The sequence below is a fragment of the Amblyomma americanum genome, chromosome 4 (assembly GCF_052857255.1).
Source record: "Amblyomma americanum isolate KBUSLIRL-KWMA chromosome 4, ASM5285725v1, whole genome shotgun sequence".
NCBI classification, from domain to species: Eukaryota; Metazoa; Arthropoda; class Arachnida; order Ixodida; family Ixodidae; genus Amblyomma; species Amblyomma americanum.
Window position 1 is genome coordinate 122,859,865 of NC_135500.1, and position 144,179 is coordinate 123,004,043.

General features: G+C 48.4%; 1 protein-coding gene and 1 long non-coding RNA gene across 3 annotated transcripts; one reads left to right on the forward strand and one right to left on the reverse strand.

Moving 5' to 3' along the window:
* Positions 1 to 28,085: 28,085 nt before the first annotated feature.
* On the reverse strand, positions 28,086 to 104,254 carry LOC144130344 (uncharacterized). The gene is made up of 8 exons (XM_077664276.1): positions 104,117 to 104,254; positions 91,626 to 91,779; positions 68,004 to 68,119; positions 62,865 to 62,974; positions 53,747 to 53,887; positions 50,768 to 50,841; positions 31,283 to 31,481; positions 28,086 to 28,563 (listed from the first exon to the last, which is right to left on the reverse strand). The coding sequence occupies exons 1-8, from the start codon at positions 104,121 to 104,123 to the stop codon at positions 28,354 to 28,356; spliced, it is 1,011 nt and encodes a 336-aa protein (XP_077520402.1). The 5' UTR covers positions 104,124 to 104,254; the 3' UTR covers positions 28,086 to 28,353.
* Positions 104,255 to 105,927: 1,673 nt separating this feature from the next.
* On the forward strand, positions 105,928 to 112,579 carry LOC144130345 (uncharacterized). 2 transcript variants are annotated; one of them, XR_013314075.1, is made up of 6 exons: positions 105,928 to 106,178; positions 107,371 to 107,464; positions 107,999 to 108,074; positions 110,433 to 110,817; positions 111,638 to 111,790; positions 112,178 to 112,579. It is a non-coding gene; the product is annotated as an uncharacterized LOC144130345 (long non-coding RNA). The 2 variants fall into 2 exon arrangements; XR_013314074.1 differs by lacking the exon at positions 107,371 to 107,464.
* The last annotated feature ends 31,600 nt before the right edge of the window (positions 112,580 to 144,179 follow it).

The following is a 144,179-nucleotide window of genomic DNA, read 5'->3' on the forward strand; positions in this document are numbered from 1 at the left end:
TGTGGCATATTCCAGGTAATATTGAATCCTATTGTTGATTAGTCGCTCAATAAATTTGCAGACGATGGATGTGAGAGCAATTAATCTGAGGTTGAAAATGATAAAAGGATCGTTTCCAGGCTTTCGTATGGAGTTAGCCAGTGTTAGCTTGAGCTGCTCTGGCACATCCCCTGTCTCCCATGAGCTATTTACTGTTTCTAGGAGCGGAGCTTTGGCGGCATAACTAAGCTTTTTAAGCATATGCCAGGTGACGTCGTGCCCTGGGACCGATTGGCTCTTTCCTTGAGCGAGCGCCGCTGAAAGTTCCCCTATTGTGAACTGCTTGTCAAGTTCAGGATCTAGCGTAGACACAGCAATGGGAAGGAGGTTATCAGGAACTTGGTCTGCAGCGTGCGGAAAGAAGGTTTGGATGAGTTGCTCCTCTGCCGGGGACATCGGTTGTTGTAAGGAGAGCTCTGCGAAAGTGGAAGTCCACATTTTGCCGTTTCCAGCCATGCTTCTTGAAAGAGCCCATAATTTACGGCGACTTTTTCTTGCCCCATATCAGCGCAGACGTGGTGCCAGTTTTCTCCGTCTAGGCGAAGTGTGTATTCGCGTATGATATTGAAGTGGCTGCGAAGTTTCAGAAGATCTTTGTGGCGCTTGCCCCGTGTACGTTAGCGGTTCGTGAGGACAGATGCACGTTTCCACAGGTTGACTAAGTGGTTGTCGAGATGAGTCGTTGGGTCTCTACATTCTATTTCTCCTGTCGCCATCGCTTTGGTTGTGGGAACCGTATGTACGAGTTGTTGGAAGCTATGGCATTTAAAGTTATGCGACAATTCACTAAAGCGCTGCCAGTCAAGTGAGGGTAACGTCTTCTTGGCTCGAAGCCGTTTGTTGTTTGCACAGATGGCAATGGGGAAGTGATCACTGTTCTATGTAGTATCTAAAACTTCCCTGTGTTTTACCGCGCCAGGGGTTGCAAGAGTGAGGTCCGGTGTAGTGTCGGTTTGTCTTGCGTGGAGGCCGTCACGCGTCGGCCCCCGCTGGATACAAGTAATGCTACATTTTTTCATCAAGTAGTGGAGCGCCTCGCGACCTTGGAGGCAAGCCGTTCTCTAATACCACCAGTCCCGACCTTGCACGCAATCATCCCTCCCATACCCCGCCACGGCCCTCGCCAACAAATTGAGGTATGTCAATGGAAACGGAGGCACCTGCAGTTTCACATCCAAAATCTAGGTAGACAACCGCACGTGATAGCACTTCAAGAAGCTAGCGGCCAGACGAAATTACTAGGCTATCAAGCATTAATTCCCCCTTCGAACGAAGTGGCGGCGGCGACGACCTCGTTCACGGCTACCTTTGTGCAACGCAACATTTCGGCGATACAACACACTATAGACAGTTCTAACGAACAATACAAATTGCTAGAATTTTTGCCGAGGAAAAAGGGAGGCGCAAATCTTTTTTATTCCGAACTTAGACAGTTCCCAAAAGATAGAGGGTCAGGAATTCCCGACCTACTGCTCAAAGCCACGCGCCTGGCCGCCAGGACTCAACTCCTGGTTCTAGGCGACTTTAACGCCAAACATTCAACCCCAAGGGCGCCAAGCTGTGGCAAACGATCCAAAACCTGGGCCTCACGATTCTTAATGATCCACAAGAAAACACGCGGGTAGGTAATAGTGTTAGCATAGATTCCTCACCGGATCTCGCACTCTCCAAAAAATGGCAGTGGCTTAGCACGGCTATGCCAGGATATACGTTGCGAAAGCGAAGGCATAGCTTGGTTAACTTTGGTTAATCTTGATTGCAAGTCCACGTTAGTCTGCTTGTCTGGCTAGTTGTCACGTGGTTCGTCACGCGGTTGTTCACGTGACCAGTCACGTGGTTGCTCACATGGTGCGCTGCGAGGACGGCGAAACTGCGAGTTCCTGGCCAATGTAGCTTTCGCTACCAAATGGCAGTGGCTTAGCTCGGCTATGCCCATATGTACGCAGCGAAAGCTAAGGCATAGCTTAGTTATCCTTGGTTAATTTTGTTGCAAGTCCACGTTACTCTGCTTGTCTGGCTAGTTGTCACATGGTTGGTCACGTGGTGCGGTGCGAGCATGGTGGGATTACGAGCACGGCAAAACTGCGAGTTCGTGGCCAATGTAGCTTTTGCTACAAAACATTCATAATGCCCGCTGCTTCAGCACGAAACACGCTGGAAAGCGACTATTACATACTAGCCACGACATCTGACAAGAAATTTTACAAACTGGGCCCCATGCGCAACCGCATTACCGACTTGGATAGGTTCAGACGCTTACGAGAGCGGACTGCCCCCCTGTCAGATCAAGAACCTTAAGGAGTGGATCGCTGCACTCAAAGACGAGATCAAGACCACCACGGTCGAGACGCCTACTGAGGAGCCGTATCAAACAAGAGACTCTAATCTCCTCCACATCTGGGAAGCGCACGCCAGCCTGCTGAATCGCTGGAAGAAACAGACACATAGCAGAAACTTACGCAGGCGTATGGCGCAATTCGAGCGCCAAATCGAAACATACACACTAAAACTGCATGAAAAACAATAGGGTCAAATTTTTGATAATATCAATGGGAAAATGGGATGCCAGAAGATATGGCTCTTGCTCCGACACCTGCTCGACCCAACACACACAAAATACAAACAACGCGACCAACTCACGAGACGCTACCGGAACATGTCGCATATAGACCCACTATCCGCATGCGAGGGTCTCCCCAAAGAAACCCTGGACGCAGACATAGCAGATGCCAGGGTCTGGTTTTCTCTGGGTCAGCTCCGTACCACCTCCGCGGCGGGACCGGACGGAGTGTCGTACAAGACGCTCAGAAACCAATACTCCAAGTCTGTCGCGTTTCTGACAGACCTAATGTACACCTACTGGAGGGAAGGCGAGATCCCCCAGGAATAGAGGCATACGCGGGTGACCTTCATGCCCAAACCAGGAAAGAAATTCTCGACCGAGAATCTGCCGTCCATCTTCCTCACGTGTTGCATCGGAAAACTCATGATGCGTGTCATCCTTAACCGATTGAAAAATTACGCAGAAAACCGAGACCTGCTTGCTCCCACAATGACTGGCTTCAGGGCTAGCTTGTCCACGCACGGCGTGATACTCCAGGTTAAGAAGAACGTGCTGAACCCTCCACGGGGAACCGGGACGAAGGCAGTGCTCGCGCTAGAGCTGAACAAGGCCTTCGACAACGTCTCGCATGAGGCCATCCTCACGAACCTCTCTCTAATATATCCGCGAGAACGGAGATGCGATTACGTCCGATAATTGCTATCCGAACGAACCACAGAGCTTGCATTAGGTGGCCTCAAATCGGAGCCCATTCTGCTGGAAAGCCGAGGCACGCAACAAGGCTCGGTGCTCTCGCCTTTCCTCTTTAACCTTGCAATCTTTACACTACCCCCAACTCACCGCCTTGCCGGGGCTGCAGCCTGCCTTATACGCGGACAACCTCACCCTGTGGGTAACCACTGGGAATGACGCCCAAATAGAGTATACCCTGCAGCAGGTTGTTGACTTAATTGAAACTTACGCGTCGAGAGCGGGTCTTGAATGCTCGCACTCGAAATCGGAACTGCAGGTTCTAAGGGCCAAGCCACGCGGCAGCAACGCAAACCTGACCCCGCCGACCCCTCTGAATGTATATATGCAAAGACTTCCGGTCAAGGAGGTACAAACCATACGCGTAGTGGGCATTTACATACAGAACAATCGCAAATACACCGAAGCAATCAACAGACTAACTGCCACGGTCAATCAGACTGTGCGGCTAATCAGACGGTTCTCCAGCAAAAGACGTGGAATGAAGAGAACAATCAATGTCGACTTGTGCAGGCTTTCGTGCTGAGCAGGATCGTCTAATCCCTGCCTTACCTGGAACTGCAGCTCGCGGAAAGGAACAAAGTCGAAGCTACAATCCGGCAGGCTTACAAGGTGGCCGTTGGGCTCCCGCACTGTACGTCCATGGAAAAGTAGCTGGCCCTTCGGTGCACAACACACTCTCAGAGGTGTGCGAGGCGCACCTCGTTTCCCAGCTCGGACGACTCAACATTACGAGCGCGGGAAAGCCATCCTATACAAACTAAAGATGTGCGAACAGCTTCCAGAGAGGGACGCGAAAATGCAGTTACCAATGCACATCAGGAAAGCTGTTTTTATTAAACCCCTTCCCAAGAACACGCAACCCGTGCACCACGAAGGCCGACGCACAGCGACGGCCCGTACCCGACGCATCAAATATGGCCGACACGACAATGTGCCGAATGGGGACACAGGGAAATACCGACAAACCCCGAGAAAAATGTTTACACTGGTCGCTGTGAATGGGAACGGCGCCCTGTTGACGGCCGCGTCCGTAGAAACCACCCCCTCCGAAACGGCGTAGGAAGCGGCAATAGCCGTAGCTATAGTGAACACGCGTGCTGATATTATATTCAGCAACTCCAAAACACCCATTCGCAATTTTGCTCGGGGCCGTATTACATCTACCTCACTCAGCATCCTTCAAAAACATCACCTATTCCGATTAGAGAAGTTTGTGACATTCCTTGTGTGCTACGAGGTACATTCCCTGTGTGTGCATCGAGTTGGGGCTTAAGGCCGCCCCTCTTTTCCCAGAACGAAGGGACCCGCCGCCGTGACAGCGGCATCATCAATTACCCAGCCATGCTCTTTGAGTGACGACCAGAACAACCGGACCCGCCGCCGCCGCCGCGGGGAAACAGGCTTTATCCTCCCCAATTTCCGGGCACATTCCAGGACAAGGGAGCTGTCAGCGGGCCAGAGCGCGCCGTACCACAGCCGACGCTATGCGCTACCGCGAAGACAACATTCTTTCCCTCCTTCCCCTTTCGACGTGGGCTATCGCCGGGAAGGCACCCACAGCTTCCCGCCGTGCCTCGTGAACAAAAGCGCATTCCCAGAAGGGCCGTGACGGACACCTGTCATGGCGGACAGGCAGTACTCGCCAAGAATGTGGAAAGACAGGCGCTAGTGAATTAGCTCCGAAGAGAGAGCCTGTGTATACTCTCACTTGAGAGAGAGTGGTGGCGTTTTTGTTGTTTATTTAGTTTGTATTGTTAACAGACTCTGGGTTCGAGGCTAAGCCCAACCCAAGAGGGTTGTCCCCATCTCGCATGTTATTTTGGATTGGAGAATTGATGCTTTGGGCGGGCCACTGGAAATGACCGCCCTTAGTCCTTTGTTAATCAAGTGCTTAAAAGCACATGTAAACGGATGCAGCCCAGTCTGAGCTGGGGCTCCATGCTTAGCATGTAATGTGATGCTACTTAGGCACTAACCTGCCCGGTCGATGAGTAAAGTAGTGCAAAGTTTGTTCTTTTGTAAATTCAGTTCTGCTTTTTCCAGTTTAACTCTCTGTATATGTATGTTGTAAAATTATGCTCTGCTGTCATCATCTACAAGCTCGCCTCCTGTTCATCTTCCAAGCCGAACGACACTAGAGGAAGGGTTTGTGAACCATCCTCGAAGAAACGGACGACTATTGAAATTCTACTGCATACACGCTCAGGACGACATCGTTCGCCAAGAGGGCCTTCAGCGCCGAAGCCCGTCGGCGTGCAGCTTCTGCCAGCAACCGCTCGAGCCCAACTCCGGAGCCACTCCATCGCCCCCATGAAGTCGTCGGCACGTAAGCTCGGACGCCCCAGCCTCTGATGTATAATCTTAATCATGTGTAATTATTGAATATACCTGTTTGTTTAAACTGAGCCATACGGTGTCTCTTTGCCTCTCCGTCCCGTGTGGACCTGCGCATTATGGGGGTCATCACAAGTTGAACTGATCTGGTTCCTGGCCCACTCGTCTAATCCCGGGAACAGGGCGGCTCACGCGCAAGCCCGAAGTTTCGTCGACTACGTAATGAGAGCGCCCTCCGACCTGAATTCCACGAGGGACGGGTTGATCTCATTTCATGACACTACCCATTACTTTAGGCTGGAGAGGCGCGCATATCCCCCTCCCCACAAATCGTTAACCAAAGCGCAAGAAGTTACTTGGCACCGACGGTAAACACGCTCCCTTCTGAATGCGGCAGTGCTTGCCCTCATGTCCCCTGCCCAGTGTGACCCAAACTGCCATAAACGTGGTGAAAGGGCCACATACGACCACATTCTGGGGAACTGCGCAAAGAATTTGCCTCCGGCGGAGTTGATACAGCCGCCTTCTCCAGAGCGGTGGGAGGCCGTGCTGGTCAGCACGCACCCAAAGCACGGAAATTCCAAAAGCTAGTGAAAAATGTGTATCTGGGCACGCCACAGGTGTTACATTGAGGAGGGAAGCTGGGGTGAAAGCATGAGAGACGATAATGTGAAATAAAACAGCCGGTCTGTAATTGTCGCCATGAGGCGCTGGATAAGAGTGACAAGGTACGGTAAGGTGGTGGCAATGTCATGCGGTTGAGATTGTAGAATGTGGTGATTTGATTATGTGTAGAAAGGATCGATGGGGCCTCTTTCGCAGGGTTGGGCGCCTGGTCGTCCGGGGTCAGGGAGGAGAGTTATCGGATGGATGAATGGATGGAAGGTAGGAGCGTCCCCTTTGAAACGGGGCAGTGGCAGTTGCCACCATGCTCAGTTTTTTCTCCTTTATTTTTGATTAACTTTGATGTAAGCTGCTTTTAAACTTCGCCATTTTCTTTAATATACGTCTTCCTACGCAATAAAACTTGTCACCTCTCTGCTTTTGTGCCACCAATCCTTCAATCGCTTTTTGCTAATTTCCACCGCAGATATATTTACATGAGTATTGTTATCTTTAAACCCTAAGGCCTCTAGAAAAGTGACTCTGCCGGTATCGACATCGCGATGGATACCAACAACATTTAGAATGAGGTGTTCTATTGTTTCTACAGATTTACCGCACACAGTACATGCGTCATCTTCTTCGTTAAATTTCTTTTTGTAGCTGTGCGCTCTAAGGCACCTTGACCTAGCTTCAAAGAGTAGGGCACTGCCTCTTGAGTTATCACAGAACAGTTCCTTCCTGATCAGCCTTTTTCCAGTATCGATATAGGTGTGCACTATAAATAAGGTAACACTGCAGTGCTGTTTTGCGCCGACCGTGGCCCTGGTCGGAAGGACGAAATTATCATAAAACGTTTCCTTCCTGATCTGCCTTTTCAAGCATCGATATAGTTCTACACTATGCTTCTTTTCCATTGAATCTATCCAATTTTTACATTCGAGGTTCTTAACCTGTCGTTTAATGCTCTTTGTTTCTCCTTCCTCGTCTCTGGCAAACTTACTGGCCAGTTTCTAGTTCGTTTCCGCCACTGTGTGTCAGCGCTCTTTCTGTACAGGTATTTAAATACCTTAGCTGCCCACCTGTTATCGTCCAATTTCCTCAGGCGTTCTTCGTATAGTACTTTACTCTGAGCTTCCCGTGCTTCGAACCTTGCCCAGCCCATATCTCCCTGTACTGCCTCGTTTGTGGTTTTCCCGTGGGCACCTAGTGCTAATCTGCCAACAGTTCTCTGATTTACTTCTAATCGCGACTGAACTTCAGCCCTTAAGCATAGAACCGCATTCCCGAAAGTAAGACCCGGCACCATTATTTCTTTCCAAATACCTCTGAGGACTTCATACCTGTTGTACCCCCCAATGCCCCATGAATCACTATCCCGGCATCTCATCGCCATTTTGCTAAGAGACACTGTTCGTGCTTTTCCGTGTACATATGCCCTTTGTTTACCCATACCCCGAGATACTTGTATTCGGCCACTCAGGGTATTTCATGGCCTTGTATTGTAAGCTCTTTATCAGTTCTACCGTTGAAAACTATCCCACCTGACTTAGTTGCGCTAAAACTAAAATCTAGACTGCTTCGTCTCTACAACAATTCACCAACGTTTGCATGTCTTCCTGGCTATCTGCTAACAGTACAATATCGTCCGCAGACATTAAACCCGGTAGTATTTGCTCAACAACCTTTCCGCCTAATGTGTACGACATATCATAACCTAGATTGCTTCCTTGTAGCCTTCTTTCCATATTTATCATATAAAGCATGAACAGCAGCGGGGATAGAGGACAACCTTGCCTTAATTCTTTGTGTACCTGGACAGTTCTTGTACTCTTATTTCCTTCCCATGTTAGCTAAACTTCATTTTCTCGATATATTTCCTGAAGAAAATAATTACCTCATGACCGACCCCTTCTCATTTTAATCTGTTCCACAGCAGTTCCCTGTTCACGTTCTCGTATGCACCGCTTATGTCCAGGAAGGCTAAATACAGAGGTCTGTTTTCTCGGGCCAGCACATGAACGCTCTCACTACCGGGGGTCGAGGCATGCCTAGGGATCCACTCACGGTGGGCTACACGCCGCTAAATAATTAAAGAACCTAACAGCAGTAGATAAAAACTTACTATTCAACATTATATAGCCGGTCTGCTAATTAGCACATCTTAGCTGTATTCTGATGTACTTCATCGCTGACAATGCTCTGCCGAATCAACGTTCTTCTAACTCAAAATGCGTAGTTCTAAATATTGTGCAAAGTCTTACGTAAAACATCCTGTATATACTGGCCACTTGGCAACCTCGATGCGCCTCCAGTTGTTCCTACAACATTCGTACCAAAACTGTGACGCAACCGGTTGTCATACAGCGTTCCGGGTGGTGTAATACGGCTTCTCGTTGCACACAGCATACAACTGCTAGTGAAATTGAAACCTAGCTCACGACAAGGATTCCAACGGACGACGTATTAACTCGCACATGAGAAGGTCATGCTTTCGCGTTCAGAGCGCGTAGTATGAAGTGCCCACCGTATTTTTCTATGTTCTTTGCCCATTACCCACCGCACGTGGCCCCATTACTTAGTTTGCTACGCGACCCGAAACGGTCATGTTTCTCAGGAGCTCCTGGTAACAGTTTGTGTTTTAGGCGCTGTATCTGCAAATTCCGCTATCACCTTTAGATAACAGCGCTGCCGAGAGCAATGGGCGTACGATAAACAGTCATCGAGCTGATTTGCTGCGCTCGCCGCAGCAGAGTCGTTTCCAGTGTTCGAGCACAATGGTCCGAATAAACAGTTTTGCTAGAGAGCATTCCATTCTCTTCGTGCCGGCCCGGCTGTCACCACCACGCGTGGAATCACTGTGGCGATTATTTTCCTTAGGCACGAAATGACGTAGAGTGTACAACGACTTCCTGTTTAGGCGTGTGTAGTATACTAGATATTCCGGACCGCTGTCGCTACAGTCTCGCTGCCCGTGGAGGCCCATTCGTTTTACGCCACATCCCGACAATCGATGACAGCTGCTTCCTGCAAACCATGATACGAAAAATTTGTTAATATCTTCGGCACTATACTTGCGTCTACGGTTACCTCGACGCGTTGGTGCGTACTCAGTATAAAATACTTAGCGGCCAAGCACAACAATACGCGCGCACAAACACACACACGCACGCACGCACAGTGCCATTATATGAGCCTTTATCATTAGTCCCACAATAACATGCAACATGACACAGATGGGTTGATTTCTCGGATAGCAGGGACACAGAGGGGCAGATAGAATCATCGTTGAAAAACTTTGGAGGACACTTAAGCTTCGTCTTTACGAGCCGTGTGCGACAGCGTGTTGCAGCATTGCGGAGGAATCCACGGAACGTCATCGTCCTTCGGTGAGACACCTGGCGCGAACAATTTAAGGAAAGGAAACATATCTTGGTGGACACCTGAACCGCGCCGGAAGGCAAAGAAAATGAAAATAAATTTTTTTAACGAAAGGAAAGGACTCCTGTCTCACCTAACTCGGTGGACACCCGAACCGGGCAGTAAGGGAAGGAAATTGAAATGAAAATTGCTTTTAAGGAAAGGAAATGACGCCTGTCACAATTTTTCGCTGGACACCCGTACTGCGCCGTAAGGGGGGAAAAATCTCTTCCCTCAAGGTGCTGTTTAGGTGACCACCGAGATGCTCATGGCCAAAGACGCCGACGACACCGGCTTTTCTGCGACACGAGCTCCTTAACGCTATCGCGTTAAATTGCAATTCATTCCGTTTGAATGAGCTAACGTGTAATGTTCGCGCCGTTTAAAACGACTATCAAAGTATATCTCACTGCCATAAAGCTACATTAGTGCTATTAGCACCAAGCGAAACCCTCAGAGGTTTCAAACGTCAAAGGAAAAAAAGAAACGGGAATATATTTGCCGAAGGAAGGTGCAGATACTAGCGAAGTTTTTTTTTCCAATGCGCTAAGGCACCTTTTTGAAAGCGCTATTCATCCACGTCTATAAATTCTCTCTATCAGCTCATGTTTTGTGCTTCATTATGCGTTTCATTCGACGCTGCGGATTTGATCGCGCCCAATACACGAGGCGCACAGCATATACCGTATTGTGCATCTTTATTGTGAAGAAAAATCGGTTTTTGGGAAAAGCAAAAATGGCTCAAGTTCTAACATATCGGCGGACACCTGAACCGCGCCTTAAGGAAAGGAATAAAGGAGGGACTGAGAGAAGGAAGGAAGAGGTGGCGTAGTGGAGGACTCCGGGATAATTTCGACCACCTGGGGATCTTTAACATGCACTGACATCGCACAGTACACGGGCACCTTTGCATCTCGTCTCCATCGAAACGCTGCCGCCGCGATCGGGATCGAACCCGGGAACGCCTGATCAATGGCCGAGCGCCCTAACCGCTGAGCCAGCGCAGCAAGACAAAAATTTTCTCGCCTCAACCGCTGCCTCGTTTACGCTGAAACTGCACTCACAACTTAGATATTGCTGTAACATTTGTCTCGTAATAAGTTTGTCAACGGTACTTACCTCGTTCAGCCGCGCATGATGCAAGCCCTTAATCGTCTGCCTTGAAATCGACGAACGAAAAGCCGCCGACTCTAGCTTTTCGCCAAAATGTGTTTGTATAGGAAAGCGCCATGATGCGAAGAGCGCGGAGGTCACCATGACATGTTGCGCAGGTCCTTTGATGGCGCCACTTGCGCCCTTCGCAACAATCCGGCACTGGCGGCTTTCAGTTCGTAGATCTCGAAGGAGACTTTTCAGACTTGCATCATTCGCGGCTAAATCAAGTAAGTATTGTTGTAAAGCTTGTTGCGAGACAAAAGTTACCACAATACGCAAGCTCTATGCTCAGTGTTCTCGCAAACGAGCGAGCGGTTGAGGCCAGAAATTTTTTTGAAATTTCACGATAAAGATGCACAATACTGTATGGTGTCAAGCAATTTCAGTACGGAATGCGGGCGCGGAAGTGCAAAAGAATTGTGCATTTATTTGTAATCGAAAGGGCGGGAAATAGTGCAGTGCTCCCACATATTTTTTGTGTGTGCGCGTGTGCGCGTGCCACGGCTGATTTAAAATTCTTCAAACAAACGAAAGCACTACCAACGCTTCTGTCCTGCCGGTCCCGTTGGACATGACTGTAGGTCACGTCACTGCAGAAACAAGAGACTATGCGCCGTAAGGGCATCGAGACAGTGTAAAAAAATAGCAGTGGCTTAACTTGGATAACCCAGGAAATCAGCGAAGATCAAGCTCGCTTGCTAAGCGTCTGAGGCTCGTCCATGGCAGCTCCGCTACACGCTATTGTTGTTGCGGCTGCGGGAAGGCTGGAAACGAAGTGCACAGGCTTGCCCACTGGCTCAAGCTGAGTCACAATCACTGTCTCGTGCAGACAGTAGGAGATTTGAAAGATAGCAGAGGAAAGATTGAAACAAAGGACGCGCGGTCGGAACAACCCCGTCATCAGAAGCGAAGACGACGGCTCAGCAACGGATACCCCCGGCAGCAAGGAGCCCTTGCCACATGTGCGACAGCCCCTAGATCCCCGCCCCACGAGGCCAAGAAACCCCCACCGCTCCCCCCGCTACACTCTCACTGGAGTACCACATCACAGCCACGTGGTCGTGTGGGTATAGATAAAATGGCCGCTACACGCTCGCGACTGCCGTTCTATATATACCCACACGAGCACTTGGCTAGGGCCTGGTATCACAGGGTCGTTCGACACCCCAATCGAATGTCATCACCTCGCATCACATTACTCCATCGGTTGTTCTTAAGATCAAAGTTCAATCCAAAGGTCGCATAGTGTCAAATATCAAAGGTCAGAGGCCAACTAAAGGCAATGATTCAAGATCAGGGGTCAAGGGTTCACACCGTAGCTGTACCACATATGGTTATGCATGGCTATCCTGGTTGGGCTGAAGGTCGTTCAAGGTAGCTGTGCTGCCTACCCGAAGACTGCTTTACCTAGTGCAGTGAAGCTTTTCGCTTCAATAAGATGTCAAGCAAACCAGATAAGCATCGGAAAAGCCTAGTGAGTGAGACATGGCTCCTGCACATAAGACAGTGCTCGAATCCCGGCGTCAGGAAGGTTGTGTGCACAACGTTTAGTGTCCATCATTTTGCACGTAAAAGCCCACGTGCACGCCTCTACGCACCCTTTATTTCCATTCGAATTAACCGAAGTAAATTACTCTTTTTTCGTTCGTTGCCAACCAAACTGCACTGCATACTTCGCTTCTTTAAATTACTGACCTTCCACGTTCTTATCACAAGTTGAATCAAATTTTCACAAGTTTGCAAGAAGAATAAATTGCAAGCAGGACTGCCTCACCTGCCCCCGCTGATTAACATCACGCCGGTCAAGTCGTCGGTCCGGGTGTGTCGGACACTGAATCCGGGGCCATCCCCACACAAGCAGCTGCCTGGTGTCTTGCGACGACCAGCCGCTGCTCCAGTGACCTCCGACTCGCCCTCCGTCACACCACCTACATCGTCGTCACTGCTGATCACAGGCATGCTGCTATTAGGAACGCGTTCGCGTTGATTTAGATCGCCACCGTCATGCATAACCACCACCACCATCACCATGATAACGCTCCCTAGTACGCGCTCAGCGTGAGGTCTGGCCTCTTGATGTCTCCAACGCCAGGGCCCTGCATAAAGCACTGCTGCATTCTGTGGCACGTGAAAAGGACATAGCAGTATCGCGTGGACAGCGCAGCGCGGGACGGAGTGCTGAGAGTCGCTTGTGTAGCTGGAATCGATAGAGACAATCTTGGCCCCTAACGATGACAAGGAGGACGCCGCTTCAAATGGTTCTTCCGGACGCCACTAGATCGGCGCGCATTACAACCAGCGCAGGGAACGGAACCTGTGCTTCGTTACGCGTCGCGTCGACAGTATCGATTGCAAAGGGTAGGCTCGTCTGCAAAAGTCCTACTTCAGAAAGAATTTTCTAGGACGATGTATTGGCACGAAAAGCATACTAACATACGATGTACGAAAATATACTAGCGACGATTGGGCTTATGTGTATGGACATTGTGTCGCATTTATTCTGCCAAGGTGACTAAGAAAATACTAAGGACGCCTCCTGCATCAATACTAGATGTTTATTTAGCTGATATTTGAGCCTTATCCGGCACATGTTGTGGTGGTAGTGGTACTGGTGAAAACTACTTATTCAGTGAAGAGAGTTTAAAGGCCGAAAATGGCCCTTTACATAGTTGGAGTCCTTAGTCCGGGACACCGCTGGACGAGGCCGCTACTCGTGCCCGTTGGGCTAGAGCCCTTTGAGACTTCAGCCCCGAGCAGTTGAGCAGAGCTGCCTCTCATGCCTCTCGGCAAGGGGAGGGGCTTGGAGGAAGAGAAGGACTCTTCTGAAAAGCTAAACCATCTGAAAGTTATCGGACGCTTAACCACAGTAAAGGTGGGCCTATCACGGACGCCGTAGCAGAGTTCTGTGAAATAATTTCGAACATCTAGGATTCGAGCACCTATTAGCACTCACTCCCCGGGTTTCAACGTGTGCGTCTATATAAAGCCTCTGAGTAGCAAGTGCAACTGGGTCACTGGGTCACTGAGTAAGTGGACACGTCAGTTGCGCTATCAGTAGGTTGAAAAAAAAATAGAAAATTGCTTTTTGGGGAAAGGTGATTGCGCACTATCTCTCTAACGTATCAGCAGACGCCTGAAGGGCAGAGATAAAGGAGGGAATGATCAGAAGAAAGGAAGACAGAGGTGCCGTAGAGGAGGGCGCCGGAATAATTTCGACCACCTGGGGTTCTTTAACGTGCACCGACATCGCACAGCACACGGACGCCTTAGTATTTTGCCTCCATAAAAACGCAATCGCCGCGCTCGGGTTCGAATCCGGGAACTCCGGATCAGTAGCCGAGCGCCGTAACCACTGAGACATCGCGGCTGGGAGCTACCAGGAGTTAAACCTGGTTGAAAGCGAGCAGCTGCATTTCTCTGGCTGCGTTTGAAGTCGAGCGAATGGCGGTTTCCGTAGACGCGGTTCCGGTGTACACCGAGATATTTGAGACAGGCGTTTTTTTGCTTTCTTAAAACCGACTTTATTTCATTTTTCTTTCGGCGCGGTTCGGGTGTCCACCGAGATATGTGAGACAGGCGTAATTTCTTATCGTGGAAACCAATTTTCAATTCATTTTCTACCGCGACGGCTGCGTTTTTATGGAGGAAAAACGGTAAGGCGCCCGTGTGCTGTGCGATGTCAGTGCACGTTAAAGATCCCCTGGTGGTCGAACTTATTCTGGAGCCCTCCACTACGGCACCTCTTTCTTCCGTTTTTTTTCACTCCCTCCTCTATCCTTTCCCTTAGGCCCCGTTCAGGTGTCCGCCGATATATGAGACAGATACTGCGCCATTTCCTCTCCCCAAAGACCAATTATTATTTTTATTATTCATTTTCGTTCCCTTACGAGCACGGTTCGGGTGTTGTTCTCCGCGTCAAGCGTCGCATCGATCACACCTAGCGTTCCATTGCGCTGGACGCATTAAAGTGCACCGTCGTTTTATGCAGAACCCACTTTCTTGACCTGCGCATGCGATGCCGGCAGATGCTTTCCCGCTTGACCCGATGTCAATCTTGACGCTGGCCAGAGGCATATTAGCGCGCGCCATATATTTCTATCTTTGCTCTGCGATCCTTACACTCCCCTACTTTGCACACGCGGCAGCGAGCGTGGCTCGGCTTGAGCAAGTAGGCAAGCTCGTGCACTTTCCTTTTCATTCTTCCTGTTGGCAACAGCAGCAGCCGATGACAAGGTCAAAGTTGAGATAGATGTAACAGCCGCTGGTGTCGCTGCTGTAGTTGACGTCATGTGTCGACCCTGACTACCACCAGTTATGCTCATTGTTTGACCTCCACCTACATTCAAGGCGAAACTGGCGACCACCGTGACCTCTAGCTACATTCAAGGTCAAACTTGCGCCCCGCTGACGGCTCGAAAAGCTGACGTAGTGAAGCTTTTGGCTTCAAAATTAGCTGCGGTTCAACTACTGCTGACTGGTTAGAGAGCGAAACTGTGATGTATCGGGCAAGTAGACGCGGCTTGGCGTCTGTAACGTTGAATGCGTTCAGCAAACTCGATAGGCAGCGCGTCTGCACAAGCACAGGGCAGTTATTGGTTATTACGAGAGGTTGGTCACGCAGGGAACGCTGCGCTCTATTGCTGCAGTGCTGTGTGTCTGCGGCAAAGTTGTCAGCGCCAGTGCATGTAGTCCACATCTCTCACAAGGAAATGGCGCAGTATGTCTCATATATCGTTGGACACCTGAACCGCGCCGTAAGGGAAGGGATAAGGGAGGGAGTGAAAGAAGAAAGGAAGAAGAGGTGCCGTAGTGGAGGGCTCCGGAATAATTTCGACCATCTGGGGATCTTTAACGTGCACTGATATCGCACAGCACACGGGCGCCTTAGCGTTTTTCCTCCATAAGAACGCAGCCGCCACGGTCGGGTTCGAACCCGGGAACTCCAAAGCGCGATTCAGGCTGCGGCTGACCCAGGCAGCCAGTTATGCGTCCTTCCTTTCCTCAAAATCATCGGAGACTAGAACGTCGTAAACGCAAACCCCAATGAACACAATGAACGCCGACGGCCTATATAAACCGGCGAGCGCTCGGGTTTGGCGGCGGCGGCTGAGTGACGTCACAGCTGTCATGTGCTTACTACGTGGTTCAAGGTCAAACTCGCGCACACGGCGCAAACTGCGAGGAAACTACGGAGTACAGTAATAAAGCTTTCGCGTTAAAAAATTCTGCAGGCGCGTGAACAGTAAGTCTGTTAACATGCAGGAAATGGAAAGCGTGGAACTTTCCAGAACGCGGGTTTTTTCCACAAGCTGTGGTCCTCCACTGCAGCACCACTTTCTTCCTTTCTTCTTTCACTAATTCGCTTATCCCTTCCCATACGGTGCGGATCTGGTGTCCCCCGATATGGCCTCTCATGTCTCTCCAGTTATGCCTGTCATTTACCAGATGCGCGCACCCTAAGCCTGCAAACTTCACAAACTCATCCGCACACCTAACCTTCTGCTGCCCCCTGCTACGCTTGCCTTCTCTAGGAATCAACTCCGTCAACCTTAAGGACCAGCGGTTATCTTGCCTTCGCACAACATGCACTGCCCAAGCCCATTTCTTCCTCTTGATTTCGACTAGGTTGTCATTAACCCGGAGTTTGTTACCTCACCCATTCTTCCCGCTTCGTACCTCTTAAAGTTACACTATCATTTTTCTTTTGATGGCTCGCAGAGTACTCGTGGCCTCAGTATGCAATTTTTCTGCTTATATTTCATTTTTAATTTTCATTCATTTTTATTTTATTTTTGTTTTGCTTTATAATTGTTTTCTTTTATTCGTTTTTATTTATTACCTTTTTATTTTTGCATTTCTTTTTAATATTTTATTTCATGCCGATTAATCTTTTGTGTTTTTATTCTGCATTGTTTATATTTTATTCCTTTTAGTTTTCTGACGTCATTTGATTGACAGCTGAGACGGACACATCCTGTAGACATTCCTGATGCATGTAAGGCTTTCGCCTTAAAACCGAACGCTGATCTACGCCGCGCAACATGCCCTACACCATTGACACGAACTGTCCGGCAAGACAGAAGAATTACACCAAAATAGGGGCAAAACTAACGTAGCCGCATTCCGACGCCATATTTGTGGAGATTGCTGCACAGAACAGTGTTCTTGATGTGCAGGAGAAGACAGACTGAGCAGAAGCAGAATTCTGCGCAGAAGCACAAGGCTGAGAATTGACCCAAGAATAAGCATCGGCCCCGTTTGAATCAAACGAAACTCAACCGGCCGGGAGAACCGCAAAGATATAGCAACAGCACAACACTTCCCACGAAAATGAATCAGACCAACGGTCCAAGCAAGGCACTCACCGTCCATCCTGAGAAACCTTGGAACCGAAGCGCTGAAGAATGGCCACCCCTCCCACCGCTCAGGAAGGAGAACACAGAGGTCACTACGGCCGCCCAGAGAACCCGGAACCGTCGCACAACCAAGACAACAAAAAGCACACAGAAAAGTACAGTGTGGACACCGTGAACGCTGGACATGAAACTTTGGTGCGTAGTGGTACCAAGACGGACGCCACCGCGCCACGGGCCTCTAACCTCGAAAGCTGGCGAATCCACAGGACACCCAGGAGACGCACTCGCTGCGGAACGCTACACCCGAGAAAGGAGCCGGCCCTGCTAAAAATGATTTGTCTGTCTAAGCAGCCTCCACTAGGGCCATTTTCTATACCTACACTAGCTACACTAGTGTAGCCAGTGTAGAATCGGTTCATTTTTTTTACCAGTGTAGAAAAAGCGTAGCTCCGCACACCACCTAAACGAACGTATTTCTTTTACACGTAGTGTAGGAGGGCAAGTACACTTTCTACACCGATTTCTTTGGAGGGGTAGGCTAGCAGACGAAAAAAGAAGGCACGCGTTTCAAACGCACAGCGCCATTTTGTGACTGTAAATGTCGCGAGCGGTTGGAGCGCAGCCTCGCAAGTCTGTGAAGTTCGTCCGCCTGGACAATGGCAGCGTTTTGGCCTTGCACCTACGAGGCAGACAGTGGCAACCTTACCTTCTACGAAGATAAAAACGGCTTACACGTCTGAACGTGCGTATTTTAGTCTGCCGAACGCTACTTCGCGTTTAGGTAAGCCGCGTTCGTTCCGTTGGTATTGGCGCTGAGCGATCCACGCGAAAAAATTAACGTGGAATAGCTGAGCTAATCCAGGATATACAAAGCGAATGATGTCGGCGTTCACTGTGTTCATTGGCACTGGCGTTGACGATATTCTAGACAGCGATGGCTTTGAGGAAAGGAAGAGCGCATAGCTGGCTCTCTGGATATGCGGACGACTTCTTTGTGCTTTGATACATGTGGCGGGGGTGAGAGAGAGATGTGGCCTGAATGCATTAGCGCTGACAGCGTTGTGGCTGACATGCGGCACTGCAGAGTTCATTTGGCGATCAATCTCTCGCGATGAACCATTAACTGCATGCCACCTCCTAGGGTGTCAGGGATGGCGCGCTGCCTATCCATCGTGCTGAACGCAATCAAAGCAGGCTTTTGCAGTTGGACGCCAACACCACTTACATGAGAGCGAGACTGAGGTTTCCACTGACCCACGGAGCCGGTTGTGCGTCTTTCTTTTCGTGAAAATTAACGGCCTTTGCAAAGTTGTCGACGATTAACTCTATGAACGCCGTTGTCTCAATTGTTTTGTTTGGTTATTGAGGAAAGTGAATGGCACAGTAACCATCTCACATATCTCGATGGACACCACGGAGCGAGAGAGAGAGAGAGAAACACGCCGTTTATCGAGACGTGCATGTCGTACTTCTGACGTTTCAGACTCAAAAAAAAAAAGCTGCCGTAGTGGAGGGCTCCGGAATAATTTCTACCACCTGAGGATCCTTAACGTGCACATCGTAGAGCACACGGGCGCCTCAGCATTTTGCCTCCATAAAGATCCGCTCAGCGTTACAGACCCAAAGCCGCGTCTAGTTGCCCGACACACCACAGACTCTAACCATGTTTAACAGTAGATAAACCGCAGCTATATATTACGCCTCACTGGTGTTAAGGGCTTTTTTGAAGCGAAAAGCTTTTACTACGCTGGTACACACCGCGCTTCGCGCGAGCCGCCGTATGTCGGAGCACGAGTGACGTCACGCACGGCACAGTTTCTTTCTCTCGCTCCCTAGTCACTAGTGCGCATGCGCCAGTAGGAGCACCGAGCCACAGGTGTTTCGCTGCTGCGCAGCGCCGCACCTTTCCTCAAAATCCAACTTTCGATTTTAAGTTTTCTCTTTCCTCTTTCTCTCCCTTCTTTATCCCTTCCTTTACGGCGTGGTTCGGGTGTCCACCGAGATATGTGAGACGGTTACTGTGCCATTTCCTTTCCTCAAAAGCGAAACAAAACAAGTGAGCCAACGGCTTTCATAGAGTTCATTGGCGTTGACAACTTTGCAAAGACCGTTCATTTTCAGGGTAGGAAAGGCGCACAACCGGCTCCGTGGGCCACTGGAGACCTCAATCTCGCTTTCGCTTGGCATATCCTGGATTAGCTGGGCTAATCCACATTATTTTTTTCTGCGTCAGATTTTTGCTGGTTGACTTGTTTTAATAGCAATAATAATAAAAATATTAATAATAATAGTAATAATTTTGGGGGGGAAAGGAAATGGCGCAGTATCTGTCTCATACATAGTTGGAAGCCTGAACCGCGCCGTAAGGGAAGGGATAAAGGAGGGAGTGAAAGAGCAAATGAAGAAAGAGGTGCCCGAAGTTTAGGGCTCCGGAATAATTTTCAACGTCTGGGGATCTTTAACGTGCACTGACATCGCACAGCACACGGGCGCCTTAGCGGTTTGCGTCCATAAAATCGCAGCGGCCGCGGCCGGATTCGAACCCCAGGTTTGGCCTGGAGAAACGGGGAAGTGTAGTGGCGGCGCGCAGACTGATAGCGACACACGCGCTACTGGGATATGCCCCTTTGATAAGGGTTTATACATCGCGGCGCCAAGCGCCGTCGTAGAATGTTGCTCTATAATTTCCTTTCGGCCGTCACTTCAATAAAACTTTTTCACCACCACCGTCGGAGCACTTCGTCCTAGCTTGTCACTGACGGAGGCTCAGCTCTGCTGGCGCTCGTCAGTAACTTTGTTAGACAAAATAAAGAACCCGCGGTCGGGTTCAATAGGTATGTTATCCTGTTTTGCATCCCCCACGATTAATTCCTTTTAGTTACTCAAATTTACTGATGGCACCTCTTTAAATGGCTCGCCTTACATGCTTAGCGTCTTGTCTACTTCTGAATGTCAATGTATCCGGTAACCTTGGAATGTGTACATATGTAAATAATTTTTTCGTAGCGGGAGCTACACTAGGCTACAAGTCGAGCATTTCGCGGTACATGGGAAAAGCCAGTTGTGCGCATGCGCCGTTACCATGGCAACCGGAGTGGAGCAGTGGGTGCGCCGCGCGCTTCGTCGCCGCCATCACCGCGGCCGCGCGCCCGCTCTACCATCGAAAGTGAATGTGACGTCACGCGGATGAGCAGTTGTGCGCATGCGCCAATACTATCGTAACCAGAGAATCCCATCTGCGCCACGTTCGTCACCAGCGCCTCGCCACACGCCGCTCTATCACCCGAACCGCGCGTCGTCGCATGCGCACCATTGCGTATAAAATGCGGAGATATAATCAGCGGCTCCATCGCAACGCTTGATAAGGATGCATAGGAGAGTCCAGCCGCGTCTAAACGGCGCTATGGGCCAGAGAACAATAACTCTTCCGATCCTTAAGTTGTCGCATGGCGGTTGGCTACTCAACAAACAGAGAATGAGCGCCGCGAAGACAGTAGCGGAGACGCCCGAACAGAGAGAGGAACGTCTTGTCAAACGGAGACGTCAGACTGCCGAGCGTAATAGACATCGCATAGCCGCCGAGATTGAGCCCATGGGAGGCGTCAGTCAACGGTAACCAAAGGAAGAGGATGTGAAGGCCCGTCGTGTGACTAATTACACCATTCGAGTTTCCGAAAGCGCATCTGCGACCCGGACATTTGAAGCAGCCTTTGTGAACAATTCGTTTGGACACATTTGTACTGTGTGCAACAGACTGCGGCACCAAAAATACTTGACACCAATGGGTAATCCAATGTATGACACTTTGCGTTTGGCATTACCAGAACAACAAGCTCAGCCGGGGAAACGTACCTCCCGCTACGTATATCCTGGCATAGCGGAGCTAAGCCACTGCCACTGCCAATACTACTTTACGTCTTTTCAGGAGGACACAGGGGCGCAACAAAAACACACGGACATAGAAGTAGACAGGGACGAGCGCTTGTTGCGCCCCTGTGTCCTCCTGAAAAGATATGAACCAACACGCCCAAATACAAGTACTACTACTTTAGGTCGCACTTCAGCCCGTTCCGTGGCGAGGCGGTGGTAGGCACCATTGACATTTAGCGTGACGTCACACCACGTGACCTAGAGTGACGTCACACCAGCTGTGTAAAAACGGGGCCCCATCTCACGCCGTCGCGAGGCGAGGCGGTAGCCACCAACGGCGGCCTAACTCCCGCTCCTCTCACCAGGGGCGCTAGGGTCAGAGTGACGTCACACCAGCTGTATAAAACAGCTCCGCTCCTCTCGCCAAGGCAGTCATACAGGCAGATGTTACGATGGTGCCTACGAACAAGGCAGCTCGGCAGAATGCAAAGAGGAAGCATCAGCGAGCTACGGAGACGGAAGAAGAACGAGAAGCTTCGCAATCACCAGGCTTAACCAAGCTAAGCCACGGCCGTTTTTTCTAACCGTGTAGTGGTGCTGTTCTTCCGTTCAAGCAAGAAGCACGAAGTTGCGGCGAAGTGTGCTGACGGAATTTCTTTATCCCGTCTAACAAGGTTACTGGCGAGTGCGAGGAGAGCTGGAATGCTGTCAGTGACAGCCTAGGACGAAGTGCTTTGGTGGTGATGGTGGTGGTGAAAACCTTTTATAGTACGGAGCAGCAGTCTCCGACGGCACTCGGCGCCGCGATGTACAAGCCCTTATAAAACGGGCATATCCCAGTAGCGCGTGTCTCGCTATCAGTCTGCGCGCCGCCGCTACACTTCCTCGTTCTTATCTTGATTCGGGTGCAGGCAAATGAAACATAAACATCGTTGTTCGTGGCACATAGGTGCCCGGAGGGCGCCAGTGCCTTTCAGCGGCGCTCTGTCGTGGCTCGCAGAACGGGTGAATCTTGCTGCACCGCCGTCGCACGCTGAGTGCGGCTGCTCGGAATCATGCTGTTCAGGCATAGAACCCGATGCCATGCTCTTAGCCTGAATCATGTGGTTCTGACGACGTTCCAAACAAACAAAGCTTGAGCGGTTTCCACTCTCAGTCTGTACGAAACGGTCCAGTTGGCGCTATCACGACAGCAAGCAACCACTTTTCACCGCGTCTGAAGTTTCGCACCAGAACACTATTACCAACAGCAAATGTGCGCTGCTTGCGACGCACTGTCTGGACGAACTGCCTTGTCGAAACATTCCGCTGCAGCTACGGCTTGACTGCGTCCAGTCTGGAGCGCAGCCGCCTCTGTAGCAGAAGATTGGCCGGCTCCTCGCCTGTGGTCGTGTGTGGAGCGTTCCTCTAAGTCAACAAAATTTCCCTTCAACGTATACTTCTTAAGTTTGCGGCGGTGCTTTTATGTACTGCAGCTTTCAGGTTTGGACCAAACGTTCAGCTTATCCATTACTGCCGGGATGGTAGGCTGATGTCCGTACTTGCCGCGTGCCATTGCTTTAGAAATAGTTTGAAAAAACAGCCGAAATGAATTGCGGCCCATTGTCAGACAGCACCTCTTCAGTGTAACCAGACATGCAGAAGATTTTGTGAAGACGGTTTATTGTGCTTTCTGCGGACGTGTCACGCATCTGGCACACCTCAGGTCACTTGAAGTGAGCGTCGATCAACATCAAGGACATGGCACCCTTGAAAGGTCCCTCGAAATTGATGTGCAGAGGAGTGGGGCAAGGCATTCTGCGTTGAGTTAAACGGGGTTTCACGAACACACGTAGGTTGCGATGTGGCAATCGATTCCTGGCTACCACACGTAGCTGCGTGCTAGTTCGTTCATTGTAACAATGCTAGGATGCCCCTGGTGCAATTCACCGAGCATTTGAGGTTATTATTTTTGAGGAATAGCAACACGCGTTCCTAGATTGAGGCATCCTAGTTGTGCAGAAAGCTCACAGCGTCTGTGGAAGAATGGCTTCATTTCTGCACTGGCGACGTGCTCAGGCCAACCGTTCATTACGTGTTGCATGAGTTGCGTTAAAAGCGGATTTCGACAAGCTTCCGTGCCGCCTAACTATAGACAATGGGCAGGGACTGCATGCGTAGGAGATCAAATTGCTTATCCGAGCATTCTTCACTTTCGCTCGGCAAAGGCAATCGAGATAAGTAACCTGCGTCAGCGTTTTGAGACGGCAGTTTATACTTCAAGGTAAAATTTCAAGCTGACAGAAATACAGCCCAGTCTTGAGTGTCGCTGCAGCAATGGCTGGGATTGCCGTCTTGGGACCGAAAATTGTCTGCAAGTGTTTGCGGTCCGTAACAGGAAAAAACGCACGTCCAAAAAGGTAGTGGTGGAAGCGTTTGACGCCGACAGTTAGAGCTAGTGCCTCTTTTTCTAACTGACTATAATTGACATGTACTGATAATGTGCGGGATGGGCACGCCACCGGATGGCATTCACCGTTCGCCAGCACATGAGAGATGACAGCTCCTATACCGTATACCGATTCGTCACACAACAATACAGTGGTGTACCAGGGTCGTAGTGCGTAAGAACCGGTTTCTGTGACAGCAGCTTCTTGATGTCCGAGAGACCTGCTTCGCACTCCTCATTCTAGGCCCAGGGGGCATCGAGCCGTAGCATTCTGTTGAGAGAAAAAACGACTTTGATAGCTTGGGAACAAACTTGCTGTACTAGTTTATCAAGACAAGCACTGGACGCAACTGCTGCTTATCCGTAGGACGCGGAGCCTTTGCAATAGCTTATAGCTTGTCCAGCCGGTTCAACTCCGTGCCTGGTAATGACATGCCCCAAATATTGCAGCTTATGTTTGAAAAATTCGCACTTATCCATCTTTATTCTGATGCCTATCTGACAATCGTTACAGTACCGCCTCCAAATTTCCCAGATGCTCCTCTTCCGTCCTACCGGTGACCAGTATGTCATCGATGCAGCAAGTAACTCCGTCAAGAACCTTCAGGACATTGCCCATGGTCTTCTGAGGCTATGGCGAAAGGCAAACGGTTAAGCCCATACATGCCTTTGTGCGTGTTCAAAGTCAGATAGGCTTTTGGTTCCTCGTCGATCACGACTTGATGATAGGCCCTATTCAGATCAATTTTCGAGAACTGTTGACATCCTGCAAACGCTGTCAAAAGCTCTTCCAATTTCGGAAGCGGGTGCGTCTCCAAATCAATGATTGGCTTCAGCATGAGTTTGTACTCGCCACAAATTCTAATTGACCCATCGCGCTTTACTAAGGACAAGAATTAACGCAGCGTACTTTCTACTGGCGACGCGAGAAACGATTCTCAACTTCTCGAGCTTTTGTAGTTCAGCCTCTACCCCGTCCACAAGAGCGAAAGGTACAGCCCGTGTTTCAAGAAAACGGGGCATTTGGCCATCCTTAAAACGGAGGCTTGCCTGCTCTCGCTGTGTATTTCCTAGCTTATCCTTGAACAGGTCTTCGTTTTTTCGCAGCAGTGTTTCTAATGCTGCCGGCGGAATGCCTGACATAGTGGCTACCTTGCAAAGCCCTTGAATGTCTGTCCAATGGAGCCCGATGTGCTGTAGCCAATTGCGGCCTAGAAGCGATGTCCCGCTTTGCGGTAGAATGTCGAGCGGCAGTAGCGCCTCTTGGTTGTTGCGGCAGACCAGCACATCTATTACGCCAAAAGGTCAAGTAGCCGAGCTCCACGTATACTGGGCCACTTTCCCCCGTGTACGTCCTCAGTTGTATCTCTTTTCGCTGCAAACGGATACCGGGAAAGTAGACTTTGGTCTGATGATGCGACATGACCGATACAACTGCTTCAGTGTCAAGCTCCATTTGTAGTAGTTGCTTCCACATTAAAGTCTACCATTATGGGCGATAATCGAGACATGCTGACACTGTTCAGCGCCGTTAGGTCGGGTTGGCCTTGCACTCAAGAGGGCGCATACGCTGCTTCCGTCTATTCGATTCTGTTCTTCCTTTGCACATCTTGAGCATGTGCTTTTGGCCTGTGCATTCGATGCAAGTAGCCCTACGTGCGGACATGCGTGTGCGTTAGGCTTGACAGAACAACATCGATAGCATGAATGGGGCTTCCACCGTCTAATAGCGTAATTCTTTTCCTTTCAACCATATATTCGGCGAACTTGGTTACCGCTGTCTAATAAGCCATGAGCTGCCGGTGCATTGTTCATGGTGGCTTCCGAGGCCAAAGCACAGTCAACTACCTTCTCAAATGTTAAGTACTTGTCTTCTACGAAAAGCTGTCTCCGATTGTCAATTCCCCGCATGCCACAGACAAACTTCCCGCGAAGCGCATCGTCGAGAAAAGAACCGAAATCACAGGTCTGAGCCAGTCTGCGTATCTCTTTCACAAATTGGGATTTCGTCTGCGTTTTGTGCTGCACTGCTTGGCAGAACTTGCTCTCTCGGCAATTACGGATGGCTTCGGTGACAGATGTTTGCTCAAAACTGCCAACAGAGAAAACCACAGCTACCATCTTTTTTGGCGTATTGCAAATTGAATGTTGGTTTTTGAGGGAAGGAAATGGCGCAGGAATTGTTTCACATCTTGGTGGCCACGCGAACCACGCCGTAAGGGAAATTACGAATCTGGGAGTGAAAGAAGAAAGAGAGACAGAGGTGCTGTAGTGGAGGGTTCCGGAATAATTTTGCCATCCTTGAGATCTTTAACGTCCATTGATGTCGCACAGCGCAGGGGTGGCTTTGCGTTTCGCCTCCATCTAAACGCGATCGCCACGGCCAGGTTCGCACCCTGGAACTTCGGCCAAGTAGCCGAGCTCCACAAATACTGGGCAACTTCCACGCTTTGAGAAAAAAGAGAAAGAGCGCCCGAATGATCTAATTTATTGATTTGACTCCATAGTGTAGTGATGTCCGAGAGGTAGCCGGGTCGGCCAGCTGCAGATCTGGTTTTTGGACACAGAGAGCCAGAAATACTATTTAAAGTAAGGGTGTTTCGGCCACACATCTCCAGGGTTCCAACATGACAGACTCCATTCAAGTGTTTATGTCTCGTACGTGATAGCATCGGGACCCCGCTGGGGTGCGTTGCCAGCTCCTCGGAGCGGAGAAGGGTCTCCCAGTCCTCCCAAGTTGTCTGGTGCTCCAGGCCCCGACGGGGGAGGGTGCGCCTGGCAAATGGAGAGGATATAGATTCTGGATGTGAATGGTTCGAGAATAGGTGTGCAGGTGGGGTGGGGAAAAAGGGATGGTAATGGTATATGGTGATAGGGGAAGGCAGTGCGTGTGTCTGGAGTTTCTGCAAATGTTGCATGTCTCCTGTCTACGGAGGGATGAGATGGGGGAGTACAGCTGACGCGCGGCTCTGTAGGCTCTCCTCAGCTTGCTGAAAGAGTGCATACGCTCCTTCGGGAATCTATGATCAGAGGGTATTTCAGCTCGGTTCATAAAACCTCAAGATAAAGAATTGCAGCCTTGTTTTCGGCATTCCTCGAGTGTGCAAGCACCATATTAGCTCCACATGGCGAGGCCTGAATGCAACGGCACCGCTCAGATGCAACAGGCAGTGACATTGACTTGGCTTCGTGCAAAATTAAGTGTCGCTTTTTTATTCTTATTATGCACCTGGCTTCCGCACGGGCGATGGCAATGGCAATCGCAGACTACCCTGCAACTTCTGGGGGGGTGTCTGGAGGAAGGAGTAGTGTGACGGGTGGTGAGAAAGAGAGGTAAACCATGGCGTCGACCGCTTCCTCTCTCGCAATTCTGAACCGTAATAGCGCTGGAGCGCCATATCTTCAGCTCGGTGATGTGGATGCATGTTCCTCAGAAGTGGCTTAATAAGCAGCTTCCAGTGAATGGAGCGTGGGACGAAGAGGAGTGTTGGGTCATTGGCCGGTATGCGACGTTCCAAGGAGTCCAGGATACACCAGCCAGCAGATGTCTGTGTGAGGCGAATGTATTGGGCTTGTCACACGGCCTTCAACGAGTTCACCGTTAGTGCTGTGGAGGGCCATGCCGAGTTGTCTGTTGTGGGTGCATTAAGTTGCTACTTTGCACGCCTTCCGTATTAAGGCCGCCACGACATTAGTATCGTGTATGGATAGGTGTTGACCTGAACATGGCTCTCTTTATTCTGAGGAGGAAACGCGATTAATGAATATCCCATTAGCTACTTCACTGACATCAGGGACGCTTTATTCGTATTTCTTAGTTTTATTTTTCTCAAATTCATGTCATTTTTCGCGACCGCTGCCATCCTCAAGCTCTAGAAACGTTGGATGTGGCATGTACCTTTCATACTGGAGCCAGCTGGAGAGAGAGAGGGGGGGGGGGTCTTTTTACAAGGCAAGACATAGAGACCGCCCTCCCTTTATATCGTACATTTCAGGACGCTCGGCAAAAGCCCCCATGACATGCCCAAATGGTAGTAGGCCTCCGAGACTTGGTCTGGAGGCCAACTGCCATTTGGGCATTCTCAAGAACGTAGTCGAGAATGCAGAAATATAAGCTTGGATTGGGCCCAACTAAACTGTTACACATGCTGTCCTGGGGTGCTGTTCTTTTTGCGTATATACTTGCTTTCCAAGGTTCCAGACAGCTAGAGAAAGCCATTACGACAAACAGGTGAAGCTCGGCGTTAGCCGCAGCTGACACAATACAATCCACAATGTCGTAACTGGAGCCCTCGTGCGAGTCATTTTTTTAACATCACACTGCGACAGCTGCACAAGAAATACTTTCCGCAGTTGACGGCTTCGTTTTCGTAGCATTTGTCTATCATAGGAAAAAATCAGTGACGTCAGCTTTTCAATAGGACGTGTTACCTTCTGACCAACGAGAAAGACATTGTGTTGTTGACTGTCGATTATGCTGGTTTGACACGAGCTAATCTGTCGTGTCCGCTAGACGCTGCAGCTATCACTGGCTTTTCTCCTCATGAAAGACAGAAAGGGTATCCGGAGTTTATTTCTCACTTTCTTCAACATAAGTCTGCGTCACACATTTAAGCAGAGTTCAAGAAGCCAGCGCCTTGCTAGCTCTCAATAAAAAAAAACACAACGTCCTCTGATGTCCTCGGATGCATCCTAATCCGTCGACGCACCACGCGCACCAGGGACGACGTCCTGCTCCGTTACTTCCGGGCTGGGCCTGCCGACGGCCACCTGGTCTAGGCGATCAGGTGGCATGAAGCAGCCGCAGCTGAAGCGCATCATAGGAGGTGCTCCTAAATGGGCGGCGTCGTACTGCGATGCCACCAGTCATGGGCCGCGTTCGCGTGCTGCGGGCAGAACCGTGGAGCCGGGGGACTGAGGTAAGCCGCGGGAGACTGGCGTCCGTTCCGATCTTCACTGTGAAAGTCGGACAGCACGATCCTCGACTGCTGCTGGAAAACCCCGCGCTGCTGCACCAGCAGTGAGCACTCCTGGGTGGTATCCTGCTTGAGAAGGAACATATAAGAGTATGTGTAATGGGTGTACATGCGTACGAGAATATATCTACAATCTGGAGGCTTCCTATATATAGTCCAACCGCACAGGCGCATGCTAAAGAACTACATCTATTTCTGTTCGGCATCCAACTTCAACCTGCGCCATCGCATTCCAAAAAGATTTCAAGCCGATGAGAAATTTATAATGTTGTGTTGCCAAAAACACGAGGGACCCCGGGCAGGAGTATCATGGGATCACGTGGCCATTGATCCATTCGCTATAGACGTGGTGCATAATTCAACAAGTGGGACGTACCCTGGCAAGGCGACACACTGACGGAACGAATCTACGAAGCTAACCTCACGCCTTTTTAAAGCAGACCACTCACTGTGACTCTATTTTCTCTTTTTTGCAGGGTGACGCAGATCTCCCCTGCGGGTGCTATGACAGCTGGTATCTACGATGCGATAAAGCTGCTCGCTGTTTGTAATAAATTAAATAAAATGCCGCGGATCGACATTTACGGATACTCAGCATTAAGGTCATTTTTCCTCTGTGCAGTGCTTTCAATCAAAACGTAGGAAAAAAACCTCAATGCAGGCGCTATGCCAAATTACTAATGGCCACTGCCAAAAACAGTATGCTCGCCCATCAAGAAAGACAGCTCCTGCCGAACAAGCGGTCCTGACTGAACGTTCAGAAGTTGCCTCCTTTCTTGTCTCAACGATCCTGTACAAGACCATCGAGCGCTTAACTTACCTGTAAAGCATATTCTGCTTAATAAAAGGACTTGCGTTGCGTTTTGTAACATTAAATAAATCTAGACTCCAGGAGTGACAAGGCTTCACGAAGGAGAACCTAGTAAAACTTCTAACAACTCCGAGGCGGGTAGTTCTGCGCAGATGTGCTGCCATTGCTGTCATGAGTCTCTGATTTACAGTAAAGAAGCCACTTTTTTATGTAAAAGTTGTTTTGGCAAATCATCCTGCACCTTTCAAGGATGCCGCTCTTTGTTTCACCGGCATGCGAATCAATGTCACTTAAACATCGACAGTCTGTACGGAGGGTTCTTCAAAGTTGAGACTGTATAACCGCAGCAAGAATGCAATGATATAGCTAAGAAACGAACAAAGTCCTGCGATGTTGCGCTTGCGTACTTATAGGATCTGCGGAATTCTGCAACGAGCAATGCCTATACAACATTATCTGTGCAAAGGTCGAAACGGGAGCTCTCGACAGCTCTTAACTAAATCATCTTAACACAAAACCATGCAGGAAAGAAAGGTTAATATTCCGAGCAGTGCGCTGCACTCCGCTTTCTCTTCGGAGCCTTGTCCGTAAAAGGCACTCAGCACAAAGTCAAGTTGGCGCAGTCCATGTGATTAGTGTGTTACGATTGCAAAGATGGCAGTTTCACAAAAAACGGCCTTCCTAAGCTAAAAAAAAGGTTTAAAATGCGATATTCCACCCGTAGCTCTTTTCACAAGCTAAATGCGACAATGCTATAGTCGCAAGTCCCTCACGGTAGCGCCAATACCAAGGAACATGGACCTCAACATCCAGGAGGGAGAAGAAAAGCGAGGGCGAATTGATCCACACAATATACGCTCCTAACGATTCAACTGTGTGTGCAACGTGTCCTCGAGAAGAGGAGACACCAAATTGCAGTGGCCACGGTGGTCGATTCGTCATTGCGCCAAATAACCAGCGCGTCTATGCGAGATTGAACGGTAGCAGAGGCCGAGGAAGTAGTCGTTGATCTAGCGGTGGCAGCGGGCTGTAGACACGGGCGGTCGCTAGCAATACTTCCGGACTCTCAAGTAGCCTGCCGGAATTAGGTTAATGGTTGGATGGGTCGTCACGCGTTCCTTACACCCCTGGTAGCGAGCGACAGAATTGAAAACTACGAAGAAGAAACCGCTAAGACCATACACAAAATTGCGTGGGTACAGCGACACACGGGGCTGGCAGGGAACAAAGAGGTTGACGCGATAGCTCGAGGATACAATACTTTCCGAGAATCCCACGAGACTGCGGAACTCGTGCAAACACCCAAGGAATACTCGGCCATACTACAAAACTACAGAGGCAGAAGAAACCGATATCTCCAGGCGCACAAATCTGTCAGCAGAGAGGAAGCTGTCACATGGAGACAAATATAGACAGATTCTTACCCAAACCTACGCATACTAAACAAAATGCAGCCTACTATGATAAACGCGGACAAATGTCCCTGCTGCGCCGAAAAACACACACTATAGGGCATCGCATGGGCCTGTAAAAACATTGACGTTGTTCCCAAAATACAAAACCCGTATGCTCAGCAGTGGGAGACACTGCTGTTCAGCGACCGCTGTGAAGTTCAGCAAGGTCTGGTACAGCGAGCTCAGTGGGCGGCAGTGGCGAGCGGGGCCCTGGACTGAGGGCAACCAACCATTGACTAAAATTCTTGAGGTCGAGAGAGAAGATTCATCGGGATATAACCAAGGAGAAAACATCTGAAGGTGCCCCAAAACCGCAGCATAGAACAAAGTTTTCTCCTCCTCCTCAGTGACAGATTTTCTTGGCAAATAAGGAAAGGCTGCGGGAACGTAGCATTCCTAACTCGGTCATGCCGCCAAATAGTTGGTGACTGGACAAGGCGTACACCCTTTCCTTCAGCCTTTCTCCGTGGTAGCACTCAGCTGGTGGCTGTAATGCGCGAGTCTATGACAGTTCACCCACCACGCGCTGCTCCAGTAGCCGCCGTCGGTCTGACTGCAGCGTGGCCGACATGGCCTCGGCGGAGCTGCTGCTGTATTCGGCACTGCTGTCGGTGAAGCACCTCTGCTGCGGGCAACTCTGCTGTTCCGCGTGCGGCTCCTGCGGCGCCTGTTGCGAACTGCAGCGGATCTCGGTGGCAGACGTCCCGTCGAAGCGGCCCCTAGAGACAGCAAAAATAATAGCGCACTGAGTCTTTCTACAATCAAGCAGCACAGAGGGCCTGGAAATTTAGGCACTAAAAAACATCAACATTGGCTGGAAATTAGGCTCTAAATATACTAAACTAGGCGCTATAAACAAAAAATAGGCATTTTTATTAGAACTCGCCTTTATTACCAACGCATATGGATTTATAGATACTTTCTGTCCAATAACTGAAGTTGGATTTTTATTTTTAAAAAGCGATGAGTTCAACCTGTTCAGGCAGTTAGCGCAAAAGAACAGCACACAATTGGTCAATCAAGCACGGAGCTACGCAGTCCTTGAAGCGCAAACAATAAAGCACATTCTCAAGTTGTCAAACTTGAGCCTTCTGTCTTCACTAAGTATAACTTTGTATTTTGAAAAGCTTCATTCGACATCCCATGATGTTAGCTGCGCGAATATAAAACACGAGAGTTCATAGGGGCTCGGGCTTTCAGGTGATGTGGCCGTATCGCCTCCACATAGATCTCTGATTTGGGATATAGCTTCAAGGACTCTATTTTTTTCTACCGGTTGTTCTGTCTTAGTAGAAGCAGTAGCGCCCTTTCTTTCCAGTCTCCGAAGTGCTGCTTGTACCTCTTTGACTGCCTCCAATGATTTATCTGTTGAGATTCCAGCCTTTTCCGGTTTTGTCCTCCTTTCCGTCAATGTTGAGGTATTTGCATTGATGCATGCCAGCTCTCTTTCCATGCTCGCCTCCTTGAAAATTGCTTTTCCTTTGATCACACATACAGCGTCATCATTAATTTCCTCAAAGACAGATTTGACCCCTTCAGAGTTCCGTGCATACTATCTTGCTGCGTTTATTCATGTCCCCCATTAAGTCAAAACAGGCTTTGGCAGCAGAGAAATGTCAGATACTGTGGCACAGATGGCAGCAATTGTTTACGGCCATGTAAGAAACACCTGTTTTGTGCTGGACACTGACGCATCCACTTGGTGAAAAGAGGGTCGGACACATTCGGCCACACGATGCATTGCACGAACAATGCCGGTTGTCTGAACTATATAAGCGCTGGTCCCTTTCATCCCTTGGAAATGATTGATGCTCCATCCGAGACAGACAAAAGTACCTTCTCATATTGAATAGTTTCTGGCCATCGAAGCTCTAGAGATGAAGTAAAAAAAACGCGGTGTTGTCGAATGGCTCACCCTTTCAAGAACATCTGCACTGAGCATTGATTCCTCGTCCGGCTTTCACTGCGCTCATTGTTCCGACGATGAAGTTGGCCATATGCAGTCCGCTAGCGTCTGTGGTTTCGTCGACTGACACCCAAATGTAGTGGTCCCCAATTTCGTCTCTGATCTTGGTGAGAGTATCCTCTTAAGGTACATGGTGCCCCGTTGTACGGTGCCGGTTCGGGTAGCGGCAACACTTGAGAAAAACGCTTGGCGAGACCCGCGCCTTTTGTGCGTGCATCAGCGCGCGCCTTTCACCGTACCTAGACAGACGTCACACAACATAAAAACTGCACCGAAGACCTAAATTCCGGATTTAGGTGTTCATATGCAAAGAGTTTGCTCAAATAGGAAAAGCAAAATGGCAAAAAGGCAGACACGCGCAAAAATCCTGTTTAAATCATTTATAGGCATTTTAGGTACCTCTACATAAAAAAAAATTAGACACTTTATAGACTGTTCATCGATTTCCCTCCAGAAAGTCTATAGACTTCCTATAAACAAGTCTTAATGAATAGTCTATAGTGAATACAAATCCTATGAACAGTCTATAGACATATATAGATTTATGGGCGTACACTTTTAGTAGACTTTGTCTATAGATACATCTTTAAGCAGCGCGAAACACAGGACGTAGAGGAAGAAACACGAGACGACGCATGGCGCTCGTGTCATCTCGTGTTTCTTCCTCTACGTCCTGTGTTTCGCGCTGCTTAAAGATTAATCCATTCCAACTCGCCCAGTTTTCTGTTCTCGTCTATAGATAGTCTATACACCATGAATAGAGAAAAGAAATATCTATAGAAAGGCAATAGAGTCTACAAAAGTCTATAGACTATTTTTATAAGGGTGAATGCATTAAGTTCCCGGCCCTAGTTTTCTGTGACCAACGGAACAAAAACGAGCTTGTATATGTAAGGCACTTAGCATGGTACGGCAGGCCATGGGCCGAATAGCTCCACTCTGGTTTCACAGGTAATGTTCAGTATTTTTGCGCCAACGCCAATCATCATCTTCAAGGTGTGCAACAAGTGCAGAACACAGAAATTACTGCTACCACTTGATGTTTAACGTACACTCATAACATAATGCTCCCCCTAGCAGGATCGTCTTTGTGAGCTCTTGCCCAGCAGCAGAACACCAAAATGCACAAAGCCGTAGGTCCCACTCTACAAAGATGTCGGCCTTCGACTATCAGAGGCAGTACTGTTTTCGGTCTGCATCGCTTGCAAAGTGAAGGCCCTAAACTCACGGCTGCCATCTCCTGATGGTACACGGCTCACATCACCTTTCGGTGTAAGCTGAGATACTGGAAAAGCGAGAAATCCAAAAGGCAAAAAAATGATTCCTGATAATTATTTTCGAGGCATTATATTATATATGCAAAGACATACAGTGTGCAGGTGTTCTACCTAGGACTTTACACAATTTTTTAAAATAGCCTTTTTGATTTAGAAGGGCGCTGTCTCCAGTGTTATAGTGTCCACACTGTACTGCATTAGAATACAGGCGAGGCGTGTTACTAGCCGGCTGGTTAACTAACATTGAATAGTTAAATTTTTAACGCGGTCACCCTCGGCATAGTGGCCCAACAAATTCTGTACATCGACGTGTTACTTCGGTTGCTTTGCCTGCAATCTTCTCGAACCCTCATGCCTTCTGGCATCATGCGGCCAAAATTTTCCACAAGACACATTTTGGATTAAGCTCACTGGATAACAAAACTCACTCGGACGATATTAGCACTGGCGAACGGGCGAACACAGAACTTCGCGTTTCCCAGAGTTTCTTTTTCGTGCCAGTGCTGACAGCGCCGGTTCTATTGTCTTCTTTCTTTGTCCCTCGTCTCAGCGCTGTTCTTCCCAGCAGACAAGACCCTGTGGTTAAGAGATTGTCATGCCCCTGCGGCATTCAGCGGAACAGCTCATCACGAACCAAAAACCAGAATTTAGTGGAAGAACGCGGGTATCAGGCCAGTAGCCTAGAGTGCAGCTCAAATCCGGCATCACAATGTGATGACCTGTAAAAACTACCCATTTACTCGAATATTGGTCGCTAAGTCGGGTAAGTGGACGTGCCAACTTCAGGAGCTGGAAAAAAAGAACGAAGAGGTTGAATGTTTAAACGTCGACAAACGAAATCTCTGAATTGCCGAACTCAAATTAAGGCGATCTGCACAGCGCATTCCTTATCAGAGCTGCGGCGCCGCCGATAGAAACTCGCCGCCCAAGACGGCCCACCTGAGTGCCGATCTCATATTCGATTATTCGTCCCGATGAATCCTCGACAGAACAGGAGAGACGTCACCGCCTTCATTTCCTTATTCAAAGTTCTGCCTGCGCCCATAACGTCCGCAGCGGCACAGATGTTAATAATTCACGTGTGCAAGGAAGGCTAGGGTTGTTATCGCACGTGATGAGGCGTTCTGCCTGCTTTCCCCAGCATCTGGCGTAATTTCTGGTGACATCACACTCACGTGCTGCTGCGTGACGTCATGTCGTTTCTACGTCAAAGACGACGGCTCGTTTAAATGCTGCCCAGAACTAAGGCTCAGACATGTAAAACATGACTCGCCACGCAGCTCAGCGTAAGGGGGGCGTTATTATCGAGAGAAGCTTTGTTCTTCCGACCAGGGCCACGGTCGGCGCGAAACAGCACTGCAGTGTTATCTTATAGCTAGTGTAGACCTATATCGATACCGGAAAAGATAGATCAAGAAGGAAGCGTTTTATGATTACTCAAGAGCCAGGGCCCTACTCTTTGAAAGCTAGGTCAGGGTGCATTAGAAAGCGCAGCTGCAAAAATAAATTTGACGAAGAAGATAGCGCATGTGCTGTGTGGTAAATCTGTACACAATTGAACACATTGAACACCTCATGCTGAAATGGGATGGTATCTTACCAGATGTCGATGCAGGCATCGTCACTCTTCTGAGGCCTTGGGGTTTAGATATAACATTGGTCATGAAAATAATTCTGCGGTGGAATTGAGCAAAAATCAATCGTAAGATTGGTGGCTCGAAATCTGAGAGGTTAAAGTAATCAGTGTAGAAAAACGTATTTAAAGAAAATGGAGAATTTAAATAGCTATTTACAACGCAGATAAACAAAAATAAGGGAAAACAAGCCGAGCATGGTGGCAATTTCCACCACCCTGCTGCAAAGGGGACGTTCCTGCCTTCCATCCATTCATCTATCGATTCCGAAATTCCAATCGGAATTAAAGAGAATTGTAAACGAAAGGGAGGAGCTTGCACCAGAATGATAACACTCCCGGGAACCTCACTCATTGTTCGACACACACGTCGGTGTGCACCTATACCTCAATCCAAAAGCAAATCGACAAGCTCAAGGTGCTATACAATCAGCTACTCTGAGCCGTCACGGGACTACCCAGACATTCCAGGCTGGAGGACTTGAAGACTTCAACGCTGGCGACTAGAACCTACACTCTAAGCAGGAATACGCCTATATGGGAGTTCAAAGGGAGTAAGCTGTATTCTAGCGCACTCCCTTTTATAAATGGGAGTGCGCTAGAATACAGCTAACTCCCTTTTTGCTACTCTTTGCTTAGAGTGTACCACAGCGTTCGTGAGAAAAGGTGACACCTGCGCAATGAAAAGAAGCCACTAAAAATGCTGCAATGCTAAGAAGAGACGCAGATCCCCGGAGAAGCAGAAGTCAGAGAACATCGCTACTGAAACCGCCGCTGGGTTTCCAAACACCTTCATCTTAAAGACGCCTCCCAAGAAAAGTAGCCAAGAAATTCGCGCAAGCAAAGGATATGGTCGCAAGAGATATACAGCACAAACAAGCAGAAGAATATAAGTCTGCCCGGACTGTAAGAAGCTGTAGCTATGAATACAATTCGCAGATCGCAATAGTTCGCGAAATCTTCAATTCCTTCTTCTGCAAATGGGAGAGATCGAAGTGAACATAGGAAAGCTCGAATGGCGAAACTAAAAATGAAACCGACTTCTTATTGTGCGCATATCCAGGCATCATTCAGGATGTGAAGGTGCAAGGAAAGAGGAGATGCAATGACCACAGGAAGTAGAAGTCTAAAATTAGCTTACGTTTCAAAATAGAATAGTGAAATGTGTTGTAAAAGGAGCATATAAATGAGTTAGCCGTAACGGATATAGTAGATGAGTTCAGGAGATCTCTCAAAAACAGACATACCGCTTTACTCACCGACGACGACCTCCGTGTTCGAGCAACGAATTGTAATTTTAGAACTATAATTACAGAGTATGCAATATAAGTGGGCGGTAAGGTAACTAGACAGGATACGTGCAAGATCTCTCAGAAGAGGAAAAATCTGATTAAGAAGCGCCAAAGCATAAAAGACTCTAACCTTATAGATAGAATCGTACTAGCAGATCTCTCAAACCTAATTATCAGCGCACGACAAACGTCATAAGGATACTTTGACGAGGATTGAGCATGGTCCAAAGAACGGAGTTAGCCTAAATGCGGTCAAGAGAAAGCTATGCATGAGGGAAATCAGATGTACGCCCTTAGAGGTAGCAAGGGCAATGTGCTTCCGAATATCGATAAGAACATTTAAGTGCCGAGGAATAGTAAACATATCTGTAGAGTAAACAAAACACTATTGATTCCAGTTCCGGGGACAGTGGTGGAAAGGAATTGGTCATCCTCCCCATAGGGAAGCAGAAGGTAAAGAAGGCCTTACACGCGATGCGCAAGAGAAAAGCCGCTGATAAGAATCAGGTAACTACGCATTTTTTGAAGGCGGTGGAGGCAATGCGCTATAAAACCTTTTCACCCCATAATCCCAATGCCTCGCGCACCGGAATCTTGGAATGATGCAAATATTGTCCAATCCATACGGAAGGGAACGTCAACGAATTTCTCAATGTTAGAGACCGATCAGCTTACTGCTCGTTGCTTATAACATAGTTACTAAGGCCAACGTTATAATTAAGTCCTTAAAACCGGGCTGGCATTCGGAAAGGGTTTCTCAAGTATACACCATTTTCACACCAACAATAAGGGGGTAAAGAAACGCCTAGTATTCAGTAATAGTAGCAGTGGTAAAACACGGTAAATCGAAACCAAAATAAAGCGCTTAAAGTGCGCTTCACCCGCGATGTGAGGCCGAGCTGTTCCGCTTTACGAGGAGCCGACCACCCAAGCCATCTGAGGACTGGGGGTAAGTGAGGAGGTAGAAAGCGGCCTAAAGAGTGGCAGGACAGTAGGATTAAGGGACATGAGCAAGATCGGCCTTGAGTTCACGGCGCATGCGCAGGTGAGGTCAGAGCGGCAGCCGTATAAACAAACTGTTGCCTGTGTGATAAGCAGTGTGTTTGTCTCGATTTTACGAATGGTATGGTCCCGGGAAATAGAGAGATGGTGTGCGCGGCGGAAGAGCGACGACATTCTGCTGCCTGCCTGAATTAGAGGTAGAACAGGTCGATGGACTTCTTGATCAGAAGGCACTCGTCAAATAATAATTTGCTGGACCATTGCAACGCTGAAACATGATTATTATTCTCGCGGAGAGCTAGTATACTACAAAGATCATTTACAGCAATGCCTAGATATAACCAACCACTACGCATAGCCTTCATAGGTCCCGTCAAAGCATTTCACTCAGTCCAAACCTCAACAGTCATGCAGGCATTTTGTAAGGAACGTGGAGAAGAACCTTGGTAAAGGTGGTATTAGGTATCCATAACAGCTGCAAAGCGAGCATAGCTTCCATAGACGAAGTGGTAAAATCCCAACCAGAAATGATGTCAGACAGAAGGACATTATCTCCCCAAAACCAATAATCACGTGTTTACAGGTCAGAATATAAAGCGGAGGGAAGGGAATAAGCGCTTACGACAATGTCTTAGTAATGTTTTTTTGTCATGAGCCCTCATGTATTTCTGTAATTTGAACCATCTTGCTTGTACGCTTTGCATTTTTCCACCATTCTTATGTGTATTATTTTGGCATGCAGTAGAAATCATTTGTCCTCACTAATCTCTTTGCTTTTATTGCATGGATCCATAACTAGCCTTTGGCTAAGGATCCAGACAGTGATGTTATGTACTGTACTGAAGAAATGATAATACAAAGAATTGAATTGAATTGAATTGAATCTTCGAACTGCTGATGACATTGCGTTGCTAAGTAATCCAGGGGCTAATTTGAGGGCATAATTGAGTTCCTAGACACGCAAGGGAGAAAGGTAGGTTTGAGAACTAATACGTAGAAATGTCGCGTAATGTTTCAGAAGGAAACACTGTCTCATAAGGAAACTGATACGCAGAGAATGACTCGAAATGATAGCCATGTACATCTACTTATGGCAGGTAGCGACCGCAGATCATAGCCCGAAAATTAAAGTAATGGAGAATAAAAAATTCATAGTGACACTTAGTTCCATCCCGTGTGGGGAATGCACAAGCATTATCAATGCCTTTACTGGGAGTGACGTGACTTCCGACATGGTGGTGTCACTTCTCCAGCCAATGGAAATGCTTCAGTCTGGTAACACCACTTGCATCCAGCCAGCCACCGAATATTGTTTCCGACGACACATTGTATTCCCCATTCAAACTGGGTGACGCGCGTTTGGCAGGTCATGAGTAGTAGCTTACCAGTTTCCCCCCAGAGGCAAGTATAAGAGTTGTACTTTGCAACTACTTATTATCGGGCAGAAACGTAGAGGACAACGAAAAGGATTGAACATAAATTCAGGAGAGCACAGCGAGCTATGGTATTAAGGATAGTTGCCGGGCCAGCTGGTACAAGATCTCACCGAAAAACTGCGCGCTTACGCGAGACAAAGAAAGATGAGACGCTCTGTGTCTGTGCTGTGTTTTAGAGGTGTGTTTGTGTGTGTCTAAGCTTTCTTTGTACCGTGTAAGCGCGCTGTTTTTCGGTGACAGCTATGGTAAGGAAAATGTTAAGGGTCACGTTCAGAGCGAGGAAGAGAGAGAGTGTATCTGGGAGAAAACGTAAAGGAATGATATCCTCGTTGAAATCCGGACGGAATGGTTCTACGCTGGTCATTTTAATGTCAGGGCAAGGTAACCGATGGTCCTTCACGGTAATATAGCGAATCTCAAGAGTAAGCAAGCGCCGCAAGGGGCAGCTGATAGCCGGTAGGCTGATGACATTATAGTCTGCGGGAATAAGGCAGCCACAGAAGGGGATAAAGTGGAGTGATATGGGAGGGACTTTTGTCTTGCAATGACCGTTAACAAAGCAGATGATGATCTGACCCCAACCGTGCCATAAGGAAAGGGATAAAAGAGGGAGTGAAAAAAAATTAAAGAAATAGGTGCCATAGTAGATGCCTCCGGAATAATTTCGACCACCTGGGGAACTTTAACATGCGCTGACATCGCACAGCACACGGGTTTTTTTGCGTTTCGCCTCCATCGAAACGCAACCGCCGCGGCAAGGTTCAAAGCCGGGATCTCCGCCTGAGTAGACGAGCGCCCTAAACATTGAGCCACCGCGGCGGGTAGCGCAAAGCAGCAAAGATCTTTTTTCACAGTCCTGAACCCCTTCCTGTCTTAAGCAGGACTCTGCATCTCCTTCTGAAACCAATTAGTTTATTTATTCGATTTAATGCCTCAGAAGTGCTCTGCTGAGTGTGGTGACGGTCTCCAAAAAGCAAATGCTGAGAAGAGAAATGTTGTGGTGTCTTCGGCGGACGGCACTCGTGGAGTTTTGCACGCACTCGTGCGGTGCCAGACGTTCGGCTGGATGCCACTGGTGTAGTGCCGTACGTTCGGCTGGGACGAGCACGACTCGAGTGCGCGCCACCGCGCCACCGTGGAGACCGACGGTGGAGCCGGTGGGGCGCGGTGCAATCCCGTCGTACAGCGCGCGCTGACCGGACGTCGTGGGCAGACGACGCGATAGGAAGCATCGACCAAGAGCAAAAAAAAAATCTAAGCATTAAATGTGGGCATAATTTAAAGACATGCCCAGCTTTCAGGGGGACATCTACTACTTACGCCATCTGCCGGCAATGGCGGCGGCGGCGGAGCGCGTAGTTGAATGGGAATGGGTACAAAAAAGATAATAAAACCACCTGAACAAAAGCACCTACAAAAAATGCTTAAGGATTTGTATAATGAACACTTAGCTGAGAAATGTGCCCAGGTTTCAATTCTGTGCTGTTAGTGCACGAGCTTCCCAGTGCATTTGAATATTATACGATGCCGCCTACTGAAGGGGGCAAAATTTTGCTCATTTTTTCAGACATTGGAGCTATATAGCGACCTTAACACGGACAGGTATCGAAAATGCTTCCTGGTTTTATGTACCCTGACATATGGTGCTTAAAATGGTGTGTGACGATTAGGCATAGCTTTGATCAAGAAGCTTCCTGGGGCCTTTTAATCTGAAACCTGATATTGCCTAAAATATGAAAGATGTCGCCCGGTAGCGAGCTACGCTGCAGGAATGGTTCGGACTGGTGACTTTGCGTCCATTTTGATACCTTTTTATCGAGTGACTTAAGCCTTGTAGAGAAGAACACATGTCAGAGCTCGAACCCAGTGTCTCTACCGGAGTTCTAAATAAAGAAGGTTATTACGATGAACATTAAAGCAGCTACCTAAAGTACTCGCGGGTGTTCATATACGCTCGTCGTGGAGCGACTTTGCAAATTGTCAGCCCTGCGATATTATTAAAAAAGTTTACTTGCGCATGTGATCACGATCACGACTGGCAGCAGTGACTGCGCTGATCGCAGAAGCTAACTTCAAATCTACACCCTGCAGGAAAGCCGCGGGAGTTTTTCACTCGACAGGAAAGCATTGCTATCAAGCACGGGAATCATCATCGTGTCATCAGCTAGCCATTCCTGCATACTTGTTTTGATCATCGTGTCAAGCGCTCTTAGCCGGGCCACGTGACAATCTGGACCCCGAGACACCCGACCGACATCTATAAAGCTCGGACATCGACAGCCATCTGCTCACTGGCAGCAGTGGCAGCGCCACATGCAGAAGAACTTCAAATCTACACCCTGCAGGTTAGTGCGCTGATCAGTTTTGGGAATCTGGTTTTATTTCTCTCGCTTTCACTGCTGCCTTGAGTGTATTGAGTGTTCTCTAGCCTGCTGTTATTGCTTTATTTTTTTTACATGGCTAAAGAAGTTGCCAAGTTATTTCTGGATTTTAGATAGGAAGTGAAGCCAGAATTGAAAAACTTGAAGGAAGCACTTGAACGTAGTTTGAGATCCGAAATGAGAAATGTGAAAACTTCTGTTGACGAAATTAAAAAAAGCATGGACTTCATGAGCAAGTCCCTTGATGGGACAAACCAGTGGCTTAAAGTAAGCTTGAGCGAAAACAAAAAAGCTAAAAAAGGAGAACCAAATGCTTCAGCAAAACCTCTTCAAGGCCGAGAAGGACCTGGCGGAAACTCAAGCAGCACTCCTTAGGTCTGAACAGTATTCGTGAAACAGAAGCATAGAAATAAAATAAATTATGGAGGAGCCAAATGAAAATCTTCAGCAGATGCTTGGGAAAATTGGTGAAGTAATTGGCAAACCCATCACGTGGAATGACATTGATGTGTGTCACAGGGTGCCGACCAACGATGCAAACAGGAAAAACATTATCGTTCAATTTCAACGCCGTGAAAAACGTGACGAAGTTCTTCAGCTCGCTAAAAAAAACTACTAACAAATACTACCCTAGACCCCACTTCACATGAGCCCATTTTCATAAACGAACACCTATTCCCAGCTGCGAAAAAACTGTTTGGCATGGCCCGCAAGTACGAGCACGGCTGGAAGTTCGTACGGAAACGACACGGCTCCATCTTTGCGCGGCGCATTGCGTTATCCCCAGTCATTCCGATTACTCGAGAAACTGATCTAGACAAGATCAGCAGCGACGCGCGGGACACCGTGTCACCAGCAGTCGTCCCGAACGGCGATGCTTCTGCGTAGGAAGGTCTTCTGATACTTATCAATGTTCATAACAGAAATGCCCAGTGCTTTCACTTCTCACGAAGACATCGCCAAACTTATCAAACAAAACAACACAACCAAGTGTCTTAAACACCTGCATTCGATTGCGAGATCATTCGAGTCAAAAAAGGAGGACATATCTTCATTGCTTAAATCTTGCCATTGCAACTTTGATGTCCGTTTTTTTTACGAAGACGTGGTACAACCAAAAATCTGACTATTTTGTGCCACCCGAATATCATCACTTCTGTTTAAATCGCATAGACAGGAGAGGAGGCGGCGTGTCAATAATAACGTTGTTATCGCACTGTGAAATTTTAAATGAATATAGCCTTATCACAGATGAATACGAAATACTTAGCGTGAAAAAGGATAAAATTTGTTTGCAGTGGCGTACCGCCCTCCCGCCGGTAATGTTAGCTAATTCTTCGAGTTCTTTGAACGCTTCCTTTCTTACATAAATTACTCGGCCTATAAATTAACAATTGGAGGGGATTTTAATGTAGATCTATCTAAAACGTCTACCCAAGGCATAGAATTTCAATCACTACTCGAGTACAATGGTTTTTATAATGTCATTTCAGTACCAGCACGATTCACTTCATTATCGTCATCATTTCTGGACTAAATCATTACAAACTCAACTGATAACATAGTAAAGTCAGGAGCTCTAACCTGCGACATTAGCGACCACCTCCCCATATTTTTATTCTTACGATGCAAAGAGCGCACGTGTAAACAGACACAGCTGAGAATGCATCGTTCCATATCACCTGAAGCATTAGCACATTTCAAGGAAATGATCAGACAGACTGACTGGAGAGATATTTTTGACATTTTAGATACGAACACAGCATATGAAACATTTTTAGCCAGATTCGAAGCAATACATGCTGATTGTTTCCCTCTTAAACCTTATTGTCAGCCTAGAAAGGCTCGGAACCCATGGATTACACGGGAGTTGATGAGGGATGAGGAAAGTAAACCAGAAGAACAATCTCTATCAGCGTTTCATAGAGACACGCGATTCAGTAAAGTGGCACGAATACAAAGCATCTCGTAATAAACTGAACAGCGAAAAAGAGAAATTAAAAAAGGACTACTACCGCCGTATTTTTGACATAGACTGTCTACGGAAGAGCGAAAAAGTATGGAAGAAATTAAACAACTTATTAAACCCAACGAGCACCCCGTGCATTGAAAGCCTTATCATAAATGACGAAGTGACACATGGAACAGAACTTTCCGACTGTTAAAACAATTTTTTTAACAAAATAGGCGGCAACAGCGGGCGTAGCAGATCAACCACTCAAATACCAATAAATCTTAAACGCATACTCCTTCAGCCAACCTGTGCAAGCGAAGTCAGTAGTGTATTCCAAAGCATTAACAACACTCGTAGCACAGACGCAGATGGTTTAGAGATAAGGCCTATTAAATATGTAATTGATCATATTGCAACTTTGCTAGCACATATATTTAATTCAGCACTCTCAGAAGGTGTGTTTCCAAAGAACAGGCAATTAGCGCGTGTTATCGTAATTCTTAAGGGAGGTGACTGAAACAGTATAAATAACTACCGTTTGATTTCCATTTTAACAATATTTTCTAAAGGGCTAGAAAAAACAATTAACAATTGCATGAATAGTTTTTCTAAAAAAAGTCTGTTAACTGAATGTCAGTTTGGATTACAGGCCCAGGACTACAGACCCTTGTCAGGTGTTTGCAACACCTTTCGCCTGTATGTCCTCGGTTTTTATATTTCATGAACCGAAATAAACAAGTTAAGGTTATAGGATTCAGGAAAGGGCGTTCCACAGACAGTGCTTTGCTGAATCAAAAAGACATTATCTTAGAAAGTATAAAAAATAAACTAATGACTTTGGGGATTTATATAGATTTCAGCAAACCCTTTGATCGTGTTAACTGCAATCTATTAATAGACAAGCTAGAAAAGTGTGGTTTCCGTGGTACCTCCACTCGACTAATCCGTTCATACTTATCCTCACGCTCATAGTTCGTGGAAATCAATGACCATAAGTCACAAATTCGATCTATACAAAGTGGTGTACCACAAGGCAGCATCCTTGGTCCCTTCCATTTTCTATTTTATATAAATGATCTAGTGCTAATTGATAATTTGTCCGAATTTGTAATCTACGCTAATAATTGTAACATATTTTTTTTAGTGGAAAACATATAACCGATATTCTACCATTCGCAAGTTTAGTTTGTCTTCGGTTTCAGGAGTGGTCTGAGAATAGCACCCTCTTATTAAATGAATCAAAAACAAAATGTGTTTTGTTCCGTGCACCCGGTAAATGTGTGGAAATGCTTGAAAGCATTATCATTAGTCCATACAAAATTAATAGAGAGACATTATGAAAACACTTGGAGTTGTTTTCTCTGAACACATGCTTTGGAACGACCATGTCAATAATCTTTGCTCAAAAGCGCAAAAGTAAGTTGGCATTCTCAGCAGAAATCGCCATTTACTTCCTGTCAAAATTAAGCAGCTTTTATATAATTCCTTGCTCCATTCCGTGCTCAGCTACTGCACACTGGTGTGGGGAAACACCAGTGCACAAAATTTAAACAAGCTAACCTTAATACAAAAAAAAAGCTGTAAGGGCAATATAAAATGTTCCATTCAACGCGCATACTAAACCTCCGTTCTACAAATACAAAATAATTAAAGCCGATAACATATACAAGTACAAACTAATAAAAAGTTACTCTAGAGCGATACAGGGCAAGTTAGATACGTTTCTCTCACCCGCTAATCTCCGCAAACAAGAATACGTATACCCTCACCGCCATAAACTGCCCTGGAAAGTTCATGTCACGCGCACAGGTTATGGCCACCAACGCATTGGATACACACTCCCCCACCCACTCAATGACTTCGCGAAGCAGGATATAGACGTTACGGCACTTAACAAAGCTGACGCAATGCAGTTGTTTGTTAACGACCATTAGTGTAACTCGAGACTACTCTTTTATACTTTCTTTTTCACTGTGATATTTTTTCCTTGTAAAATGAACAAAATATTGAACTGTTACAGTGCTGTCATTGTTGCCAGGGTGGTTGGAGCTTTGTCAAGCTGCTATTGTGCAGCTTTTTCTCCTACCCCCTTTTTCGCCTTGTGTACTTTATTTTGGTGAAAATAAAATTGAATTGAATTGAATGTAATATGTCTTAGTTGAAAGCTACCTCTTCTGAATTTTAGCGATTCTTGTTAGTTTGAAAGAGCGGAGCGGCCTTCAAACAGCCGGCATCAAAAAGTATTCGCGGATATAAGTGTCTGACTGGAGTTTGCAGATAGTGTTCAAACCTGGTTTCAGAACATTTTATTTTTATGTACTGATTTTAATAAATGTGCTCGTTTCAATACCTACAAAATATATTAGTATGAATGAACAATTTCACTCATGATCACAATTCGTACTTTTATTACAACAGCTATTGCCGACTTCTTTTCGGTGTTGTTTCATTAAGACTTCTGTAATATGCGTGCATGATGTATTGCCAGGATCTTATCTGTGGGATACAACTGCAGAAATTAGGCTTCCCTTTTGAGGTGCGAAACTTCCCTTTTAGATATACAACAAGCTACCAACTTTTTTTCGTTTTTGGGAATGAATTGTTGACTTTAATGTTTTCAGATTCTGTCCTACGAAAAAGCGCTTTTATGTGGGACCTCATCAAAGACGCAGCTCACCATGTTAGATATATAAGGCAAATATGGTGGCTGTAGCATTTTACAACACTGTCCGTCGCTACACTGCTGCGTCAGCCGATTGTCATGATATCGCAGTTAATTGGCCCGCACCTCTCAGAGTGACGTCGCAGGGGGCCGCCAGGTTCAAGAGGATTAACCACGGATTAACAGGATTAGCCGTGATGTGATATCGGCTGACGCCCCTGGCTTGAGAGCCTCCTTTGAGGAGCGTTTGTATATGTCCGGTGAGGCTGTGCTGTATTAACTTAAATATTTCTATTTTACCACTATAAGAGATGATTTGCGTTACCTCAAGTAGCTTGCTTTTACGATTCATCTTCATCCTCAAATTACCATGAAAACGTGTAAAAAATTGTTCGCCATAAGCAAGGTCAAACGATGTTAAGGGGCATAAGTTAAAGGGCGAAGTAAAATGAAGATAAACTAAGTGCCCTGCCGACGCCAATACAAATACTACATTGTTAAAGTTAAGATTATGAAAACTAGAAGTGCCCCCAGCAATGCATTCGTTACGACGGGCCATAAAAATCAAAAGGAAACTGTCCCACAAATACACTCAAAGAGAGAGAGAGAGATAGGGGGGCGGCAAAGTCTTGGACATGGCGCCGAGCGATGTAATTCTGGCTCAGAACCCAGCCGCTATGCCCACATTTCAGCGGACGCTAAATGCAACAACGCCCGTGCTATTTACTCCAGGGGGTCGAACTAGTTCCAAGAGGCTTCAGTGCGCTGTCCCTCACAGCCCGTACTCGAATGAATTTGTATTATTTGATTGTAGCTTTTTCCAGTTCGCAGGTTACTCTGCCTGTCACAGCGTTTATTCCGGTGGTCGCGTAAAAATCTAAGTATACTTCACTGAACAATACTATCGCATGCTTTGGTAAATCAAGCAACGACAAGGAAAGAAAACAAAAGCTGTAGTTGCAGAGTATGGACGAATGTGGTTCAGCATCCCGATAGTATCGTACTTATAGCATGCCAGCCAGATAGCACGCCATCGAACAAGCCGGCATGAAGACAGCGTCAAGGATCCGTGACCAAGTGGCACGCTCAAGCTCTTTCCCTTTTGTCACAAGACGCCTGTCGGAAACTAAACTTCGCCACAGAATTGTATTTCTGGAATTGTGCTTTAACTTATGACGATATAGATTGATTTGTAAACCAAAGCTTTCCTCACTTTTCTTACACCAGTGTTAGACAGGGTCAAGGATCCGTGATCACGTGCAACGCTCACGTCTTTGTCCCCTGTTGTCAGAAGAGGCGTGTCGGAAACTAAAGGTCATGACAGAATTGCATTTCTGGAATTGTGCTTTACCTTATGCCAAAACAGGTTATTGTGTAAACCAAAGCTTTCGTCATTTTCTTAGCAGCAGGGAGAGACCTACCCCTGGTTATAGTGCCTAGAATATACTTGCTAGTGTGCGGAGGGCACACGCTCGCGTGGCCGCTGCGGTGATGCCTTCCTGCGGCCACCGCGTGTTGGCGCTGCCAGTCGCTAAGGTGCCACCACGCCGCGTTCGCTGCCGAGGCAGCGTAGGTGCGGCAAGGCTGGCTTTGGTGCGCTGCGCTTTTCACTACGAAAGTCTGTCTCTGAACGCTCTGAGAGAACTTTTTACATAATAACACTACTGGCTGCAGACAATCTTACCGGCCTGGCATTACCAGGATAAAATCCTGGACTGAAACAGCGCTTGCCGAAGCATTTGACACGTACCACCAGGTCCAGTTTGCTAAATTTTTATTCGTTTATTCTTTGTGGTGAACCGCAGAAGGACTGAAGCAGAAGTCATATTGACTGCCTAATATTCAGCGAGGTACCCAACTTGATATAAGCAACGAAAGTTGATGCGTTGGCTGCATTACGTGGTTGTGATTGAACAATCGAGTATGGTACGGACTCATTGTTGCTACAAGGAAACTTCCGATCGAGATTTTATTCGACTAGGGGCCATTCGATTGCGATCTACGCGTTGCGATCGCGGGTGAAGGATATCGTATACACCTTCATGCTGAGTGAGCGCTCGGCTAGCTCTGTCCAGGTGGAAAGACCCAGTCGTGGCCCCCATTCTCAATGGCGAGCAGAACATCTAGCCCGGAATGGCGTCGCATATAGGTAAAAGAAAAGCAGGGCACTCTCGCTCTTTCCCACCACGGGTTCCGTCTTCAAATATCGCATGCGACGATCAACACAAGCAGTTGGAATAGGTCTCACTATTCATCGGTTTTATTTTCAAATCACAGCTTGCTTCACACAACTTATGCAGGTGTGTATGAGCTTGTGCTTCCCTTTGTAACAGAACAAAAGAAAATGGTGATTGTACCATTGATTCTTATTTGCAAATCTGGAATACAGTAAAAACCGATCGAAAATAGAGCTTGTTGTAAGCACGTGCTTGCTTTTTCTTTTCCGAGAAAATACACTGTAGCGACTACAAGCTTAAGGCTGCGTTCTGTCATCAAGCTTCCAAATGTTACCATTCTTTCTATATACAAAGTGGCAAAGTTGTTTTTCTCCGCTCCATAACGTGCGTAGGCTACAGAGCCGGCAGGTGCTTCAGATATTTTGGTCTCTGCAGAGATACAAACTGAGTCGAACGGATGCTGATCTTCAATAGCAATACAACCCATCTGCTGCTGCGGCCATCAGTTCTCACTCGGCTGCTCTGTTGCTGCCGGCTCGTCGGAAACTTCGTCGAGCGTGCTTGACGGTCCATGGCTGACGCCTGCACCGGCACTGCGCGTTTGCCCTATAGCGGCAGGTTGGTCACACAGGTTCCTCCCTTTTCTTATCGATGTCTTCTTAGGCTGAAGGCTTTTCGGATAGTTGTCGAATACTGCTGGCATGACATCGGGCATGAGACGTGGTCTATCTCTGGCGAGCTCGTTGCCTACACCGTTCACCGTCTCTCGATGTGGCAGTCTTTAAAATGTTTCTCGCAGACAACACACGCTGGAGTCAACTTGCGGTCCTGTCTTTTGATCAGCCGCTCCCACTCCGCAAGACGTGTTGGGTCCGAGGACACACGGAACTTGGAAGCCTTTCCCGGATTCGACCGGTAGCCACTCCGACAGAGCGGCACGAAACATGTTTTTTCCCGGCATTGATGCTTCGACTTTAGCATCATTAGTCGCTGTGGTTTTCCCGCACATGTAACAGCACGGACAAAACAACAGAAAACAGCGTAGATGCGACCAAAATTCTGTAATCCACACCGCGCACGACCAATGCAACTGCAGCGACTGCGGCATGTCCGGCAGCGACGGCACCTTTACGACGAGCAGCGCCCCTCGCGGACAAAGTTGGAAGGCATAGCGCGCGCTGCCACACTTTTCCATTGAGAGAGCGCTCCGCTCGACACACTAGTAGGATATTCTAGACACTATAGTAGGTCTTTGCGAGACAGGAAAGGGAAAAAAAGGAAGGAGGTGTTCAGGGTCATGCGGCCCGTGGTGGCTGTTTTCCGAACTAAACGGCCATGTCCCGGAAAGCTGGGCTTGACAGTAGAATATTGTAGCGGCTTAAATGCATTTCTTCGCGCTGTAATCACGCAGGAACCAGCCGGCGAGCCATGTGGCTTGTCTTTATGAAAAAATTAAAGGTTTGTCAATATTTTTAGTGCTGCGAACGGCAGATGCGGATCTTCAGGCATGCCTGCACTTTATGATATCGTATTTTTTGTAAGCGCGAGCAAAGGTTAAAAGATATATATCAATAAAGCGACCATCTGGGAAGCTGAGATTGGATTGAGAATCGTCGGAGGATATTTCCGGAAGTTACTCCAGCTGCTCAAAAGCGTATGAATCGAAGCCGGCAAGCATAACGCCATGGTGTTGCGTCTTGCAAACCTGCACAAGTACAATCGCAGTATATCATTGGCATGTTCGCGGTTCCCGCATTTCCCACCGTTTCTATGAACGCCGGTCCTGCGGGCTGTTAGTGAAGAGGTTGTTGCTAACTGTACAAATTGTTTACTGCAGTCGATGGCGTCGGGCGCTCGTAATAGCCTATGAGGTAAGCGAGGGTCTCGGAAGCCACGATGAAAAGAGGGCAGAAAAAGCAACGGCGCACTGCGAATGTTTTCGCCCGTTCGGCTGATGTGCAAGTGGACATGCCTCTCGTGTAGTATTTGACGTCACTTCCTAAGCACCTGCACGGAGGCAGTGCGGCTCAGCCAAAGACAGCGTTAGACATGTGCGGACAGAGTCGCAGTTCAATTTATTGGGAAATAAAATGTGCGCACTCAGGCAGAATAAGTGGCTCCATCTACCAGGCAGGTGCTGTAATAAATCTACTAGCGCCATGTACATCGCTATTTTGTAGAGTGATTGGCACTTGCGTGCCGCAAAATCGGGCACGGGGGCTCACCTTTCGGATCTGGACATTTCAGATGTGCGGACGAGCAATATCTCGCTGGCGAGTGCGGTTCTGTTCGTTCGGACCTGCGGACAGTTACGAAGAGAGAGGAGTTTGAGGCTGCTGGTGGCCGCAGGCGGGTCAGTATCCTTGCGAGAAGGTACAGTTGCAGTGCGACGTTGTGTTAAAAAAATATATTTGCAGTCATCGTGAAGCAACGGATTCGGTGCACATTGGGCGCGCTGTGCAAAAATCACATTACTCCGCGCGCAAATATATACGCAAAGCAATACAACTAATGTCTTGCAAATATTGTCTATGCAAATGGCTACCAGACTTAAGATACGTCTCGAAAATCTTTCGTAAATGATCAGGTAGCGATAGAATGTAACCGGATGGGCACGACAAGCTCACAACGAGAGTGCCGCGCCGCCATGTTTTGTCACGTTCTCTTTGCGATGATGGTTTAATATTTAACGCTCCAATAGTAGCTCAAGCAAATAGAGCCATGGATAATAATAATAATAATTGGTTTTTGAGGAAAGGAAATGGCGCAGTATCTGTCTCATATATCTTTGGACACCTGAACCGTGCCGTAAGGGAAGGGATAAAGAAGGGAGTGAAAGAAGATAGGAACGAATAGGTCCGTAGTGGAGGGCTCCGGAATAATTTCGACCACCTGGGGATTTTTAACGTGCACTGACATCGCACAGCACACGGGCGCCTTAGCGTTTTTCCTCCATAAAAACGCAGCCGCCGCGGTCGGGTTCGAACCCGGGAACTCCGGATCAGTAGTCGAGCGCCCTAACCACTGAGCCACCGCGGCGGGGCTAGAGCCATGGATCGTGTTTGATCTGTGCAAGGTAGGGTCACGGTATTTTTTTCAAGCAGTTCCGCTCACGCAACCCCGAGAACGATAGCCACGGGAAACTTTTTGCAAGCCCGAGAAGGAGTAAGTGCTGACAAAGCCGCCCAGTCAAAGAAAAGAGTTACAATTGTCCGGTGACCGGCTTATGCGATTTCACATTGCTACAGTTAGACACACACAGCACTGCGCTCAATTCGTGCTTTCCCCACAACTGCTCACTTTTGCCGCATATTAGCTTCAGATGTGACATTAGGCATATCTCACACAAGTTCGACTGTTAGCAACCATGAAAATGCCGATGGTTGCGCGGAACTGCTACACTGCTGGTGCGCCTTGTTTCCTTCGGCCTTAATTTTGTGTTCATCACTCCTCTACACAGGGTGTTTCACCTAAGGATTTACACAATTTTTTTTAAATAGGCATTTTGAAATTTAGAATTACAAGAAAGCTGTTTAGGAAGGAGCATTGCCAGCGGTATAATATATCAAAATGCAGTTAAGACGTGCTAAGTAGCAGGCTGGATAACTAATAGTGAATAGCTAACTTAACCTTTATTGTTACGCTCCTTAATTACTCAAAGGCGTGTAGCCCCCTGCAATTAATATCTATATCAGTTTTAGAATTTCTAAAGCACGGTTAGCCTCGGCACTGGGGCCCAACAAATCTTGGCTATTTTGACGAGTTAGGTGGGCTGGCGAGGTTGCTTTTCTTGCAATCTTGCACGCTAACAGTAATAGATAAAAAGTTAACTATTCAATGTTAGTTAACCATTATGCTAGTTAGCACATCTTAACTGTTTTCTGGTGTACTATAGCACTGACAAGATTATGCCGAAAAAAACGTTCTAACTCAAAAAACCTGCTTTTAAAAATTGTGCAAAATGTTCGTTTGGTTTACCGTCCCAAAGTGACTCAGGCTATGAGCGACGCCGTAATGAAGAGTTCCGAAAATTTCGAACAACTGGGGTTCTTTAAAGTGCCCTGACATCGCCACTATGCGGGCGTCTAGAATTTCGCCTCGATCGAAATTCGACCGCCTGCCGGGATCGAACCCGAGCCTTGCGGGTCAGCAGCCGAGCGCCACAACCACCGAGCCACCGCGGGAGCGACAAAATCTCAGGTGAAACACTTTGTGTCATGTGCCCTTATGGAGGCACGGGGGCGGCATGGACGATAAATCAAACGGCTTCTTAACAAAGCGATATAACGACTGACGTTAGCTGAGTAACTTTACCACCTGGGAGCTTTACTCACCTTAGTTTTCATGCTACCCTAGTTTTCAGCAAACTAAAGCATCAGAGCAAAATCCTACCATAACCTCAGGCGAGCTGGTGATGCGGGTCAAGTCAGCAACAAGAGACCTTTAAATTCCCACACATTCACTACTCCCGTGCGGACAAGGGACACTCACGCAACATCGAGCCTATCTGCAGAACGTGGTTTCAAATCATGTTCCCTAATGGCTGAAGTCCCTCTGCTCCACCCTATCTTCTAAGAAGCGCCGAAACGTCAAGATTTAATTAATGTAGGAAACCATGTACGCTAGGCAATGGCTGAAGTTAGTCATCGCTCTAAAAATTATATTGCAGCCCATGAACAGGTGTCCGCAGGGCAATAGCATGGCTCGGAACGTTCTGTCACCGCAGTCTTGCACACCGTCGCTGCCAAGCCAGCGCAGCCCTGTAACCGAACTGCACTCCTCAATAACAAACATTGCCCAACCCGACAGCCAAGACTGCGCCGGCCAGTAATTATCCTAGCTAATTGTAGTGACATGCTTTACATCCCCCATGATTCATCTCTCGCCACTCAGCGTGGACCTTACAGCGCCCAGTAATTAACTCTGCGGCACTTAATAACCACCCTTGTTCAACTCACTCACTAGTACCCTGCAACTAACAATCCGCCTGCCAGAATCCAGTGCAGTGAACTGCACCTTCACTGTGCTCGTAGTGTGTTCGTATATTTTGGTCCTCGTATTTCTCAGGCTGTTTTTTGTAACGAACTGAGTGACCTGTACCAAGCAGCGACCATTTGTCCACTTCAGCATTTAAAAAGAGGAACGTCTCTAGTACAAGGCAATTGCAGACAAAAAGGTACCAAAGGTGTCCATCACTCAAGTACCTCGCTGTCCAGTGAGACGACGAGGAAAGCGGTGCCCTGCAGCGGGAAGCGCAAGGCCGGGCCGCCTGAGGGCTTCTGGTCGTCACGCAGCTCCAGCAGACGCAGCGTGGGCTCGTACTCGCTGCCAACCTTCAGCGCGGCCTGTCGGAATGAAAAAGCGGAGGAAGATTTCTTTAAAGTGAAAAGCTTCGTTGTGCTAGGTAAAGCAGTCGTCGCGTAGACCGAAGAATGACCTTGAACGACCTTCAGCCCAACCACGTTATCCGTGTGTGACCATGTGTGGTACAGTCATGGTGTCGACCCCTTGATCCCCTCCCTTGACCCATGACCTTCAGTTGACTTTTGACCTCTCACTTCTGACGACTGAAATTGGGTGACATTCACATTAACCTCTGACAGTAAGAACACCCGACGTCATGTGATGCCACGTGATGACATCCGACCGGCGTGTCGTAAGATCATACGATACCACGTTAAATAGCCACGTGGCCTTGTGGGTATAAGTAGAACGGCTGTCGCGAGCGTGTAGTGGAGCTAACCTGGAGGAGCCTCAGACGCTTAGCAAGCGTACTTGCTTTTCGCTGAATTCCAGGGTTAGCCAAGTTAAGCCACTGCCATTTTTTTTAAAGTAAGAGTTTAGTTACGATTCCCTGGCTTGCTACTCTGCACTGAGAAACATAACAGGTATGGTGAGTGACGATGGGAACAATAGAGAGATGTCAATATGTACTATAGTTGCCAAAAGTAACATAGCAACTGTGGTTTGTTTCTTAGCCTCATAGCGAAGCATTTATGACAGCCCGCAAGCCCTGAATCTATGTAAAATATGGTGAACCCTTGTCCTCATGTTCTGGCACCATTCAGTATTTAGGGGTGCCGTAAAGGCGCCCCTATGCGGTTGAGAAGCAAAAACCAACAGCTCGGTTACTTTTGGCAAAAAGGGTACAAGCCTGTCACCATTGCAGCAGATCAGAGCCCAGAGTGCAGATGCCCGCAAATTAAAATGCGGACTCTTGAAGTGCGTGGAGCGATATTTCTACCTTTGTCCGTAAAGTTTCGAGACGGATTTATTTTTTTCTCTAGAAATGATTCCACAAAACAAATATTGGTGCGTGTGTGTACCGCCATCTTTTCGGGCTAACCTGAGCTCTTTATATCATATGCTGTGGCAGCCGTTAGATGGCACTACATGTAAAAAAATACGTTGACACTAGTCGTCTGCGCATTCTACTGTGAGTGAATGTGGAGAGATGGACGTCTACCTCGAACAGCGTGTAAACATAAAATTCTGTGTGAAGCTTGGCAAGACAGCCACACAGACGTATGAGCTCCTTCGTGACGCTTACGGCGACACATTATAGCAGGCGCGAGTTTCCCAGTGGCACAAAAGGTTCGTGTCGGGGAGAATATCGGTGGAAGACTACACAATACAGAGGGACCCTTTAACCTCACGGAAGGAAAACAACGTGCCTCGGATCAGGGAAATCGTACAGCAAGACCGCACCATTACAGTCCGCATGATATCAGATTCTCCCGACGTTAGTAAGACAGCATGCCACGAACTTTTGCGTGCGAACTTGGGGAAACGTAAGCTGAATGCCAGACTTATGCCGCACTCACTCACACAAGACCAGAAGCACACATGGGCATCAGTGAGCGCTCATTTGCTCTCCTAGGCAGAGAAAGATGCTGCATTCGTCGACAGCATCATTGCTGAAGACGAAACATGGCGTTTTCAATACGATCCTCAAACAAAGAGGCGGAGCACCCAATGGCGGTCAACAGCTCTCCAGCGTCCAGAAATGGTGCGGCGACAGAAGACCAAAATGAAGACGATGCTGATAGTCTTTTTTCGATGCCAGACGTGTCATATACCACGAGTTTGTCCCACAAGGGCAGACGGTGAATCAGGAGTTTTATACCTGAGTGTAAAACCGCAAGAAACAAGGACGTAGAATAAGACGGACAACACGAGCGCTCACTTCCAACTGATCTTTATTACATGCAAGAAACAAAATTCTATACTCTCGATAATGCCTGCAAGGCATTACCACAGAGTGGTGAAAGATAGATGACAGTCATCGAAAGTCACGCTTGAACGATAAAAGATAGGACATCTCTTTTTGGGAGATCAGAATTGACGGAGCACTTACGCAGTCATCCCCAGCTCGCGCTATCTCCAACGCCTCAACGATTTCGCGCGTAATTTGACATTTGTTCCCGTAAAAAACTTTAATTGCACTTGTGAAAAAGAGGAAGACAACCCTCTTTTCCTTCTTTTTCTTTGCTTTTGCATTTTATACAATGAATGCTCATGTGCTCCCCTTTTTATTGATCCCAACATAGTCATGCTCACCCAATCGCTCATTTAGGCATCTTCCCGTTTGGCCTAAATAAAATTTACCACAGGATAACGGCACTTTGTAAACAACACCTTTCGTTCATATCGCGAACGGCTTTTGATGCCTGATCGTGCAACCAGTTTTTCCTAGGCTTTCTGAAGTGCTAAGCTTACATAGTGAACTCAGTTTATTTTGTGGCAGAGAACAACACGTCATCGTTTACCCTGATGCCAATTTTTGTGCGAAAGCTTATGTTTAAAAGAATGACTGCAAACTTCTTATCGACTTTTGTCTTTTCCGACTCTTCCTGAGACTTGGCTTCCCATTTTTTTCTTTTTGATAAGTCCTTCCGCCACAGAAACCAGCACGTGCAACGGATAACCCACTTCTTGCAACTTGTTGGACTGCAGGAAAAGGCTTCCTTCAATTCCCTGTTCGCATGACTTTTTTATGCAGTTGACGAACCCTAAACGAGCGATGTTTCTTTTTATGAGCTTTGAATGCGCGGAACTGAAGGGTAAGGGCGTTTTTCCATCCCAGGGATGATAAATCCAGCAAGTGTGGTCTTATAAAAAAGTTCACTTGATATTGAGAAAGCGTATGCTGACGACAAGTGGAAATAAGCTATGCTTAAAATGATCTAAAACGCTTCCTACCGCTTCATCGAGGGAGATTTCAGTGGTGTCTAAAAAGATTAAAAAATCACCCACAAAACGAAAAACTTTTAACACCCCTACGTCTTCAAGGCAGGCAAAAAGCCTTCTGTCACGTTCAGCTAAATATAGGTCACTTAACAAAGGAGAAACGCTGGACCCTATACATATTCCTTGTTTCTGCAAAAACAGGTCATCGCCGCACATTACAAAAGTTTGGTTTGGTTTAGGGGGGTTTAACGTCCCAGAGCGACTCAGGCTATGAGAGACACCATTGCAAAAGTGGAATTAAGATAAGTACTTCAGAGCTTTAAATATCCCCCAACACTCACTGAATTCTGGAAAGCAATAGGGCCAGCGTTCTCAATTTATCTTTCAACGCACTGCAACAATCCGTTTTGCGGAAACCAGTAGCGAAGGCCTTTTACATCGATTGAGAAGGCAACCATGTTCTTTCCTTCACTTTGCTTTAGAAAATGAATTAGACTTCCGGAATTTTTTATCATGAAAGGATTATCAACAACTAGCTGTTTTAGACTTTTCTGTAGGAAGTCAGAGACTAATATTTGGCAAGTGCGCGACTCCGAAACGATAATTCTTAAAGGACATTCCATTTTGCGCGTTTTAGCGGAAAAGAACATGTTAAGACTTAGATCACTGGTCTTTTCTACAGACGGAGCTAAGCGGGTGAGATTCAAGGAGGTAGACAACTTTTTTGCTTTCAATCTTACTTTTGACAGATTTACACCTTGTTGCCAAACAAACACTTTCTCGACAGCATGACGGATATTTCATGAAAGAGGATCTTAGGCACCACGGCAGAACTACCGTCCTTATCACAAGGAAAAAGACATAAATCGTCTTGCTTCAGGGCTCTCAAAACACTTAAAGGGAAAACTTGAGGCTTTGTCATCGAGCGGTTCTTTAAAACGTCGATGCCCGGCAACACGCAGCTCCTTTGATCACTCGTAGGTGCAAGTTTCGAGACTGTTCGGACCATGGCCAAGAGTTCCGGTTTTGACTTCTTTTGTTCCACAGCGAACCTGGGCCCCAGCTGAAGTGTACGGCGCACCTCTTCAGGAAGTGTTACCTCCCCACACGTTCGGACGTAGTTGTGCGGACGTAATTGAGAACGGGAAACTCCTCCCACCAGCAGCGACCGCCATATTGAATGCTATCGTGACGTCACCAGCGTATACACGGAGCAACGTCGTCTGCTCTCGTTGCTGCAATGTGCGCAGCGAGGTCTCTTGTCCCCTGTACTTCCGCGGGCGATCGAAGTAGCAGTGGTCCCCCATATATGAGTGACTGGTACCGCAAAAGCGTTAATAATAGTAACGCCGTTATTCTTCGATATAGGTATAGCGTCCGGTTACACTAGGCCTATGGGACGGCGATCGGCGGCCGCTTTGCAGGTCGGCATGCAAATGCCATCGCTGACGCACCGGTCTGTCAAGCTAGACCGACGAAGACGCCAGCACGACCAACCACCCCGTATCGCTGTAGTGTAGAGAGTGAACTTAGTGGGAACTGGCAGAGTGTGGTGGGAGCAAGTTGGTATGAAATTCTATAAACTTAAGACACTTAAAGCTTATTGGCCCTGATCATGCTAACCACGGCGACATACGCGATGTGCATGCACCAGCGAAGATGTGCTTACATTCGGTGTCTGCGCATAGAACCTATCGGCGAGGCAATTGAGCGACACGGGCAGACAACGCCGCACGACGGTGCCGCCCGTACAGCCGCCGCGGTGGCTGATAGGTTATGGCGCTCGGCTGCTGGCCCGAAAGACGCGGGTTCGATCCCGGCCGCGGCGGTCGAATTTCGATGGAGGCGGAATTCTAGAGGTCCGTGTACTGTGCGATGTCAGTGCACGTTACAGAACCCCAGGTGGTCAGAACCCCAGGTGGTCGAAATTTCCGGAGCCCTTCACTACGGCGTCCCTCATAGCCTGAGTCGCTTTGGGACGTTAAACCCCTATAAACCAAACCAAACCGGTGCCGCTCGGCGCTCGCCGCCGTCCCCTGGGCTTGTGCGGCCGAGCGAAAGCTTCACGCCCGGTGAATAGACGGGCCGAAAAACTGCGCTCGCGCACCTTATCCTTATCAAAAAATGCGAAACGAGCGGCTGCATTTCATATCTTCTAATTGTCTTACTAATCAGCGGGGAACTCTTGCCAGATGCTTGAATTTCGGCCGACGGTGGACCGCCGGCCCCATTCGTGACGAGGCCTAGCGAGTACACAGGATTCGTGTGTGCGATTTCGGCGATTGCGGAGAGGGAATTCGCAAGTTTTAGTGTTTGAAAATAACTGCAGAGCGTAGTTTTGGCTACAGCGCCCTCAAAGCGACGACTGCATACATCGCAGGGCGCGAGTACAATAAGGGGGAAGTGCCGGTATGTGACCCGGTCTGCACAGCATGTGCTGAAGGCAGCCGGCAGCAGCCGTCGGCGTCGACCATGTGGACAACAAATCTGGTTGTTTTCATTAATTCAAGTAATGTGCGAACGTATTTTTAGCTATCGAGCGCTCTAAACTCCAATACTGATGACATAAAAGGGCGCAGATACAATTAGCGGTACGCGAAGCGTTTTCCAAGCAGGAGATATAGCATAAGCGGCGCTTATTGCAGTGTTATCATTGTGTGTAAATGAGTAAAACTACAATTTGTGAGGAATACTTTGTAATATCTAAGATAAGGAGAGCCCACCTTGCGTTTTATGCCAAGCAAACGAGCAGTACTGTTTGCGCACAGCTATGTAAACAACCTCATATAGGGGGCTTCAGTTGTCGTGATCGTCTCATTCCAATTGGCCTCAATACGCACGCACAGTTAACGCTAAATGATGTACTATTATTTTCAAGCACTCGTTTAGACGGCGGCGACTATTCATCGGTGCAATAATAATAATTGGTTTTTTGGGGGAAAGGAAATGGCGCAATATCTGTCCCATATATCGTTGGACACCTGAACCGCGCCGTAAGGGAAGGGATAAAGGAGGGAGTGAAAGAAGAAAGGAAGAAGAGGTGCCGTAGTGGAGGGCTCCGGAATAATTTCGACCACCTGGGGATCTTTAAAGTACACTGACATCGCAGAGCACACGGGCGCCTTAGCCTTTTTCCTCCATAAAAACGCAGCCGCCGCGGCCGGATTCGAACCCGGGAACTCCGGATCATTTACCCGCCGCGGTGGCTCAGTGGTTAGGGCGCTCGACTACTGATCCGGTGTTCCCGGGTTCGAACCCGACCGCGGCGGCTGCGTTTTTATGGAGGAAAAACGCTATGGCGCCCGTGTGCTGTGCGATGTCAGTGCACGTTAAAGATCCCCAGGTGGTCGAAATTATTCCGGAGCCCTCCACTACGGAACCTCTTCTTCCTTTCTTCTTTCATTCCCTCCTTTATCCCATCCCTTACGGCGCGGTTCAGGTGTCCAACGATATATGAGACAGACACTGCGCCATTTCCTTTCCCCAAAAACCAATTATTATTATTACTCCGGATCAGTAGTCGAGCGCCCTAACCACTGAGCCACCGCGGCGGGGCAATCAGTGAAAGCATTCGAGACGCATAGGGTTTTGCAAGCGGCTTAATTGGTTCCTGCAAATGGGTTCTACGAGCCGACGGGAATATATGTTCGACTTACAAATGCATACATGCAGTGGGGAAGTCGTCTCATTCGGCATTTTTTTCCGCTTCTTTTGTGCCTCAAGGTTACTCCAGTGCCACCTTGTGATAATTTCAGTTCAATTATCTAGCCGATTAATAGCGGACAATAAATTTTTAGCCAGCGCTACAAAACGCCGCGGCTTTCACGGCGCACATCGGCGACGGCATGCACGGCACGTCCCGCTTTTCACAAACGGGAGCAGTTGACTGCTCGAAAGAAACCACTCTCACCACTTAAAAATAACACGTTTATGAGCGTAAATAACAAAGCAGGAGTCCATCGATTTCTCTTTCCTCAACAATCAGAAAAGGGGTACCACGAGTAAGACCGCTTTTTTAAGGATCACTGAGGTCGCGTACTAGGCTGACGGCTTCCGAAAAGAAAACACTGAAAAAGCATATTATTTCGATAAGCTAAAAGCAAGAAATCTTTTCGAGCGACCGCCGTCTACGGTGTGCATGCAAGCACCTCAACAGCGCGCAGCAGACGACGCAAGGCGGATGTGCTCCTCTGACGTCAGCGATCGGAGGTTGCCAGAGCAGCAAGCAGTTCGCAGAAGAAACGGAAAAAGTTTCGTTTTAAAAATATTTACCTCAAGGAATCAACTGAAACTTGAGGGAATTTTAATTTACCAAGTTGAGAATTAAATGCGATAAGCAGGGTATGCGTGAAAATAGGCTGTCATGGCCCCTTTAACGCAGCGTGCCCGGGCTGCGGCAACCGCCAATGGGGTGCCTGACTAGGCATCCCATCTAGTGGTTGTAAGGGTGTGGCCCTTCAGGTCACGACCCCTAACATCCCTCTCTATGATTAATAAATGTTTTCGCCACCACCACCACATTGGGAGGTGGCATGCAGTTAATGGCTGATCGCGAGAGATTGATCACCAAATGAAAGCTGCGGCCTAGGTATTGCTGCAGTGCCGCATGTCAGCCACAACGCTGTCAGCGCTAATACATTCAGGCCCCATCTCTCTCACACCACCGCCACATGTATCAAAGCACGAATGAGGCGTCCGCATATCCAGGGAGCCAGTTATGCACCCTTCTTTCCCTCAGAGCCATCACCATCCAGAACATGGTCAACGCCAACGTCAATGAACACAGTGAACGCCGACATTTTCGCTTTGTATATCCTGGATCAGCTGAGCTAATCCACATTATTTTTTCTTCCCTTACGGGGCGGTCCGGGGTGTCCACCGAGATATGTGAGGCAGGCGTCAATTCCTTTCCTGAAAACCAATTTTTATTTCATTTTCTTTCCCTAACAGCCCACTTTGGGTGTCCACCGAGATCTGTAAGACAGGTGTCCTTTCCTTAAGTTGTCCAACGGCCAACGCGTCGCGCCGAACGGCGATGGCGTTCCATGGACCCCTTGACAACGCTGCAACACACTGTCGCGTCCCACTCTTAAGACTAAGCTTAAGCGTCCTCCATTTTTGTTTTGTTTTTACTTCTTTGGCTATTTCTAGTATTATCAATTTTTACTTTCTGATTTTATTTCTTTATTTCAGGTTTATTTCATTACACACACGTTGCTAAAGAATTGTTGCTAAATCAACTTTTACATTTCTGTGTTATTTACCACAACTTATGACTGACAGTTCGTGCGGATAACTTCCGTCTACAGCTTCCATCTACAACATCCGTCCACGCCACTCATGAGCCAAGAAAGGCTTTCGCTTTAATGTAGTGCGGTCTGGCGGCATCTGTAGACAAACTGCTAAATCTCACCTCAGCTTCTTCATGGCTGCAACCCTACCCTGACCCTCCCACTCTGCTCTACATGTGGGGCGGTGAAGGCCACCCTCATGCAATGCCAGTGAAAATGCTACCAAATCATGGCAGTTCCCCCAATACCCAACCCATACCACTCCTCATGGGAGGCCATTCTGCGAGCTGCTCAACCAACTGGCCAACATGGCTACTGGACAGAGCTCTCGGTAAAGCCCAAGCCCGTGGACTCTTGAACAAGTAGGAGCCCACCCTTGAGGACCTTTTGTTATTTTCTTGAAATACATTTTCTAAAAATACAGCTGTCCCTCCTCCTCCTCCTAATACACTGGTCGTCCTCACCTTCATGCTCCCGACAGGTTTCGCCCCGAGGGCACTTCTCAAAAATCCTTTTCGATGGTGAAGGCTTTAGTGCCAAGTGGAAAACAAAATTTAATCACCGGGCTGTTGCATCTCAACATCGTGTAGCAAAGCGTAGGCCAGCCTTCACACGCATCCGCCACTACCGCGGAGCCTTAAGCAAGTGTTCACGAACACCTCGTCTCTGACAGGTCTATAATACCGCGGCCAACTTTGGAATGATAAGTGTAGCCAGTTCCCGCCGGGAAACCTTAGACGTTCATGTCATTCGTAGCCCGGCAGCTTCCACGAGAAAGCTGCAGAGAAATTTCTCGCGTAGAAGTTCAGAAAGGGTGCAGCAGAGGGGACAGTATACGTACACCGCTCTCTCGGAGTCCTCTGTTGGCGATGGAGTTCAGGTTGAAGCATAGCACGTCGTACATCCACTGCATCCCCGACTGGTTGTTCGGCCGCGGCATGGAATACGGCTCTGCGAAAAGTTGCGACACGTCAGGCGCACGATCGTCAAGGTCACACCTTAGAAAAACAACACGCAGTAAACAAGGAGCTTTACCTCCCGTTCTGTTATTCATTGCAAAGTTCACAGTAACGGGGGGGGGGGATAAAATCAAGGTCACTAATATGTGCATCCGTAGCTTCCAATGCGGCGGACCCAAACAGCACGCCCGAATTAAATTTCTCCGGCACTCATGAATGTTACCTGCATGCGCTGACGCAAGCTTGCGAACATATTCACGAACGATTTGCATACTTTTTTACTACAAAGTAAGCAATACTTCAAAAATTATAGGAAGCTTAAGCTTCGCCTTTAAGAGTGGAATGCGACGGCGTGTTGCAGAGCTGCCAGGGAGTCCACGGAAAGCCATCGCCTTGCCCGTTGGACAAATCGCTCGGTGTCTCTAGCAGGTCTCTGAAAACAACACAGACGCTGCTCCACACTAGCACTCGCAGACGGCTGCAGTTCTATTGCACATGTTCCGAAACGAACGCCACCACTACGACGTGCGCTCCATCTGCCGGGCCAGTGCCATGCATTACAAAGGGGGATTTCGGTGTGTGCCACACGATGGCGCTACCACTGCACGCCAAGCACGGAGGAAATTTACCGGAAACGCATGGTACTCGCTGAATTTCGATATTCCGACATGCTCGTATTCACTGCAATAAAATTTCTCCATAATTACTGTACTAATTATTTACCTATTTACACAAAATACCCCTAAAACCCCTCAATTTGAGGGCATTACATAGGAGGGGGCGGTAGAGGCAAGAATCAAAAGTAAGAAATAAATAAGCAAGAAAACTCAAGAAACTACAAACAAAAAACAGATAAATGTATATGGATCGTTGGAATAAAAATACAAAATCGACATAATTGAACATTGAAGCAAAAATGGCAAGAAACAGAAGCATTTACAGACTAAAGTTAATACAAATTATACAATGTCCATCCACAACGGCATGAAAATAAAACAACGAGAATCATCAATAACAGGAATAAAAGGCAAAAATCTAATGCACTGGTAAGTTAACAGTGTATTAAAAGATGTTACGCAGAAGTAGTGGCAGATATTAGTTTATAAAATTTCTCCAGATCAGTGGTGGTAGCAACATCTGAAGGGAGAGCGTTCCAGTTGGTTATAGTGCGTGGAATGAATGAATGTGCATAGATAGATGTACGGCATGACAAGCGCTTAACTTTGAACGGATGGTCGCGGCGGCCAAAAATGGAGGGAGGCAAAGAAAAAAAGTTATTATAAAGCGTTGAGTGATGATACAGTTTATGAAAAGTGATAAGCGTGCCACTTTACCACGGAGATATAGACCTTGCAGATCAGCGCGTTTCTTCAAGGCTGTTGATGCTGAAATGACGTGAATAATCAAAGTAGATGAAACGAGCTGCGCGAATTCTGCAATGATTCGATGTTATTTATTAAATATGTTTGATGCGGGTCCCAAAAAGCCGAAGAATATTCAATTTTAGGTCGAATAAGAGTGGTGTAAGCACGTAATCGGAGGTGAGAGGGAGCATGCTTTAAGTTATGTTTTAAGAGGCCTAATGACCGATTAGCAGATGCAACAGTAAGGGTAACTAGGTGGTTCCATGTTAGGTCTGAATGAACGTGAAAACCGAGGTATTTATACGTGGTTATCAACTCGACTGGAGTGTTATTTAAAGAATACGCTGTTTGAAATCGAGACATTCGGTAAGTAAAAGACAAATCTTGTTTTGGAAAGGTTAAGTTGCATAAGCCAAGTAGAGCACCATGCTGTTACTGTCTCGAGGTCGGATTTTAAGGCTAGGCGATCTTCGTTAGTATAAATTTTGCGATAAATTACACAATCGTCGGAAAAAGGTTTGATTCGGGAAGAAATGAAGTTAGGTAAATCGTTAATAAATATCAATCTATGCCTCAGTACAGGGCTAGAAGGTACTACGTTTCTAAGAAACCTGTGCATTCACTAGAAGCGCCTATATTCGTGTTCGAACGTCGAGCCGTCGTGGCGGAGTGGAAGCCTCCCCATCACGAACGCCAAAGGCCCTGGTTTACTCCCGGCCTAGACCTCGGTTTTTTATTCATTGAGCGTGCGTGCCCTTTGATTTTTACGCAGCCCCAGAATATTTCCGACGAGCGGTGCCGACAACTACCACTACGATGCTGACGGCTTTTGACTGCACGAGCTGTATATGCTGTCGCGTAAAGCATTTGAATCTACATCGTGACTTTTGAGGCGCACCGAGTCTGTTACTACAGAACAGTGCCAGGAGCGAACTTCGCAGGTTTACTACTAACCAGTAATTACTGGAACTTTAGAGCAACATGTCAACGCAATGCTTAACCCTGTGCTATAATATTAAAAAACTGCTCTTCATAAAATATTGCCTAGCATAAACGGTAAAATTACCGAGAAAATGTTTGTTTTGAGGTCACATCCCCCTTTATTGACGTCAGATGTTTGTTTTGACGGCAGATACAGACCCTCACGGGTATACCGAAAAAACACTTTTCTAATTCTGGGGCCCTCTCAAAAGGAAACCCGTGTGCCGCAACGCAGTAATTTTGAGCGATGATCATATAATTGCGAAGAGAACAAAAACCCAGCACGAAATTTTTCATACATGAAAAAAAAGCAAGAAAGAAAGCAGGCTAGTCGACCTGTAGCATACAGCAACTCAACTTCAACCCACGTCCCTGAGCCTCTGAGCCAATCCGGCAGAAGAAAACAAGAATAAAAATTCTAAAGGAAAGAGAGAGGGGCTAATAAGCAGCTATAGATATAGCTTATTCTATTTTTTATTTCAATGTCGTAGCACTACTAATAATTTTTTAATTAGTTTTGGGGGGAAAGGAAATGGCGCAGTATCTGTCTCATATATCGTTGGACACCTGAACCGCGCCGTAAGGGAAGGGATAAAGGAGGGAGTGAAAGAAGAAAGGAAAGAAGAGGTGTCGTAGTGGAGGGCTCCGGAATAATTTCGACCACCTGGGGATCTTTAACGTGCACTGACATCGTACAGCACACGGGCGCTTTAGCGTTTTTCCTTCATAAAAACGCAGCCGCCGCGGTCGGGTTCGAACCCGGGAACTCCGGATCAGTAGTCGAGCGCCCTAACCACTGAGCCACCGCGGCGGGTCAAGGCACTACTAGGCCATTTTCCGATTTCAGGCATACATCCGTCCCAGAAGCCTGCTTGTAGCAGGCGGCCAACCTGCAGCCCACCGGGTTGTGGTAAACCTTCAAGGTGTATACACCCCGCAGTGTGGAGGCCTCTAAGGAAAAACACTTTAAGGTGAAGGAATTCAAGGTTAATACCTTTCGAGTAAAGGCCTTTATCGTAAAGGCGTTTAGGTCAAATGCAATTAGCACTTAAAGACCTTAAGTGATCACAGTAACTAGTGCTACTGCACGATATTCCGCGCTAAGACATGCTAAACTGTCCCCAATTTTAATTTTCCCTAGAAGCAACCCTCGCCAAGGACCCATCGCGATAACTCTACTTCAAATCGTAAACTTACACTGGCTCAGATGGGGGCGTGCGTACCTTGTCTATATGCTTGCTTCGAGGTTATTACACATTGATTATATCATCGTAGTAATGCGAATGGCATACACAGAATAAACAAAGCGCGCACGTTCAAAGTGGTCGCGAGATTTCCGCGCATGCGCAGCAGCGCGCACCAAGTAGTCGACCTCAAGTGCACGTTAAAGATCCCCAAGTGATCGAAATTTACCGCGGACATTCACTACGGCACCTCTTTCTTCGTTTCTGCTTTCACTCCTTCCCTTCATCATCATCATCATCAGCCTTACTACACCCACTGCAGGGCAAAGGCCTCTCCCAAGTCTCTCCAATTAACCCTATCCTTTGCCAGCTGCATCCACCCTTTGCCTGCACACTTCTTAATCTCATCCGCCCACCTAACCTTCTGCCGCCCCCTGCTACGCTTACTTTCTCTTGGAATCCCCTCCGTTACCCTTAAGGACCAGCGGTTATCTTGCCTTCGCATTACATGCCCTGCCCAAGCCCATTTCTTTCTCTTGATTTCGACTAGGATGTCATTAACCCGTGTTTGTTCCCTCACCCACTCTGCCCGCTTCCGATCTCTTAACGTTACACCTATCATTTTTCTTTCCATGGCTCGCTGCGTTGTCCTTAACTTAAGCTGAACTCTTTTCGTTAGCCTCCACGTTTCTGCCCCGTAGGTGAGTACCGGTAAGATTATGCTGTTGTACACTTTCCTCTTGAGGGAAATTGGTAAACTGCCACTCATGATCTGCGAGAATTTGCCATATGCGCTCCACCCCATTCTTATCCTTCTAGTTATCTCCCTCTCATGATCCGGATCAGCTGTCACTACCTGCCCTAAGTAGACGTATTCCGGCACACTTTCTAGGCTCTCGCTGCCAATTGTGAACTGTTGTTCCCTTGCTAGGGTGTTGAACATTACCTTGGTTTTCTGCATGTTGATTTTTAGACCCATCGACCTGCTCTGCCTGTCTAACTCATTGATCATGATTTGCAGTTCACCTCCTGAGTGACTCAGCAAGGCAATGTCATCAGCAAATCGCAGATTATTTAGGTATTCTCCATTTATTCTTATTCCCAACTGTTCCCAATTCAGGCCTCGAAATAACTCCTGTAAACATGCGGTGAACAGCATTGGCGAGATAGTGTCTCCTTGCCTGACGCCCTTCCTTATTGGAATTTTATTGCTGACTTTATGGAGGACTATAGTAGCTGTGCAGTTGCTATATATATGTTCCAGTATTTTGACATAAGGCTCTTCTACCCCCTGATTACGCAATGCCTGTATGACTGCTGAGGTTTCCACTGAGTTTTCCACTCCTTCCCTTATCCCTTCCCTTAATGCGCGGTTCGGGTGTCCACCGAGATATTTGAGACAAATACTGTGCCATTTTCGTTTTCAATTTTTTTCCAAAGGCGATGAGAGGCTTGGCCTGTTGAATTGAATTGATAGTTACTCTTGATATACCCGTAAATTCGTAGGAAGATGCTTCATCAACGCTGTTCACTTCCACGAAGTCCAGGGCCACTAAGTACCTCACGTGGGGGCGGAGTCCAACGAGGCCGATGTGAAGGCAAGGGAACCTGCGACACGAGCAATAACAGGAAGAGCATTAATTATGAGCGCCACAGCAGGAATAAGCAGACTGCCCGTGCGCTCTACGATTTCAGTGCGCGTTAAAGTTAATAATAATAATTGGTTTTTTGGGGGGAAAGGAAATGGCGCAGTATCTGTCTCATATATCGTTGGACACCTGAACCGCGCCGTAAGGGAAGGAATAAAGAAGGGAGTGAAAGAAGAAAGGAAGAGAGGGGTGCCGTAGTGGAGGGCTCCGGATTAATTTCGACCACCTGGGGATCTTTAACGTGCACTGACATCGCACAGCACACGGGCGCCTTAGCGTTTTTCCTCCATAAAAACGCAGCCGCCGCGGTCGGGTTCGAACCCGGGAACTCCGTTAAAGTTCCCAGGTGGTCGAAATTATTCCGGAGCCCTCCACTACAGCACCTCTTTCTTCCTTTTTTCTCTCATTCCCTCGTGTATCTCTTCCCTTACGACGCGGTTCAGGTGTCCGCCGATATGTGAGACAGATACTGCACCATTTCCTTTCCACAAAAACAAATTTATAATTTTTATCATACCCGACGCTGTGGCCCAGTGGTTAAGGCGCTCGGCTACTGATCCGGAGTTCCCGGGACGAACCTGACCGCGGCGGCTGCGTTTTTATGGAGGCGAAACGCTAAGGCGCCCTTGTGCTTTGCGATGTCAGTACATTCAAGATCCCTATGTGATCGACATTATTCCAGAGCCCTGCACCGCGGCAAGCTCTTTCTTCCTTTCTTGTTTTTGCCCGCCGTGGTGGCTCAGTGGTTATGGCGCTCGACTACTGATCCGGAGTACCCGGGTTCGAACCCGACCGCGGCGGCGGCTGCGTTTTTATGGAGGAAAAACGCTAAGGCGCCCGTGTACTGTGCGATGTCAGTGCACGTTAAAGATCCCCAGGTGGTCTAAATTATTCCGGAGCCTTCCACTACGGCACCTCTTCCTTTCTTCGTTCACTCCCTCCTCTATCCCTTCCCTTACGGCGCGGTTCAGGTGTCCGCGGATATATGAGACAGATACCGCGCCATTTCCTTTCCCAAAAAAATCAATTATTGCTTCAGCCCCCACTCCCAAGTGATCTCCGCCGGTGAAATGCGCAAGAGCGGCACTGTCTTACCCTCCAAAGGTACCATCAACTGCTGGTCTTAGTTAAGGCTATAGGTTTCACACAAAAAAATGTCAGGGCAGCGGTGAAAGGACGGCCGGCTACGTCGACTTTTGTACATACACAAACGCACACGTATTATTGAAGGCTTTATTCGCGTAATACATGCATGGACTTAATAGAAACAAACCCTAACATTTGTAGTAGGCAAGTAGCCGGATTTTTTTTCTGCAGCGAAACTATTACGGACTCACTTCTCATGTAGGCGTAACACATTAGTTGACCAGTACTGATCACGTGACCATTCCGCGACAGCACGCTACCGGTCATTTGAGGTGACGTCACTGGCAGCGAGATTCGCGCGCTCTGCATAGGTGTCATTTATTTCCCAATCGCACAGCTCGAATAGCTCGCAGCTCAAACGCATTAAAGAGAAAGCATAATCGCGGAGCTAATTTGGGGGCAGGAGACTATAGTAATTGTTTGTATAGGACAAAAAGGGCATACCCAACAATAGCGCTGCCAAACTCCTGAGTGGAAGGAAGACAAGAAAGTCTATTCAGAGAGGAAGGGAGGAAAATCAACCCCACCCCGCAAGAACTTGCGTCTGGAGAATTCTGACTACGTTTTATATCTCGCAAGTGATCTTAGGAGAAACTAGTAGAAAACTAGTAAAGCAACACTAGAAAAGTCTGGTAAGTTGTGTTTTAAACTTTTCATTTTTTAACACTCCAAGAGTTGTCCCATACTGCGTGAGATGCTGACTTTTGTATTGCCACTAATTTTCTTTAAGGCGGAACGCGGTTGAGGCCGAGAGATGGGCCCAAAAATATGACGTCACCACAGCCGTCGTTTATCCACCAAAGCGGCGAGTGCGACGACGGCATGCACAACAGATACCAGGAACATGTCGTTCGCCGATAGGCTTACAGGGTGTTCAACCGAAGAGTTTACACAATTTTTAAAATAGGCTTTTAATTTAGAAGAAAGCTTTTTTCGGCATAGCACTGTCAGGGGTGAAGTACCTCAGAGTACAAGCTAAGACGTGCTAACTAGCAGGCTGGTTAACTAATAGTGAATAGCTAACTGTTAACTATTACTGTTAGGCTCCTTAATTACTGAGAGGCGTGTAGCCCACCGCAATTAATCTCCATATTCGTTTTTAGAATTTCGAAAACACGGTTACCTTCATCGATGTGGCCCAACAAGTTGCCGCTACATCGCGCCAAAATGCATGCGCTTTCGAGAAGCTTGCCGGCAAAGCGACCTCTCCAGCGCACGGAAATCGTCGAAATTGCCTACATTTGCTGGGCGAAAGCGGAATGGGTACTGGCGTTTTCGAAATTCTAAAAGCTGATATGAATATTACTTACGATGTGATGGAAACGACTTTTATTAGACAAAAAAAAATCTTTCTGGGAGGTTGTTTTCTCACCTGAGGCTCCGAGCAGTGCGGACACCTCCGAGCAGTGCGGACATGCACCGCATGGCCTCTGACCTCGTGACCTGTTTTTGGCGATTTTCGTTTACTTTTGTTCCTGTGAATTGTGTGGAGGATTCGAAAAGGTGCTCCATGCCAACCGATACCGAATTTCGCCCGGTACGATCACTGGTTAGCCATTTTTCGAGACTTCATGTGTGAACACTTGGTGAACTGCGTTTGGCAACGCCGGTGCCACGCCGCTGGGACCCGCTCGCCACGCGGACCACCCAGAACGATCGCATCACGGAATACGCCGTAGAGGGCGAATACATTACTCCGGCGCAGTTTGGCGAAGGAGGATGGAAGACCGTTCTCAACCTGAGAACGCTACCGGCGACCCGGAGCGAAGAACGCCATTCATGGGAACTCAAACCCGAAGAACGCGCCGGCGACGCCGGGGAAGAAGCACGGCACCGCTACCGGCATTCCTCGTAACGAATGCAAGTCCAAATCCGCTCTTTGGAAAAAACCACCTGCCCGACGTAGGCATGCATCGCTCCCACGTCTACCAACAAACGACTATAAACTCGTCGTCAGGCCGCGAGGCATGGACTTGCGCACCGTCGAGCCGCGCAACATTCTTAGAACAACCTGTGTAGCGTTCAACCTACCGCTTGAAGAGGTGGTGAATCAAGACGGTATTCCTGTTAATACCGTTAACAACACATTTAGCATTAGCACACCGAATAAGCTCCGGGCTTCGGTGTACAGCAACCTTAGACTGCTCAAGATGGGCGACAAACCGTACGAAGTGACATCGGACGTGTCAGCGCCGGACGACTCCACGAGAGGCGTCATTTATTATGCATCCGATGGCAGGACACCCGATGAGGTCCAACACGGGTTCCGGAAGCGCAACCACGGGATTCCGGTGGTCGATGCTCACCGGCTCGGACAATCAATGTCCATCCTGGTGACTTTCGACGGCAAGAAGACTCCAGACACCATCTACTATTGGGAGAGTCCTTTAAGTATGTACCCGTATAGAGAACAAGTCGAAACCTGTTTCGACTGCAGAAGGGCCGGTCATGGGGCGGACGTCTGCTACAAACCCAGGACCCAACTGTGCCGTAGATGCGGCGGAGGACACCCTCCCCCAGCCGAGGGGGAAGAGCACACTGCACGCCAAAGTGCATTACGTGCAAAGGTACCCACAACAGCGGAAGCAGGAACAGCAAGCATCGCTTCGTAGACCGCCGTCCCAGACACAACCGACAACAAAAGAAGCAAAATGAAGAAAGCGACCAGCAGTCCGGACACAAGTCGCGTTCCAGAGACAAGGCCGGCAACCGATCGTAGAGCCACCGTCGGGGCAGCGATTCCCGCAACAGATCCACCTCCTTGCGACCGCTGTCATCAAGCCAGGGTGCCAGTTCGAGGCAGGGAAGCAAGGACAGACGGAGGAGTGCGAGCAGGAGCAGGACTGGAAGCTGCTCAAAGAAGCAGGTGAGCTGGCCGGATACGGCCTCCCAAAACTATACGGCTCGCGAGAAGGAGCCCCTAGCTAAAATACAGTCCAGAGACGAAACCACTGCGCAAATGCACAGACAGATGGCCGAAATGAAAGGACTGTTAAAACCGCTACAACCCCCCGCAACCGCCATGCCTCACGTATCTCGCATGCCCCCTCTTCCGCGCTAAGCGCTATACCCTCCACCAGTAATGCGATGGAGACGGATAGCCGCATTAACCTCAAAAGGCCGGCTCCTTCCGACGAGAGCTCCGGATCGAAACGTGCTGCGGAAGCGTCCCAAGAGGACAACCCGCAAACAACAATCAAACCTAAGGCTGCAGACAAGATGAGAGCCGAAATGAACGCCCTCGAGAACAAATTTTGTGCTCTCGATGAATGAATGAATGAATGAATGAATGAATGAATGAATGAATGAATGAATGAATGAATGAATGAATGAATGAATGAATGGGCTGCTTATTTAGAAAGCGAGGCTCAAGGCCGTTTTTGGGGAATTGTTTTGTTAAGGAAGGGAAAAGTAGGGGTCTATTGATGCATGAAGGGACGGCATGGGTGGTCTAGACACGCTTTACACTGCATTGTGGAGACCACTTAGCATATTTGCCAATATCTTTCCAGATTCCGTTCGCTCCAGCTCTGGTCAATGCACGAAATTTATCGCCATCGCTGAGAAAACCATGCTTGGCGACGAGGTCGTCGCGTCCCTTGCGGAACACTGAACAATGCCAAACTAGGTGGTACAGGTCAGCACGAAACATACAGCCACAGTACGGGCACTTCACAAAGTCAGTATTGCCCCCTTGATGCTAGCGAGTGCCGGTAAGCCATTTACGGATGATATTGGCATGTAGGCGGCATCGGCGATGATCTTATTAATGATCATCTGCTCATGCCGTGTGAGAGCAGCTGAGGTATCAATGTAACCCGGTGGTGTAACGGCCGTACGTAGTGCACGGCTCCTCTGTTTGGCACGGTCTAGTCTCCACGTTGGGACAGCCAAGTTGTACGACATATCAGCAGGGTCGTCGGTAACGGCGGGGTATTCCAGCGGAGGAAGAAACGAGACACTCTCCCGATCCGCGTTATGAGGGGACTGGTTTCTGTCGTCATTGCCCGCGTGTCCAAGGATCCACGCGAGGCGGATGCGCACGTTGCGTGTTGAGGCTCGAGAGAGTTCTGATTATAGAAGTAATCTGCTGTGCAATTGGGTGAGTCGAGAATCGTTTGTGAATCTCGCGTACAGCTTCATCTGAATCACTCTGTACTCGGAAATTCCGTGAAATGTCAGTTTGTAGCAATTCATTGCCGGCCAGAACGTTTTCCACCTACAGTAGAGCGCCGTATACAGCGAGGAGCACCCCTTCCTTTATGCACCCATCGGGTGCGCGAATAGTACGGCAGCCGTTGAAATTGAGATACTCATGACTTCGCCATGCCATTGATATGGCGCCGTCTTTCAGGGATACATCTACGTATGTCCTCCTCATCTTGTTATCTATCAGCGGCCATGTGTCGAGCTAGGTGGTGGAGGTGGTGGTGGTGAAAAGCATTTATTAGGCTATATGTACAGAGAGTTGCTCGGGGAGATGCCCCTAGTGGGCATCACCCCTTACAATAGAAGGCGGAGTCCCTCATTCCGGGACCCCGTTGGTCCTGACCGCTGCGCAGGTCCGCCGAACCAGGGCCTGTTGGGCCGATAGTTCCTTGCAGCCGAGCAGAGCCGCCTCCCAGTCCTCTCGGGAAGGGAAGAGGTGATGGGGGGCAGAGCCATAGCGGCGGTGCAGGGCATCCGCCCGCGCCTGGCGCCGGCGATTATTGAGCCGGTGGAGCTAGGTGGAGTCGTGCCGCCGTATGTGCTCTGCGTGGAGCCGTGCGTCTGTAGTGGTCGACGTGTGGACGAAGCTAGGGCGGAGCTGGCCGGCCTTCATACTCAACCGGTGCCGAGAGTTGGCGGTCCCAGCGTTCCAAAGCGCGTCTCTGTTTCGTGCAAGTTCTGCGTGTTTCGTGCCGAGTTAGTTTCCTCAAAGATTTTGTGAATAGGAGGAAGGAGAACCGCTTCCTCTAGAGCCGTGATGTGCGTATGTCGTGCTAGACATGTTATGGTGCGCAACGTGGCCCTGTGCAGACGAGCAAGGTCTTCGTGGATTTTCGTGGTCAGTTCGTACGAGGGGTTGCCGTAGAGAATCTTGCCAACTGCTACCGCGCGAGCCATCGTCTGACAAGCCTCCTGCCTTGCACCACCGTGCTTGTTTGACATGCGAGCGATGAGATGTAGGGTACTCTTCCAGCTGTTCTTGAGGCGTTTGATCCAAGTACGGGGACTGTTACTGCTGCTGACGGGCACACCCAGAAGCCTGAATGATCCGTTATGAGGAGTGAGCATTTGGCCTGCCATGAGAAGATGCAACTGTTGGCACGGGTTAGTACGAGTCCTGCCATGAATGCTGGGAAATTCGGTCTTGTCAGGTGCCAGTTGAAGGCGCAGCTCTCTTAGTGAGGTCTCCAGGCTGTGCACGGCTGCCTGCCGCTCGGCTTGCATGTGATCGGCGGACTAATAATCGTTGGCCTGGACCCACATTGTTACGTCGTCCGCGTAGATCGCGAATGTTGCTGCACTGTCTTGTTTTAGGCGTCTTGCTGCCTTCGCCATTGCTAAGTTAAACGGTAAATGGCCGAGGATTGAGCCTTGAGCTGGTATATGCGAGGGGTCCATTCTTGGGTACCATAGTTGAGACGCACGGGTCTGCTCTGGAGAAAGTTCCGTATCCAGTTCAGCGACCGTTGACTGGGGTAGGCCTGGGCAATCTCCGCAAGGATGACGTTTTGATCGACGTTGTCAAAAGCTTTTCTCATGTCGACCGCGAGGACGTAATCAGGCTCGTGGTGTCGGGAAGTTCCATAAATGACTCGCCGAAGCAGCCGTAAGCAATCTTGTGTACTTGAATTGTTGCGAAAGCCGGTTTGCGCAAGGTGGTGCCAAGTTGTGGCGTATTCCAGGTAATATTGAATCCTATTGTTGATTAGTCGCTCAATCAATTTGGAGACGTTGGAAGTGAGAGCAATTGTTCTGAGGTTGGAAATGATAGAAGGATCTTTTCCAGGCTTTGGTATGGAGTTAACCAGTTTTAGGTTGAGCTGCTACGGCACATCCCCCGTCTCCCATGAGCTATTTACTGTTTCTAGGAGCTGCGCTTTGTAGGCATCCCAAAGGTTTCTAAGCACCTGCTGGGTGACGTCATCTGGTCTTGGGACCGAGTGGCTCTTTCCTTCAGCGAGCGCCGCCAACAGTTTCCCTATTGTGAACTGCTTGTCAAGCTCGGGATCTAGTGTAAACACAGCAACCGGAACAAGGTTATCAGGACGTTGGTCTGCAGCGTACGCAAAGAAGGTTTGGATGAGTTGCTCCTCTACCGAGGACATCGGTTGTTGTAAGGAGAGCTCTGCGAAATTGGAAGTCCGCATTTTCCCGTTTCCAGCCATGCTTTTGTAAAGGGCCCATAGTTTATGGAGACATTTTTGTTGCCCCGTTTCAGCGCAGCCGTGGTGCCAGTTTTCTCCGTCTAGGCGACTTGTGTAGTCGCGTATGGTATTGTAGTGGCGACGAAGTTTTAGAAGATCCTAGTGGCGCTTGCCGCGTGTATGCTAGCGGTTCGTGAGAACAGAAGCACGTTTCCACAGGATGACTAAGTGGTTGTCGAGATGAGTGGTTGGGTCGCTACATTCTATTTCTTCTGTCGCCATCGCTTTACCTGCGGTAACCTCATGTACAAACTGTTGGAAGCTATGGCATTTAAAATTAAGCGACAATTCACAAAAGCGCTGCAAGACCAGTGAGGGCAACGTCTTCTTGGCTCCAAGCCGTTTGTTGTTTACACGGATGGCAATGAGGAAGTGATCACTTTTCCATGTAGTATCTAAAACTTTCCAGTGTTTTACCGCGCCAGGGGTTGCAAGAGTGAGGTCCGGTGTACTGTCAGTTTGTCCCGCGTGGAGGCCGACATGCATCGGCACATTTGGATCGCTGCAAAAGTTAACAATCTTACGAGGGAAGTAACCCCGCTGGGCACAAACATCGCGAACTTTTTCCATCAAGCAGTGGAGCCCCTCGCGACCTTGGAGGCAAAGCCGTACTGTAATGCCACCAGTCGCGACCATGCCCGTAATCATCCCTCCCATATCCCACCACTGCCCCTCGCCAACAAATTGAGGTATGGCAATGGAAACGAAGAAACCTGCAGTTTCACTTCTAAAACCTAGGTAGACACCCGCACGTGACAGCCCTTCAAGAAGCTAGCGGCCCGACGAATTTAATAAACTATAAAGCATTCAGTCCTCCTCGAACGCAGTGACGACGGCGACGACCCCATTCAACGCTACGTTTGTGCAACGCAACATTCCGGAGATACAACACACTATAGAAATTCTAAAGAACAATACACGTTACTAGAAATTGTGCCGAGGAAAAAGAAGCAAGTCTCTTTTTTCTGAACTTATACAGTTCCCCGGAAGACAGTGGGTCAGGAATTCCAGACCTACTGCTTAAAGCCACGCGCTTGGCCGCCAGGACACAACTCCTGGTAGTAGGTGACTTTAAAGTCCAACCTTTAACCCCAAGGGCACCAAGCTATGGCAAACGATCCAAAATCTGGGCCTCACAATTCTTAATGATCCCCAACAAAACACGCGGGTCGAAAATAGCGTTAGCGTAGATACCTCACCGGATCTCGCACTCTCCACAAAATGGCAGTGGCTTAGCTCGGCTATGCCAGGATATACGTTGCGAAAGCAAAGGCATATCTTGGTTAGCTTTAATTAATCTTGATTGCAAGTCCATGTTAGTCTGCTTGTCTGACCAGTTGTCACGTGGTTCATCACGCGGTTGGTCACGTGACCAGTCGCGTCATTGGTCACATGGTGTGGTGCGAGCACGGCGAAACTGTGAGTTCGTGGCCAATGTAGCTTTCGCTACAAAATGGCAGTGGCTTAGCTCGCCTATGCCCGGATATACGCAGCGAAAGCTAAGGCGTAGCTTAGTTAGCCTTGGTTAATCTTGTTGCAAGTCCACGTTAGTCTGCTTGTTTGGCTAGATGTTGTCACGTGGTTCGTCACGCGGTTGGCCATGTGGTGCGGTACGACCACGGTGGGAATGCGAGCACTGTGGGATAACGAGCACGGCGAAACAGCGAGTTCGTGGCGAATGTAGCTTTCGCTACAAAACATTCACGACGCCCGCTGGTACAACAAGAAACACGCTGGAAAGCGACCATTACATACTAGCCACGACACTTGACACGAAATTGCACAAACTGCACCCCATGCGCACTCTCATTACCGACTGGGATAGGTTCAGACGCTTACGAGAGCAGACTGCCCCCTGTCAGATCAACAACCTAACGAAGTGGATCGCTGCGCTCAAAGACGACGTCAAGACCACCACGTTCGAGACGCCTACTAAAGAGACGCATCAAAAGACAGACTCTAAACTCCTCCACACCTGGGAAGCGCACGCCAGCCTGCTAAATTGCTGGAAGAAACAGAGACACAACGTAAACTTACGCAAGCGTATGGCGCAACTCGAGCGCCAAATCGAAACATACACACTAGAACTGCAAGAAAAACAATGGGGCCAAATTTTTGATAATGTGAATAGGAAAATGGGATGCAAAAAGACATGGCTCTTGCTCCGCCACCTGCACTTGCTCCGCCAACAAACACAAAGTATACACAACGCGACCAACTCACGAGATTAATTATCCATTATCAGGGTACAGACGCAGAGCTACTAGCCGGAAATCAAAAACGCTACCTGAACATATCGCATACAGACCCCCTACGCGCATACGAGGGCCTCCCCATTGAGACCCTGGATGCAGGCATAGTAGACGCCGAGGTCTGGTTTGCTCTGGGTCAGCTCCGTACCATCTCCGCGGCGGGACAGGACGGAGTGTCGTACAAGACGCTCAGAAACGTAGACTCCAAGTCTGTCGCGGTTTTGACAGGCCTAATGAAAACCTACTTGAGGAAAGGCGAGATCCCCCAGGAATAGAGGCATGTACGGGTGACATTCATGCCCAAACTGGGAAAGAAACTCTCGATCGAGAATCTGCGGCCCATCTCCCTCACGTCTTGCATCGGAAAAATCATGGCGCTTGTCATCCTTAACCGATTGCAAAATTAGGCGAAAGACCGCAACCTACTTCCTCCCACAGTGACTAGCTTTAGCGCTAGCTTCTCTACGCAGGACGTGCTGCTCCAGCTTAAGAAGGTCATGCTGAACCCTCCACGGGGAACCGGGACAAAGGCAGTGCTCGGGCTAGACCTGAACAGGGCCTTCGACAACGTCTCGCATGAGGCCATGGATCCTCACGAACCTCTCTAAAATAAACCCGGGAGAATGGGGATTCAATTACGTCCGATCATTCCTATCAGAGCGGACCGCAGAGCTTGAATTAGGTGGCCTCAAATCTGAGCCCATTCTTAAGGGAGGCCGAGGCAGGCAACAAGGCTCGGTGCTCTCGCCTTTCCTCTTTAACCTTGCTCTAATTATGCTGTCCCGAAAACGCCGCAATGCCGCGGCTGCAGCCTGCCTTATACGCGGACAACATCGTCCTGTGGGTAACCACTGGGAATGAAGGCCAAATAGAAGATACCCTGCCGCAGGCAGTTGACGTTATTGAAACTTATGCGTCGGGAGCGGGCCTTGAATGCTCGCACTCGAAATCGGAACTGCTGCTTCGTAGGGCCAAGCCACGCGCCAGAAACGCAAACCTGACCCCGCCGGCCCCTCTGAATGTATATGTGCAAAGACTTCCGGTCAAGGAGGTCCAAACCATACGCATAGTGGGCATTTACATACAGGACTATCGCAAAAACACCGAAGCAATCAACAGACTCACGGCCACGGTCAATCAGACTGTGCGACTAATTAGACGAATCTTCAGCAAAAGACGAGGCATGAAAGAGAAAGATCAATGTCGACTTGTGCAGTCATTCGTGCTGAGCAGGATCGCCTAATCCCTCCCTTACCTGCAACTGCAGCTCGCGGAAAGGAACAAGGTCGAAGCTACAATCCGGCAGGCCTACAAGGCGGTCCTTGGGCTCCTGCACAATACGTCCACGGAAAACTTGCTGGCCCTTGAATTCACAACACACTCTCGGAGCTGTGAGAGGCGCACCTCGTTCCCCAGCTCGAACGACTCGCCATTACGAGCGCGGGAAGGCCATCCTATACAGACTAATGATGTGCGAACAGCACCCAGAGAGTGACGCGAAAACGAAGTTACCCACGATGTCACATATATTAAGGAGCCTAAATTAAATTTTAAAGGAAAAGGTGTGAAGAAGACGACGCGAATTAATCGAATATTAAAGAAGAGGAAGAAGAAGCATTCGTTGGGGGGGGAGAGATGATTGGTGGAGAAGAGCATTCGGTAAGGTGGAGAGAAATAATTGGTGGAGAAGAGAAGAAGACGACGACAAGGCTTACGTGGACTAACACCGAGGCTATATGTGGTATACTGATAGCGCATGTTTTAAACTGCATTTTCATGTATCGCTTATCAGCCACGCAAGCAGTCGTCGGCAGATCACATGTTCATCGGCCTATAAAAAGGCACTGTCTCAATAAACGTTTGTTCAGTTCCAGCCTGGCGTCCGTCTGATACACAACAGTTGGCGACGAGGCAGCGACGGCGATGGCCGTCGGCAGGATCGGCGAGTATCGTCTCGGCACGAACGCGTCATGGGACGAATACGTCGAGCGCCTGGAAATGTTCTGCGAAGCGAACCAGATAACGAAAGAAGAACAGAAAAGAGCAGTCCTGTTGAGCAGCTGCGGCGAAGAAGTGTACGGGCTCATCGTAACTTTGGTGAAGCCAGAAAGACCGACAGCAGCAACCTACGAAGAAATCAAGACTGCCGTTCGCAAGCACCTGCATCCAAAGCCTTCGGAGCTGTATGCAAGGTTTTTGTTCTACAGGCGAAACCAGGCTGCCGAGGAATCGGTTGCGGACTACGTCACGGCGCTTCGGAAGCTAGCCGAAGACTGCGGTTTTGGCAGCGCCCAACTCCCGTTGGACGTCATGATGCGGGATCGTTTCGTATGCGGACTCCGGAACGAAGGGGTTCAACAGCGACTTCTCGCAGAACACAGCCTTACGTTTAAGGTTGCGTATGACTTGGCCACAACTGCAGAAGCAACCGCTAAGCAACAGCGAGACATACGCAAACACGGTCGATACGAGACGGACTGCCAGGAAATGGTACAAGCAACCCGTGCGAAGCAAGACACCCCAGCGGAGGGGTCCAGCTGTTACCGGTGCAACGGTAAGCACGCTCCACATTTGTGCCGTTTTAGAAAGGCGACATGCTTCAACTGCAAAAGGGTTGGACATATAGCTAAGGCTTGTCGGTCGAAAGACGACAGTAGAACTGCTCGGAAGACAGCGTATGAGCAAAAGAAGAAAGGAGATAAGAGCAAGGGCGTGTACGAAATGAGTGCGTTGTTTTCCCTGTGCGAAGTGAATGAGCAAGAACAGAAGTTCATGGTTCAAGTAACGATTGAAGGGCAAGAAGTTCCGATGGAGGTTGATTCTGGCGCATCGTGCTCAATTGTGAGTGAAGATACGTTCAGGGTTGTTGAAAGGAATCACGGTAAAATACCACTGCAAGATTCTGGAACAACTATCGTAACCTGGTCAAAGGAGGCGTTACCCGTGCTGGGTCAAGCAAGTGTCTTGGTGGAATTCAAAGGCAGGAAGGCAAAGCTACCTTTGCTCGTAGTACAGAAGCAAGGCAACAGCCTGATTGGGAGAAACTGGTTTAACCCGTTAGGTATTGGCTTGCGGGGTATACAGCAAGTAAACGTGGAGGACGTGCCTTCGCGATTTCCCGAGGTGTTTCGCAGAGACCTTCCTGGCTTCAACGGACCGCCAGTTCACATCGAACTGAAAGATGACGCCCAACCGGTGTTCCTCAAAAGTCGACCAGTTCCATTGGCCCTCAAGGACGACGTGGCCAACGAAGTGGACCGCTTGGTGCAACAAGGTGTATGGGAGCCCGTCAGCTACTCCAACTGGGCAACACCACTGGTAGTGGTAAGAAAAAAAGATGGAACTTTACGTCTTTGCGGCGACTATCGCAGTACCGTAAACAAAGCTATTAAGAGCAGTGTATACCCCTTGCCCACTACAGCGGAAATGCTCACAGCTCTAAGTTCAAGCAAGTTTTTTACCAAGTTGGATCTAGCCCAAGCTTATCAGCAGCTTACGCTAGACGACGAGACGGCTGAGGTGCTCACAGTTAACACGATAAAGGGACTGTACAAGGTTAAGCGGCTGCCGTTTGGCATTTCGGTCGCACCTTGGGTTTTTCAACGAGTCATCGACACGCTGTTAGCGGGCGTTCCTGGAGTGAAAGCTTATCTGGATGACATATTAATTTCTGGATGTAACGCCGAAGAGCACGCCGAGAGATTAGAGACTGTGCTATCGCGTCTGCAGAAGGCACAGCTACGAGTAAACAAGGACAAGTGTGAATTTAACCAGACGAGCATCGAATTCTTGGGACACAGGATTGATGACTCAGGAGTACATCCCAGCCGAAGCAAGACGGACGCCATCCAGCAAGCGCCTGCGCCCGCAAGCAAAAAGGAGCTGCAAGCCTTTTTGGGATTGCTGAATTTCTACAGCAGTTTCCTCAAGGGCAGGACGGAAGCGGCCGAACCGCTTTATCGACTGCTAGACCGTGACCACGAATGGAAGTGGACAGGTGAGCATCAGCGGGCTTTTGAGAGACTGGAAAATTTACTCAGCTCAGACGCCGTACTTGTGCCCTACGATTGCAAGCGTCCTTTAATTTTGTGCTGCGACGCATCGCCTCTGGGGGTGGGGGCAGTGCTAGCCCATCGTGCGGATGACGGGAAGGAGCAGCCCATAGCTTATGCTTCTCGCACTCTTGGCGTCAGTGAACGCAACTATGCTCAGATTGATAGAGAGGGTTTGGCTGTGGTCTTTGGCGTAAAAAAGTTCCACCAGTACCTAGCTGGGCGAGAATTTACAGTGATAACAGACCACAAGCCGTTACTCGGCCTGTTTAACACGGACAAGCGAGTGCCCGAAGTTGTGTCGCCCAGAATGCTGCGTTGGATTTTACTGTTGTCTGCGTATAACTACCACCTTGAGTACAGACGAGGCCAAGACAACTCCAACGCCGATGCACTCAGTCGTCTACCAGCCCCGGGAGACGAGGACGAGCCAAGACCGCCTGGGGACGTGCTCTTGTTGGAAGCGGTCGACTGCGCACCGCTGCAAGCGGCGGACATTGCTGCGCTGATCAAAAAGGACTCGGTTCTATCCCGGGTAAAGGAATGGCTACTCAGTGGCTGGCCGTCAACACAAGTGGACAGCAAGTTTGCGCCTTATGAGGTGAGACGGTCGGAGTTGTCATTGCATCGTGATTGCATACTGTGGGGGAATCGCGTCATAATTCCAACCGCAGCAAGAGAGAATGTGCTGCAACTCCTGCATGCAAATCATCCAGGGATGAGTGCCATGAAAGCATCAGCTAGAGGGCTCATGTGGTGGCCGAAGATGGACCACGAAATTGAGGAGTTTGTTCGGCACTGTCATCCGTGCCAGAATAACCGGCAAAGTGATGCCAAGGCTCCAGTGCATTTTTAAATCAAGCCAGATCAGCCTTGGAGTCGACTGCACATTGATTTCGCTGGCCCAGTCAAAGGAGACGTTTTCTTAGTCGTGGTAGACGCGTACAGCAATTGGGCTGAAGTCGAAATCATGCCATCCATGAAAGCTACGGCTGTCGTCAACAGCTTAAGGAAGATGTTTGCTACACATGGTGTACCGGACGTTATCGTTTCAGATAACGGCACAGCTTTCACTAGCACAGAGTTGCAAATGTTTTTGAAGTGTAATGGCGTGCGTGCAATTTTCACTGCACCTTATCATCCAGCCAGCACTGGTAGGGCGGAGAGGATGGTAAGAGAAGTTAAAGAAGCATTGAAGAAGCAGCAGGAAGGTTCGACACAGTGCAAGATTTCCCGGTTTCTGTTTAAGCAACACACGACGCCACATTCGGTCACGGGAAAATCGCCAGCAGAGTTAATGTTCGGACGAAGACTGAGGTCAGCGTTAGACAGACTCCATCCGGACCGGCAACACGCGCCTGAGTTACAACGACCGAAGACTAAGAGGTTTCGTGTCGGTGACGCGGTCTACGCTAAAAGCTTTTGCCCAGGTCCAAGGTGGAAGGCTGCCAGTGTTGTGGCAGTCAGAGGTCCGGTGTCGTACGTGGTACAGCTAAACAACGGCGAGCGTCATCACAGGCACCGCAACCAGTTGAGGAGCGCCTGGACGCGGCTCGTAGTTGACCCAGTCACAAGTGAGGACTACCACGTCAGGCTTCCTCCTACAGCCAGGCAGCCACAGCCGCTGTCTGCTAGCCCAGAAGCAACCCCTGGGGCGAGTCCAGGCCAAGCCACCCAAGTACCGGTCGAGCCGCGAAGATCAACGCGTGTTCGACGGCCTGTCCTGCGTTATGGCATTAATGGCTAGCTAGTCCGTTTTGGATTGTGCAAATCTTAGGAGAAAGGAGTGTGGTATACTGATAGCGCATGTTTTAAACTGCATTTTCATGTATCGCTTATCAGCCACGCAAGCAGTCGTCGGCAGATCACATGTTCATCGGCCTATAAAAAGGCACTGTCTCAATAAACGTTTGTTCAGTTCCAGCCTGGCGTCCGTCTGATACACAACACTATAAAAGGGCGAGTGAGAGCGAGGCACAGGGGGGAACAACAGAGAAGTGGAGGCTCCGGCAGGTCAGGGACACATAGGCTGGAAGAGAGCGACGCCGGCTACTGCTCCGGTGAGCTCGCGTTCTACGACATCGCATCGTGGACTTCCTGCCGTGCCTCAGCCCGTTACGGGGAGTCAACCGAGGACGCTACCACCTGCTACGGCCAGGGGTGTCTCCAGCGCTGTTGCCACCGATCCGGGTGGTGCCCCCAACACCAACAACACCGGCATCACCTCCACGGGCGCTTGGACCGGGAGCTTGTACGACACAGCCAGCGACACCGCCAGCGACGACAGCCCAAGCACGTCTAACGCCGCCAGCAACGCCAGCCCAAGCACGCCGAACGCCGCCTCGACGCCGGCTACGGGATCCATACAACGCCGCAGCCGCACCGAACCAACCGTGAGCACAAACGCCGACCACTAACAGCAGAACGCTAGCAGTAGACTCTGGTCTGGTAGCAGTGTGCCCGGGTAGTGTGTATTTATAGCCTTTGTGTTTTGCGTTAACTTTGTTAGTTTTGTGTTGTAGTGTGAGTGTCGCGTAGGGTGTATTAAATGTGCGTTTGTGTGGGTACACCCGTCGCCTAGTCCATTCTTTCGGTCCGAGTGTTCTCCGGAGAGATCCGTGACACACGCACATCAGGAAAGCTCTTTTTATTAAACCCCTACCCAAGAACATGCAATCCGCGCACCACGAAGGCCGACGCACTGCGAGAGCTCGCGCCCTACACAACAAATACCGCCGAGACGCCAATGCGGCATATGCGGACGCAGCGTATTACCGACAAACCCTGAGCAAACCGTTTGCACTGGTCGCGATGAGCGGGAACGCCGCCCCGTTGGCGGTCGCGTCGATAAAAACCACCCCCTCCGAGACGGCGGAGGAAGCGGCAAAAGCCGTAGCTATAGCGAACACGCATGCTGATATTATATTCAGCGACTCCAAGACAGCCATTCGAAATTTCGCGAAGGGCCGTATCACATCTACCTCACTCAGCATCCTTCAAAACAACCCCCCCTTCCGATTAGAGAATGTGAACTGATCTGATTCCCGGCCCACTCGTCTAATCCGGGGATAAAGGCGGCCCACGCGCAAGCCCGAAGTTTCGTCGACCGGGCAATGAGCGCACCCTCCGACCCGAATTTGACGAGGGACGGGTTGATCTCATCTCATTTCATGACACAACCCATCACTTTAGGCTTTAGAGGCGCGCATATCCCCCTCCCCACAGATCGTTAACCAAAGCGCAAGAAGTTACCTGGCGCCGACGACAAACAAGCTCCCTTCTGAATCCGGCAGTGCTTGCCGTCATGTACCCTGGCCAGTATGACCCAAACTGCCATAAATGTGGTGAAAGGGCCACGTAAGACCACATTCTGTGGAACTGCGCAAATGATCTGTTTCCGGTGGAGTTGATACAGCTGCCTTCTCCCGAGCGGTGGGAGGCCGTGCTGATCAGCACGGACCCCAATATTCAAGTAGGGGTAATCGAGTGGGCCATTAAGGTCGCCACTAACCATGGGCTAACGGCCCTCTAGTTTGTGTCTCCTGCAACCTGCTATCTACGCAATAAATGTTTTACAATCTAATCCAGGGTGGTCCCATACTGCTCCAGTAGTCCACGGGCTTGTGCTTCACATAAAGCCCGATCCACAAGACATTTCTAGCCGGTGGGCTGAGCGGTCCGTAAAGGAGCCTCCCAAGAAAAATGATTGGGGATGGGGATGGCGGTACTGCCTGTGGGAAAGGACAGTCCCAAAGGTAGTGAAAAAGTGTATGTTTGTACACCCCACAGGTGTTACATTGAGGGGAGAAGCTGTGCTGAAAGCATTAGAGACGGTAGGGTGAAATAGAGCTGCAGGTCTGCAATTGTCGCCATGTGGCGCTGGATAAGGGCGACAAGGTACTGTGGGGTGATCGCAATGTCATGCGGCTGAGTCTGTAGAACGTGGTGATTTGATTAGATGTAGAAAGGACCGATGGGGCCTCTTTCTCAGGGTTGGGTGCCTGATCGTCCGGGGTCCAGCAGGAAAGTTCTCGGGACAGCACATGAACGCGCTCACTACCGGGGATTGAGGCATGCCCAAGGATCCACTTACGGTGGGCTACACGTATCTCAATAAATAAAGAACCTAACAGCAGTAGTTAAAATCTTACTGTACAACATTATACAGCCGCTCTGCTAACTAGCACGTCTTATCTGTATTCTGATGTACTTCATCGCTGACAATGCTATGCGCTAACAACGCTCTTCTAACTCAAAATGCGTATTTCTAAAACTTTTGCATAGTCTTAGGTGAAACATCTTGTATATACTCGCCACTTGGCAACCTCCAAGCGGCTCCAGTGTTCCCTACAACATTCGTATCAAAACTGTGACGCAACCGGTTGTCATACAGCGTTCCGGGTGGTGTAATACGACTTCTCGTTGCACACAGCATACAGCTGCTAGTCAAGATAGAAGCTAGCTCACGACAAGTATTCCAGCCGACGACATATTAACTCATACATGAGAAGTTCCTGCTTTCGCCTTCACAGCACGGTCTTAAGTGCCCACCGTATTTTTCTAGGTTCCATGCTTTTTACCCACTGCACATAGCCCCTATGCTTAGTTTGATACGCGACCCGAAACGGTCATGTTTCTCCGGAGTTCAGGTTATAGTTTGTGTTTTAGGCGCGTTGTCTGCAAATTACGCCATCACCTTAAGATAACAGCGATGCCGAGAGCAATGGGCGTACGATAAACACCCATCGAGCTGACTTGCTGCGCTCGACGCAGCCAAGTCGTTTTCAGTGTTCGGGCAGAATGTTCTGAATAAACAGTTTCCAGGAGTCCTCTGCTGTGCGACTCCCGCGCCGCCCTCAGCCGCCTGCAATCTAACGGCCGCGGTACCCCACTAGTGCGGGAAATTCGCTCGCGCATCGAGGGCCTCGCGCAGAGAGGTTGTGCCGTGCGTGCACAGTGGGTGCCCGGTCACTGCGGCATCGCCGGCAACGAAGAAGCTGACGACCTCGTGACCGCTGCACACCAACTACCTGCCAGCGATCTGCCCCTTGCGCTGGAGGACGTGCGTGCGGCCATTCACGACCATCTCCGAAAGCAGCACCCCGACCCACGCATCGCGGGAGGTGAGCGCATCGACAGTGTCACCGGCTGTCGCGCACTTACACGGTCACAACGTGCAATGATCCTCCGCGCGCGCATTGGCTGCGTGTGGCCCGGGGAACGACGGGTGCGTCACGGAATCGCGACGAGTGATGTGTGTGACGGATGCGGTGCAGTGGAAACACTAGAACATCTGCTCCTTCGCTGCTCCGCGTTCGCCGATGCTCGTCGCGATATGCTGGCGGCCTATAGGGCGCAGGGCATACTACCAGACTCCATCAAGACGCTATTGTGGCCGCAGGGCAGTGCGCGCACTCGTGAGCGAACTTTGGTGAGCCTCTGTGCATTCCTCGAACACACGGGCTTGACGTCCCGTCTGTTCTCCGTCAGGTAGTTACACGCAGTGACCGAACGCTCCGCGAGTTCTACCTTGAACGATTAATAACTGGACGCCCTACTCCAGTTGTAACCTACACAGTGCTGTGCGCGTGTGTGATTTAATTCCTCTAAAATTAACTAATCACGCGCAAAACCTGGACACATTTCTTATTGTGTAAATAGTTTGTACATATTACTTCTCCCCCTGTCCTCTATTCTTGTCCCCTCACCTCTTTCATTTCATTTCTCCATTCTGCCTGCTGTCCTTTATTTCCGCTGCCCCCGCTCAGGTGCTTCAGTATCGATGGCAGATGCCGGGGCTAGCAAAAATCTTTTCCTTCCTTTTTACTATTATTTTTAATAAAACCACTACCACCACCTATGAAGTATTCCATTCTCTTCGTGCCTGCCCGGCTGTCATCACCACACGTGACATCATCACAGTGGCGACGATTTCCTTAGGCACGAAATGATGTAGAGTATACAACGATTTCCAGCCTTAGGCATGTGTAGTATACAAGATATTCCGGACCGCTGTCGCTACAGTCTGGGTGCCCGTGGAGACCAACATTCGCTTTACGCCACATCCCGACAACTTATGTTAAGACAGCTGCTTGCTGCATAGTATGATAAGCAAAATTTGTTAATATTTCGGCACTATACTTGCGTCTATGGCTACCTCGGCGGGTTGGTGCGTACTGAGTATTAAGTACGTAGCGGACAAGCAAAACAACACGCGCATACACACACATACGCACGCACGCACAGCGCCGTTATATGAGCCGTTATCATTAGTCCTACCATCACATGCAACATGAGACAGATGCGTCGATTTCTCGGATAGCAGGGACACAGAGGGGAAGACGATAGAATCATCGTTGAAAAATTTGGAGGACGCTTAAGCTTTGCCTTTAAGCGCAGGAGTGACAGCGTGTTGCACCATTGCCAAGGAATCCACGGAACGCCATCGTCCTTCACTGAGACCCCTTGGCCCGGATCAATTTAAGGAATGGAAACACATCTTGGTGGGCACCTGAACCGCGCCGTAAGGCAAAGAAATTGAAAATAACATTTTGTAAGGAAAGGAAAGGAGCTGTCTCACATATCTCGGTGGACACCCAAACCGGGCCGTAAGGGAAAGAAAACCCCTTCCCTTAAGGCTCGGTTTAGGTGTCCACCGAGATGCGCAATTTCTCGCTCACGGCCAAAGACGCCGACGACACCGGCTTTTCTGCGCCTCGAGCTCCTTAAGGCTGTCGCGTTAAAATGCAATCCATACGGTTTGAATGACCTCATGTGTAATATCCGCACCGATTAAAACGCCTATCAATATATATCTCAGTGCCATAAAGCTTTATTACTGCTATTAGCACCAAGCGAAACCCTTAGAGGATTCAAACGTCAAAGGCAAAAAAGAAACGGGAATATCTTTGCCGAAGGAAGGTGTGGATACTAGCAGTTTTTTTTCTTGCAAGGCGCTAAGACACCTCTTTGAAAGCCTCATTCGGCCACGTATATATTTTATCTCCATCAGCTCATGTTTTGTGCTCTTTTATGCGTTTCATTCGACGCTGCAGATGTTATCGCGCCCAATACACGAGGCGCACAGCATATACAGTATTGTACAACTTTATTGTGAAGAAAAAATTGGTTCTTGGGAAAAGGAAAAATGGCGCAGTATCTGTCTCACATATCGGCGGTGGTGGTGGTGGTAACTTTATTAGACACAGGGGAGTTTAGGACGCGATGGTCCTTGAGCCCCCGCACTGCCCCACTGTACTCTAACGTTCATGTCCCGGAGGCTCATGACGCTGGCAGCCCGGCCTGTGGCGATTGTTTGCTTGACCGGGTCCTCGGAGCACAGTAGGGTCTCCCAAGCCTCCCAATTGGTAAGGTACTCCAGGCCCCGCGGGGGAGGATCCCCCGGGCAGAGGAAGGATATGATCGAAAGTGGCTTTGGGGTGGTGGTAGAGGGTACAGGAGGGGTTTGTGTGGACTTGGTGATAGAGCGAGCGTATATAAGGGGAGGGTAAAGTGCGTGTTCGGGGCCACCTCCAAAGTGTCTGGTGATAATTGTCGAGGGAGGGATAGGGTGGAGGGTACAGCCGACGCTCGGCTTTTCAGGCCTGCGTCACTTCACTGAAGGAATGCATGCGCTCCCGTGAGAACCCCAGATCGGAGACCGCCGGTGCCCGGTTGAGAGAACCTCGAGCTAAAACGTTCGCAGCCTCGTTTGCGGGATTCCCGGAGTGGGCAGGCACGCATATGAGCTCCATGTGGCGGGTCGGGTGTGCGGCGAGGTAGTTCAGTATGCGAAATGCAGGGGCGTGAACTCTCTCGTGGGCGAAATTTAGTATGGCAGTATTAGAGTCCGATAGTATATACCGGGACTCCGTGCGCGTGATGGCTAGGGCAATAGCGGCCTCTTCAGACTCCTCCGAAGTGGCAGTTGGGGATATCTCGGACACCTGAACCGCGCCGTAAGGGAAGGAATAAAGGAGGAACTGAGAGAAGAAAGGAAGAAAGGGGTGCCGTAGTGGAGGGCTCCGGGATAATTTCGACCACCTGGGGATCTTTACGTGCACTGACATCCCACAACACACGGGCGCCTTTGCGTGTCGCCTCCATCGAAACGCTGCCGCCGCGGCCGGGGTCGAACCCGGGAACTCCGAATCAATAGCTTAGCGCCTAACCACTGAGCCACCGCGGAGACTTTAAAACTTTCTCGCCTCAACCACTGCCTTCTTTATGTTGAAACTGCGCACACAACTTAGGTATTGGTGTAACTTTTGTCTCGTAATAAGTTTGTCAAGTGTACTTACCTCGTTCAGCCGTGTATGATGCAAACCCTTAATCGTCTGCCTCGAAATCGACGAACCAAAAGCCGTTCTCTCTAGGTTTTCGCCAAAGGGCGTTAGTGGCACCATCTGGTGTTTGTATAGGAAAGCGCCTTGATGCGAAGAGCGCCAAGGTCATCATTAGAAGCCGCGCAGGTCCTTTGATGTCGCCACTGGTGCCCTTCACAGCAATCCGGCGCTGGCGGCTTTATGTTCGTCGATCTCGGCGGAGACGATTACAGAGTTGCATCATTCGCGGCTGAATCAAGTAAGTATCGTTGTAAAACTTGCTACGAGACAAAAGTTACCACAATACACAAGCTCTATGCTCAGTTTTGTCGCAAACGAGCCAGAGGTTGAGGCGAGAAAAATTTTTGAAATCTTCACGATAAACTTGCACAATACTGTATGGTCTCAGCCAATTTCAGTACGGAATGCGGGCCCGGAAGTGCTAAGGAATTGTGCATTTATTTGTAATCGAAAGGGTGGGGAATAATGCAGTGTTGCCGCATGTTTTTCGTGTGTGCGTGTGTGTGTGTGCCACGGCTGATTTAAAATTCTTCAAACGAACCAAACCACTACCAATGCTTCTGTCCTGCCGGTCACGTTGGACACGACTATTGGTCGCATCACTGCAGAAACAAGAGACTATAGCACTACCCTGAGGACATTCATACAAACCATGAAAAAAAAATAGCAGTGGATTAAGTTGGCTAACCCAGGAATTCCGCGAAAAGCAAGCTCGCTTGCTAAGCATCTGAGGCTCGTGCATAGCAGCTCCGCTACACGCTGTTGTTCCGGCTGCAGGAATACAGGGAAGGGTTCGATACCATAACTGTACTGCATATGGTCATGCATGGCTATCCTGGTTTGGCTGGAGGTCTTTCAAGGTAGTTGCGCTGCATACCCGAAGACTGCTTTACCTAGCCCAGTGAAGCTTTTCGCTTCAATATGTGAAGCTAACCAGATAAGAATCGGGAAAGCCTAGTGAGTGAGACATGGCTCTTGCACATAAGGCAGTGTTTGAATCCCGGCGTCGGGAAGGTTGTGCGCACAGCGTTTAGTGTCCATAATTTTGCGTCTAAAAGCCCACGGGCACGCCTCAAGCGTCGTTTATTTCCATTCGAATTAACCGAAGTAAATTACGCTTTTTTTCGTTCGTCACAAACCAAACTGCACTGCATACTTCGCTTCTTTAAATTACTCACCTGCCGCGTTCACATCACAAGTTGACAAGAATTTGTTCAAGTTTGCATGAAGAATAAATTGCAAGCAGGACTGACTCACCTGCCCCCGCTGATCACCACCACGCCGGTCAAGTCGTCGGTCCGAGTGTGTCGGATATTGAATCCGGGGCCATCCCCACACCAGCAACTGCGTGGTATCTTGTGACGACCCGCCGCAGCTCCGGTGACCTCCGACTCGTCGTACATCACACGGCCTGCATCGTCGTCGCTGCTGATCACAGGCTTGCTGCTGTTCGCAACGCGACCGCGTTGATTTGGATCGACACCGTCATGCATAACCAACACCACCACCGTGATAACGCTCCCCAGTACGCGCGTCAACGTCAGGTCTGGCCTCTTGATGTATCTAGCGCCAGCACCCTGCATCAAGCACCCAAGCTGCACAGGTAACTGGCCCAACATTGGAACTGTATTGGCAAAGCTGGCCCTACAAAGGACCAGGATGGGACCATCCTGTTGCAATATTGGGCCGATGACCTGTGCTGCTTGGGCACTGCTGCATACTGTGGCACGCGACGTTGTCGTGCGCCGCGTTCAAAGCGCGTTTGTCGGCCCCCCTTGTGACGGACACAGCAGCATCGCGTGGACAGCGCAGCGCTTACTTTGCGAGACGGAGTGCTAATACAGAATCGCTTGCGCAGCTGGAGTCGGTAGAGATGATCTTGGACCCTAACGATGACAAGGAGGACGCCGCTTAGAATGGTTCTTCCGGACGCCACTAGAGCGGCGCGCATGACAACCAGGGCCGGGAATCCGTGCTTCGTTACACGTCGCGTCGACAGTAATCGAGTGCAAAAGGCAGGCTCGTCTGCAAAAGATCTGACATCTCACCCTACTTCAGAACGAATTTGCTCGGACGATGTATTGGCACGAAAAGCATACTAACATACAAATTACAAAAATATACTAGCGACGGATGGGCTTTTGTGTATGGACATTGTGCCGGATGTATTCCGCCCAGGTGACTAAGAAAATACAAAGAACGCCTCCTGCATAATTACTACTGATGTTTTTTTAGCTGATATTTGTGCCTTATCCGGCACATGTGGTGGTAGTGGTGGTGGTGAAAACTATTTATTCAGTGAAGAGAGTTCGCAGGCTGCAAATGGCCCTTTACATAGGTGGTGTACTTAGTCCGGGACCCCGCTAGACCAGTCCGCTACTCGCGCCCGTTGGATTAGAGCCCTTTGAGACTCCAGCCGCGAGCAGTAACAGAGCTGCCTCCGATACCTCTAGGGAAGGTGAAGGGTTTGGAGGAAGGGAAGGACTCTTCTGACGGGCTAAAACCATGTGGAAGTTATCGGACACTTCCCCACAGTAAAGGCGTGCCTTTCGCGGACGCCGCAGTAGAGTTCTGCGAAATAATTTCGACCATCTGGGATTCGAGCACCTATTAATTGCGAAAGCCCTCACTCCCCGGGTTTCAGCGGTGTGCGTCTGCCTAAACCTTCTCAGTAGCAAGTGCTACTGGGTCACTGGGTCAGTGGGTAGTGTGAGGAGGGTGGATGAAGAGGAGTCCACCACGGCTGTGGTTCCTTCGTCACCCGTGCAGGCGGCGTCCACCCATACGGCGTCCGGCTCGGAGCCGTACACTCGGTGGGTGCCTTCGCATGGGCACCACCCCAGAGGCTGCAGAGGAAGCCGCCATCGCAATTGCCATCACCCGCACGGAAGCCCAGTACATTTTAACAGACTCTAAAACTGCAATTCTAAATTTTGCGCGAGGCCGAGTCCACGTCCCTGCTTTTGGCATACTGGGCTCGCCCGATGCACCCCCACCCCGCCATGTAGAGCTTATATGGGTGCCTGCGCACTCCGGGAATCCCGGAAACGAGGCCGCCGACCTTTTAGCCCGAGGTTCTTTAAACCGGGTTCAGGTGGCCTCGGATCGGGGATTCGCGAGGGAGCGAATGCACTCGTTCAGCGAGATGACGCAGGCCTACAGAGCCTCGTGCCAGCTCTACCCCGCGCCCCACCCCTCCCTATATAACAAACACGCAACCCTCTGGCGCAAACTACAGACACACACACTCCCCTCACCCCTGACCCTAGCCCACTATCATCCCTCCTTCCCCGCTCCTGCCTGCACCTTGTGCCCAGAACCATTCGCCTCTTCCCTCCACATCCTCTCCCTCTGCCCGGTTGACCCTCCCCCGCGCGGCCTAGAGGACCTCAACACCTGGGAGGACTGGGAGACCCTGCTGCGCTCGGAGGACCCGGCCGTGCAGACAATCGCCACCGGCCGGGCTGCCAGTGTTATGGACCTTAGGGACATAAACACTTGAGTGCAGTGGGGTCGTGCGGAGACCCAGGGGCGTGCCCCGACTTCCTCTCCAACAATCAAGTTTTTCTCTCTCTCTCTCTGGGTCAGTGAGCACCTCAGTCGCGCTATCAGTAGGCTGAAAAAAGTTGAAAATTGCTTTTTTGGGGAAAGGAAATTGCGCAGTATCTGCCTCACGTATCGGCCGACGCCTGAAGGGAAGGGATAAATGCGTGAGTGAGAGAAGAAAGGAACAAAGAGGTGCCGTAGTGGAGAGCTCCGGAATAATTTCGACCACCTAGGGATCTTTAACGTGCACTGACACCGCACAGCACACGGGCGCCTTAGCGTTTCGCCTCCATCGAAACACGCCCGCCGCAGTAGAGTTCGAACCCGGTAACTCTGGCTCAGTAGCCGAGTGCCCTAAGCACTGAGCCACCGCGGTGGATTAAAGATCCCCAGGTGGACGAAATTATTACGGAGCCCTCCACAATGGCACCTCTTTCTTTCTCCTTTACTCCCACCTCCTTCCCTTGCCTAACGCAGCGGCTCGGGTGTCTCACGAGATGTGAGACATTTACTGTGCTATTTCCTTTCCTCAAAAACCAAAAAGGCAATTTAGACTCCGTTGATTTTGAGGATATGAGAGGCGCATAACTAGGTCTCTCGCTTAGTGCACACCTCAATCGCGCTTAGAGGCAAGCGGCGGTGGCGTCCACCTGCTGAAGACGAATGCTGTTTAATTGTGTAGGTCGACGTGGAAGGAAGGAAAGATAAGAACTTCAATGGAATAGGAGATGTCTGCCTGGTTGTCGGCCTGGCATGCTACTCCAGATGAAGGTGAAAGGGTAAAGAGGATGGTGAAAAGAAAAGGAAAAGAGAAAAAGAAAGGGTGAACGGTGAAATCAAGCACTCTCGCGCACTCACAAACACACACGCACACAAAATTGTCAAAGAATATCCACCAAGCCCGTGTCTCTTAATACACTAAAAATGATTTTGTCCCGTGCACACTCGAAGCCGCGTTCCTCCAGGGTCCAAGGACATGCTCGATGAGCACGGGGCCATCCTGTGGAAGTCCTAATGAACTTAGAAGTGCCTTGCGATGATTGTTGAAGCGTTTGCAGCGGGAGATCAAATGTGACAAATCCTCAGGCACACCGCAGGTGGGGCACAGAGGGCTACTTATTGCACAAATTTTATGTAAATAGAATTTAGTGAAGGCAACGTCCAGGCGAATTCGGTGGAGGCAATTTAGATCACGTCTAGTTATATTGCGTGGCATGCGGAAGTCACAAGTGGGGTCAATACGAAGAAGGGGTCTGTATTGATGTTCCGGATCGCACCACAAAGAGAGTTGCGTGTGCCAGGATTTTGTAGATAGAAGTTTCGCGTCATCACTGCGAGAAAACGGTATAGGTAGGAACAAGGTGGTGTCGCCATACGCCGACCTCGCTGCACCGTCAGCGTGATCGTTGCATGCAAGGCCACAGTGAGCGGGTAACCACTGCAACACAACACGATGTCCAAGCTCACAGGCCTCGGAGTGGAATCTGTTTAAGTCATCGATGATCAGCTCTTGAAGGCTTCCTGATGACTTTATGGATTGTAATGCAGCCCGAGAGTCACCCATTCCTGGCTGCGCGGTTCTCTCCCGCATTTGCTGCTCGTCGAGAACGCGTTTGTTTTAACCTGCTTGTCTTACTGTTTCGAGAAGGAACGCTCAAGACACAAAATTTTCTCACATCTCGGTGGATACCTGAACCACGCCTAAAGGAAGTGAGGTAGGTGGGAGTGAAAGAAGAGAGAAAGAGGTGCGTGATGGTGGCGGTAGAAAGTATCGCAGAAAATCCGGTAACGGCGTTGTCTGCCGTTGGTGTTGTCTGTTGTTGGCATTGTAACACGAAACAAGAGAATTTCAGAATAAAAAATTAATGTGGTATAGCCCAGCTAATCCAGGATATACAAAGCGAAAGATATCGGCGTTCACTGTCTTCATCGGCGTTGGCGTTTACAATGTTCTAGACGGTGATGGCTTTGAGAAAAGGAAGGGCGCATAAGTGGCTCCCTGGATATACGGACGCCTCATTCGTGCTTTGATTCTTGGTGAGAGAGAGATGTGGAATGAATAAATTAGCGCTGACAGCTGACTCCCTTACGGCGCGGTTCAGGTGACCAACGATATATGAGACAGATACTGCGCCATTTCCTTTCCACCAAAAACCAATTATTACAATTATTATTATTATGAACGCCGTCAGCTCACTTGTTTTCTTTGGTTTTTGAGGAAAGGAATGGCGCAGTAACCGTCTCACATATCTCGGTGAGCACCCGAACCGTGCCCTAAAGGAAGGGATAAAGGAGGGAGGGACAGAAGAAAGAGAAAATGAAAACTGAAAGTTGCATTTTGAGGAAAGGCGCGGCGCTGCGCAGTGGCGGAACACCTGTGGCTCGGTGTGACTGGTGAGCGAGAGGGAGAGAAAAGGCGACGGAGTCGCCGGCGGCCACCTGCGCGGTGCGTGGCATCACTCGTGCTCCGACATACGCCGACTCGCGCGAAGCGCGGTGTTGACTAGCGTAGTGAAGCTTTTCGCTCAAAGCACTAACAACAATAACATGCAAACAAGTAACGAGATGAAGCTGGCCGAGGAAAACAAGGCTCTCCAAAAAGAGCTAGCATTATGCCTCGAAGAGAGGAGGCAGCTGAAAAAGAGAATAGACGACCTAATAAGGGAAATGCAGTGGCAAAGGCAGGCAGGGTGCTCGCCTGAGAGATCACCACTGCCGCCAGCCGAGCAACCCACACAACAGTCAGAAGAGCAGTTTCAAAGATGAGATGAAGAGCTTTATGGCAACAATGCAAAGCCAAATACAACAAATACAACAGAAAGTAGCGCTGCAGGATCATAGCTTCCGCACCAACGCAAAAAATCAAAATACGCAGAAAACCATAAACGATGCCAGAGATAGGCTATACAACGAGAGGAGATTCGTAGCAAAAACCCAAAGTACAAAAACTAACAACAACACAACATGGCTGGACAAAACCAACTAGAGCTGTGGCAATGGAACTGTAGGGGCTACCGGCGTAAACAGGGGCTCCTACAGCAGTACACCAACACGAAAGACACACCACCAGACAATATCATGCTTCAAGAAACCAAAACTACACCCATGCTAAAAGTGTACACATGCCAAGAAAGCGGACGCACCGAAACCCTCATCAGTAACAAGGTAGTAACCATAGCACACAAAGAAATTGAGGGTACAAAGATAGAACACGTGATAACAGAAATAATTCCCATGAAGAATCGAAGGGCCAAAAGCCCCTTCGTAGTAAACCTCTACAGCCCCCCCCCCCCCTCCCCACAGACAAAAGGACGGCGACTTCGTTAAGCTTTTCGCTGAAGCGAGTAGGCTAGCCAAGTCGAACATCCTAATCATAGCAGGGGACTTTAATGCTAAAAGCCCGAGCTGGGGATACCAGAAAGCCGAGAGAAAAGGACAGAATATATGTAACGCAGCAGAAGGGATAGGCTGCGGACAGATGAAAACCAATAAGCAAGGCAGGGTAACAGCGTCAGCCCAGACACGTGTCCAGACCTAGCCTTTGTTAAAGGAGCAAAGCAGGCCGAGTGGGAGAACATGCTTGAAAACCTAGGCAGTGACCACCATATCATAAGAACCACGATAGAGGCAGAAAACGTCAAGAGAAACATCGGCACGGCCCGCCTAACGGATTGGGACGCATTTCGACAACACAGCCGACAGCTACAAGGCGAGATCACCTCAATAGAGGAGTGGTGCCAGCAACTAAAGCAAATACAAGAAATGCACACGCAAGAAGTAGATAGAACGGAGCAAGTACCGGAGGTGGACAAGCGGTTACTCGGGCTATGGGAGGCAAGACGCGGGCTCACCAAAAAAAGAAAAAAACAGAAGCTAAATAAGAAGCTCAAGAAGAAAATAGCGGAAATCACGACTCAGGCGGAAGAGTACGCGGCACAGCTAGCCAGACAAGGGTGGCAACAGTTCAGAAGCTCGTTGAACGAAACACTCAGCACGGCTAAAACGTGGCGCATACTTAAAGCCCTTATGGATCCCACAAAGACTAAGGCCGAAAGCAGAAAGGTGATCCAGAGACTCGTACACCAATACGAGGGTAACGACGAGCAACTACTCGAGGCGGTACGAACAAAATGCTAAGGCAAGAACGAACCCGAAGGCTACGACGGGGAGTACCTAGGAATAGAGAACCCCGACATGGACAGACCCATAACACGCGAGGAAGTGACCGTGGCAATGAGGGCGATAACCAAGAACACGGCAGCTGGAGCTGACAGAATCAGAAACTCCCTGATACGCAACCTCAGCGACGAGGCGACTGATCAACTAACAGCATACGTCAACACACTGTGGAAAGAGGGAAGAATTCCAGACGAGTGGAAGCACGCCGTAGTGGTGATGATCCCTAAACCGGGACGGAAGCTGCAGATAGAGATCACGAAAGTCTCTTGACGCATGCAGGCTTACATGAGGGTATAATCATGAGTACAGTATATGCTATGGCAGCACCTCAAACCCATCTCTCTCAGTTCATGCCTGGAGAAGTACTACGAGTGAATCATCACGAAACGGATCCAACTATACCTAGAAAAAAAGGGCTATACCCGTACAGCATGTTTGGCTTCAGAGCAAACCTATCGACACAAGACGTCCTCCTACAGATCAAGGAGGAGGTCCTCGAAACAGCACCCAAAACGGGCGAAAACATAGTCATGGCCCTCGACATCAAAGGGGCCTTTGACAATGTCAGCCACGCAGCCATCATGGAAGGGCTGAATAACGCCAACTGCGGAAGAAGGACCCATGACTACGTGAGGGCCTTCCTGACCAACCGAACGGCCACAGTACGACTTGGGGACTTGAGAAGCGATATCTTCACTACCCCGAGCAAAGGAACGCCACAAGGCTCCGTCATCTCGCCCATATTATTTAACATAGCGATGATTGGTCTAGCCAAGAAACTCAGCAAGATCGAAGGTATACAACACGCAATGATATTACAGTCTGGGTCAACCAAGGCTCCTTGGGAGAGAAAACAAGAGAAACTGTAAGAAGCAGCAAGCTGCGTGTGAGATTATGTTAAAGAAAGGGGACTAGCCTGCGCCACGGAGAAATCCGATCTCCTGAGAGTAGGAAGACGCCCCACCCAAGCAGAGCTAGAAGTGAAGCTCGAGGGACAAAACATACCAGAGAGAAACATGATACGAGTCTTGGGCATGTGGATCCAAGGAAGTAATAAATGCAGCCACACGATCAGCCTGCTCCAAAAGTCAACAGAGCAGGTCAGTCGTATGATAACCAAGGTCCCCCAAAGAAGATACGGAATGAAAGAAGCTGATACGATAAAACTGGTCAGAACTCTGGCGGTCAGCAGAGTCACCTACTCGCTCCCGTACCACCCCCTGAACAAGCAAGAAACAGAACAAGCTGACACGCTCTTAATAAAAGCGTACAAGACGGCGCTACACCTGCCCAGAAACACGCCAAACGACAAGCTGCTGCAGCTGGGGCTCAGCAACACCTTCAGCGAATTAGTGGAAGCACAGCTCAAGACGCAGAATTCCAGACTCCAAACGTCAGCCGCCGGCCAAGCACTCCTAAAGAGGTTAGGTTACGACATGGAAGGGCATTTTGATCGATCCTCCGATATCCCCGACAACATCCGTAAAACCCTCCAAGTCTGTCCTATACCAAAGAACATGGACCCGAATCTCCACGCGGCTAGAAGACAGGCGCGGGCAGATTATGTGGAACGCCATTTGGCTAAACTAGAAAACACAGTGTACACGGACGCAGCGCTTTATCCGTGGGATAAACGCACAAGAATAATCAATGCCGCCGCAGCAGTCGTGGATTACGCCGGCAAACCGATCACATACGCAACCCTACGGGGCCACACGGTAGCAGAGGGGGAGGAAGTCACCGTTGCACTAGCGGCGGCCGAAAGCTATCGGAGAAGCAAATCACTGATCATATTAACAGACTCGAAATCCACATGCAGGAACTACTACCTCCTCGTGGTGAGCCCTGGGTAACGCTAAGAGTATTCCAGGAGAGATGGAGATTGTGTTGCATAAGTTCTCCGTTTCATCAGCCGGGCTCGGTTGGCGTGAGCCTGTAAAGCAAGCCGAAGGCTGGCTGAGGTTGGGTTCTCAGTAACATGGGTGAGCTCTCACGCGGGGCGGCCCTACTGAAAATAGGGCTAATTCGTGCTCCCTAAAGGGGGTACGGCGCCTCGGGGCCGACGGTTTTTGGAAGGTGGTGATCCGCGGCCCCAACCAGAACATTGTCAGTTTCGCTGATGATGGGCTGGATTGACTGGGCCGTCTGTACTCAGTGGCCGAACCGGAGGGTTTGGCTCCCTGGACGTAGTCTAAGTCTGCGACTGGGGCTGTGGAGTACGTGAGATGCTCCCAGGTCTGGTAACCGTGGGAGGGGTAGCGTCCTCCTGTAACCCAGCGGGCGGCGGGCCTCGGCGATGAAGGCCCTAGGCGCAATGCCGGGAGCAGTTGCGTGCTCCTGTAATCCAGTCTATTATGGGCGACTGTCATTGGTGAACCTGTGAAGGGCTGTGGTGACCCTCTCCCTCTCACCGAAAGCGAGAGAGTTCATACGCCACGGCAGCTTAGGGATAGGCTGCTGTGGCTAAGTCTCAAGCGAATACGCTGCAGGGAAATTCCCGCTGAGTAAAGTCATCAGGGGTAGGGGCGTCCCTGTGTAACCCGAGCCCTACCATCACTCGGGAGCGCTGCTTGGGTCTATCCTCGGTCCCCCTCCGGGCAACCAGGGCCATCTCTGGGAAATGCTGAGGCCTGCGGGCGTCTCAGTACGCGAAGAGACCGAGGGCGAAGCGAAAGCAGGACTGGCGCTTGCGTCCCTTGAGAGCCTGTGAGTAGTACTGCTGTGAGACCATAGGGGTGTGGGATGAAGCCCACACTCGCACTTCCCGGTACGTATGCGGTAGGTCCTGACTTAGTACACCAGGGCCGGCGTCAAAGCCAAGACGCTTAATAAAATTTGGTGGAATCGGGCTCTCGCTTGGAGTGCGGCACGAAGAGATTACCCGAAGTCGAGGGCGCTTCGGCGTCTGGCAGGGGTGCGCAGCACGGAAGCGCACCACGGGGAGTAGCGACCCCGCCTATCCGAAGCTCCTGGGTTGGACCCAGACACGACCAACGAGGTGGCAGTAGTGGACCAGCCCGCCACGCTCGATGGGAGGGCTTTCGGGCCCGAGGATGACCAAACCTAAATTGGTACAAGAGCAGTCTCTGCTGTGGGGGTCCACCAGTTGTCGAGCTTTGCTCCAACTTATGGGACTCGCTTCTTGGGATGTGGTCTGGCCCCGGCCAACTATGTGTATGGCTGGGGGGGGGGGGGGGGGACTCTTGTGGCAGACCGAAAACTTCTTGGACCGAAGCGGTGGCCTTGTGGTCTATAGAGCATCCGCCTCGTATTCGGGAGGTGCTGGGTTCGATCCCCAGTGCCGCCGGGTACCCACCGGTTTTTAATTGGTACAAGATTTCCCCCGGCCTCGTGCTCGGCTCTTCTGGGTGAGATGCTTGGGACAAGGGTCTTGACCACAGTTGCTCTGATGGATCAGCGATAAGTTCCGCCGTCAACAACGTTAAAGCCGCCTCGTGCGGTAGAAGCCTATTTGTGGCCCTTTTTTCTCTTTGGCTTGGGCCTCCGCCTCAGCTGCGGAAGGTGGCTGGTTCGAAACCCACCGCCGGCAACCCACCGGTAAAAATGGGTACAAGTGTCCCCCGGCCCGGCGCCCGGCTTCCTCAGGGGTGTACGCTTGGAAGAAGCTCCACAAACCCCGCTGCGCCCTGCGGGGCAAAATCAGTTTCGAACACAATCAGCCTGCAAAGGTGGTTCGTGAGTAATTTGAGACGTCGCAACGAGTGTTACGAGTTCAGTGAAGTTTAAATGAGTGCGCTCTGCGAGATTTCATACCCTTGACACCAATTTTCATTTTCCTTCTCTTAAGGGCGCGGGTCGGGTGTCGGTCTCCGTGGCAGCTGGGCGTCGCATCTATCACACCTAGCGTTCCGTTCCGCTGAACGCATTAAAGTGCACCGCCGTTTTATGCAGAACCCACTTTCTTGACCTGCGCATACGATGCCAGCAGACGCTTTTCCGCTTGACCCGATGTCAAGCTTGACGCTGGCGCGAGGCATATTAGCGCGCGCCTTTTCTTTCTATCTTTGCTCTGCTATCCTTAAACTCTCCTTTCAGCACGCGCCAGCGAGCGTGGCTCGTCTTGAGCCAGTAGGCAGGCTCGTGCACTTTCCTTTTCTTTCTTCCTATCAGCAACCGCAGCAGCAGGCGATGGCAAGGTCAAAGTCGAGGTAGATGGTGTAATAGCCGCTGGTGTCGCTGCTCTAGTTGACGTCATGTGTCGACCCTGACTACCACCAGTTATGCTCATGGTTTGACCTCTACCTACATTCAAGGCGAAACTGTCGGCCACCGTGACCTTTAGCTACATTCAAGGTCAAACTTGCGGCCCCGCTGACGGCTCGAAATGCTGGCGTAGTGAAGCTTTTGGCTTCAAAATTTCCTGCGGTTCAACTACTGCTGACTGGTTAGAGAGCGAAACTGCGATGTATCGAGCAAGTAGACGTGGCTTTTCGTCTGTAACGTTGAATGCGTTCCGCAAACTCGATACGCAGTGTGCCTGCCCTGGCAGAGGGAAGTTAATGGTTGTCACGAGAGGTTGGTCACCCAGTGAACGCTGCGCTCTATTGCTGCAGTGCCGCGTGTCTGCGGCAACGTTGTAAGCTCTAATGCATGTAGCCCACATCTCTCTCTCGACACCACCACGTACCTCAAAGCGCTACTGAGGCTTCCGCTTACCCAGGGAGCCAGCTATGCGGCCTTTCTTTCCTCAAAATCATCGGCGTCTAGAACGTCATAAACGCCAGCGCCAATGAACACAATGAACGCCGACGGCCTATAGAAACAAAGGCGAGCGCTCGGGTTCGGCGGCGGGTGAGTGACGTCACAGCTGTCATGCGCGTCCTGCATGGTTCAAGGTCAAACTCGCGCACACGGCGCGAACTGCGAAGAGAGGGGAGTAGTAAAACTTTCGCTTTAAAAAATTCTGCAGGCACGTAAGTCTCTTCGCGTGCAAGAAAGGGAATGCGTGGAACTCTCCTGAACACAGGTTTTTTCTACGAGCCGGAGCCCTCGACTAGGGCACCTCTTCCTTTCTTCTTTCACTCCCTCTTTATCCCTTCCTTTACAGCGCGGTACAGGTGTCCGCCGATATGGCCTCTTTCATTTCTCTCCACTTATACCTGTCCTTTACCAGTTGCGCGCACCCTATGCCTGCAAACTTTTTAAGCTCATCCGCCCAACTAACCTTCTGCCGCCCCCTCCTACGCTTGCCTTCTCTTGGAATCCACTCCGTCACACTTAAGCACCAGCGGTTATCTTGCCTTCGCATTACATGCCCTGGCCAAGCCCATTTCTTCTTGATTTCGACTATAGATGTCATTACCCCGCGTTTGTTTCCTCGCCCACTCTGCACGCTTCCGGTCTCTTAACGTTACACAATCATTTTTCTTCCCATGGCTCGCTGCGTACGTGCGGCCCAGAACGCGATTTTTTCTGCTTATATTTTATTTTTATTCGTTTTTTTATTTTTGAATTACTTTCTATTGCCGACTTTTATTCATTTTTATTTATTACTTTTTATTTTTGCATTTATTTTTATTATATTTGTTTAAGGCTGATTATTCTTTAATGTTTTTCATTCTGCTTTGTTTATATTTTATTCGTTTTAGTTTTGTGACGTCATTTGATTGACAGTTGAGGGGAGACATCCTGTAGACACTCATGTGGCACGTAAGGCTTTCACCTTAAAAACGAACGCTCATCGACGCCGCGCAACCCATCCCTACACCATTGACACAAACTGTCCGGCAAGACAGAAGAATTACACCAAAAGAGGGGCAAAACTGATGAAGCCGCAATGCGACGCCATCTTTGTGGAGATTGTTGCACAGAGCACTCTTATAGATGTGCAAAAGAAGAAAGGCTGAGCAGAAGCACAAGGCTGAGGATTGACCCAAGAATGAGCATCGTGCCCGTTTGATTCAAACCCAACTAGACCGGCCGGCAGAACCGCAAAGATATAGCAACAGCATAACACTGCCCACGAAAGTGAATTAGACCAACGGTCCAAGCAAGGCACTCACCGTCCATCCGAAGAAACCTTGGAACCGAAGCGCTGACGAATGGCCACCCCTCCCACCGCTGAGGAAGGAGAACCCGCAGGTCACCACGGCCGCCCAGAGAACCCGGAACCGGAGTATATGGCGCTGCTTGTATCTTAGAAGGAATGTTTCTGAAACGAAACGTCCTCAGATGTTTTTATTTTGTTCTCCACGTTTGTTGAGCACCCCGATCTAAACACTTGAAGCTGCCGTAGCTAACGCTCTTAAGTCCAACACTGATGTAGTGTTGGCGGAGAATTTTTTTAGCGGCAGTGACGTGCTGCTTATCATAAAATAGCAAAAAAGATACTTTACGACGTCGTTCATTGCCTTCACTGAAAATTTCATGACGGTGACACGAAAATCTCGCTAAATATAGAGAACAGCGTATGCAGCCGAAGGTGAAATGCGGCGGCCGGCGTGTTTGAACCGATTTGAACATGGACGCCCAGAAACGTCGCTCGCATGGGGCGCTGCCTCACGTTTTCGCTTGATTTTCCCGGCGGAACAAGCACCCGGATATTGGTCAGGTGACGTGGCGTTATACCCCGCGGAGCTACGGATTGGGTGAGGAGTTCTGTGACATGATGTCACTAGCGCGACTTCCATAAAAGGGTTTACTTACCGGAACTCCCCCCTTTTCCCCACCCCCCGTGTCCAATGGGCTTAACTTGCGCGAACTCTGGGACTCGCTACAGTGAACGCACATTTAATGCCTATTCAGACTTGCAAGCTGCAAAGTGCATGCGACCAGCAGTTGCTTGTGATCAGACAGCAGCTCAACAACAAGTTGTTCACACGAAACCGCCTAGGCTTAGCGACGACTAGGGCAGCCAGAGAGCAGCGCGTAGCTAAATGCCCGGCGCGCCCGCGGGCGGCGTCGTTGCCGAAAGCACGGCTCGCTCACTGTGGCTCGCTCACTGATTGGCTCAGCAGCTTGCGACTTGCACTCGGAAGGCTGGAAAATCGAGCAGCGAGGGTCTGGCCTGCGACTGAGGAATACTTTATGACCACGTTTGCAGTACTGGTGAACAATGAACTTTTAACGCCGGCCCCATATGCTTGGATTATCGACTACGTTGCGGCGAGCCTTAATTAAGATATTCCGCGACGCCATCGTCACAGCACAGGCTGAGAACTTCAATTCCAGTACGGGCCAAAACAGCTCGTATTTATCGGAACGATATTAACTCGTAAACACCGGTGCTTCAAAGCGCTAGTGGGCCCTTGCTTGTGAAATTACATGCGAACAGAATGCGGCGAGTGCGAGCCGCTGTTGCATATTAGCTAAAGTGTGACGCAATTATCGACGTAGTTCCTTAACGCTATTGATATCAAAGCAATCCGCTTGTACTGGTCACATTAAGCTCCGGTGAGCGTGCCAGTGTCGCGCAAATTAATGCATCGCAGCTGCTTTCCATCGTGCCACTCACGTTCAACATATCCACGATATTCGCCAGCTTGAGATACGGCACATTTCTTCGCTTTTTTTGTCGCAACTTAGTGATTTTACCTGGCGTCAAATGAAATTGCATACCGTCAACAGCGCCGTCTGCTCAGTCGTCTGCTATGACATCCGGGTCACTTTAGGGGATCACAGGACCGCAGCAACTACAACCGACATGCCAGAAACTGAAAGCGCTATTATATTCATAAATAATGCAAAAATGAATTCCGAAAAATACAAAGTCCTTGTTGTGAACATACTGTAAATATTGGTGTCTTAGAAAAAAAACTTCTGTCGGTTGCAATTTTTAAACGACGCGAAAGCGCAGCTGTCTGCGCCGTGACAGCGCACACGACGCGTCGCGTTTTGTATTTGCTTCATTGAGGCATTGCTTGAGTGCTTGTACGGCGGACACGTGTGAAGAACCCATTCAATAGAAAGGTGAGCAGGAGTGTGTTTTGGAAGCCAACGACCAGAATTACGCCTTGTCAACATTGCCGAGTTTCAACGGGCAAGCTTTGAAGGAAGGCAATGCTGCGATAAAGGCAACGAAGACTCCTGCGCGGTTTTACTAAGCCTGGGTGAATCGCGTGACCGGTGAGTCTCGCTCTGCGTTTCTTTGCTAATGATCTGTATTCATACACGCTATTTGTATGCGGCTATATAGGGATGGGAGTGGAGGCAGTCTGCATGCGGTTGCCGCAGCAAAAAAAAGCAGGGCCTAAATCCTGCATGACAGGTGTTGTACCCATTATGTTTATGTGCGTTTAGTACTCGTGTGCCGTGGTAAATAAAAATGGCAGAGATATCACAACAGAGTTACGCTGTCGTTTGCTAGCGCTGCGACATTCAGTGCAAAAGCATGGATTTGCACTGCGTAGAAGACGATGAGCAAGAAGTGCCGCTCGACGGAGCGCTCGCGCTAGGCCAGTTGCGATCAGACAGCGCTAGCAAGCGTCTTTTGCAAATTCCATTTCGTCAACTGGGTTTGCCTGTGTCCTCCGCGGTTGTACCTTCTATTGGCGCTTCTTTGCTTGGACGAAGCGACAGGAGTGTGCGCTCTGCTGTGCAAAATTTCCTTCAAGAAACGCAGCGACTCCCATTCTAATTTCTTTTTCCCGCTCTCAGTCAGTACGACAGTGAAGCATTACAGGCGTTGTATACTATTATGCACATTAAGCCATTGTCCCGTCTTCGATCTCCAAGTTAACAGGACCCCCTCCTTGTGTCTTCCAATCTATCAGCCTACATGCTATTACCACTCCTTTTCCCGTCAAAACTTTCCTGTATCCAGCAATTAACCGCCTGTGTCTTGGCCACTTCCCCGCAGTGGGTATGTGCCAGCAATGTCTGAGGCCTACCTACCTACCTACAGACAGCGCACTATTTTGCTCAGGGTTGGCTTGGTACTTATCGGTTTAGTGCTTGAGCCTTAATATTCGTCATACGAAATTATTCTGAGACAGTGATCGCATGTGAAAGGCTGGTGCATATTCCTCGCCTTCTCATTTGTAAACTTATCTGTGCTTCCCCAATGGAACAGGATTTGAGGCACTGTTATGTCAAAGTTAGGTCAATCTTGCGTCCCCTGAGCTGTAAGCATCGATGCTTCCTCACCTTCTGAGCACTGCGAGCTGTCGGGGATGCAACTGCACACTTATTTATGATTTCTACCTTTTTGCTATATCCTTCGCTTGTGCGGCCCGCATTCAAGTCGTTGGCCATTGTCGATGGTTTTTGTTGTTACTTATTTCCACTTTGTTACTTATTCTTGGTTGCGTGCCATCAGCTGTGCTGCCGGCGATTCTCCAAGCTCGGAACTGTTCCCGGGCACGGGATCCTACCCACAGACCTCCCTTCACCGCACTCACAAGTGTTTTTTGGTATTTTTTGACTGTCTTGCCCTTATTTGCATTGCCAGTCGACAAATTTGTGCAGTTTTTAATTGTATGCAGATTTGTTCAATGGCGCTACCAATTTTTGTATGATGCTGAGCTGTGATGCGAGATATCAAGCTTCTTGCTAGTGAAGGCATGCTTTTTTCCAGTCTCTCTTCTCATTTATCCAAGGCAGACTGGTCGCAACGTTCAATTTAATACCTAGACTTTGGTGCAAGGCATCATGATGGGAATTAATGAAAACCTGCGCATCCTATATTCAAATTGGTGTGCGGTATTCCAGCCAGCTCATTTTTCAGTGTGGTTATGACAGTCATTGTGACTCTTCTCAAATAATGTATATGGGTGCATTACATAAAATTTGTTCATTTCTTTTGTCATGGGCTAGCTCGTTGTTTTTTATTTACTTATATTACATCTAATTTTAGTTTTTAAAGCAGTAGACAATTTCCTCTCTTGTCATTCATGACATTGCTACAGCCACTGACAGCTGTTGCGCTGGATGTAATTATTTTGCAGTTGCCGGCTGCCAGCATCTATTGGGCTATGCGTGCTTCCTGCCTTCGGCTGTGTCATCCCTCCTGAGCCGTTCATGGTTGGTATTCTTTTTCAGTGATGGATATCTTGCCTGCCTATTTATAAAAACATTTTCAACATAGGCTTGCAGCTAGGTTTAGAAATGCATGCAAACTCTACATGGGCTTGACAGCAGTACCTCAGCATATAATTACAGGAACTGTAGACTTGTACAAAATATAGTCGCCTATGTAGCTCTTGACGCAGCTGCTGTTAACATAAAGAAGTTGAGCCTGCTTCAGGTGCTTTGACATTGCACACCTGTTGCCTGCTATGCATGTGTTCTCGAAAAGGCCCTATATGTTCATTTATCCCTTTAAAAACATTGTGCTCTACAATGATGGTTTACCAGTATTTCTGATACAGAGACCAAATTGTCAGTCAGAAATGTAACATTGCACGATGACACCAATCCTTGTATGGCATAGCATCCTCGCAATGCACTGGGCAAGCTGCTGTCAGCACAGATTTATTGCGGATTTATTGCCACAGCATATGATTATACTGCAGTTTGTACCTCTACATCCTTAAAACTGCATCCTTGAAAAATTTTAAATTAGTTAAAGGAAAATTGAAGGAAATGTGGCAGTAACTGTCTCACATTTTGGTGGACACCTGAACCGTGATATAAGGGAGGGGTATAGAAGGAAATTATAGAAGTGCCATAGCAGAGGGCTGACGCCTTTGTTAGATGCCCCTATTTAATTAAACATGCCTTGCAATTAACACATTTGGTGCAAAATAAACATGGGACTTGCATGCTCATGAACATACTCATGTCAGTAAAACAAATAGTGCCAATGTTGCCGTACTTTAGAGCTTTGCTCTTAAAAGCACAGCTGACTGCTGCTCAAAGTTGAGGGCAAAAATATGTCTCCCTTTCCTCATGTGCAGTCCGTGGTGCTGGTGCCATTTTCAATGGTGATGGACATTCAGTCGCATGATGCGCAGCCCTTTCCTGCAGTTAATGGTTTTGTCGGTCGTGTGAATCTGGCATTAATATTAGTGCAGAACAATGGTTCTCCATTTCATCTTTGGTAACTATCTTGCGCCACCTGCTACCACCCTTTTTCCTCAAATTTCCTAATCTCATTTGGCCAGCTGATTGCCACCCATTCATGCATTCACCTACTCTTGGAATCCTCCCAGTGTGTTAGTGTGGTATTGCTTATATCCTCTCTGCATTACACATGCATTGCACTTCCTCTCTTTTCGATTTAGTCAAGATATCTCTGTTCCTGTTTCTTTCATAAGCAGCTTTGCTCTTGCTGTTTAGACGGGAGGGATACAGGGTTTTAAACACTAACAATTTTAATTTTTTTTACTGGTTGTAAACAGGCACATTCTAGCAAGTTTCAATCACAGGTACTGAGTGCAACATAATATTGGGCTACATAGGAGTCACTTCAACCTTTCACCCGCATTAAGTGAAAACAAGGGGGCAGCCTCAAATATTGGAACGTTGGTGAAATAGCCCCTCAACAGTCACTGCTTGCTAGTGATGCTGATGGGGTCCTGTGGGCTTGCTAGCAGAACCTTTTGGCATAGCACTGGTCAGTCACGCTCATAAAACCACTGTGGTCACTCTCGAATGACTATGGCAGCACTAATGATGGCCAGGTATTCAGTGATGTGAAAAGCTTTGTAACGAGCGATGCCGATGAGACTCTTGACAGTCGCCAAGCCAGGCCTTGGCAGAAAGCTGGCGGGCGAAAACTTGTCGCCGATGAGACAATAAACTTAGTATCCTCTAGTCTTTGTCAGTATGTCGAGCGGAAACAGTAACAAAATACACCGCACGTGTTCATGTGTGAACGCTGGCGAGAAATAACCACACCACAGTGCCAGCCTCCTTCTGTTACAAGAAAGCCTAGTGAGTACGTTTGTGTGATGGTCATTGTAGAAAGCGAATTCTTAATTCCTAGCATATGAAGTTTGTCATAAGTGTATTTTTGGCAGCAGTGACCTGAAATCAATGGTTGCTTACTGTGTAGAACACATAGAGTGAATGAGCTGCGACAATGCTAGATGAAGTGACCCTCTCTGTCTAGCAATAGGTTGGTTTAGGAAATGTAGACTTGTGGAAACGGCTTATACCCCTGTCACACGGCGCGTGTAATGTCATTCGCAGCGAATGACATTACATTTGAATGGCATTTTTTTTGCTGCTACACGGGCACAGTCAATGGGATTCACAGCTAACGACATTCGCCCAGTGAATGAGTTTCCCGAACTCATGCACGTGCGACCTGTGTAATCTCGACGACAGCGACATGGTGAAAATTTACAAAACTGATTTGTGAAAACATAATATAAACAACAAAAACTTTTACTGTTTGCACCTATAATATATTTGAAATCTTTTTTTGACGTACAGGAGGATGCCTGAAGAAATTTGTACAACTATATTCTTCTTCCCAGTCACCGACGGTCCCTGTCGGCCATGTTTGTTTACAACTCGTTCTCAGCTTTGACAGTGCGGACGAAGCGTGGTTGGCGTGACTGCATTTTCGCGTGCCATCTGCCATGGAAGACAGCTGCACAGCCTCGTCAGCGCAAAATTGCAAGCCGAAGGCGCATTGGACCGATGAGGAAACACACATACTTTTCAAAATCTGGGAAGATCATATCGGCGATCTGCGCCGGGTGAAGCGCAACCTGCAGGTGTACGTCGCCATGGCCGAATGTCTTCGCGCGCAAGGTGTGCAAAAGTCAATCAAAGAAATAAAATCGAAGATCGAAAACCTCGGGAACAGGTACCGGTAAGTGAAAACTTACGTCCTACATTACAAGTGCTCAGCTGCTGAAAGACGCGGGTTCGATTGCGGCGGTCGCATTTCAATGGAGGCGAAATGGCAGACCCCGTGTGCTATGTGATGTCAGTGCGCGTTAAAGAACCCTAGGCTGTCGAAATTCCGGAGCCCTCCACCGCGGCGTTTCTCATAGCCTGAGTCGCTTTGGAACATTAAACCCCATAAACCAAACCATGTACATTACAAGGCGCCGTCACTGTGTGCGTGCCGTTTTCAGCGGTCGGGACAATGTATGGTGCCACACGCACACGCTTTAAAAGAGGCACTGAAGAACAATCGGCCTGTGCCTCGCCGTTCACATGGCGCTTATTTTAAGTAATCTGTGATGCAATCTGTCCGTAGATTCCTTTTGTCATGCCAGCACATGCGCCGCTACTTTGTAGTGATACATTTACTACAGCTGGGTACGCAAACGCATTGTTAATGCATTTGTTTTTAATTTTTTATTACATGACCCGTTAATTTGACTGCTCTTGAAGTACTAGTTCATTTCACAGTGTTTATTTTTGCTTTGTGCGTCCGACGACCACCGTTTTCTTATAATGACTCGGGCAAATTAATTCTATTCAAAACTGCTGAAGTGTCGAAATATGTGAAAAGCTGCATTTGATTAGTTCTTGTGCAAGTAGCATGGATGCAATACATTGCTGGGCAAATATCACTACCAGACAGCATACCAACAACGGTTAAATGCTTTTCTAGTACCAGTGATGTAGAGTCCTCTCAAGAATATAAATGAAATTGCAGAAATCGCATACCTTTCTTGCAGGTAACTTAGCCACAAGACAACTGGTCAAGGTGCCATTACATGGCGCTATTACAAACAAATTGCCCGCTTTCTTGGTCGCCTGCCCGCCAACGATAGCAGCCTGATGGACGAAACAGTGGATGACGAAAACGTCTCTGTCGCTCTGTCGAAATGGTAAGTACACGTCTGTAGAATAATGCAGGGCTTCTGCAAACCCAGTAAGAGATAATTCTCAGGTATATGACACATTGATCTATAGTGTTCGTCTGGTGGAATGGCACATGATAAACATGGCTTTTTTATTGATTCATCACCCTCAGCACCCCTTGTGGCTGGGTAAAACTGTGCACATGAATTCAAATTGGGCATGGTAAGAGCATAAGAGAAATGTCACAGCCACATAATGCTAGGGTAGCATAGAATATTCAATATAGAAATGCGCACACTATGCGTGCTGAGGTGAAGGAATGCATGCAACACGTAGCTGTGTTTCACTTCCTTAGTAACATCCAGGAGAGTCGTTGCAAGCCACCTTTTCACACACATTTTTTTCTCTTTCAGCTAATAGCATGCAGCAGGAGCCACTGTCACCAGCTGATGACGAGTCGTCGATGACTCAGGCTGCAGTCTCCGAGCCACCTTCGCCACCACCATATGATTCGATATGCCAACCATCAGTCCCGCCCTCACCCTCTTCACCTTTACCAGCAGCACCCAGCAGAGACCACAGATTACAAACAGCACCACCAAACAGCGAAGCCAAGCAGGCATGCCACACAAAAGAGCCTCTTACAAGACCTTGTCAACAGAAATCGCGAGTTGTGCGCCGACCTCAGAAGAAGCCGGAGAGAAGAAATGGAGTTGAGAATGGAGATGGAAATTCTCCGGGAATCAACAGCCACCGAGAAACAGTTGACGAATGCACTCCTCAAATACTTGGAGAAATAAAGTATGGTCATATTCAATTCAATTCCATTTATTTCCCAGAAAATTCTGGCTGGCTGCCTGGACTAAAAGCTGTAGGTATACAGCTTGACGAGGCCCAGGCAGCCGTTACAAAAAACGGGCAGACTCAGTTCAAAATCGTTACATGCACAGAAAAAAGAAGGAGCAGGTACAGTTGAAAATCTTCACATACACAAAATAAAAAAGCGAACATCATATAGTCAGGTTACAGTTCTCACAAAAACAGGACAGTCAAAAAGCACAAAATCATCATTAATAAAAATACGGAAGTGCAAAAAACAAATTTGCAAAAGCATAGAAGGGAACAGCTGTACTTGGGTGCGAAGAAGTCAAATTATTTCTGAAGAAATAATTCATGCAATGCTTCCTTAGTAGGGTTATTTATATCTATTTAAAATTATTGGAACGATTAGGGGAATCCCCGAAGGTGGAGTATAATTGTATAAGTAATTACTCATTGGCATCCACCCAATGCCAGATGACTGCGCTTGGGTGGATGCCAATGAGTAATTACTCCCTTATTACAATTCTACTCCACCTTGGGGGATTCCTCATCGGCATCCACCCAATGCCGTATGGCTGCACTTGGGTGGATGCCAATGAGTAATTACTCCCTTATTAAAATAACGCGTTCTTGAGCTCCTCATGGGTCACTAAATTTACTGGGCCTGCTTCCAGAAATACTCTGCACGTGCAGCCCTCACATCCTGGCCGTCTCCAGTACATGCATCACTGTTGTGTGACGGCTGCTGGTACAGTGCATTGAATGTGTGCATGTCTTGTACCCACTGCTCGTCTACGTTGTCTCTAAAGGCTTCGCAGATGTGCAAAGTACAGGACGCCTTAATGGCCTGCTTTGCATTTGACGGTTTACACTCCATTCTCTTCATAATGAATCTGGAGCGTGCCTTAACTCGCCCAAATGCATTTTCCACAATTCTCCTCGACCTGGATAAGTTGTAGTTGAAGAGAGCTTGGTCGAACCGCATAGGGCATTTGAAAATGGCTTCAGCAAATGTGATGTGAGTGAAAAGGGTTGGTCACACAGAATAATTGGTGCAACAGGTGTCCCTTCAATGAGAATTGAAGCGGTCACTATCCGCAGATCTCTTCAGCTTGGACCGCCCATACACATGGGCGTCATGGCATCTGCCTGGGCTTCCCACGTTCAAATAGAGGAACCGGTACTGGTGATCGACAATCGCCAGCAGTATGATGCTGTGCCTGTATGTAAGAAGTGTATCAGCATGGTGCAGAAACTGTCTGAAGTAAATTAAAAAGTTTTGATCAGTTTGTCAACATCAAGTTTAGAAATACTGAGAACAGGAGTGTATATACAGAAATATTTGGATTTACAGCGGTTTCCTCCTAGGCAATGTATTTTACCACCTGAAAAACACTAATTAATGATGCTTCTCCGGCCGACGCTTTCTTTTGTGAGCGGAATGTCTACCTGAAGCAACTAGTATTTCAGTTTGGGTTGGTAGGTTTATTGAAAATGTTTACTGCGTTACTTTGAGGGAGAAGAAAGGCACAAACGCTAGCTTTTATCAAGCAAAACAAACAAAAATGAGGATGTGCGTTCTATTTATCATGTGCAGAAAAAAAAATGCTCATCTGTCAGTGAAGGAGCTGATACAGCATTCTGCATTTCAGTAGACATACTGCATATGATTCTGTATAACAAATCGACATTTTTTTTAAAAAACCTGAATATCGCGGTACCTTATAAACAAGAATTTCTTGGTTAATGCCGTTTTCAGTCCTTTACTGTTTTGTCCCTGCACTGCTATTAACAAATTCAAAGGCAATATAAAAGAATGTACCAGCCCTTATAGTTGTAATAGTCTGCTGCATCTTTCTTGGGCGGTGATATGGCGAAGTGGCACCCGTCTAGCGCGCCGATGGCCTGCGAAAAACCAGTGACAGCGTAGCACTCCCGCATGTGCTCGGCCATCTGCCGTGCATGTGCAGCCAGGTGCTCTCAAGGTTGTTGACGACTGCTTGACAGAATTCTCTGACTACAGTATTCACAGTGGACCGGCCAATGCCGAAAAGATGTGCAATTGTCCTGTTCTCGGCGCTGGGACACAGGCGGTACAATCCCACGGCAACGCGTTTCTCCACAGTAATGGGCTTGGGCATGTTCGTGACCTGGCGCTGCAAGACTGACTGCAGCGATTCCACCACGTACCTGAACGTGGCAGGGCTCACATGGAAGGCCTGCTTAAAATGATATTCACCCAGGTTAGGCAGCGTGTCCTCAAACCAGTTTTCACATCTTGGAAATGCCCATCTTTCTCGGATAATTCCTGATGAATTAGAGGCCCAAACAACGGCCGACATAAAAGTATTGGCCAGCAGACACTGTTCCAAATCCCTCGTAGTCTTCGCGAATTCATCAATAGCAAGTGTCACTCGCTTGAGCCGGTTCCGACGTTTCATTTTCAGCAGCTGGCGAACAATTAATGCTCGCTTGAACTGCTCATCATTCATCACGGTCACAATTTCGCCAACACTTGCACAGCTCGCCATATTGCTGACTACGGGAGGCATCACAAGCGGCTTTCAGCCTGTCTTGCTTTGGATAGTTAAATGGCTCTGTCAAGGACTATTGCTGACCTTTAGCATCCCAATATATTTTTTAATAGCCTGTCAATCTTTAGCATTATATTACTAACAATAAACAGAACATGCATAAGGAAAAAGCATAATTTGTAATGTTTTGTTATCCTAGTTTGCCGAAGAACATCGCCATCAATTGCAAATATCGGTGAAATGACATTTCCTATGGCCGTGTAGACAGGAAACGTCAGATCGCAATAACATTCACTTTGCCTGCCATTTCCTGCGAATGACATTACACGTGCCGTGCGACAGGGGTATTAGTTACATCCAATTTCGTGATGTTGTTACTGTATTATCAGTGATGAGGAATTGTAGTTCATGACTGAGGATATAAATACTCAGTGCGCAAATGAAGAAAGCTAAAATACTCAACAATCTGGAAAGAGAACATTTTACGATAGGCAGTAAGGTACTGGAAGTGGTAACAGTACATCTTGGTCAGGTCATCTGCACATCTGAGCCAGGTCGTGCACAAATGCAGAGCATTTGAGAGAAATGATTGCGAGTAGATTGGGGTTTAAGGCCTTTGGCATGCATGCAGAAGTTACGAACAGTGCCTTGCAGTATGCTCAAAAAGAAAAATTTTAAACTGCATTGCTGCTACAAATATGTCTCGCAAAAAGTGGTACACTAAAAGGATTGAAATAGAAAACAGTGCAGTGAACCACTAATAGAAAAATCACAGGGTTTATGCTAAGAAATGAAGGAGAGAGCTGCTTGAGTTGGCAATAAATGCGAATCAAAATTTGTGCTGAAATCTCGAATAGACATAGGCAGGTCATGGATTTTTAAAAGCTGACTGTCCATTTGGGTAGTGGAGTGGTTGCTGACAGCAAGAAACTGCTCTTGCCTTCATTTTATGGACATATTGCTTTGTGCTTTAGGTCTCAGAGCCTGTCATAGGCAGCATATAGTTGTAATGAATTATCTGTGCAAATATATGGCATTGGTAGACTAGACAAACTCTAAAACGTCATCAATGCTCACTATCTCTGCAGTGAACTTTGTAAAGCCTCTTAGTCACCACTTTGTTGCATGTCAGCCCTTCACTACAACGTCCCTCAGAGCCCGAGTTGCTTTGGGATGTTAAACCCAAATAAACTAAACTAAGGATGCCACCCCAAATGGGAGCCGTGGTTATGGTACTCAGCTGGTGACCCAAAAGATGCAGGTTCCATTCCAGCTTCAGTGGTCGCATTTTGATGGAGACGAAATGCTAGAGGTGCAGGAACTCTGATGTTAGCACACTTAAAGATTTATCCATTTTTATATCTAACATAGCCTGCGCCATCTCGTGGTGTTAAACCTCATAAAACCAAGCAAATTTAGTGGCTACATCATTTGTAAAAATTTCTTTAAATTTATAGTTATTTTCTGAACATTAACAATTTTTTCTTTACCTCTTTTCCTTCATCTTTGCCTCTCTTATTCCCTTCCTCACTGAGCAGCAGGTCACTGGTTTTGAATGCCAGCTAAATATTCTGTTTTTCATTTCATTAGAACTCTCTTGCTGTATTGCTTTGCTACATGTATCTGCAGTATATTATGCAGAAATATCTGAAGCTTAGATCCAAGAGCTATGGCCTGGATAGTAAGTTCTATATTCAAGGATAGTCAGTGTTATATTCAATCATACTTACATTACTTACTACGCTATCTATGCAGACTTCTTTTGTAATGGGCTACCAGGCACAGAAGTACTGTGACCTGCAGTGGTAAACATCTTTTCAAGACAAATTTCTTAGTTACATGCATAAGTAGATAGGGCAAGCTCGTGTGCTTGTGAAGCTTATTAACTTGTGTTTGTTTTATAACCTTCACTGTGATGCACTGACTCAACTGGAATACATTGCAAATCTTCACTGCAATTTGATCTGCCTGATATAGTGAGACAATCATGTACTCAAGTTTGGCTTGAGGGAAAGTCCACTGTGCTCAGATGAGTGCATGAGTTTTTTTTGTGAAGCAAAGTATTTACAGATGATTTATGGAGTTTGTTAGCTGGCAAAAGTAAAGTAAGGGTGGCAGTGTTTTGTAATGTCCACAAGGTATTGCAAACTCCAGTATGCATGTCATTCCTTACTTTTCATGCAACATAAACAGTCTTCCTTTCACACTCATGTTTGGCTGCCGTGGTGGCTTAGTGGTTATGGCGCTCGGCTGCTGACCCAAAAGACGCGGGTTCGATCCCGGCCACGGCGGTCGAATTTTGATGGAGGCGAAATTCTAGAGGCCCATTTACTGTGCAATGTCAGTGCACGTTAAAGAACCCCATGTGGTCGAGATTTCTAGAGCCGTCCACGACGTCTTTCAAAGCCTGAGTTGCTTTGGGACGTTAAACCTCATAAACCATAAACACTCACGTTTGAAACAAAATGCCGCACATTTCACTACTGTAAAAATTTAAGATTATTATGCTGCTCCACAAAATGATATCTGGCTGCAGCTGTAGTTGGGGCATGGAAAATTGGCTAGGCTATATTTACACATTTTCGTCATGATACAAGCCACTTGCATGCCACACAAACTTGTTGATAGTACAATATCCAGCAGTTTTGCTGTGGAGAGTGCAGTGCTATAACGAGAATAATGATGGAGAAAGCAGACAATATATTTTGGCAGAGGCATCAAGAATGCTAAATTTCTTGGCATGGAATTTTTGGGACACTCCTCAGAAGGCTAAAGAACTTTTGTACTTCACTAACATCAGACCAATTACGGAGTATGCCTATGCAGTCTGGGACCTATTATGATATGCTGGAACGCGTTCAGAATCGTGCAGCGTGGTTTGTCACCAAAAATATACTTTTAATTATCGAAGTAACAGTATCAAGCAGGACCTGAACTGGGACTCTCTGGAGGAGCACCGTTTACGAATAAAGTTAGAATTCCTTTTCTGTATTTATTTCAAGGAAACTACTATTAACCGGGAAACTTATATGCTGCAACCTCATTTTGTATCCAGAAGGCACAACCATGACTAGAAAATACATGAGATAAAATGCCGTACTAATGTGTTCAAACTGTTTTTCTTTCTGCATGCCATCCATGAATGTTGTAAGCTGCCTCAATGTATTGTTGAATGCCAGTCCGAGGCAAAGTTCCGAGCACAGTTGTCGGAATTGGGATGTGCACGCATGCTCAGCTGCTGTTTTTCTGCTTTTCCTCTTCTTGTCCTTCCCTGAACAATTGACTGATTTGAATGCGCTGTTGACATTCTTTTTTATCATCTGACATAGATTTTTTCCCATCCTGTACAAAAGGTTGGCACATGCTGTGGGATTGATTGTGTATGTATGTACTCACCCCTGCAGTTATGCCTTCGCTGCACTGCAGAAATGTAAATAGATAAATAAACAGCTGATGATCTGCTAGGTCTGGAAGATTCAAAGTGAGAAAAGCAGTGGGAGGCCCTGAGCCAGGTATAATAGTGAAATTTGACTAGTCGCAGACATGGATCATGCAGCTTGTGGAGGATGTTGGATCTCAGGTAGCAGCATCCCACCGCTGCCACCAGTTGTTGGGATTCAAGTAGCGTGACTGGCCCGGAGAAGAGACGAAGACGATCGAAGGAAGAAAACTTGGAAAAACTTTATACGAGGACTATTTACATTATGTACAAGTACGGGCAACTGAGAGTGCTTCTCAGTAAAGAGAGCTTCTTAGGAGTCGGGAGTCTCTGATACCTCTCAAGAAGGGGGCTCCCTTTGGAATCAAACCAACAGCTCCTTAAATACTCTTCTTATTCCCCAGATCCCTAGCTGGGGAATACAGTTCGAAGAATGATGTCCAATCACACGATGACACTGATGGTACCACCCACGGCAGGGCGGTCCTGATGCTTCTTTGCAGCTCGGTCGAGGGAAAGGGAACAGGACCCGGTCACGTTGTTGTCCCCGCGGCTTCCAGGTGGCCGCGCACGTGCATCTGGAGGGCAGCTACATGACACAGGAAGGCTGGCTGTCTCCCCGCAGGTGTCGAAAGATCCTGCACTGGTGACCGGAACGCGGAAGCTCTGTCGCAGGTGCGGCACTCGGGCAATTGTTCAAATCCAGCGTGACTGAAGGGGACCACTGGACGAGGACCGGAATGAATACGCTTATAGTCGTCGCTGGCATTCCTGTTGAACACTATCGTTGCTATGGGGACGCTATCGTCGCTGCTTCCGGCATTCCTGTTCGAACACGTGGGGACGCTATTGTTGTCGTTCCCTCTGGCAGTCCTGCAGTCACGTCTCTTCACCGAATTCCACAGCAGGAAGGAAGCGCGATCACAACAGCACCCCCGCCGCCAGATATTGCGCCCGGAAGATGAACTGCTCGCACATAGCTCGGCTGACTGGGCGTGGCAGGTACCAGATGCTCTTTGGGAGTCTTCTGATGACCTTCAGTGCCGAAGCTCGGCATTGCTTCCCCTCGTCAGATGGCCGTTTTGGGAAATTTTCTGCAATGCTAGCCAAAAGGGATCACAGACGCCAAACCACACCTGACAAAAGCACGTGCCCTCAGAACCAACTCATACTGCCAGACCAAAACTCAGGGCCAAAACTGCACTTAGCAAAAAAAACCAAATAAAACTTGAAGAGATCAAATGTTTTGCCTGAATGAACACATGGTGTCTCCTGACGAGTAGTATTGACAGGGCACCTGTCCAAAGCGTGTGCTCCCGCTCGAGGCGCACTTGGATAGGAAAAAATTCACTAAATGAAATCAGGTTGGTGCTTAGAGGGCACGCGGTACGGGAATAGGTGACTTGATTTGGCCGACGTGGCATTCAATTTTGCCCGCCCCAATACCTAGAGTCAAGGAACGTTACACCACTCACTCTTACTTCTCCTCGCCGAAATAGGAAAACGTACTCCTAGGTATGTTACCTGATCGGGTGTTCGCTGGACAGCTGAATGTCGTGTTCGACGAAGGTTGTTTTTCCTGGCTTGTTTGAAAACACCGCTTCAAGGTCGCGGACGACGTTTTTCATGTCTCCTCGTTGAATTTCCGGCAAGCGTGGCTCTTTGTCGATTGAATTTAGCAGCTCATTCTCTACTTGGTCGTACTTATGAGGGACTTAAGGTATGTCTGAGACCTCTTCCTCTGGCATATTCAGCGCCATGTTAACCATGGCCTGATGCGGCACATAAGGCTTCGTCAAATTACTGTGGATTATCCGATTCTGTTTGTTCTTAATTTTTACCTTATAGTTGGTGTCCGAAAGCTTGGACACCACCTTAGCTGGCCCTTCCCATTGCACCTGAAGCTTGTTTCTTTTTGACGGATGCAGCAACATCACCTGGTTGCCAGATTAAAAGGTGTGCTTGCGTGCAGGTTTGTCGTAGTACACATTAGACAGTGACTGCGCTGCTCTGACATTATTGCTTAGAGCTCTTAATGATGGGTCGCTTTCCTGCTCCGCAATGAGTGCTTTCCTATCAACCTTAGTCAACTCCTCCCAACAAGTCGAAGCAGGTGTTAATGTCGAACCCTTCGCGTTGGTTCCTGTTGCCCCATTCTCTACGGAATCGGCAGTTCCTTGGATTTCATGAGCTACTGCTGGTTCGGGAACACCTTCATGGTCATGCTCATGCGGTTCAGACGGATCAATTTTCTTACAAGAATCCCCCGGCTGGTCGGGAGATTGGCTCGGTGCCTGCTTATTTATCGGAGCGCAGTCGAGTTTCTTTGCGAGCTTTCGCGCTCGAGAACGTGTTAGCGCCATGCAAGCCAAGCCCGAGGTGAAAGACCTTTCTCTTTCAGCAGCTGCTCGGATTTGTTCGAAAACAGGTAGGTCAAGTGTGTCAGCAAGTTTGCGCTAACTGCCGCTTCTGTGTCTAGCCTGCCAAAAGTCCCCTCTAGGGTCACCTTCGCTATAGGCAAGCATGCACTCTGTTCTTCGGCGACCTGCTTAATCCAGGCGCATTCGCCGTTGTAGTCCATGGAGGAAACACAGGACGGGTGAGCAACATCCATGGTAGCCGCTGAATCCTGCAGTGCCCTGAATTTCTTGCCAGTTATAACCACGTCCAGCATGTATGGCTCCAGCAATTTAAGGTTTTCCTCCGACTCTTGCATGCACGCGAACGCCATCTTTTGCTGTTCGCAGTTCACTGAGATGTGACCCTCCTTGTTGCAATTATAGCAGACAATGGGCTTTCGTGCTTCAAACGCGCGAGCTCCAGGTGCCTGCTGTTTCAACGAATCAGCAGATTTGGGTGACTCAATCTTGTTTTCGCTACCTCCTCCTTTTGATCCCGCTTCCTCAGTTCGGTGATCCCGGCGTGTTGGTGGCACCCTTCGGTCAGGGATTTTCTTTACACAGGTTTCTCCCTTTCCTAACCTGTTATCGTACCCTGCCTTGCTTTGGAGGTTTCGGCGAACGTAATACTCGTCTGCCAGCTGTGCCGCTTTATCTAGTTCTATATCTGTTAGCCTGTTTTGCAGCCATATCCTCAGATCTGGAATCGCGCTATAGTACTGCTCTAGTGCGAAGCACTCCAGTACCTTGTCATGACTTCCGTGCACCTCAGCGGTCTTAAGCCACTCGTGTAAGTTGACTTTAAGCCAGTACGCGAAGTCAGTATGCGACTCTCCGCCTTTCATCGCCTATCTAAAGCGCTGCCTAAAGGCTTCAGCAGAAAGCCGGTACTTTCTAAGCAGTGCGCTCTTTACCTTCTCGTAGTCCCAATTTTCCTTTGAGAGACGAGCCACCACTTCGGCTGCCTCACAAGGAAGGAGAGGAAGTAACTTCTCCGACCAAGCGCCCTTGTCGATGTGCACCTTCCCGCATGCACGTTCGAAATTTACCAAAAAGAGTGCAATATCGCCTCCCACGCGGTATGGTGAGATGAGATCCTGCAATCTCTGCCTCCCTTGCTTCTCTACCGAAGCTACAGGGCTAAGACGCACCATATTCCCTCCGTTCGACGCGATTTCGAGCTCCTTCATTTTTAGAGCATGTTCTCTCGCTTTTTCCTCTGCCTCACGGACCTCCCGTCTCTCTTGAGCCAACCGAAGCTCTTCTTTTTCTTTCTTCCGTCCAACGATCGTTTCCAAAGCCTCGTCGGCCTCCTCAGTAGTCACCTCCTCCTGCCGCATAACCTCAAGAATGTCTTTTTTTCTTTTCGCAAAACATAGCGAAATCCCCAGCCCTTGGCAAATTTCGAGCAGCTCCTGCACTTCTAACTTCTCCATCGTGAGTTCCACCATGCGTTAGCAAGCCCACTAAAACAAAAGCCCTAGCTTCAAGTGGACAAAGCAGTTTCCCTAAATCAATTTCCCAGACAACAGGAATCCGCACTTAGCAAGCCCACTAAAACAAAAGCCCTAGCTTCAAGTGGACAAAGCAGTTTCCCTAAATCAATTTCCCAGACAACAGGAATCCGCACCTAGCATCTGCCTGTGCTAGTACGGTCTGGCGAAATGAACGGAAAACATTGGGCACTCACCCTGCCAAGGTATAGCTGATGCCTGTCAGTCCTGTAGGTGCCGAGGTCCGTTGGAGCCGGTAACTTCACAAGGACGTCCCACAGCTGCCATCCAGTTGTTGGATCTCAAGTAGCAGCATCCCACCGCTGCCACCAGTTGTTGGGATTCAGGTGGCGTGACTGGGCCGGAGAAGAGACGAGGACGATCGGAGGAAGAAAACTTGGAAAAACATTATACAAGGACTATTTACATTAAGTACAAGTACGGGCAACTGAGAGTGCTTCTCAGTAAAGTGAGCTTGTTAGGAGTATGGAGTCTGTGATACCTCTCAAGAAGGGGACTCCCTCTGGCATCAAACCAGCAGCTCCTTAAATACTCTTCGTATTCCCCAGATCCCTAACTGGAGAATACAGTTCGAAGAATGATGTCCAATGACACGACGACAGTGATGGCACCACCCACAGCAGGGCGGTCCTGATGCTTCTTCGCAGCTCGGTCGAGGGAAAGGGAACAGGACCCGGTCACGTTGTCCCCACGGCTTCCAGGTGGCCGCGCACGTTCGTCCGGAGGGGAGCTGCATGACACAGGAATGCTGGCTGTCTCCCTGCAGGTGTCGAAAGATCCTGCACTGCTGACCGGAACGCGGAAGCTCTGTCGCAGGTGCGGCACTCGGGCAATTGTTCAAATCCAGCGTGACTGAAAGGGACCACTGGCGAGGACCGGAACGAATACGCTTATGGTCGTAGCTGGCATTCCTGTTGAACACTGTCGTTGCTATGGGGACGCTATCACCGCTGCTTCCGGCATTCCTGTTCGAACACATGGGGACGCTATTGTTGTCGTTCCCTCTGGCAGTCCTGCAGTCACGCCTCTTCGCCGAATTCCACAGCAGGAAGGAAGCGCGATCACAAGAACTAGAAAATTGGAGACTTATGGAAAAGGCTGTTGACTCAAGTGCACCATCTAGGCTTGTGATGCAATGTGTAGGGCCCTTCGTTTTTGGGTAAAACCTGGTTTCTCTACTGTTGCACCGTAAAAAGATTTTTAAAGATCAGGTTCAACCCAGTTTCTGTGCAAATGTGCCTGAAAGTGTGGTTTGAAGGTGCACAAAGCTAAAGAATTGCTGGAGTGTATTGGATGTCACATATTTCCTCTGGCAGATTTTTTAAGCAATTCTGATTATTTTATTTTCCTTATAATGTATTGTTTGTCGGTTGCTTATAATTTTTAGAAAAATTGAAAAATACATGTACTGACTAGTATTTCATTGCAATTGTACCCATAATTAGAAGCTGTGTTGGAAGGTAGGTGTGCATTTAGTATGCGTGCTTTGAATTTCAGCGAATTTTTGGCACTGCAAAATGGAGGACAGGTCTCTGCTGTGCGAGGTTTTTCAATGGAGTGAAAGTAACTAGAGCAGCATTTGTTACTGTGTCACCCAGCCAAAAGTTCTCCCACAGGACCACTGAGCTTCTGAATACCAATGGCTAAAGCTCGAAGCTCTGATTGCCTTTTCCGAGGTTTTCTGCATTAACCAGTGCAAGGCCAAAGGTTCATAGCTAACAAGCATTTGAAACCATAGAACTATACACAGTAGTGCTGGGACCATGCAGCAAGTCTGTTAATGAGGTCGCAATAAACGTGGTTTACTGTAGAAAGCTAGTGTGAAAAATAGTTGCTCTCGCAGAAAACGCTGTTTTCTTTAGTCGGTCATTGAAACAAAGGAATGCATATAAAATTTGATATCTCGCTGATCCCTCAATTTTTTTCCAGCTAAAGGCCAAGGGTTGCATGGAAGTTGTACAAGCCACCAAGTTGCATGTGATTTGTGCCAGGGGCCTGGAGCAGGCAGGGAAAGTGGTGAATGGCCAGTGGTATTCAGTAAGTAAAGCAAGATTTTCCTGTAAGTAGTTTTTGGCATGACATTGCTTAGGAATGCATGCATTAAACTGACTACTCTGCACCTAACCATGATTCAAGAACAATAAAGTACATGAAAAAAATTGATTGCCAAAAAAATTTTCCGCTTCTGGTATGTTTTTTCAGGAAAGTATTTCCCATTTAAAGGGCTCAGTGTGCTGTGAAAACCATAAAAATTATGTGCTTGTGGCATTTGTCAGATTTCTCCTTCCACGTCTTTGTTGGCCTGACCTTGTAGCTTGTCTGCGATTGGCTACTACCTACAGTTCGCTTTTTTGTTGCTTTTTTATTGGTTGTCACATGCTTTGCGTGGCGATGTCATGCGGTTTGGAAAGTAATCTGATCTGATTTCTGCATTGACCTGAAGTGCAAGCTTTTTCATGTGGGGCACGCTTACGGTGCCCCCTTGTTTGCTGTAACTGCAGTTTGGGCATGAGGGTTAGTCCTTTATTGTGATGCAGTCATGTACTTCATGCATAAATTAATGAAGTAAACACTATTTTTGTAATAAATGAACATTTATATCTGCGGCCATTATAAGTGCACCTGACTCTAATATGGCTGTCTTCTGGCATTCAGTATTACATCTTAAGACCAGCCAGAAGACACAACACAGGAGAAGAGATGAGCACAAGACGAAGCTGGTCTAACAACTGAAATTTTGTTGAAGGAAAGCGGCAAAAGAACACCTGCAAAGAGATGTACGAGAACAACAATCAAAAGGCACGAGCATACTAGTAAACCATCTAAAAAAACAAATTCCTTACAGTGAAGGTTCACCAATGGCTTAGCCACGCACATATCCTTAGCCTTACCAATTTAGTAAGCCTCAACTATATCCAGACAGATTTATCACTTCAATAAACCACTGATGTGCCGCGGAAATCAAGCGTGCAAAGAGACAGGTCGTCCTCTAATTGCATTCACGAGATTGAACGTGCAGTTTCAGGTAAGAATTTGCCTTCCCCTCTATACAGTGAAAGTGCTCTCAGTGAGGCGTACATTCAGACATCTTTCTGCCCATAGTAGTTTCAGCTGCAAGGCAGTGGAACGCCTTTTTACTTTTGCAAGTGGTGAACATTTTTTATCTGCCACTGTGCATAGCGGACGATTACCCGTAGTTGTATCAAGCCTAGCTTGAACGGTGTTGAAAGGGCTCCTACCTCGCTTTTTGCTGTCAAGACAACAGCAAAATCATACTTTGGTGCGACGTTCTTGAGACGGTGCGAAGTGCCGTGGAGGTAAGGTACAGAGGCCGTATTTTTGTGCTGCTCCACTACGTCAGCATCATCCGAAGGATGTTCCTTTCCCTCGAGCCAGTGAAAACACACTGACAGGTGCGCGAGATGGGCAAGTGGGCACCCAGATGCCATTGGCTTGGAAACCTACTCCGAGAATGCATTCTCAACACTTGTGGCATGACTTCCGTAAAGCGATCGTCATGCATACGATTGCCAACCCGTCCTTCACCAGCCTCGAGTGGTTCGACTCATAGCTAAGAGGCTTTCCCGATCTTGGGCTGTGGCGCCAATGCATGTGGCCGTCCGCAAAGCGCAGGTCTAAATCAAGAAACTGCAAACGTTTCTGCTTAGTGAAATTCAGACGTAAAAGATAGGCTTTGGCTGTATGTCTTAAAGATTTCTAAAGTGTCTTGTGCCAACTTATCTGAGCCGTCCTTGTGCATGAAAATTAGGTTGCTATCAACATAACGAAATGCTACTATGCCGAGATCTTCGAAACAGGGCTGTGATGCGGTATCGACTTTGGACAGAAAAATGTCGCAGAGGAACGGTGCGACCTGGGACCCTCTGCATACACCTGATTTCTGATGTAAATACCGCCCTGCCAACTCAAAAAAGTGTAGTTCTGTGGAGTTCTAGTTTCTTATGGACACCCACCTGGGCAGGCGCTCTGCAGCGAGCATTGACATGGAGGACCTGTACTATTCATTGTCACATGATAGACTTCTGAGGCGTGTGCAAGACTGCATCACGGTGGACAATGACCATGCTTTTACAGACGATAGCGTGATTTCGGTTGCTAGCTTCATGGGGCTCTTTTACTGCAAATCCGCATTTGTCAGTTGGCAGGGCGGTATTTAAGCCAGGTCATACCTTTTGCTCAGCAGCAATTTTTTTCTAAAGTCGATTAGGCATTAGAGCCCTGTTTGGAAGACCTCGGCATAATAGTATTTCGTTATGCTCATGACTACGTAATTTTTCTGGACCTGAGGGGCTTAGATAAGTTGGCACAAGCTGTTTTAGGAGTCTTTAAGGTGTGCGGTCAAGGCCACCTGTCTTGTACATCAGAATTGTGTAAGCAGAACTGTTAGCAGTTTCTTGATTCAGACCTGCACTTTGTGGACGACCATGTTTGTCAGGGCTACAGCCCAAGATCGAGGAAGCCTCTTTAGCTACGAGTCGGCCCACTCGTGGCTGGGGAAGGATGGTGAAGAGGTGTACTTGTCGCTGGCTAAGGTCAGTAAAGATGGAGACGAAACACATGATGGGTGTGCAATCACATGCATGACATCAGCTTTACATAAGTCATGCCATCACTGTGCTGAGGACGCATTCTTCATTCATTCATTCATTTTGCATTTATTTCAGTCATGTACAATGGCTGAGGAGAAAGGAAAAAAAGCCGCGCACGCGGCTTGACAAAGCTCCCATCTCCCGTAGCGGCTTGGCACGGCGATGACAGGCAGCAGTAAAACAATAACAAGAGAATGCATGAAATAACAAATATGTACAATATCTTCATAACAGATCACCAGAATAGTCTCGGTACTGTTAGCAGGTTTCTAAGCTAATGGCAGCTGGATTCCCACTTGCCCCTCTCACCATCCTGTCACAGCGTGTTTTCACTCGCTCGAGGGAAAGGAACACCTACTCGGATGATGCTGATATACCTTACCTCCACAGTATTTCGTACAGTATCAAGAAAGTCGTGGCACAGCATAATGTTTCTGTTGTCTTCACAGCGAAGTGCAAGATAGGAGGCCTTTGCGCTGCCATTAAAAAAAGGCTTGACAAAACTGTGTAATCGTCCACGATGGACAGTGCCACATAAAAAAGGTTTACCACCTGCAAAAGCAAGTTTATTGTGCTCCACTGCTTTATGGCTGCAACTACTATGGGCAGACAGGCAGATATGTGAATTTGCACCTGACAGCACTTTCACTCTCTAGTGGGGAAAGCAAATTCTAATCTGGTTTATAATAGACTGCACATCTCCAACCAAAAAATTTAATTTTAACCCAACGTTTCGAAGCTGACTCGGCTCCTTCATCAGGGGTGACTGATGGCAGTGGCTAGCCTCATTTTAAGTATGGAGGGGAGGAGGGGGTCAAAGGAACAACAGCTGTGATGCAAAAGGTGTGGCGGAGGGGAGGGGGTACAAGGCTGTTAGTTACGTTGTCGCACTGCAGGGAGGCAGTCAATGGCGACTTTTTTTCATTGAAGAGCGATGTCCCTGGGCATATGCTGGGGGCAGGTTTCCTTTTGTGCGGTTGATGTTGTTCGAGGTGGTTTGGATGTGCCAGGATTCCAGAAGGAGCCTTTTATGGTAAGGATGCGGGTTTCTTCGAAGTTTATTCTATGGTCAGAGTTCTCAGAATGTTCAGCTACTGGAAGGCAAATCTGTCAAAATGTTTAGTTTTCAAATTCTAATCTGGCACTGCACACTCAATCTTGTGAATGCAAATCTGAGGATGACCTGTCTCTTCTCACCCCTAATTTCCGTGACACATCATTGGTTTACGGAAGGGAGAAATCTGTCGGTAGATAATGGAGGCTTGCCACATCGGTCAGGCTAAGAACACGTGTGGCTAAGCCGTTGGTAAACCTTCACCGTAAGGAATTTGCTTTTTTCGATTATTCATTAGTATGCCAGTGACTTTTGATTGCATTTCACCCTTTCGCTGCTTTGGGATATTGTGCACATGTCTCTTTGCGGATCTTGTTTTGCGGCTTTCCTTGAATAAAATTTTTGTTAGTCCATCCTCTTCTTGAGCTCATGTCTTCTCGTGTGTTGTGTCTTCTGGCTGGTTTTAAGGTGAGTCAGTACCAATTCGCCCACTCGTGAGTCTTGTTCAATATTACAACATTTTAAATAAACAGAACATTACTAGGCTATGTTGCTGGGGGTAGTGTCCGTAGCAGTTGTGGGCAACTCAGAAGAGATAGCATCAAACAAGTGGTTGTAATTGGAAGAGGATGATTTGAGGTTGGTGCGGAAAAAAAATTTCGTAATCGGATAATTAATTAGTAAAAAATGTCCAAAAAGTGGCCGGGCCAGAACAAAAGTGCAGCGAAATTTTGAAAACGCTCAAAGTAGGCGGAGCTACTGCATAGGTGGTGGTAGTGGTTTATTTAAAATAACATAAAAGGAAGGTAAAAGATTTTTGCTAGCCCCGGCATCTGCCATCATGTGCGGCCATCATGTGCGGCGGCACCTGAGCTGGGGCAGCGGAAAGAAAGGATAGCAGGCAGGTGGGAGAAATGAAATAAAAGAGGTGAGGGGACAGAAGAAAGACATGGGGGGGAGGTAAATAGTACACTACATAAAATAGATATACACTGCATAAAAACATCAAAAGTGAACACTATAAATGCAAAATAAATATACTATATACATTATTTACACAAACAGTCAAAAAGTCAGTTGTCTTCGCGGCGCGCGTGTGCTGATGACGGGAAACTCGGCAGTCAATGGTCACACGCGCGCCGCACTTTGCACGCAACAGCTGATGTGGGGCGCCCAGCTGTTAGAGCGTCCGAGGTAGACTGCATAGCGCCAAATTTCAAAAACTGGAAATGTGGACAAAGCCAAAGCTTGGCGCCAAGTTTGAAAACTCAAAATGGGCAATCACGTGACCAGTGATAAGTGACAGAATATGTAACCAGGAGATAGAAAAAAGAATGATAAATTAGAGGCAATTAGGTAATTAATGAGAAGCAAAAGGTAATGAACGAGTAAATAGACTGGGCGGGTTTTTAGTGAATGGGCGGGAACAATGCATGGCGGAAAATTGGAAAACTCGAAATGGTTGCTGGGATGAAATGAGGGTAAAATAAGAGTCAATCGATAACCAATCAAGTGAACAAGAAAACAACCATGGCACCAAATTTGAAAGGCGACCAGTGTCGAGGAGGTGTCAACGCTTCCACATTCTTTTTGTGCGGATAGCTGTGGTGATCGCTATTTTTTCTTTTTTCAGCCGAGACAAAAGACCACTTTTCTTGGCTCATGGGCGATGTACCTAGGAACCTGCGGCCAGGACAACGCTGGACAGCGTGCATCAGCAAGCTTGAGAAAAAGCACAACATTAAATAAAAATTGGTCATTTTCATTTCAATTCTAATGGTTTTGTGCATGAATTACTCTGGAATGCACAAAGCTTGTATTAATTGACAGGCAACCATTAACAAGCTGTGCATTTTTGTACATTGCCTACTCCAGAATACACAAATCCTGTGTTAATTGACAGGTGACACAGTAGCGACTGCGACACAGTGTACGAGCACTACGGAAGACAAGACAGGACAGACTACAGAAGATAGACTACAAAAGACAAGGCAGGCTACAGAAGACAACAGGACTTGTCGGGCTAGTTGGTTGATCATAATGCAAAAAAGACGAACTGCGCAACAAGAACACGGACGAAAGGGAAGCAGACACACACACTGCGTTAGTGTGTGTCTGCCTCCCTTTCGTCCGTGTTGTTGCGCAGTTCGTCTTTTTTGCACAGAAGACAAGACAGGCTACACAAGACATGCCCAAAATACATCAAGACTACAGAAATTTTCTGTCTTAGAATCCTGTAGTGTGTTTTGACTGGGCAGCGTTTATCTTGCCTTCGCATTACATGCCCTGCCCAAACCCATTTCTTCCTCTTGATTTCGACTAAGATGTCATTAACCCGCCTTTGTTCCCTCACCCACTCTGCCCACTTCCGGTCTCTTTACGTACACAATCGTTTTTCATTCTGCAGCCGCCGCGGTGGTTGAGTGGTTATGGCGCTCGGCTGCCGGCCCGAAAGACGCGGGTTCGATCCCGGCCGCTGCGGTCGAAATTCGATGGAGGCGAAATTCTAGAGGCCCGTGTACTCTGCGATGTCAGTGCCGTTGAACCCCAGGTGGTCAAAATTTCCGGAGCCCTTCACTACGGCGTCTCTCATAGCCTGAGTTGTTTTGGGTCATTAAACCCCTATAAACCAAACCATCATTTTTCGTTCCATGGCTCGCTGCGTATGCGCGGCCCCAGTACATGTTTTTTCTGCTTATATTTTATTTTTATTCACTTTTATTAGTTTTTATTTTTGCATTTTTTAATATTTTTATTTCATGCTTCTTGATCTTTAATGTCTTTATTCTGCTTTGTATATGTTTTATTCATTTGTTTTGTGACGTCATTTGATTGACAGTTGAGGGGAGACATCCTGTAGACACTCATGTGGCACATAACGCTTTTGCTATAAAAACAAACGCTGATCGACGCCGCGCAACCCATCCCTACACCATTGACGCGAACTGTCCGGCAAGACAGAATTACACCAAAAGGGGTAAAAACTGATCAAGCCGCTATGTGACGCCATCTTTGTGGAAGATTGCTGCTCAGAGCACTCTTCTAGATGTGCAGAAGATGAAATACTGAGCAGAAGCACAAGACTGAAGATTAACCCAAGAATGAGCATCGGCCCCATTTGAATCAAACGCAACTCGACCGGTCGGGAGAACCTCCAAGATATAGCAACAGCATAACACTGCCCACGAAAGTGAATCAGACCAACAGGCCAAGCAAGGCACTCACTGTCCGTTAGAAGAAATCTTGGAACCGAAGAATCACCACCCCTCCCACCGCTGAGGAAGGAGAACCCAGAGGTGACCACGGCCGCCTAGAGAACCCGGAACCGTTGCACAAACAATACAAAAAAACAGAAATGCACACTGGACACCGTGAACGCCTGACATAAAACTTTGGAGCGGAGTGGTACCAAGACGGATTTCACCGAGCCAGGGGTCTCTAACCTCGAAAGCTGGTGCATCCACAGGAGACTCACTCCGGAACGCTACACCCGAGAAAGGAGCCGGCCCTGCTGAAAGGGTGAGTTGTCCGTTTAAGCAGCCTCCACTAGGGCCTTTTTTTTTTACCTACACTAGCTACACTTGTGTAGTCAGTGTAGCGTGGGTCCATTTTTACCAGTGCAGAAGTAGCTCCGCACACATACATGATACAAGAACGTATTTCTTTTACGCATAGTGTAGCAGGATAACTACACTTTCTACACCGCTTTCTTTGGAGGTGTAGGCTAGCAGACGAAAAAAGTGCCCGTTTCAAACGCACAGTGCCATTTTGTGATTGTAAATGTCGCGAGCGGTTGCAGCACAGCCTCGCATGTCTGTGAAGTTCGTCCGCATGGACGATGGCAGCGTTTCGGCATTGCACCCACGAGACAGACAGCAGCAACCTTACTTTCCACAAAAATAAAAACTGCTTACATGTCTGAATGTGCGTATTTTAGTCTGCCGAACGCTACTTCGCGTTTACGTAAGCTGCGTTCGTTCCGTTGGTATCGGCGCTGAGCGATCCACGTGAAACAATGTATTTTGCGTACATGGTCATCTACGTATCTGTGTATGTTAGTGTTAAGCGCCCTAGGCTTACAGTATCGTCTTTCACGTCTGTGTATTATTAAGGCGGCGCCTCAAAGCAGTCGGTCAGCCCGCTGGCTGAGAGCCGAGGAACCGCCATCGAAAGTCGCACCCCATATGCCGCGGTTTCAACGCGGAGCAGAACGCTGTTTCCTTAGTCTCAACAGAAGCAAGGATGCTTTGTATTTCGCACGAGGAACTCGTCGCCAACCCGCGACCAAAAAGTAGTGCGTTATTTCTGGTTAACGAAAGACGCTAAATGCTTTGTCTGTAGGCTTACCAGATGACACATTTCTCATGGTCTTGATTAAATGACTGGGCAGTAAAGGAACGCGGACGAGTTGACGGCATTCTTCGGCATGCGCAGCGGCTTGAGAGAGGGTTGTAAATTCGGAGGAATCTGGGAGGTAAGGGAGTATGGTGTCCATAATTGAAGATGGCTCCCGGCCGTAGAGAAGAAAATACGGGGAAAAACCAGTAGTTGCTTGCATTGCAGAATCTTAAGCATAGGTAACGGATGGTAGAATGCGGTCCCAGTTGGAGTGATCGGGTGAAATGTACTTGGCCATCATGTCGCCGAGGGTCCGGTTAAAGCGCTCGGTCATGCCGTTCGTCTGGGGATGGTAAGATGAAGTTGTACGGTGGACGATGTGACACTCCCGAAGAAGGGCCTCCAGGACGCCGGACAAGAAGACGCGACCACGGTCGGTGAGCAATTCCTGAGGCGCACCGTGGCGAAGAATGATGTTGTGAAGTGTGAAGGCCGTTAGGTTAAAAAAAACAGCCATATCCCCGTTTCAAACATCATGTGCAACGCTGTCAAAGCTAGCGCTCTTGTTTGCGCGGCCTGCACCTGCGACCATAAAGTAGTGCATTATTTCTGGTTAGAGAAGCATACTAAATGCTTTGCCTGCAGCCTTACCAGATGACACATTTGTCAAGATCTTGATTAACGGCACTCTTATTGCTGACAACGCGCTCTCGCTTCCTCGTGCTATAGACCACTCGAACACAGAAGCGCGGAGTAACACACCTCTATTATTTTTCCGTCCGGACTATTTCCGTACCATTCACAGCGTTGCACTTGATGTATGTTACGGAGTATAGTACCCCTTATCCAAACCCTGACACCGCTATTACACCTCAAGAGGCTGTAAAGCGATACATACATTCCGCTGAATTTCGCTCAGAAATCACTAGCATAATAAACACTATAGCTGCTCAACAACTCGGAGCGATGCAGGAACAGCTCATACAAGCCCGAGCGCCGCTGATACAGTCCATGACTGACAGGATAGAAGCTACTATCAACACACGCTTGGAAAAAATGAAGCCGGCATCAACAAGCTTTTCGAACTTGAATCTCATCAGGAATTTCCTCACAAGCAGCGCGCAGTTCAACCCGCTGCCTGTCCTCATCCAGTATACCCAGACCAGCAACATGGCATAGAACAATAACACGCGAAAAGGTCCGCGGCGATGCCAGTCCACTACACGAGCAGAAGCAATTATATGGCAATAGAAATGTCGCAGTATACGCCGAAAACAAGCGCAACAAGCAGCATATATCGCAAACTCCACTAATCCCCCATGTCATCACTCTGCAAGAGACAGTAACAAATCGCCTTCATATCCGCGGTTATCACACGGTATCCCTTACGCCACGTACAGCAATCCTGACACTCGCATCCATGCCGGGGCTAGACCGCACACCGACACCCGAAGCTGCGTCCCTCCAGAGTACAAGGACATGCTCAAGGTGCATGGGGCCATCCTGTCGGAGTCCTAAAGCACTTAAAAGTGTCTTGCGATGATTGTTGAAGAAGTGGCAGAGGGAGATCGAATGTGGAAGATCCTCGGGCACACCGCATGTGGGGCTCAGAGGGCTACTTGATGCACCAATTTTATATACATAGGATTTAGTGAAGGCAACGTTCAGGCGAACTCGGTGGTGGCAATTTTGATCACATCTGTCTATATTGCGTAGCATGCAGTAGTCACAAGTGAGGTCGATATGTAAAAGGGGTCTATATTGATGCTGCGGTTCACACCACAAAAGAGCGCTGCGTCTGCCAGGATCTTGTAGTTAGAAGCCTCGCGCCATCACTGCGAGAAAATGAATACGTATGAGCAAGGTGGCGTAGCCATGCGCCGATCTCGCTGCACACAAGCTCAGAGGCCTCGGAGTGGAACCTGTTTAATTCATCGACGATCGGCTCCTGATGACTTTATAGATTTTAATGCAGCCCGGGAGTCCCTGAAAATAACCCACGCTGTTGGCTGTTAGATAATGTAAGTAAACACTGCTCGCAGAGCAGCCAGCTCGGTAGCAGTAGTCTAGGTGCGGTGACTCAGTAACACCGAAATTGTTGGTGCGCGTTGGCGGAACCCAGACGCCAATCGCTGATGAGACGGATGTGACAGAGCCATCAGTGTAGATGTGAGGGTGCGCACTGTAGCATCCATGAATGTGTCCAAGCGCAAAATATTCGTCCCCAGGGTCCTCGCCCGTGGGCTCCGAAAACCAGTCGCGCCATCTCGCGACAGCCGGCGACGCGTAACTTAATGGCGATGAAAAATAAAAATGAATTCTTCGTCGCCCATAAAAGTTGGAGATTAGCTCTCTCGACTAGATGTTAAATGCTTTTTAAAGTTTCAGTATAGTTTCATCAATGCAGCTTATATATTGCGTTTACCATGAGCTATGCAGCATGGAGCCTATGGCGAGGTCTTGAAAAACACCCCACTTGACATCACTTTATCGCTCACCACAGCCCTAATTTAAAATATATAGGCAAGCTGTCGGAGCTTAAGGTAGCGTAATGTCCTACCTTTAAAGAAATACAACTATTTTACATTTGAATGGATCAAACGTTTTCCTGCGCTGTTTTTCTATTCATCATGCATCCTCAGCATTGGCACGAAACGTGTGGCAACCTCTCTGTGTGTTGGCAAGGTGCACGTCCCTGCTACCGTGTCCCTGCTTTGCTATGTTGCTTTGGGAGGTTGAGCCGCGCCATACGAATGCGCACTTTATCAAAAGTACCAATATAGGAGTGAGGCTATCACCATGGGCCGCTACATAAAATACAAAACCTTGGCCAGCACTCTCAGAAAGGAAGGGATGCAAACTACACACAAGCCGGCCCCTTAGCATTCGATCTTTTTCCGTCGATAACGGCTTTACCACTGTTGTAATCAATGCTAGTTTCGGCAGTTATGTCAACGGTGCACGTAAACTATGAACCGCTAACGCAGACATCAAAGTATGGCATGCTGGGAACTATTCTGAAGAGTGTGCCATCTGTTCGGCATTCAAGTAATTACGCCATTACCCAGAGCAGCAATCGAGAGTCAAACCCTAGTTAAAAGTTCTTAATTATGATTTAAATTTGCTGAGAAGAGAACAGAAGTTTTTGTCGGATAACACGACGTTTCAAAACTTCCTGGGTTTCTCCCTGCAGCGTGGTAGCTGGGCGCTCCACCCAGTCCGCTTGTGCAATGTGCCGCTCGCGTGATTTATTAGCGACAGGACGCTGCGTCCTTGCAGCCTTGAATATGCAGTGAATTTACCGTGTTACGAATAAGTACAACAGTACCTATAGGCACTATCGCACGAGTGGCACGAACATATTAATTTTTGCGTGTGATGCGCAAACCTACTCCCGTCTCTTTATTTTTTTCTGTCGCTCTCCTGCATACTTCTCGCTCTCCTCTCTCTCTGCCTTTAATTCCGCCGGTTGCAGTTCCGGTAATACCCGCCGCGGTGGCTCAGTGGTCAGGGCGCTCGGATACTGATCCGGAGTTTCCGGGTTCGAACCCGACCTCGGCGGCTGCGTTTTTATGGAGGCAAAACGCTAAGGCGCCTTTGTGCTGTGTGATGTTAGTGCACGTTAAAGATCCCCAGGGGGTCGAAATTATTCCGGAGCCCTCCACAATGGCACCTCTTCCTTTCTTCTTTCACTCCCTCCTTTATCTCTTCCCTTACGGCGCGGTTCAGGTGCCCAACGATATAAGAGACAGATACTGCGCTATTTCGGTTCCCCGAAAACCAATTATTATTATTATTAGTTCCGGTGTTTGAGACATTAGATAGCAATCGCCGGGCCGCCAACATTTTTAGCTTCCTTTTTGTATTTTCGCCAGTTGCTGCTTCCTCTGAAGCGATTGGCAAATTACTACTTCCAGGTGTGGTCCGGGGGATTTGCAGGGGCTTTTAAGCGCACAGACCGCGGGTGTAAGAAGAAGGAGCCGTTTCCAGGGAACGATTAACATTCTCCCGCGACTTTTAAAAGCGCCATGATTGGTTTCCACAGCCTACGGCACCAAGCAGTCGCAGCAGGGTATTTTGCATACCACGCCTTAGGCCTTTTCTTTAGGATGACTGTCTTGGAAGGGGTAGAGGAGGCGTCCTATATATATATATATATATATATATATATATATATATATATATATATATATATATATATATATATATATATATATATATATATATATATATATATATATATATATATGGTGGCCGGCTTGTGTGTAGTTTGCATCCCTTCCTTTCTGAGAATGCTGGCCAAGGTTTCGCTGACACCTTTTAGGTACGAACCGCATACGCGTTTTGCCCCCGGCGTGTGCTTAGCTTAAGCATAGAGCTGTGTTTGTTGCGTATTCTTCAGATTCAGATTAAAAATAGCTTTTGATGTTTGAACCTGCCCCCCCCCCCCTAACTAACCTCTCCGGTACGGCCCGCAGGCCTCCGGGAGAGGAGTAGGGGGTTTATTCACTACAAGACTAGCACTTAAAAATGTAAGTGATGCTGCAGCTGCCAGTTGGGTCAGTTCCTTTTGCACCCTAGAGTCTGGGCTTCTTAATGCTTCATTCCAAATTTCATCGTCTTCATATTTGCTTTTTCCTGGAGCTTCTTCGCATTTTCTGATGATGTGGTCCATGTCGGGCACTCCTCCGCTGTTGTCAAGATTGTCTACCCTGAGTTTATTTTGTTTTGAGGACTTTCAATGACCATAGGGGGGTGATGATGAGCAGCTCGGATTTGGAAGGAGAGCAGGCCAGTCCGGCTTTTTTAGCAACTTCGGTTACTATGTTGGCACCTGCTTGTAACGCTTCTTTTACTTCCGCGTCGCTGCCTTTCTTTATACATAGCGTAATATCGTCTGCATACATGCTGTGATATAGGTTTGGAATCTTAGTCGTTGTGGGATCTCTAGCAAGGCTAAATTGAATAGGAGCGGTGATAGTACTGCCCCTTGAGGGGTGCCCCTGCTGCCTAGTTCTATTGTGTCAGTATCTCCTACGTTGACGATTGCTTGCCTGTTTGAGAGGAAGTATTTAACGTAGTTGTATGCTCTTTTGCCCGGGTTGATAGCCTGTAACCCCGCTAGCACGGCTTCGTGTTCTACATTGTCGAAAGCTTTCGTCAGATCCAACGCTAAGACAGCTCTGGTGTCTTTAGCCTGGGTATTGGGGACCAGAATGAGTTCTTTGTGCTGCAGCATGACGTCCTGCGTAGATAGTTGGGTCTGAAGCCTACCATGGTTGCCGGTAGAAGCTCGTTTCCCTCTATGTGCTTTGTGAGTCTGTTAACACTACATGCTCCAGTAGCTTCCCTACACCGGATGTCGAAGAGATTTATCTAAGGTGTTCTAGGCTCAGCGGTTTGCCTGGTTTTGGAATGAGGATGATTTTCGCTATTTTCCACGAGGTCGGTATTTCGCCGCTTTTCCAGCACTCGTTCATGTAGCAGGTGAGTGCTTCTATGGAGTCCTCACCTAAGTTTCTCAACGTCTTATTTGTGATTCTATTTAGTCCTGCTGCTGATGTGGTGTTTAGTTCCATAGCCGCAGCTGTGACTTCCGCTAGTTAGGTTCGCGTCTATCTTGTCGTTTTTGCTCCCTTAATTTGTACTCTCGTAAAGTTCTGCGCGGGTGTTGGGGGACGTACATATTTTTTACGTGTTCGAGTAACTCTGCATCGGTTCCTTCATACTGTTCTGAGATAATGGTCAGTCTGTTCTGCGTTTCTAATTTGCTAGCGTTTGGGTTGAGCAGATGCCTCAGAAGCTGCCAGGTTTAACGGTGGCCTAGTCTGCCTCTCATTTGGCTGCATGTTTGCTCCCATTGCATTCTGGTTAGTTGATCGCTGTGTTCCTCGATTGCTTTGTCTAGCTCCGCTATTTTGAGCCTGAGCTTCCTGTTTGTCTTGTTCTTCTGCCATCTCGTATTTATTGCTGCTCTGCTTTCCCAGAGTTTCGCTAGTCTACTGTCTACCTCAACTTCTTGTAGCTCCTCTGGGATTTCTTTGGTACACGCCTCTACGTCCTTTGCTAGCGCACTCGATCAGGCCTCGATATCCACAATCTTCAAAGGCCTCCCGGCTTGCCGCTCTTGTCTTAAAGTCCTTATTTCATCCCAGGCTGTTATGCGACATGGCTTTTCTGGCCTAACCTTGGGTGTGCCTATGGTGGTAGCTATGACGTAGTGATCACTACCGAGCGTATGTTCTGTTCGCCTCCAGTCAGCTTTGTGTACTCCGCGAGTCAACGTGAGGTCCGGATTAGTGTCTCTAGAGACACTGTTGCCGATTCTGGTGCAATAATTCGGGTCGTTTAGGACCGCCATGTGTGTTATTTGAATGGTGTTCCATAATTCCCTGCCCTTCGGCATGGCTGTTATATAACCCCATGCTTGGTGCGGGGCGTTGAAGTACCCAACCACGACTAGCGCGTGCCTTCCGGCTTCTTTCGCAGTGCGATCAGTTTGGTGAATATGATCTCTGCTCTGGGGTACTGTACACGTTTAGGACGTATAGTTTGGCGTCCCCTCTCTTCTGCGGGAAGATCGTGACTAGGTCGTGCAGTATGTCGGCGCTGTCGAATCTCACGCTTGTGGCTGGTATATTTCTTTGTTTAAAATTCCTGTATTCGTTTGACTGTTTTCGCTTTGGAATGTTTGATACCCGGCGAGCTTGACAGGGCCCATGGTCTCCTGGAGGGCTATCACATCTGGCTGTTTTTCTTGCGCTTGAATGTGGAGCTTCAGATTGTTTCTTTTCCTTTTGAACCCTCTGCAGTTCCACTGCCAAATTATTACGTTACAGTGTCTGGCTGTGCTGAATATGGAAATTGCGGCCCGGGTCTAGGGTAGGGGCACGGAGTATGTTTCTAGGACTGATTTGTGGAGTTGGTCTCTGACAACGCAGGCGTCGCGTGCATTACACTGGGACGGGGCGTCTGGCTGTCTGCTAGAATATCCTTGTGCATTGCCTTAATGCTCGCCAGACCATTTCTGAATTATTCTTGCATTGCTGCTATTCTTGCATCATGTTCCGCTCTCAGGCAGCTCAGTGCTTCACCTACGGCTTTTATGGCCTGAGCTGTTTCATTTCTTAGCTCGGTTATCGTGTTTGCTAGGCTGTTATTGGTGTCATCTGTTTGCATTAATGATTGCTCGGCTTCGCTAGTTCTCTTTTTCTTTGCTAGCGGTCGTGCCTGACTTTGTCCGTCATTGGGTTTAGCGCGTGTCGCTTCTAGGGAAGCGACTACGTCTCTTAGCTACATGTTTTTTTAGAGTTTCATTCTCTTTGATGCTGATTTTAAGCTGGCTTTCCAATTCGTTTACTCTTTTCATTAGAGTGAATATGTGATTTTCTTGCCCTGTGAGGGGTCTGCTCGGAGCGTTTTGTGTGGAGACCGCGTCTGCCCAGCTGATCTGCTTGGCTGTGTCGTTGCCCCTGCCGCCGCCGGGTGCACCTTTTGGCCTGGACTCGGACCCAGATCCTGACCTGGTCCTGGGTCCAGATCTCGACCCGGATGATGACTTCGGCCTGGACCCGGAGTTGGAACTGGTCCTTAGCTTCTTTGCAGGGTTCGCATCGGTTTTGTTGGCTTTCCTCGTTCCGTTGCCCCAGATCGGCATGCTCCTGACCCGAGATCTGAACTTTTTCGTTTCGTCGCCATCAGTCTCCACCGCTGCCCCGGGTTCGTTGATCAGTCTCCACCGCTGCCCCGGGTTTGTTGGTCTTCCTTTCCTTGCTGCCCTGTATAGGCGTCCTCGTGCTTCTGGGTTTGAATCTGAGTATGCACCTGCTAGTTCCCGTCCCATGCTCTCCACCGCACACAATGCATAGCGGGTTGCATTCGTGCGTGTCTGGGGGTTCTTGCTTGCCGCATACATGACATCGTTTCTGACCCGGGTTTGTACATACGTCGGGCCTGTGCCCGGTTTTCCAACAGATACTGCATGCTTCGACCTTGTGTCTTAGTGGTCTGCATCAATATGCCGTGTTTCAGTAATGGACCCAGAATGGAACAAGTATGCCGTCAAAAGTGATTGCAACTGAGTTGGACATGCCCAATCGCCTTGCTCCAAGTATCGGTGCCGTCCTGTTGTAGTCCACCAAGCTGCGGGTAATGTCTTCTGCGGTGTCGTATTCCGGTATGCCGAAGATGACCCTGACCACGGTGTCGTGGGGTGCCGTCACATGAGTGACGATGTCGAGCATTTTGTCGTTCACCTTGATTTGCTGTATGCCGGCGAACTGCTTAGTGCTGTTCGTCAAGCGTGCTCACGAGGATAGAGTTGGATGTCGCGTTAGGCTTAATGCGGTCTTCTTGCGCTTGCACATGTTTAAGCCCTGTTTCCTTGATTATGAGGTCGGCGAGCAGAGTTTGAGAGAATAGGCGGATGTCAAGACCCCCCTCTGGGTCTGAGCACTATCTTGAGGTCTTCCTTTGGTAGCTGCACGGCCGGTGGACCCTTGCGCTTGGGTTTGTTGAGCTTGCTCGGCTGTGTGTCGGCGGCTTTGCTGGCTGTCCGGGTTTTGTTAGCCTCCGCGGCGGCCTCAGCGGCCTCATGCCCGAGTTTTTTTTTTTTTGTGCACGATGCACAGGGATCCATTCCGACGAAGCGGCGTCCCCGTGCAAGATATTGGCTCCTTCCACCACCACCTCCATCGCCGGCCTTGGGTCGGCGTTGCTTACTAGGCGGCATAGCGCGGCATGGTCGAGTCGGAACACAAAAGTTGGTCTAAATCGGCCGCACGGCACTCACGAATCACCAAAATTGGTTCAGGTGTTACGGGCGTCTTCTTGCAGCACTGGCCGGTGAAATTTCGGATGGATGTGGTCATAAACCGGGCACTAGGCGAAAAGTTTTCGGAGCTCATACAAAGCACGTCCGATCGCTCCGGCCCCCTAGCGGCCGCCCGTTTGGACCAGAGGAAGGCCTTCCGTAAAGCACATCAGCGCTCGGAACCGCTCTGGAGCAATGTGCGAACAAGGATACAGACTTGTTATCTTCATATCTGAGGATTTACGCTAGAAAATGCGGTGTTTTCGCAAAATTAAAGGAGGGAATTGGCCGGGTTACGTGTGTGCACACGGGTTGACTCATTCTCACGTATAGGTGTGTAACAGAGCGGCTTCCTGGCCAACAAAACTAGGAAGTGTGTCGCCGCGCATATCCGTCATCACCCCCATACCCCTTGCCATACTACATGGAAACGTGGCTTTCTTGAAGATAAACGATTCATCGAGCATAAAATGTCTTTTTTATGAGGACGTGACCTAATGTCGGATAGAAATGGTCGTGTTTCCTCAAGGTGTCGGTGTGTCGGAGGGAAAACCGCGCCCCTGGTCGTGTTTGCGGCTGAGCGGGCATCCCAAGGTAGGCCGGATTCGTTTCGCCGAACACGCTAGTTCTTTTAAATAAATATGCCCGCATCCTACAGCTGGTGCAGCGGCGCCGAGATCATCTTCTGCCACTTTAACGGAAGGGTCAGCGTAGCTGCTTTGACAGGCCTTCCCGCTTAGCAGTGTTTGCCCCTCGTTGATGACATTTAGCTTGAGCAGTGAGAAATACCGCACGCCGCTTTTTTGCTCTTATGTATCGTCAACGCGCCGCGGCGACTTCTGCCTACAAGATTTTGTCGAAAAAAAAACGTCACAGTCTTTAAGCGACTTCATCGTCCTGATATTTTATCGTTTTTAACAATGACCTTAATGAGCTTCCGAACACAGCTTTAGCGCTGAAATTGTTCTAGCTCCCACATTAAGCATACTGAAGCGAAACCTTCCAAAATTCGTTTGACGATCTAAAAAAAAGAAACTTTGCAACCAAGAGCGCAGAGAGAGATTGTAACCGGCGCTGCCAGAAATTAGAATTCTTTGTTTCCGTACGCTTCATACCACTGAGCCATAGCCGTGGCATCCCGCGCTCTGATAAATGCTTGCTGGTAGGAGTTACCTATATCATCGTCATCGCCACCTTTCATCGGTTCGTTCTTCGGATCGCAGCGGTCGTGCAGTGAAAGCGCACGAGTGATTAACAGTAAAGTAAGACTCGTCTTTGTCACACACAGCAGCTTTTATGTAGCCGAAGAAAAAAGGCGAGAAGCCGACCATTTCTTGTGTGGCGTGCATACCTGCAGTAGTTTCTGACAGATCACCACTAAACGTCGGACGAAGACGGCGCTTGTACGCCGCGTTAGCCGCGACCCGACTTTTTTTTCTTGCACCCCAGCGAAGGGAGTGAGTAGGGCAGCCACACAGTCTGTCCTCCTTGAACACATCTAGGTGAGAAAAGGAAAAAAAAGAAACAGAAACGCAAAGGGGGCCCCTCGAGAAGGTGGGCGTGAGGGGAGGACGCACAAAGTGGACAATGCGCGAAACTTGTCGGCGTCTCTCTCCCAAACCAGTGAGGCAGAATGTAAAAGAAGGAGGAGGAGCGCAACTTCATGCGGCGCTTGGTGGCGGCTTTGTGTACTAGCGGCGCATAAACCAGAATCCTTTCTCGAGACGAAAGATTCAATGGAAAGTGCTCAATCAATTTAATGCTATGTAAGTGAACGACGTTGCCTATGGGTGGTTATTCGCCAAAGATCAACAGCGGCATCGTTCCCTTGCATAGGTCCTCCTGAGATATAAAACAAGATGGGAACGCTTTATTTTCGATGCACAGAGCAGTAGGGACCAGAAAGTGCTTTGCGTCAGGGGTACAGCGTGGAATGGGCTTCTAAAGCTATTATAAAATCCATTTCTGAATTGCTTTGTTTTCAGCTTTTCTGGCGGCCGCGAAAGATTTGGGCTCCCCCTGCCGTCTACACTGCAGATCGGCTTGGTGGGCAGCGCCCCTGATCAGGAGGTATTTTGTCTCTGGTGTAGGCACCGCCGTCAAGCCATAGGCAGCCCACGGGTCCAGGTCACCGTTGCTGTAGGGGAAGAAGCAAAACCGAAAAAGGAAAATGAAGCTCCGCATGTCGGGTCAATAAGTAACGTTTCTTCCGCATTTCGCGGCGCTCTCGATGATCACTTTGAACAACAATTTTCTTCGTCCTTGTAACCTCAGCGACTTTCGCTGTCGGATAAAGGCTCCTATCCAATTGATCTTCAAGTAATACTCTCATGCGCCATCTTCAGCCGCACTATCTCGCTGTGTCATCTCCTGCCCAGCAATTGGCTTCCTTCGGAATAAGCTCCGTTACCCTGAGTAATCAACGATTAACTATGCCCCGAAATGCATGACCCACCCAGACCTAGAGCTTCTTTTTGAAATTGAAACAATAGGCATTCAACTCTTCAGGAATTCAAGCCTATATTACAGGGCCGGTTGATTGAAACCTTAAACAATTTAGACGGTTCATGTATATATATATATATATATATATATATATATATATATATATATATATATATATATATATATATATATATATATATATATAGCAGACAAGGTAAAGGAAATGAGGGGCTCGTTTGACAAACATATTAAGGAAGCCAACAGTCACGGAAACCAAGGGGCATAGGCGAATGTTTTTAATCTTTTTTTTATTTGTAGTGCCAATCAATCGGTTTAAAGAAAATTACTTATAAAGCAGCAGAAAAAACAACCATGCCGCCGGTGGGATCCGAACCCACGACGGCATGGCTTCCTTAATGTTTGTCAAACGAGCCCCTCATTTCCTTTA

What these genes read in the sequence shown, in the direction of transcription:
- LOC144130344 (XM_077664276.1), bottom strand. An exon ending in GTGGTGATCAGCGGGGGCAG is followed by an intron (nt 68,120 to 91,625) that starts GTGAGTCAGTCC and finishes CTCGTGTCGCAG; the next exon opens with GTTCCCTTGCCTTCACATCG. An exon ending in ATCTTCCTACGAATTTACGG is followed by an intron (nt 62,975 to 68,003) that starts GTATATCAAGAG and finishes AACTTTTCGCAG; the next exon opens with AGCCGTATTCCATGCCGCGG.